This window comes from Hippoglossus hippoglossus, chromosome 18 (genome assembly GCF_009819705.1).
Source record: "Hippoglossus hippoglossus isolate fHipHip1 chromosome 18, fHipHip1.pri, whole genome shotgun sequence".
Classification (NCBI taxonomy): domain Eukaryota; kingdom Metazoa; phylum Chordata; class Actinopteri; order Pleuronectiformes; family Pleuronectidae; genus Hippoglossus; species Hippoglossus hippoglossus.
In genome coordinates this window covers 2,551,252-2,669,490 of record NC_047168.1, presented here as the reverse complement: position 1 = coordinate 2,669,490, position 118,239 = coordinate 2,551,252, and the positions used below count along the sequence as shown (strand labels likewise).

Below are 118,239 nucleotides of genomic sequence, written 5' to 3'. Positions count from 1 at the left end.
CTTAAGCAGAGAATTAACACCACAAAAAGCACACTACTCTGACCCACATTAAGGTTCCTACTTTGAAGCTCGTCTGAAAAACACGGCACGCAGCGTGATTTGGAAGCATTAGTCTGGCTAATTGGTTCATTTACTGGGAAGCTGTTGAAAGAAAGGAAGGGAGGAGAGATGGGAGGTAAAACAGAAAAACGGAAAGGCAGGGCAAGGAAACGAGAGGCAAAGCAAAACAAGGCAAGGAAAGGAAAAGAGATGGGAGATAGGAAAGAATAAAAGGCAACGTAAGAAATGAAAAGGAAGGAAAGGAAAGGAAATCAAAGCTAAGAAAGGGATGGGAATGAAATCAAGACAAGGTAAGGAAAGGTAAGGTAAGTAAAGGAAAAGAAAAAAAGGAGAGGAAAGGAAAGGAAAAGGAAACTATACCAACTATGGGCACAGGTATATTAAATCCACATCCAGTCTCCACAAATGATCAATCACAGCATAAGAACACACACATCCGCACAAAAAACACACACACACACTCAGGAGAAAGTGAACCGATGAATAATTCACTGACGCTCATTGATCTTTGTGTCTCTCTCCCTCTCACCACGTAGCAGTAATTTGACCCAGGTTTAAAGTGCAGCGTTAGCTCTCAGGGTAGCTGCACACGTTCCCATGATGCATTTCAACAACACAAAGGACAACATGTCCTTCTTCCAGCAGACAGACCCGTCACATAACTTGAATTTATCACCTTAAAATAGTATTTGCGTTATTGTAAGGACTTAAACAACAGACACTGCCCCACCCCCCCCAAAAAGAAAACCCTGCAGCTTCTTATGACTCATAGTCACGATAATTATATGTTGACCTCTAGTGGCCATAGTAATTATGACGGGATAACAGGAGGAAGCCAGGTGACGAGACAGCTGTTTCCTGTGTGAACTGACCAGTCTACAACTTTGTTTATTATTGTAACCATGACAAAAAAGGTCCTCTAACCTCAAGGAAGTGTACTTACTTTAAACCATATTCTGATCTTTACCGAAACCTAAGCAAAAGGCAGATTCTTCCATCAGCAATACTGTGTGTTTTGAAGGATGACGGTGAAAATGAAGGTCAAGTGCGCCTGCCGCTGTAGGAGTGCTATTTCACGTGACGCTAGGACAAACAAACTACAAAGTCTTTCAGGTTGAGCAACTGGATTGACAATAGTGAGTATTGCTAACCTGGACAGTCAAAGCAGACGTACTCATTCATTATGGCTTTCCAAGCTGGCTGACTGGTTCAACCACTAACCAGATAATAGAGAGATCCATTCCAGTCAAGTCATTATTTTCAAAATCTTGCCTCTCCATACCACGCAGTGCATTCATGTGGGAAACATACGCTTCCCCCAGTCTGTGTCTCCACATGTGTTATCCACTCCTGCTAAGTTAAACTCAAATAATCACTATGTTGACATTTCCAGACAAGCCACAAGGTTTTTCCAGTTTGAAAACTGGAAGCGGTTCAATAAGCTGGAGGTCAAGTATTTCAGAATCTTCTTCCTGGTTGAGGGTAAGATGGAGCACAAGCTTAATGTGGATTAGTTTGACATCTGGAGTCATGCAGGTGTTTTACCGGACAAGGCTGGACGGATGAAGAGGGTGTTGAGTCCAGATGCAAATTCCTCAATTGACCAGTTGCTCTAGATTTTAACCCTTAACTGTGGTCATGATGATTGGGAAGACGACAGACTTTAAGATTTCAGCAAACCATCCATTAGCTACTGCTTATCCTTTGAGGGTTGCCGGGGCCTGGAGTCAATCCAAGCTGATAATGGGTGAGAGGTGAGGTATAACATCAAAGCTCACATTCATATCTAAGGGCAATTTAGATTCTCAAATTACACTGACCACAATCTGCACGTCTTTGTACACAGAGTGCAAACAACTGTACCAGTGTAAACTTAAATAAGTATAGGATCAGTTAGAATTCAATAATAAACGACAAATAAATGAATATAGGATCAGTTAGAATTCAATAGGAATAGATTGTGGAAATATCTGTGAAACAATAATTTGTGAAGTAATTTAAGAACAATTTTAACTTTTATTTCAAAAGACTGTGTCATTCACACAGTGCTAGTCATTTTATCGCACTGTTGTCAAACCCACATGAGCAAACATTCACAAAAAGTAGGGGGCAGTTTGTTCCAGCTGAAGGTCAAACGACTTCACCAGAACATAAAACATCCACCTAGTGGCCGTAATGCAGCAGTTTCAACACACCCAGCATTTGGTCATAGAGATTCTTTGGAGAGTTTCCCCTTGAGGACATGGATGCAGAGACAAAACCGTGACAAATCACATCACAAACACACACACCCATCTACAGTAACAACAATAAAATAACTCAAGCTGTATAACTGAGCTCCAACACTCACGCACCACTATGACACTGCATTTGTGTGTCTGTGTGTGTGTATCAGTTGTAACCCCCTTGTCCTATGCTAAAGAATCACATGAACAGTTTCCTGGAGTTTTGGAGCCGGTGGATGTGAAATGTTCGGAGGATTTGCGACGGCAGGTTTCTCATTTCCTTTTGAATAAAGTTTACATTTCTGTTGCAGTTTGATGCCGTCATTCACTTTTAATCAATTCTTTAAACTAAACACACTTATATCTTTGTACTATAAGAATCTGACTCTGGGGTAAACAGCCGATAAGCTGTGTAACTCTCAGAAAAACCTTTGGTGCGTCCATTGATGGAGTCGCTTCAGTTTGTGCTGACATTTCTAATCTCAAAAGAATAAAAATACACAATACTGGCAGTAGAATATACTGCGATGAACTATTCAGTCCATGGAGTCACGCAGGATAAACAACGTGCCATCCCTGCCTTCATCAAAGGCCCATGTCAAAACCGCAGGCTGCAGGGAAATGTCACAAGCCCACTCCACATTTCAGGCTTGATTACTGCTGTGTGTGTGCATGTGTGTGTAGCCTATACGTGTGTGTTTGCACGCAGGGGGGGGGGGGGGGGGGGGGCTTAGCACCAGAGAGGTCAGCCAGTATTTATCCCAGGAAGAAGTAGCGTGGTGTCGGCCTGACTCCAGTCTGGATCTACCCACCAGTTGTGTCCACTGTTGGTCCATTCAGCAGCACTTTATCCGTCTTTGTCCGTCTTTATAAACAGACACTTTCATTTACTGAACGATTTCGTGTGCCTCATTGATCCTCAGCATGGGCGCAAATTTTTCACTCAACTGAAACTCATGCTAACATGACACTTTCAGCGCTGCAGCATTCACACACCATTAAAATGTATTTTGAAATTGAGCTTAAAGATTTGTCTAAATACAAAAAAAAGTCTGTAGTTTTCAACCACCTCTCTTGTTTATTACTAAGACTGCAATATAAACTGTAGAAAAGCCTCTGAAAATACATTTAAGGGATCATGGTACCAACAACTACTAATTATCATTAAGATTGAAGTGATTTGATTATTTATTTAAACCGTGTCCATGTGCGAAAATATCAAACACTGGTCGGTTTCGGTTTCACATCAATTTCACAGGTTTTGTGCTTCTCTTCCATTTAATAAAAAGTTGCATAATTTTGCTGATTGCCCTGCCACACAAACACACACACGCACACGCACACACGCACACACACACACACGAACACACACACACCACACACCCACACACACACACACACACACACGTATTATCATTCATGTGGATGTACCAGTCTTTTCTGTCTCTTCTCAGACAATCGTCTCCTGTACAAACAATGTTGAGTGCAAACAGCACGTGTGGACATCATCATTCTTTACATACAAGGAGACACACACACACACACACTGAGTGCACGTGGCTTTCGGCACATACCTCCTGCTGCGCCTCAGGACTTGTGACAGTATTTAACGACACAGAGCCAGAGGGAACCAGCATTAGTGCAACCCTGTCCTAAATGCTGAAAGATAATCATATAGTGTGTACGTGTGTGTGTTTGTGTGGCTGTAATTTCTCACTAGCTAGTACTTAACCAGGATTTACTGCATCATAGTTAGCTCTTATGCAAGGTATTATCTGCGTTGAAGATGCTGGAATGTTAAACAGTGACTTAACAGAGAGTTAAAGGACCAGTGTGTAGGATTTGGTAGCGTCTTGTGGTGAGGTTGCAGATTGCAACCACTTTAATACCCCGGCCTTTCCAAGTGTGCAGGAGAACCTACAGGTAACATACAAATGTAAAGGCCCTCTCTAGAGCCAGTGTTTGGTTTGGTCAAAGGACAGGACTTGTAGAAAGGACTGTAGAAACATGGTGGTGCAACATGGTGAACTCCATGAAGGACTCCTGATGTAAGTATGAAGGGATCTTTGTAAGGAAACGAAAACACATTGATTCTTCTTATGATTATACACTTTTTAATTTTAAATTTTATATTCCATTTCTGCCAATATCCCATAAATCCTCCACACTGGACCTTTAAGTAGACAGATAGATAGATAGATAGATAGATAGATAGACAGATAGACAGATAGATAGATAGATAGATAGATAGACAGATAGACAGATAGAACTATAGATAGATGGACTTTCAGGCTTGAAACGTGAGGGTACAGGCTGGGTTTTAGACCAGTGCAGATCTCCAGCTCACCATTTTCTAACTGGGCAGGTGCCTGGAATCTCCTTAGACCACTGCTGTTGCTGCTGACCCTGACACCAGGGTGAGGAGTATTGAGGTGACAGTCCTCATCACTCTTTGCACCACACTGTGTTTTACAGAGACATAAGGCTTCACTGATAGACTGAATGAAAGTTATATTGATCCCAGGGTCAGTAGGTTTCGTACTATTTCATTAGATGTACACAACAGGAAAAAAACTGCTTGAGAAGCAGTATTGATCAGGCATCTCCTTGTGTGACCTGTGGATGTAATCTGAGCTGGAATTAACAGGCTATCCTCTGGTCATCCATCCTTATTAGTCACTGATAAGTATTCCTTGTGGGGAAGGGGCTCATCGCTGCCAGTCTCAGTGAAGGACAGCGAGGAACTAAACATAAGGCCTGTTAGTAATCCATCCTGATGTAACTTTTAACATACTGCTGCTGCGCAGATGTGATCAACTAAAGATAAAGTGCATTATATATTTTCCTGGATTTGAAAGAATGCAGACTGGCCTGCAGATTGATTATACTGCTCAGCTTTCCCTCGGGGCGTGTGTACATCGTGCCAAGCCTGTTCTGAGAGATTTACTCAAACTCGAGTGCACCACTCCTGTGGGTTGACCAGGTATACACTGTCAAACAAAGGTGGCACCAAGCGAGTAGACTTAGAAATCTGTAAATACCGATCCCCTTTCTCTCGAAGAAAGGGGATCCAAGAATCATTTGGCGTCACACAGGAACCTGGTAGGATGCCATCCAAATCATTTCCTTGTCAGGATCGAATGATTCAGGAAGATCGCAGCCCCAAGAATTATATGATGAGATTTGAAGAAACATTGCAAACTAGGGGGGCACGATGATCTGTCCAGAGTTCACCCCGCCTCTCGCAAAATGTCAGCTGTGATTGGCTGCAGCTCCGAGACCTTTAAAGGTATACGTAATGGATGTATGGATAATCTAAAGTACCGATAGGCCTTCCATTTGATCAGGAATCCCATGGAATGCCACATGATTCTGGAAGTAGTTGAGAAACCAGAAGACTGGCATACTAGTCACTAGAGGGTTTGCCAAATAGACTTAAAATGCAGTCACACTGGCATTAGTCGGCAAGTCCTCAATCCATCAGCCCTTTACTTCAAATTACTCAACTGACTCTTGATCTGAAACTCAACTTTATTCAACTGAGACCTGCTCATTTGAATTGTTGGCCTTTAGAAATACTGTAATAGAGACACATTGTGTTTGACAATGGAGAAACCAATATAACCCTGCCAGAAGTACAAACACTCTCATATACTGTTTGCAGTTTGTGACTGATTGATGTTTTTACCCATATTGACACAGTAGTAACCTTTTCAGGTTGAGATGGGGCAATTTCATTGGATGGAAGGCTACTGTCATTGTATCTTTTATTATATAAAAGATGGGGCGGCTGTGGCTGAGGGGTAGAGCGGTCGTTGTCCCACCAGAAGGTCCGCTGGTCGATCCCAGTCTTCCCCATCTGCATGCAGAAGTGTCTTTCGGCAAGATGCTTAACCCCCTATGTAAGTAAAAGGAAACAATTCCAAAACACAATTTCGCAAATCTAACGTGTTGATCAATCCAACCAAAGCCATTGCTAAACCGCCACTGTGCTTTGCAGCAAAGAAAAGCACGTACAGTGAAACAACAAAGTTACTCCACTTTTTATCAGCCACTCCCTCTATAGAGGCTGATGCCCGCATGAAAATTTAATTTTAGCGAGACAGATATATTCAAATGGATCTCACTCACTCTCACGCAGACACACCCAACACGCGGATATTGCTTATCAGGAGCCACCTCACCGAACATGTGGTGACCAGCTGTCATCACAAACAGGTAGAGATCTGACGTTCATTTTTCTGCTCGCGTGGAGTCAAACGTCAAACTTCTACAATGGCATCACAAAGACGGGAGACAAAGTTACAGACAAGCGGTGTCTCTCGTTTGCCATTTGTCTCACAGCGGTCTGCTAATGAATATTTACCCTCTCGAGACGAACTCATTAGCAGCACCAGTAGCTCTGCAGAGCATCAGCGGGCCTTCTTATTAAAACGGAGAGTCATGCATGATTTCTGAAAGATACGAATGTCCGGGAGAATATCTTTCATATAAAGCCAATGTTAATGCTGCATTGACAGAGTGTTGTTAGAGGTAGAGATGTCATTGTTTCAACTTGGTGGACTTTACTCCAACACCCCTTGTTAGCCTTGCACTCACAGAATATGCTACAAATGCTAAGATAAAAAAATAAATAACTTATCATTACTTCTATGATTCAAGTGAAACTGGAAAAATATACATTGCCCCTTTTATTCACCTGACAACTGAATTAGCATTATCCTACTATCTTATTTTACTTTGTAATTATGAACAGCGGTCACAAGAAAGTGCAGCTATTTGCCACCAATTTGTTGAGACCCTCTGTTGACAGTCTTTTCGGCAGACATATTGCAGCCGTCCCTAAAGTGGAGGCTGGTGTGAACAGCTTTTCACTTATATGCCTACAAAAAAATGTGGCCTGTTCTGAATAGCAACCATAAGAGCGAGCTAATGGTCAGACTGTTAGCTTTCTACTTAGCAGAAAACCTAATTCGAGATTTAGATGCAAAATAGGACCCAATAAACAATATACCTTACTTTTAAATAGCTAAAAAAAACTGAATTAGAGTTAATGTAACTTCATATTGACAAAGGTTGACGTGAAGAGGTATTTTTTTCACTTTTGTGGTTTCGCTGTTATGAATACCAAATGAGTTCAGTGAGCATGAGAAGCACAAGAGGAAATGCATGTTAGATAACTTTGCCGTCCTGTTGATTTCAGCTCAGGGACGGAAATATCTGAGCTTAGTTTTGAAAGGACAACCTTTTCAATATCATCATGTGCAAAATGAGAATTTGGGACTTGGGGACATTTCCTGAAAGCATCCTGTCTTCACCTATTTTCCAATGTGGAATTCCTTAAAGGGATAGTTCACCCGTAAATGAAAATTCACTCATTGTCTATTATCTACGACATTCAAATTCGACTCGTAACGACCTCTGCAGCTATTGCAAGTTCTTGCTGATCTTGTCTTGCGTCTCTTGCGGAGCTTGTGTGGTTTGTGTTTTTATATATTTGAAGAGACCAGTTACTTCAACTGTATTGGATTCAGCTGCAACGCTGTTTACCCCTGAAACTCCAGAAGGGTTTTGTGGACTCACACCCATCCATCGGCATAGTGGTGAGTAGATAATGAGTGAATTTCATTTTTTTTAAGGGGGCTCCTTAGCTAAATGTCAGCTGATGTCACGTAAGCATTAAGTATCTTCATTCATAGATAAGAAAGAGAAGAAGATTATAGTTATTCCCAAGCAGTAAGGCAAATATTCAAACCATGACTTTCACTTTGATGTAGAATTTAGATGTTCTCCTTTGGCAATTTATTCACAGCCACACCCTACTCGCAGATAGTCTCTGATATGAAGCAGCTGCAGAAGTTATGATGTGCTGCTTCTGGCACAAAGTGTGTGCATTCATTTCCATTTGCAAAACAAACAGTGCAGTGTTGCTGCGGGACTCCACAGCACACACAGGATTCAAATGAGGACCAGCCCTCTTGTTGCATTGGTTGAGTCTTCCCTCGGAGACGGAGCCGGCCGTGACAGCAGACCACCAGGAGTCAGGCCTGCTGTGGACAGCGGCCATGCCCCTTCAAACCAGGAGGAACTGCAAAGGGCCACCGAACCCACTGTGGGCGTTACACCCCATGCACATGACATTCATTTTTTTTTAAAGGGACACATTTGAAATTTCAGGGGGGCAAACTGATGCTGATGATCTCTGGGCGATAAAGGGTAATTAGACTCTACATCCTAAATGCATAGTGTATAGTTTACCACACATAGTGATGCTACTGCAGGTTGTGTAATAATAGGACAAAGCAATGAGTGAGCATCACAGCTAGAAGCCCTGAATAGATTTTACTATATTATAGGAATTGCTCTTTATGCTGGAATCAAAAACAACTGCAGGGGAGAGGAAGTGTGTAAGAGACATGTTCTTACCAGTGCTGCTCATGGTGCCAGTCACACGTCCGCTCGGCTCAGATGATGCTCAGTAAATAAGCCTCTATCCTCATTGACAGGACATGGATGGTGATGCCAGCAGCCGCAGAGCGCACACGCCTCAGTGCCAGGCAGCGGGATGAATGGAGCGTTGACGCGGGGGGAGTGGTGCAGGGAGGACGGCTGTGCTCGGAACCGCTGAGGCCGCAGAGGTGTTCTGGGAAACAGCCGCACCGTGGAGACAATGTCCCGCAGACACTGCAGAGGCTGCACCGCCTCGAACAGCAGCCAGTGCAGGGTGGGTGTGGGCGCACCGTGGAGAAACGAGACGTGCGTCAAGCCAGATGGAGGAGTTAAAGGGATCCTGGTGTGGTATTTCAAAATAAAAGACTTCATTAAAGCGCACCCAGGAGGGGTTTGATAGTGAGACAGCAAAATGTGGAACAGTTTAACTGATACATTATACATTTACGATCTGAAATGTGTTTTGTACAGACCATATTTACAAATCACAATTTGTCTCATAGAGCTTAGCAAGGTGTGACATCCACAGCAACCTTAACCCTCAACAAGAGTAAGGGTGAATGTTGTATTTAATGTTTTTACTTTTACTCCATGTCTGGTATGATGCAGCAGCACCCATAATCCAAAACTAATTTCACCCAATAAAGGAACCGTAGCCTTATTTCATATTAAAAGATGACTAGTATTAATTTACTATATATATATATATATATATATACTGTATATATATATATATATATATATATATATGTATTCTATATAATTGACAGCCCAAATTAAGTATCAGGATAAGTCTAGTGCTTGGCTGGACATTATGAAATATAACCCAACGCAAATATCCTAGGTAGTATAAATAAACATCATGTATAAGATATTTTGAGCTGAATAACAAATCTAAATTAAACTAATTCTAACTTACAAAATAAACAGTATTTGAGTTTGTTTGTACTAATTTGATCTAATTCATGTGAAAATGTAAATTCCTAGTTAAAAGTAAAGCGATTTTGTTCTTTGGGGATCATGGTTCAGTCAGTGTCGATCACTAATTAAACAGAAAGAGCTCTGGGTTTTTTTTTCATGACATCACTGCACAGAAAGGCCTCAGCTGGCTGACTGGTCGGAGCTTCTTCGCTGTGAGGGGACGTTGCTAATCACTGCAAAATCCTGCTTGAATTCAACATCAGTTAATAACATTCTCGCACAAATTTTCAGCAAATCAAATTGCCAAAACACAACCAGACACATTGATTTCCCGAAAAATAAAACTCTATTTATGTATAGCACCTGTAATGTGAATCAAAATTGTATCATCATTGCAATTGTGTTTTAAAGCCCCATGAAGTTAAATTAATAGAGTTATATATATATATATATATATATATATATATATATATATATATATATATATATATATATATATATATATGTACAGGGGCCAGAGCAGTGTACCGAATGAGATCAATGTGTTTTGGAGGCGACATACTTTTATTTTGAAGGGTCAAACCCCACAGCTTCCTGCCTCATGTTAGATAACAGCGTGCATGTTGCAGACTGCTGCTGCACAGCATGAACGCAGTGCTCGGACTGACAGGGATATATGGGAGTTGTAGTCTTACAGAAAGAAAACAACCATCCTAACGAGCAGCGTGCTGCTGATCTGGGACTACAGCTGAACTCAGTGTAAACAAAGGGCACTGTGACTGTGACACTAACAGAAGTGTATTTATTAATACTTTAGATTTCATGTTTAATTAATTTGTGTGCGTAGTTCTTGTTTGTGTGTTGCAATACATTTAAATATGAGTCATCTTGGTATTTTTGTACTATATGCAAATATACTTAGTGTACTATGGTGAATTCATAACCGTAAACACACACACACACACACACACACACACACACACACACACACACACACACACACACACATTTACATACCATTCTATATTCAGATTCTTTTTGAATACCATACCTGCCTATATAAGTATAAACAGTCTATACATGCATAAATAGTGACACGTCTATTTCAATATCTCATTATACTAGTGTACAAATACAGTTTACATCCTCATGCTATCATCCTGTGCCACTGCACTTTGCTCAAGTGCAGTGTTATATACATATTCTATATTTTAATATTGATTTTTTAATTAGATTTTTTATCTTTTGCCTTTCTCTAATTCTCTTGTCTACGTCATATTGACTGTCTGCTGCTGTAACAAGTGAATTTTCAAAGTGTGGGATCAATAAAGTTGTGTCTTATCTTATCTTAGGAACAACTGATTAGGAGGCAGTGGGTGATGAGGATCAGTTCAAACACCTTCTCTGAACAGTTTTCAGTCAAATGCAGAGCATGAATAAAATACAGAGCTGCGTCACTGTTATTTCACTTGGTCTGAAGTGGTTGATCCTGTTCCATTAGTTCAAGGAATGACATTTGGTTTGAGATCCTGCATTTGCACCAACTGATCACAACTTCCCAACAATATCTTTTTTTGTAGTAAAATGTATGCAGGCCAACATCATTTAAAAAATAAATGCGGAATAAAGAAACAATAATATTCAATCCTAATTGTAAGTTCACAAAAGGACTAATTCTAAAATGAATGTTTTTAATGGGAAAATAATAGTTTTTGACCTCAAATAAAATAAAAATGAAAACTCAAGAAAATAGAACTTTTGAACCCCAAACTCAGGACAATGTCAAGTGTTATTGACAATAAATAATATTGAGAATAAATTATCGAATGATCACAGAACAAATGCTGCGGTTTTGGTTTCCAGCCAATCAGCTTTTATTGCGACGGAAACTTGAATACGTCATTAGTGCGCGACTCGGAGCAGCATGGCTGATCTCTCGTGTTAGAGACTGTAAACGAAATCTCACCAGCTCTGGAACATGAAAGATATTAAAGACATGGCGGAGAACAACGACGACAGCCTCGGGATAGAGGTGATTCTTCCAGAAGGGGGTACAACTGCGCCATGTTGCCCGCATGGTAAGTACAGGAGTTAAAAACACACCGAAGCGCTTCAGAAAATCCGACGTTTTAAAGTTCCCATGCATCTTAATATATCTTTTCACGCTCTGAATAGTTTTATTCGTGACATGCTACGGACAAACAACGTGTTTTAGTCATTTCGGCTCGTTAACACTGCGCTAAACAGCTTTTATAGTAATGGAGGCTTAACTTTAAAACTACCTCACACAAGCTAACACGGTGGCAGAAAAAAAGATAAACACGTGTCTAATATTTGTTTCAGTTTAGTTAATGTCGTTCTTCTCAGAGTTGTCTAAAAACAAAACAACACACATGCATATTCCATGAAGGGAAATATAGTAATAATACTGTTATATAAATAATATAACAAACAGATGGCCATCCCCTTTTTGATTTCCTTAATGTTCATAAATCAATTACATATTAACTAATATCCATCATCATAAGACACATGTTTCATTATGTCCATACTGTTTCATTTTTTTTCTTTAAAACCTTTCTTGAATAATATCTGTGCAACATTTGAAACACTTGTCCAGAGAATTCCACAGTTTCACTCCATACACAGAAACACACATCTGGTTTAATGTTGTGCGTTTATAGGAAGTAAGTGTTTGTCTTTACACATAACGAATAATATTTTCCATATTAGTCAACTTAATATTTAAGTTTCATGTGTGATTAGTTAAACAGTCTGTTTGTAAGTCTTAAGGGTCTAATATTAGTTTTATATATAGTGTGTTGCCCCACACCTCAGTGCAATAACCAATTTATGTAGGAATAAGTGAAGAACACAAATTATGAAGTGTCCTTTGCTTTGTACAGTACTGGAATACTCATGTTCACTTTCCTCTATATATATTTTTTCTTCATATTCAAGTCATATTCTATTATCTAAGTACATGCTGCTTCTTAACTGTAAAATCAGTTCAGTCCACCTCTCTACATCCACAGCATACTGGTATACTAGGGTTGTCCCAGACAGAGTAACGTCCAAATAAATGCCACGTGTGTTTTGTCAGGTCCTACCTTGCTGTTCGAGAAGGTCAGCAAAGGAGAAGAGACCGGCCGGAGATTCTACGCCTGCTCAGCCTGTAGAGACAGAAAAGAATGCAGTTTTTTCCAATGGGAGGAGGACAAGGTACAAGTCGCTGATATCAACACATCTGAAACCCTGACTGAACCAGTGGACATTTATTCACGAGTCTTATTTGTTCTGAAGGTGTCGGAGGCCCGGCTGTTGGCCAGAGAAGCAGAGAACAAGTCAAAGAGACCGCCGGTCAGCCACCAGGAGTACTGTACCAGGTGAGAGCTACAGCATGGCATGGTCTCCAAGGAAGTAGAGGCCTGTTTGTAGTAGCCCTTTACTACGCTTGCTTAGACGCACATGTGCTGGGAAAAACTACACCTTATAGAGAAAATTGTCTTTCACCAGATCTGGTGTTAACACTTGTCCTTAGTGATCGGATCACAAGTGTTCAGCTCCAAGTTAAGGTCTGAACACGCCCAAATGCGTTCTGAGACACACAAACATTGTCATTAGAAACATCTGGGTGAAAAAAATCATTTTGTCTTTACAAACACAAATAATTGTGATAATATTCATATAGAGAGAGGAAGTGAGATCTGGTCACATGAGACACTCAACATTTTAATGTCAGGTTTGAACACTTTCATTGCAGTCAATAGAAACCTAAAGCAGAGGACTCAGTGATGCCATCTGTGACTGGAAACTATAATACACATATTTACTTGTTGACTTTTAAATGTTACACAAATCATTTACTTTATGGACACAAGACATCATCAGCTTGATATAGGCTGACGTGGTAAAAAAATGCAGATGGTTGTAAAGTCAAATTAATTTGACAAAAATTCAGAATTGAACATTTTAACTAAGTTTTTTGCCCCGACTCTTAACTCGTCCCTCAGGTTCAGGAAGTTTTCCTCCCTCCGACCGGATGAGAAGAAGTTCTGCCAGGACTGTCAGACTCTGCTCCCGGCAGGAGAGCGCGAGGCCCACTCCTCTCACCGATTCACAGGTGTCACCGAAGCCCAGCTGAAGAGGCCCAGCGTGCTGCTGCGTCCTCTGAACAACAAGAAGAGCAACGCCCAGTACCTGTTCACCGACCGCAGCGCACACTTTCTGCTGGACACCTTAGCTGGTCTGGGCTACACGAAGGTCGTGTGTATGGGCACACCCAGGTGAGGGGGACATTCACTTAGAACATACTGATGTCTGTTTCAGTTATGGTGGCTCAGCCTGTTTTTAATGTTCAGCCAAATCACAAAAACACATCTCCTCTGTAGTAAAATATGACAATAGAGAAACCAATACAACCAATAAAAACTAAGTAGAGTCAAAAATTCTGAAGTCAATTAATCAAATTTTATTACTACAGCCCATATTCACAAATCACTATTTGTCTTTTAGATCTTAACAAGGTGCGACATCCTCTGTTCTAAACCTTCAACTAGAGTGAGGAACAACTACAAAAATAAACTCTTAACAGGGGAAAAATGCAGAACTCTTAGAGAGTCACATGTGAGGGATCCCTCTCCCAGGATGGACAGAAGTGTAACCGAGCACAAAATAACAATATTTACAACATTGATGAGAAAAGACATGGTATGGAATAATGAAATGATGTAGATATATCGGCTGATATTCTTTATATTATATATACTGTGGGTTGGTAGGTTGTTGGTTCACTTGTAGTGAAGGTGATAAATTATGCTTTGATACAGAACTACTACTGATATATGTGATAGACCAGTATGTCTGACCAAATCATCAGTTGGGCTCTATTACATAGTCATGAGTTGTTGTTACTCTTAGATGTTGACCATTATAATTTCATGCACAATGCTCGAATCACACTCACTAATATACTGAACTGATAGTAGAGACAGTACTATGTTAGACAATAATGTGAGTTTCAGAGCTATTAAATGAACCCAGTCTCACCTCCTTATTGGAGACAAGGAAACACTGAAATACTTATTATTGTCACTAATTTCAGCTTCTGTAAGTAATCATACAATACAGTTGCAGGACTGGTTTTAAAATGTGGTAAAAAGTTTTTAACCACTGAAATCCGTTTTACCCATGATTGTTGTTTGTGTCAGACTCCAGGAGCTGATCAAGCTGCGCAACCTGGAGCAGAAACATGAGCCAATGAAGAGTCTGCTGCTGGATATTGATTTCAGGTCAGTTTGTCATATCTCTTATTTTCTCTTGTTGCTACAAACAGCTGCTCTGTCTCAGTGGTTTCATGACAGTATTCGGAGCTAATTTCTCCTTAATCCAGGGCCTGTCCTGTCTTGACTTTATGCTGCCAGTCTTTCCTGTGCTGGAAACCTCCCAACCTCACCTCTCTCCCCTCCCTACTGACTTAACAGGGGTTAGAGTTAACACAATGTGCCATAACAGGAAAAACATCTACAAATAATCACTGTGGCAGACAATATCAAACTCTAGTGATGATGCAGAATCCTGTATTTTCCTTTCCCAACATACTGTCTGTGATAAGAAAAAAATATGAATGATTTACACAAAAATTACAGACTTAAAAAGGCTTGATTATTATGTTCCATGGTTAATATTGAAGTTAAATGCTAAATGACTCATTAAAAGCTGCTCAACAACACAATCCGACTCTTCCACCTTGGTCTCCATGTCACGGTGACCAAGGTGATTAGTCAGACAACTTACACTAGTCTAATCTAATTTGAACAAGTGTTGTCTGACCTTGCACGCTGTCAGACAAGGTTGAACACTGGTCGTCAGGTCTGAGCAAGGCCTAAATTACGCATAGGTCTGATTGTAACAACTCTGAAAGGATGGTGTGGCAGTGATTTAGCTAAAGGATGATTGGTTAAACATGGCATGCCTTTGATCGAAAAGACAGCGCACATTATCATTGGCAAGTTAAGTCCACATCACTGTCCATTTTGCCCCTTCCCTGAAGTATCCTCAGAACATCACGGGTTGTTGAGGGGACAGATGTCCAGGTGGTTTGGCCACATCTGGTTCTGTGGTGTTCTCAGGAAGCGTATAGCGGGGTACAGGGGCTCGGTGAACTGGTGATGAGCCCTGTCGAACACCGGCGTCATGGCTGCGGAGAACTTCTGCAGGACAACCATGGTGTCTGCGTCATAAAACATCAGCTGACCCTTGTCATAATTGACCCACACGCCCACCTTTCCGATCTGTGTTTGCCCGACCCCCTGACACGCCACATGCCGGTCGTTGTGCCAAGCAGACAGACTGCGGTTCCGGAGCTCTACGCACCACGAGTTCCTGTTCCGGCCCAGTTTGGTTCCCTTGTCTCGGCCCTTCCTCTGCAGGCTCGTGTAGGCTACGCCCACAGCCCATGCGGAGCTGCAGCGTACGTCGACCTCCCAGTAATTCTGACCTACTGTGACGGGAGACGAACCCAGTGCACAGCACACTTTGTCAAACTGGAGAGGATGCTCCGGAGCTGAGTGGCCAGAGTCTGACAAGAACAACGCTCGCCCGTCTGAGTTCACTGTGATCAGGCTATGGCACGTCTGTCTGTCAATCACCACAGGGCATGAATCTGTAACTCAAACAGAAAAACAATATTATTGTCCAATGAGGATAAAGGAGGAAAGACATTTTTGTGGCTCCGAGCCAAATCTAAAACAACTCCTTGCACGTGTTTATGCCACTCCTTGACTGACTAGCCCAAAATGAGTAGATGAAGAATATAATCAGCTCAGTACCTAACAGCAGAGTCTTCCTCTGCAGCTGGGCTTTCAGGTTTTTGGAAATGGAGTATAAAGTTTTACGAAGCCTTAAGAATCTCTCGTCATTCAGTCGGATTTCCTTTTCAGAGGCGTCTGGCTTCTTAGGACTGGAAGAGTGATCAAAGAAAAGTGAAGACTAGGTGAGAAACTGAGTCCGAGACATCTACGACAGAGCTCTGAAGTAGATGGAGCTGAAAACGATTCATCTGATGGTGCAGTGTTTTACCTCACATTCTCAGACTGACCCTTGAGAGGAAAAATAAAGAGAAACACTAATTAAAAAGGCAGGGAAATACCTTAAGTTACAATGTTTTTAAACTGTGGTATTGAGAGACATGAGTCAGACCTCATCTTCCTCTGCTGCAGCACTCTTGCTCAGTGCTCTCTGGGTGCTGCCCATGATCTTGGTCACCTGGTCCTGGTGCTGCTTCCACGTCTTCAGAACCTGGTCCAGTCTACTTCTAGTCTGTCTCAGGTCCAGCTCCAGAGAGTCCAATACGGCCTGCTCATCCTGCTTCAGGACAGCCAGAATTTTCTCAAAGCGCTCACGGACCTGCTGCTTCATCGTCTCTGTGCTCCTCTACAGAGATATAAGTTATTATCTGCACTCTGATGTGTTTTAGTAAATTATTTTAACTATTGTCGGTGTCTGGATCTATACTTACAGAGAGATCTGTGTTTCGTTTTTTCAGAGATTGGATGTGGGCTTCAGTCTTGGATTTCTCTGCCTGTAGCTCCTCCAAATGTCTGGACAGTTGCTCCTGTAGAGAGCAGAGTTCCTGTACACTGAGCATGAACGTGCATCACCTTCATTAACAACATTAACAAATTTAACCAAACTAGGTTAATGCCCTATCTTGTAGTGAAAACATTCCTGGATGCCCCCCCCCCTAAATAGATTTGCTTTGAAGGTAAATTAGTTCTTGTTTTTTTTTTGTAATCGTATAAACAGACAAATGGCAATGAAAACATAACCTTCTTGGTGGAGGTAACGACAGAAAACATCTTTGGAAAAAACAAATAGCTACTTTGACTTTTTAGTTTTGTCCATGTGCTAACATGGAAGGGGCGGAGTTTATGATCTATACTGCAGCCAGCCACCAGGGGGCTTCACTTTTGGGAGCTGTCATGTCGTCCATCTCTGGAGTCACTGGTTCTGACTTAGTCTTTTGTATGAGTCAAGGTCCTACAACAAGGTGTCCCACATACATAATGTAGCTCAGTCACGTCTTTCATTAGAACATCCCTGCTTCCTAAATGCTGAGTTTAGTATTCCTTACCAAATTCCGTAGTATTCCTTTGCATATTCCTGCTAACATACAGACAGATGTACACAAAAACATAACCTCATTGGCGGAGGTAACAATGTACTGCAACCTAAGAATACACAAGCAAATACACTGCAAGTTGTATAGAACACAGTTTCCAGGGAGACGCCTACTGAACCCAAAGCTGTGCATGTTGGGACACAGACCTTCTCATTTGTCTCAGTCCATTTCATTTCTCTCAACGTGCTATACACTGACTATGCTGCAGAAAAGGGCTCAGCCTGGTTTTGTGCTCTTGCTCAGATAATGTGAACCTCATCACACAGATGTTTTTTTTCACATCCTTACATGAAATTCTTGGAATCATTTCTGATGTTGGGTCCATGCAGAAACTTTCTAAATTAAGCTGTAAAAATCTTCCAGCCCCACCACTCTCTTGTTTACCTGGGTGGGCTTTCCAGCTTTGCCTTTGTTCCTTTGTAGTTTTGGTGAGCGTGGGAACGGCTGAACTAGCCTGTCACTGTTGGAGTCCAGTGGAGTGAGGCTCAGTCCGTCCTCCAGTGCACTGCGGGCGCCTGCAGGGGGCGCTGTGACACCACTCTGCTCTGACTGAGCCGTTGTTGCCTGTCCATTACCGACTGATAGCGACTCTTTTTCTGACATTTCTGAGAGCAGAGCAAAACAACAATTGTACATTAAACCTCAAGCTGAAGTTTTTCTTTATTTCAGTAGTTTTCCTTTGACTGTTTGCAGAGAAACCCAGTCCTTCAGGTTTTGGAAAAGTCTGTGAAAAACAGTTGTTCGGTCACATAGTGTGTTGTTTACTGCAGAATAAACTTTAGAGTTCCTTTATGCTGTAAAAGTACTATATCCATCCCGCAGACTAAATTCTACACATTTGTACGTGCTTTTTTCAGCTTTTCTTACCTGAGATCTTCTTGTCCGTCTCTCGTCTGTTTCTGTAAAGAATGTGCACAGTAGAAGCGCAAAGAGGGTGTGTCCCTGGGTCGCAAGCTTCAGCCTGCAGGTTGCACTCCCACACCTTTTTGTTACCAGGATACACACTTCAGGATCCTGGAGTGTGCATGTTTTTGGACACGGCAACATTAGGAAATATATGTAATTCTGACAAAATATTTCATCCACATCTGTTTCAGATATGCCCAGTTCTACAGCCAGGATGAGTTCTGTCACTACAACATGTTCAACCATCACTTCTTTGGCGGAGAGGTAAAGGTTCAAAACACTTTTTTCCCCCCCATGCCATTTCCATTCCCAGTCCTGTGAATTAAAGCTTTGTCTCTTATCAGGCCTCCAGTGCAGTTCTGCAGGCCTTCCTCAACGAGTGTGACAAGGAGAAAGTGGTGATGGTGGCTGACCCTCCATTCGGTGGTCTGGTGAAGCCTCTGGCCAATAGCTTCTCTCTGATCTCACAGACATGGAAGAAGCTGCAGAGCTCTGGTCAGTGTTTCTTCAGTCTCTATAAACATAGTCTGCATGTGAATATGCAGAATCTGGCGAGGGACAAGACTTTGGGGAGGGAAGCCTCTGGTTTCCGTTTCTATAGCAGGCTTTGGTCGCCTGCAGATACACAATCTGTGTGGAGAGCAAAAGAGGCTGAACACATGACCGACATGCATCGTCTATCTGCTTTGTTAAATTTATCTGTATCCTCATGCAGGAAGCTGTTAATAGAGATTAGCCCAAATGTCGTCTGGACCAAAAACCACTACAAAAAGTGTCACTGTTTGTGTTTTGTGAGGAGAAATATTTTACCTGTTTGATAAAAGAAACTAGTCAAACCGTCTACGACATATGGAGGATGGAGTCTTGGCCCAGATATCTGCTGCCTATACCGGAAGCCCCAAAATAGTGGCTGTTGCCCCCAGAGGCTAATCCATTGTTAGGCACTCAGTAGAGCACTTGCTGATATTGTTGGTTAGCTGGCATGCTACAGCTGATAAAATCTACTTGTAACAGTTTAAGTGGAAACTTCAGAGCTGAAAAGCTGCTCTTGTCTACAATTGAAATTAAGCCCCAATGAAGACATTTTAAAGAAATCTGCCACCATTAAGCCACTGGGACAGATCCATATTTGCATAGCAACTGTAACTGTAACTAAATGGGACGGGCTTGGTGAAGGGTCAGATTCCATCTAACTCACAACAGGGTTAAATCTGTTTCTTTCAGATTTCTTTCAACTTCCTATTGACATGAAAAAAATATTTACCCTCTGCAGTAAAGTCTTTAGATCCCTTTCTAACATATTCAGTGTCTGTCACATCTCAGTGAAGTATACTAAATAGTTTCACCTATTGATTCTATTTTACATGCAATTTAACTCAAATCCAGTGTTTCTACTAACATGTGTGTTTGTCTGTGCAGAGAGCAGTAATGCTGACATGCCGATGACGTGGATCTTCCCATATTTCTTTGAGCCTCGCATCCGAGAGTGCATCCCCTCTCTCACCATGCTGGACTACCAGGTACACTGACGGGAAATCAGGTTTTAATGACTGGTACAGGGGATCAGCAGACTGATTAAAACAGCTTCAGATTGACCCAGAAAGCATGGGTCAATTTGGGTTTTATTTTGATATCACATCTGCAGTGTTGGATACTGTGTAGTCTTATAATAAGTGAAATAACCAAATACTCAGTCGCTGGATCTCTCTTGCGTTACTGTAGATTGTTTATGGAAAGATCTTTAACTATTTTCTAAGAAATGTTCTGATATAAGTAATATTGTTATTATATAAGGTGCAAACCTTCTTCAACAGGTTGTTCAGGTTTTGTCTCTGTGAACTATGAACAATGTTTTTTGTTTCTAAACAGGTGGACTACGACAATCATCCTCTGTACAAACATGGGAAGACAGGCCGGAAGCAGTCTCCTGTTAGATTGTTCACCAACATCTGTCCCAAAGATGTTGTCCTGCCCAAAGAGGAGGGCTACAGGTATCAAAACACTTTGTTAGATGTTGGATAGTTAAGAGTTTTGGACCAATTGTACGAGGCTGAGAAAGCATTAACCAATAGAAGAAGAAAAAGAAGCAGAAGTGGCTGGCAGGGTTGCTCAGTAATGTTTGAACGACAGGGATTTTGCTGGTATTAATACCATAATGATTTTTCAGTGGGAATGAAATTAACAAAGTTAACAGGTTTTAATAGAGTTTTCAGACTAAAACGTGGCCAGCAGCATTTCCAAAAGTCTTGTAGACTAAGCAAAAGTGATGTTGAAAATGAAAACATATCAGTGTGGTTGTAACCTGATGCATCAGCTGATCAGTGTATATGCCAAATAAAAAAACAAGGAAATGTCGGTACACAAATAGAAGAAATATGTTTACGGTAACAGAGAAATGGTGGCACTGCTGCATAGTTTGTCCACCACAGAGGATATCACTGGAATAAATGCAACACTCAAGTCTCGAGGTTCAGTACGCAGCCCTGAGATTGTGCAGCTCATATATTTTCTATGTTTAAAACATGCATCCCTCCTTCCTCCTATTAGATTTTGCGCTGTGTGTGAGAGATACGTCTGGTCCCTCAACAAACACTGTGCCAAATGCAACGTCTGTCCATCCAAGGTACAAAACCAGCACTTTGCTATACATTATATGTTGCTAACTCAAATAAAAGCAGTCCATCAAACTTTCCTCTCTGTGTCTGCAGGATGGTCGTGAATGGAAGCACTGCTCAGCCTGTGAGAAATGTGTAAAACCATGTATGTAAATCTCTACATAATCACATCAGATAATGTAAAATGCACTTTTATACAGAGGCACTGCGGATCAAAACAAGCAGGAGTCTTCATGTCACTACCTTCTGTCTCATATTAACGTGTGTATGTCATTGTTTGTTTTCTCAAAGCATGGAAACACTGTCAGTCGTGTGGTCACTGTGCCCTCCCAGACCACCCGTGTGGCCAGAGCGAAGGAAAGGAGGGCTGCTTCATCTGCGGCAGCCTGCAGCACAGGCGCAAAGCCTGCCCTCGCAGAGACATGTCAAGGATCAGGAGGTGAGGGTTCCTGTGCATCACTCTCCCAAAAGCATGAAATATTTGCAAGTCCTAACCTGTGTCTGTGTTTCCTCCTGCTAGTCATCGTTCTAACACAAAGAAAGGAGGCAAGAAAGGAGGCAAGAAGCAACCACAACCACCCCTCAGCAAGTCTAAAGGGAAGAGGAAGTCTGGAGCTTCTCGCAGAGCTAAGAAGATGGCTGCTCAGTCTGTGTGACCTCAGCATTCATGCAGTCTTGTCAGCTGTGAGATCAGAAGCTGTGCAATTTTTTTTTTTTTTTACCTTAAACATTTGTAGTAGAATAATAAAAAGTTATATAAAAGTTCAATAAAAGTAATTGAAAACAGAGCTTGACTGTATCCGGTGGCTTTTTATTAATCAGAAGAGGAACTGATGATCTGTAACATGATACTTGTCGCATACATGTTTGGATTTAAGTTAAAAAGAACCACTTAAAGCTGCATATATAAATATTTGGCCGTATGTCATATATAACCAATACACTTAGGTATATGAGAATAAAACAGGAACTTATTAATGCAGGAAGCAACATTACCATTAATGGGTCAAATTGTGTCTACCTATGTTAATGTCTTGAATCCACTGTCACTGGTTCAGTTTCATGTCTCATCAAACTCATGAAAAATCTTTGATAAACCTGCTGATCAATACCTGGCAAAGAGTGCTACATATATTTCTATAGCACCTCAAAAAAAGGGGAGTTGAGGCAAAGGCAATAAAAAGTGAGTAGTGCAATGATGGAATCAAGACAAAGCAAAAGACAAGATAAGAAAAGTAAATGGGATAAAATAACAGATTAACAGAATCATGAGGCAGACTTACAAGGAAGTGACTTTAAATTAGATTTAAAATGACTGATAGTGGGACAAGATCTGGGAGTTTTAGAGACAAACGGAACAATGTTGGAATGACTTCTGTATTTAACTGGTAACCAGTGCAGGAATGCCACAATGACAAATGGTCACAAACTAACTTTGTGAAGATGATGTAGTAATTTTGCCTTTATGAAAGCTCACAAACCAAAATAAGTAGTACTTTTAAATTCTTCTAAGTCCACAGGTCTCTGTTTAATCCTCATTAATATCAGTATACTGTGTACACGAGTCTTAAGAACTTCTCTAATTAGGTAGGTGATTGTCTATAATTTTCTAAATAGTTTCAAAGACATTAATATTTGATCTGGCTCTTCTCAGATTGAAGGCGGCTGTGACAGATTTGTCTGTTACTTAGTTTTCTAAGGGATCAGTTGAATTCCAGATGCCTTTCAAACTTTTTTAAAGATTCTTTCATTTTTAAAAAGTAGAAAACAAAAGCGGCGAATGTTGCTCATGGTGTTGCTTCATGACAAATGTAAATGTTTTCATTTATGGCCACTAGATGGCAGTATTGTGAAGGTTTACTCTGCTGCCTCATTATCTCCCATAATTCTTAGTTTGCCAAAGAACCTGTTTAGTGGTTATGTGTCAAGTGAACATGGCAGAACAGGTTGTGTTGATATTACAACATTTAAGTGTACTAGACATTCATTTCCTGCAAGTGTGAGAGCCTGCACACACACACACACAATGTATTATACTGGTACATTGTTTTATAATGTGTATAGAGTTAATCCAGCCAGAACCATGTGATGCATACATTCACAGTGATGATGGTTAAAAGACAAATTCATAATGAGTAACACACACACACATACACACATGAACGCACACACACACCCACACCCACACACACATGCACCTGCTTGCAGTGATGTTTATCCAGTCTGAAACCTGAGGACAACCAGACACAGGAACACTTCCTTCTCTCTGTGAATATATAAAGTGACTGATTTACACTTATATTTTGAAGAGCACTGATTTAGGTGGAGACCCGTGAACTTGGTCATGTCGTTTTTTTCCCGGCCATATCCCTGCTCTCCTCTCCCTGTAATGCCTCTTTATTCAAACTACTCTGACAACTGCCATCAGTACAGGTGTCTTTTTATTGCTATGGTACACGTTCGTGGAGCAGCTTCACTGAAGACCTGAGCATAGCAGAGAATATGGATATTTCTTATTGCAAACTCTAGAGCTTTATCTATTTTATTTTTTTAAACAATTATTGAATTACTTATTTACTTACACTAGTAATTTACTTTCACTTACACATAATTGTTTTCCCTTTAATACCTTAATTTTAATCTGTATATAATTGTCTTTTTCTTAGCATTCTATTCTTTTTTCTCAATTTATATTTATTATAGAACACCCATCACCACAACCAAAGCCTAACCTCCCCTTCAAAAGCACAGAGGCAGCCAATCCAAATTTACTTTCTTAAGTACAAACACTTTATGCCAGATGTTGTGTTTACAGCGTGATCTGCTGTCCCCTAGTGGCCAAAATTCTACTAATGCAGCGTTAACATCAGTAATGTAACACTACCATAGCGATTCCACACAATGCTAATTAAGCAGCAGGTCAATTTGTATTTTGCAGAGATTTAAATTTGGTGTTTGTGATGACATTGCTGTGCTGCCATTTGGTAGCAAATGCACTTTATGTAAACTGGCAAGTTTGCTAGAGCTGAGTGACTGAGATGGATTAGGCTACAGCAACTAGGGGCATGGCAGAGCCTATGGTGGAACAACATAGGAAGTTTCAGAGCAAAGTTCCAAATATTCTGTGAACAGAGAAAGGATTACTGCCTCATGACAATGGTGGGGGCAAACACAGATTCCCATCTGTGATTTTCCTCATCAGAAACAGCAGAAAGAATAGAAAGGAATGAGAGAAGAGACATATGTCGCTTGATCACTCAATGTCTGTGTAAATACTCTCTCTGCCAGAAGGGGGAGACAAAAGTTACTCAACACAGCTACTTTGAGTGAAACAAAAGCAGGAGATTCAGACAGAGAGGGTCGATGAGAGGCCAAAGGAGCATTTAAAGAAGCTGTACATTGATGTTTGATTCAAATGCTAAGCAGGCAGAGAAAGATCTGTATCTGTCAGCCTTCCTCCCTATGAAATGGAAATGAGCACAGAAAGAGGGAAAACCGGGGGGTTAGATGTGGATAAATGTGGAAGAATGGAGCTCATTTTTCTCTGCACCAACATATTTTACATTTACACATCAAAACAGAAGGGCAAAGTGGAAGGATATAATGCAGGTAGAGTATATGAGAGAAAGGGCAGGACAGGAGTGATGTTTATACAGATGAAAGAAGTCAGAGGTGTGGACCCATATACACTCAACACCGCACACACTACAAATTCTTCTGCAGCTGCATTATTGAAATAAACAGTCAGTGTGTTATTTTTGTCATTTGTGCTTTGTTGATGCTGATAATGAGGAAACTGTCAAATTAAGAGATTTCAAAGAGACGTCAGGAATCACCCCGAAGAAACCATATGCTTGTGTGGTACCCAGAAAAAATATCTCAAGATAATTTTGAGAAGATCTTAGATATTATTTAATAAAGCAAGGAAACACTACAGATTCCAGCCACATTATGTTACAACTACAGAATTAAGTTCTTAAATGTGTTTATACCACGAAAGACAATAGCAGATATCCTAAACAAGAGTTGTTAATTCATGTATGATATAAACAAACATGTGATGTGTGTCAATCACTATTAGTTATACTATTGCTGTGCCTATTGTAAATCTGCGTGTTTGGAATGTTGACTTTTCTTGAACTGTATTAATGCTCTGGAGCTACTTTATTATTATAACTTAATTATTCCGTCATTAGTGAGTCCTCCTCAAACAGTTATATAACATTGTGTTACTTATTATTGTTTGTGTGCTGGATGTTGTGTGCAGAACTTTGTATAAACAGTGGTTTCAGTGAAGTTAAAAAACTTTGTGTTAATCCTACCTGGTTTATTGTCATGTTTTTCATAAAAATAACCAGATTTCCTTTATTATACATGTTTGGTTAATACATAAGTTTAAAGGATTGACTTGACTGGTATTTTGTAATACACTGCATGTATTATTTCACACTATTTCAGACCCAAGTTTACAACTTTTCAAAATAAAAGGGTCAATATAAAGCATTACAGCAACAAAGCAAATGTACTTTTACTTTCCAGACAAATTGCTAAAAAAGAGGCGATTATATAAATATTGTCCCCAGGTTAGCACCCCCTACACCCATGACTGACTGTGTCAATCCAATATGGTGAAATAAAAATAATCTGATTATCAGAATGATCTGGCAGGACAGATATTATTGGCTGCCTGCTGCTGTAGTTTATCAGAGGATGTAGAAGAAGACGTGTTCAAACACGGTCCGCAGACTGAAGGCAAACTGCCACGACCCCACTGTCTGCTACAGAGCACTGGTCACCTGTTTATTCAAATTGTATTAAGATTGAAAGTATCGCATGTCCAAATCACAACAAGTTTGACACTGCACTCCCCCAGGCCAATAACAATACACATGCCCAGTGTGAGGCAGAGAAGATAAATGGTTCGAGAAATATGCTTTCCAGATACAGACAGAAAGACAGACAGACGTTTATGTTAGATGACATTTTTACAAGATGGGAAGTAAAAGACTTGGACACCCCTCTCTTTTATTTGAGAAGGAATCTGTTATCTTGCTATCTGTAGTGAGCCAAACTGGCATTAGGAAGGATTCAGATTCTAAATTAAAACTGCAAGCATGTTCCATTTTTTTATTGTAAGAAAAATGCATCTGATTTCCTGCTTTTCAGGGACTGTTTTTTTCATTTTTTGCCAGTATATCTCATTTCCTGTCACATTCCAAATGTAGATTCAAGCAAATCCAATCTCTTGTGGTCAGGATGAACCACAGTTCAGCTTCCATGGAACTGCATCCTGCATTCTGGTCCCACTGATAGCACAGTCTCCCACTGTGCTTCGTAAGTCAGAGTAAACTCTGGTGTTTGGACTGGCGGAGCTTCTCTGAGAATTCCAAATCCCTTAACGGGAAATTATGTTCTCATGCGGCATGGTCATCAGCATGTTGGGTAAACAATGCCGTCAGGGGATGCTCTGCGTGCTGCAGGGATAAAGTGTTTGTTATGCATGGATGTAGTTTTTGACGACGGTAAAAAGAGTACAGACTAAACATATATAAATACATACCATATACAGAAATGAACAGGATACAAAGGTTCAAAATATGTATAGAAGACAACCAAGAAAAGAGACAAACAGAAACAGGACTACGCCAAAACCTGGTATATGGCTGGCTTGGTATTGGTATGGCCAAGAAATTGAGCACACTATTGATCGCAATATGCTAATTTAGATATTCATGACATCCTTGCATCATATCACATCTGCTCAGTTGGACATTACAGGCCTTGTGTTATGGAGCCGTTTTATTTCCAGTTCACTCCATTCAGACATTTGTCTTCATTTCTGCAGCTCCTCCAGACTTGAAAAGTTTTTTTTTTTTTTAAACAAACCATGATCATTCCCAAACCTAACTGGCACAGACAAATGATTTCCACTGGGAGATAGGGGCAGTTCAGTAAACACATGGGTCGCTGCGGAGTGCATGTACATATTTCCGTTGTGCAATTTGTAGGGCTTTCTCTTACATGAAGGACAGAACACCAAATTTTGTAAGTAGATAATGCATTTTCCGTAGTCTATATATAATCTTAGTATTTTTTATAATTTGTACATCTAATAAAATGTTATGTTATAATAAAGGGAAGATGTTAAGATAATCAGAAATGATGATGAGAGGATAGAGAAATGAGAGGGACACTTCAAATAGCACATCTCTGCTTTTGCATTAAAATGGGTCAAGGCGACCAGGTGTTCTATCCCCACTGATACACAGCAGTGTTTGTAGCTGAAAGGAGGCGAGCTGAAAGAGGTGGTTGATGGTTCGATTGCCATCTCGTCTGAAAGCGTTTCCTGTTCGAGCCTTCAATGACCTTTAAAGCAAAGGGCTTCCTCTCCCCCCCAATAGCCTTTATCTGCTGAGAACAAACATAGTGTACCCACCCATCAGAGAGCAGGTGGCCACACACACGCACACGCACGCACGCACGCACGCTGGAGTACTCGACCAATGAGGCATCTGATCGCACTTTAAGCTCCACCACAAAGGTTACTTTACTTTTGTATTAAAACTACCCCCTTCTGGGAGAAGAACTTCCGTCTGCAGGACTGTGTCTTTATTTGTCTCTCGCTCTTCACACAAACTGACAATCAATTTAGAGCCTGGTCCCTGCAAAGGTAACACCTGCAAATAAAAGAGCAGACTGGATTCCATCCAAAAGACAGAATTTCTTGAAAATAAGTAAAATAAAGTCAGGGGCACGCACAGCAGAAGATAAACAGATGAAACTCGAACTGTTCACGAAAACAAGGCAGGATCAGGACTCGACAAAGACAGAACTGAGGAGTTGACCTATATAAAAAAACGTAACTAATGACAAAATGGAAACAGGAGGCACAGACCGAGCAGATGAACCAAATCAATGCGGGACAAACAATCAACTCTGGAGGTAAACACAAAGGCAGGAAGTAAATTGAACTGAGACACACGAGGGAGATCAGAACTACCAAATAAAACAGGAAACACTGAAAGAAAACAGATAACCCTGACACAAGGAATATTACTGCAGTCTGAAGGGCAACTTAAATTTAAACTTGATTGAAGCTACCAAATGTCCTAGTTAAGTAGAAATACTGTTGCTTTGATCAAATTCAAACCTGCATTTTCAGCAGAACAAGCTGTAATCACAACATTTAAATATTTCTATGTATAAAGTTGTAATGGCAAACATGGTAAGTTGCAGACACGTCCAGCAGACACTAAGCTACACTAACTTTCATTTGAAGTCGTGTTTTTGTCCACCAAATGAGTACAAGTTCATTGTTACTCTCCTTTTAGCTCCATTTTGGTCTCAGCAGTTAAAAGCTGTGGCTATACAGCGAGGGTTTCAGAGCCTTTTCGCTGATCACTTCCTGGTTGGAAATGAAGTTGACCTGCTGACACTGACACCAAATAGTGAAGCTCTGCACCACAAAACCAGAACAATAAACAATAAAGGATGCTTAAAGTCTCAGCAGAGCAAAAGGGAACTGCAGAGTTGAGTGGCATGTGGGTTCATCTCAAGTAACCACTTTTCTCTTTATACACATTAAGGCCTGAGATTTACTTTACTTTTAATGCAGTATGTTACGCACCATGGCTGCCTCGCGGATCAAATGGTTGGGCAGTGTAGGGGCAGATAGTCCCCATTGTCACAACATTGTTGACTTGAGGGTCTCACAATCTACAATGGTGCTGCGATGACTTTTTCTGCTATGACCTCAGAAGCAACCACAGGTTCCTCCAGTGTTGTCATGTTTTTTTATTTACAGAATGCCAATCCAGAAGTTCGGAGCTCTGTGTTGTTCCTTGTGGTGCCCTCTTGTGGAATACTCCAGTAACATGCAACACCTTCAGTAAGTTTTTAACCATCCAAGATTTAACACTCTCAATACAGTTCAGGAGGGACGTGCAGCAGCGTGGGTCAACATGTTTCATGAGATGGTATGGTTGAGCATCATCAGCATAAAGGCCTGGTCTCACCAGTATACAACATACTGAAATTTAAAAGTGAAACTAGTTAATTTCAATAGAATTACCACCATTGGTGGACTCTCTCGCAAGGGCAATGAAAATATGCACTAAGTGCTGAGCTTTGAGAGAACAGATTATAGCTTTAATTTACCTTCTTTATTTTAATATAAAATGCATCACATAAGAGAAAAAGTGTGCAGGCAGGATTTGAAGGCACTGTACAAATATATCTGGTCAGCTCATCATCCCTTTAGCAACTGAGCTAATGTGCTTGCTAACTTTGCTAGCCGTTCCACAGAGGAAACAGAACTGGACCTAAGAGGGGACCTCCACGAGATACAGTATAGTAAATTCTAACAAAGGCTTTTGTCTTTTGAATGTGAAAGAGAAACCACTGGAGGAAATCTTCATGATAAACAACTGAATAATCAAATTTAGAGAGAAAACTTAAGACCTTTAGATACCTAACCCCACACAGATCTCATTTTTGGCCCACTGGGTTACCCCCCAGAGTTTCACTCGTTTTCAGACTAGTCAGCTATGATTTGTAGATGTCAGACGGTTAGGGATCCAAGCTGAGTGAAGTTTAAGTGTTGGCAGGATTGAAATATCGTCTTGTGGTTTAGCCAATCCAAACTTACTGTGAGGAAGATATAAAAAAAAGCAGGTTTCAAGTCATTCAACAACAGGGACAACTTCAATGTAACAGTAGATGTAAGGTGGAAAAAGCTAATGATTGAGACATAACAGTTATAGGAGATGTCACATTTTCTACAAATTGAGCCCAGAGGAAATATCTACAGTAACATATAAGAAGAATAATGTACGAAGAGGCAGCAGATGGGTAATCACTTCTAATAAAAGCTTTTCTTTCTTGGATGCACGAGACAAACCACTGAAAGGCATGGCCATCATAACCTGAAAGCCAATACTTATCGAGGGGGAATACATTTATTTTCAAAACGTAGTCGGGTCTATGGTTTGAGAGATCTTATTCACTTGGAAAGCTTAGGGAAACTTTTAGATAACTGTTCCAATAACCAATTGAACCATTTTGTTTTCCTGGCCCTGAGAGGTGGGTCCTGCTTGTTTGCAGTCTAATCATCTGATCTGAGACTGTTATACACCTGGGATGTGAGCTGAGTGCAGTGACTAGTGATCCTGGAGGTTTGACAAATCTACACCGTCATATCATTCTTAACCTTGAGAAAAAATAGCCAAGAGAGAAAATGTACTTGTAAGTACACAAAATCTTGTCACTGACAGGGAGGAGAAGGAGGGAGTGGAAGAGATGGATGATTGGAGGTGAGAGTGGTGTATCACTGGAGGCTGGTAAGGTCCCTGGCGTGGGGCATGGGGAGCAATTATTATGATCACGTCTCTTCTTCCCTTTCTAACACTCTTTTTAAAATTGTCTCTTTCCACTCTAGCTCCATAAAAGGATACCGCTGAAGCCAGGGAAAGAAGGGTGGGGGGTAAAAACTGGACAAACCAGGAGAGAGGAAACCCCCTTGGTAGAATCCATCAGTGCATGTGCATGGGAGTGTGTGCTTAGGCTGCAGAGGTCGCTCAGCATTGCCAGAAGGACTTCTTTCCATCGCCATGGGGTGAGTACTGTACTCGAGCAAGGACGGGGGCTGCTGGTTTAAACAACCACAACCACATTTATCAGTGAGAGAATTTGCCAATGTGTGTGTGTGTGTGTGTGTGTGTGTGTGTTGAAGTTTCCTGTCTGACAGAGTGTGATGTAGTGAGGAGAGTTTTGTGCTTTTTTAAGAGGAAGGGAGAGTTTGTGTGTGGTACCAATGGACTGTAAAGTGTTTGTGTGTGTGTGTGTGTGTGTGTGTGTGTGTGTGTGTGTGTGTGTGTGTGTGTGTGTGTGTGTGTGTGTGTGTGTGTGTGTGTGCATGTGTGTGTTACTCAAGCAAGCCTGTTACTATAATTGACTATAATGTAACAATCTGAGTGTAATTTCTTCTGAGTGAGTCTTTCACACTGCGTTGAAAGAAAAGTGGTGCTGGCATTTTATAAAACACAACTGTTTCACTGCCGCAAGGGGGAATGTTAAGCCTTGGCACAAAGATCCAAGCCTTGTTTTCCCTCCATCTGTCCGAACTATTTATCTTCCAGTAGCACAGCTTTATTAAAACGAGTGCCAGGGTGAGTGTGTCAACTCTCACACTTTAACAACCCCTCCTCTCAGATGATTTTTCACATGTCGTCGTTGCCGCCCACAAAAGGCTAACATAAATAAACACATGCCATCATTAAGAACAAAAAAAGTCGGCGCGGATCCCACAGTCCGGCATTGTGCTGCACCAACAGTCCCAACAGGGTTGAAGGAGTCGTGGACTGAAGCTGAACCAGGTCCAGGAACTGGTGGATGGAGCCTGACAGCTAAAGCTTTGACCCCCCTTTTTGAGAGTGGACTATCGTGATTGGCCGGGGTTCAGCCATGAGGAGAGTTGATTCTGGCTTGTGGTCTGGTCAGTTTGTCTTTTTGGATTATGTTTATTTTTGTTTTCACTAATCTCTGTCTCCTGTGCTTGTGATTTCTTTTTCACTCTTCAAAGATCATTATCTTTCTCTCTAACACAACTTTGTACACATAAACATCAGGGTTGTTCAGTTTATTCCCAGGGATTATTGACATTTTTCCTCTTATCTTCAGAAACCGCTCATCAGCTCTGGATGCTTAAAATCCCTGAGTTGTTGGCTACCTGAGCCTGAGGATGAGTTTGTTCTGACTATATAAGGCCCCTGTGTCCTCTCCTCTGGATCTGCTCCTCATTTTTCAATCTGGTCTGCTTAACAGTGGAAATACCTACAGGGGACCCTTTGCTTTGTTTTCACCACATAGGATCAGAAATGTTTATCTGCAGAGTTCTTTTGAAATGTGGGATGTGGACGGGATGTAGCACTTAGGGCTGCTTTAGCGCTGAGCCTTGTGTGCATGTTGGAGGAATTATATGTTTGGTGGGAAATGAGGCAAAGTGGAAAGTGTCTTTGCAGCTAAACCTCAGTGAGGTATTATTAGCATCCACATTGGAACATCAAAAGATTGAGAGCTTACTTGGAATTGTGCTTCGTTTTTTTGGTTGAATAAAAGCTTTTGCTTAGAGTGACAAAACCACACTGCAGCTTTCTGCCTCTGCTTTAAAGCTGCACTAATCAATATTTTGTATCGATAGTGAATCAAATGACTATGTCACTCAACTCTGCAGGTTTTCACACTCTCACTGAACTTTGCAGCTTCTTTTAGCTCGTTCTTTTGCAATCCACAAACTTCTGTACTCAGCTTCATTTCCAGACGCAGCAGACAACTGAACCCATGTTACACTACCAGGTTAGCGGCAATCCTCATCACAGTAAAGTCTGTGTAGAAAGTGGAATGGATAAACAGACAGATATTGAAGGCCAGAAACAAGACTGCAGCAAGTTCATGTGCGCTGAACATACCATTCCAGACACCAGAAAGAAAGTTTATTTATATAGTTTTTGGGCCACAACACAACACGGACATATTACCACCTTATAGTTTATAAGAAACACAATGATTAACAATATCATTTGTCTTTCCGCCACCTATAGTGAACAATAAACGTCCAATATTCACTCTCCTTTTTCACTTCTTTTTTGTGCTCCACCAACTATACTGTGAGAAATATCTGGCTCTGCAGCTGCAAAATATTCCACCATATTTACCAGGTAGTCACTCACCCTCTGCTGTTCTAACATAAGTCACACTGATAAAAGCCATGAGACTGAACTGAATCAGTTACGTTTTGGGCCATAAAACCAACACACAATGCTGAAAAGCTCCTTTCACCCGTTTTATCCATTTTTGAAACAACAATATTAATAAGAAGAGCTATACCTGCTCTGGGAAACAATATTTTCTGCATTTTCTTCAAAAAATTTCCTCCACACAGCCATGATTAAAGTGCAGTGGAGAACTACTACATCCGTTGATTGATTTAATATTTTTTGTCGGCCTTATAGTAGCCGACCTTAAATAAATTAAGTCCGAAATAACTGTAACCTGTCTATAAAAAGTGTTTACTTACAGAATTTAAAGAATTTTACGAAAGCCAGCATTCCAGAAAAATATCCTGAACATGCAGTGTTCTCAGTGTCCATAACAATTTAAAACAGTGATTTAACATTGCCTTTTTTTCTCCAACATCTTTCCTTGTCCCCTAGTGGCCAAAATTAACGTAGCTTCAAACTGGCAGCTGTTTTTTTCTGTTACTGTTAAAAAAAAGTTACCTTTCAAACACTAATCCATTGCAAATACACTGACCTCTTTCTCCTTTGACTGAGGCCATGCTACATTTCTAAGCCCTGACTGGATATAAACACTGTGGACAGTGGTGTGTTTATAATAGGGTATATTTTCTCTTTCTGCAGCTATATAAAAACCCTTTTGGGTGTAACGTTTGATTAATAGCCCTGCTCTTTGACTAAATTTGGATTAGGCCTGCAATCCACGCTTGGAAGTTATTACTTTATAATGGGAACATGTAAGCAAAGGCCATGTGCTTTTCGTCACTCTAGGAACGACAATTGCATAATGAAAAAAGAAAGAAGAAAGCAGGATCAAAGATGTACAAAGAGTGTGAGCTGTTTTGGATGGGGACAAGTGTCAGTATAAATCTGTGTTTTTGTTGGTTGGTTCACATTTTCTTCCGGCTTTTTTTCTTGCTTTCTTTCTTCCTCTCTTCTGTTGGTGTGGCAGCAGTCATTTCTATTGAAGTTACATGAGTCACTTATTCCCTCTGAGGGTGACAGTTAAGCAGCCAAGTTCCCATTGTGTTCATCCCAAATTTCCATTTCAGGATGCAAGCTATTCCAAGCCATAGTTGGTTAAAAATAAACCTCAAAAATGAGATGAGATGTAGAAGAAAACGGTAACCCGGGGAGAGAGGGGAAGAAGTGGAATGAAGCGAACAGATGTGGAAAAGCTGCTGTATGCTTCATTTAGCTAATCTAGATACCTGCTAAAGGTGGCAGCCTTTATTAGAAACTTCTCAGAAAGTATACGTTTTCATTCACGTCTTCAGGTCAATACTCAGGAGGACAGTTCTAGAGTTTTCTTGCCTCTGCTTCACACTTAAACACCTCTGGCAAGTTTTGACATCAACTCCGGGAAAGCCTTGACAGATCACTGTGTCTAAAATATGACTTACACTGAGCAGACCACATTCTCCATGGTATCTATCAGGAGCTATTATAGCGGGACAGAGCCAGCTGGCTAATGTGTAGAATCCAGGACATGTTTCCGCTGCAGAGGTGAGGTATTAGCCAGACGACGCCTTTACGTGAACCGGGAATCTAATTTAATAAATCTGGGAATGGGCGAGAACGGACACATTGTCGGGGCTGCGGGAGGAAGGTGAATAATTTGATAGCTTATTATGGCCATGACATGAGGTTGGAGACAAAGATTTACAGCTTCACCTTATCACTAATAATAACTAAGCTCCAGACGTGCGCTAAGAAGTTCAAAAGGTAACACATATTATATAAGCTACTCCATTTTGGTATGTTCTTACAGTGTCATCGTTGATGTCCATTGTTAGTCTGATGTTAGTTTTTTGCACAGTTTCATTTCTAGGATAACATTTATTTACATGCCTTTATGGCTGAAATACACATTGCTGAATTAATGGTACATCAGATTACTCTCTAATTCAATCTGTTGCCTGAGAGTATGTCAGTACAACGAGTTCATTTCAACAAAATTTGCATTAATTCATCATCTTTCGGCTCCACAGCAAACTAAAGATAAAATACTTTTATAAATTAATTGTTGCCAGTTTACACATATCCAAAAGATACAGAACAACATTATGCATTTGTCTGTGTCATCCTGACAATGTTTTTTCTGCAGTCTGACTTCAAAACACATGAACACACCGACTTCACGACGAAGGAAATTATTCAAAAAGACTTCTCCACATCGGAGGCAGCAATCTTGGCTCTTACACAAATTGCTACAACAGTGCTCCCATCAGGGGCTCGTCTAGCAAACCTGCGATTGTTCCGACCAGTGTTAGGGCAAATTAAAATCATTCTGAATAGGAGGGGAGGCCAGACCCATCCGCAAGACTAAATGAGCATGAGTCAGCTCTTTTTTCCGTGGCTGAGCATGCAGTGTACAGGGGATTTATCAGAACTCCAAAGTGAAAAAATACCTCCCTGCTTTTGCTCTAAACCAGATTGATATGAACAACAAGACTGACCCAAACCAATAAGTTGCATTAATTTGTAAGTCATCATTTGCATCCAATGGTGTAGAAAGTAGTGCGTCCTTTTTGTATCAACAAAAGTAAAATATTATTGGATACATGCTCATACTCATTTTATTTTGACGTACTTGTCTGGTGAATGAGGGTGAAGAGGATGGTGATTGACGGATCAGTCAATGCTCATTTAGACCCCAATTTGTGACCCCAAACTAACAACTCTCATCACGACAAAATACCATAAGGTAATTTTAATACCCTCTAAAAGTTTGTAAAATAGCTAGTCCTCCACTTTGGGATCATAGATTAAACCTTAAATAGACTCGCTGTCTTTTAAAAAAAATATTTCTTCAAGTTTGTGGGTGCCAGTTTGTCACAGAAGGTATTTCTTGTATCCATGATTTACTGCTCTCCCCTGGAAAAATACTGTATGCATGAAGGTCGATGGATTTGTCAGTCAACGCCAGTGATTGCGTTTCGGAACAAAAACTCAATTCCATTTGAGGTTTTCCCCCCCAAAACTTATGAGTAGAACAGGTGGTTGACTTTGCCTCTCCACAAGCTTTGTTTCTGCCAGCCCTCCGCTCCACAGCTGAATGCCACCCAACTCAGCATCAGCATCCAGAACAGACCTCCCCGGGCGGCGATGATTATGATGGATGCCCAGAACTCGCTCTCCCCCAACATGTTACCTAACACCTACCGCTGGCTATTCATCAGCTCGCAGCCACACTGGGAGTAATCCAGTTAACTGAGCAGACGTGGAGCGAAAAGAGTGTATGGCTGTACTGTACTGTGCTTTTCACCGATTAAAATGCCATTGACATATGCCTGCTGTGATATTATATAAAATATAAAAAACATCTTATAAATCACTTATTTCCAAGCTAGGGTTTCAATCTAAATCTAGTATGGACATTTTTGTCCAGTTGGGGGCAGCAGAACAAGCAGTAATCACGACAGAGTTTTACTAGCTGGAGGCAAAACTCCACAACTTAACAGTGGCACACACTTCATGTCATATGGCCCTCTGGCTTGCAAACAATTGCCCATGTCCATGTCATCCGGCAGATATGGAGCAACATTAGTAATTATTAAGTGCAATATTTCTTATAAATGTAAAAGATTTATTATTGATACTGTCTTTTTATGCTTCTTAGTGTCAGGACCTCTGAATCAGGTATTGTTGCACCTTCAGCTGCGTGTTAACGCTACTGCGAAGTGCCGCATGCTTGTGCTATGGTCCATAACGTTTTGACCGTGCACGCAGACAGTCAGACCTCATAGTTTGTGGCATAGTTAGTGGAATGCATTGCAGTTCCTTCTCTCATACGAGAACTTATCTTTCACTCTTCAGTCTGTGTACCTGTCCCTCTGAATCTGTTGCAAGTGAGAGTGACCTTTGTGCGCGTGCATGTGCACACTAGTTATCACTATAGGTTGAATACATTCTGCAGGAAACTGGGTTATGACCAATGATGAGATAAATGGGTGAGGAGGTGGACATACGGTTTCTTCACAGTGAATGTTATGTCTAGTTGCAGAAGAAGTTTGCTATATTCTTAATGATAAAGAAAAGAGTATGAGTTGACTGAAACAGCACATTATTAATTTGTGGCCCATCTCAGAGGTGTGTTCTTGCTCTCTGCTTTACTGACTGAAGTCCACTTCCTCACAGACTGACCTGACAAATGATCTGCTTGTTTCAGCACTTATTAGCAGATAAAATTGATAATTGCCACAGACAGGATGGACTTGACATTCAGACTATCATTAGGAACTGGATGTACAAGCTATGATTGTAAAAACTATGATAGTACCACAGTTACAGTACACACGCTGAAGAGAGTGATCAATATTAGTTAATGTTTACTGTACTCTATGATGTGTAGATATTCCAGGTGGGAATCTGTAGCCAACAGTTGCTTTATCATTCTACCAACTGATTCTTAACTGATGTTTTACCGACTTTGATCTACTAACATCTTAGTTAATTATACTTCCTTAGTTAGTAATGTGAGCACAGAGGGAACTTCTGGGTTCTGTTGCAGCTGAAGAAAACGCTAAGTAAAAAAAACACAGTGACATTTATAATTATGCAAATAACTAAAAATCCTTATTCTTAATTATGTTTCTTTTTAGAAATAGGTTTCAAAGTCTGACACTATGACAATTGCACAGCTCCAATAATTTAAGTGGAGTGTAATGTTGCCATGGAGTCAGTTAACAGGGAGCGACTTTTGCCTATATTTGTTTACATGCTGAATAAAAGGTGAAACCTTTTTCTATGATTTCGAAGCAGTTTTATGGGCATATATTTTCAAGGCACATCAGTGGTCATGACATTAAAGGAATGTATAAGATGCACTGGTTTCTAGTCTTAAATATCACATTTTACTGTGTTATGACTCTAAGGAGGAGAACTGTTAAGCAGGCCAAACCAGCAGCCAAACTATGATAAATGAATTCCTTCAGTTTATTTAGAACTCTGACATTGGCCTGTCCCTTTTCACGTTGCACGTCTCTCTCCCTCTATTACATTGAAAGTTAGTGTTCTTTAGTTCCTTGCATGACTGACACTTGTTCACACAGTTGACATGGAGCATGCTGAACCACAGAACCTATACCTTTCCTCTATAAACAGTCAGTGTGTCAGAACACAGATGAGGCAAGTTTACATCTCCCTGTATAAGACTCCAGGTGCGATGAACACCTCTACGCTCCGGATTTAAATGTCAAATAACTTGTGGGCAAGACTTTATGAGTAATATGAAAATTTGCTTGACGTCAGTGTTTTGTATATGTCCTCCTCAAAAGTTGTTTTTGCTGCTCAACCTGTTTAGACTAACAGGAAGTAGCTTATGATATTGGATTTCAGTGGCGTTACCTCTCTGCGAGTAATTCAACCTTAAAGTTAGAGAAAACGTTACTAAAGCCATTTACAAACCTGCTAAAGATTAGACAAGCAGCATCAATACAGCCAGGACAAAGCAGAAAACAATGCAGGCCAGTACACCAACAAATACAAAAAGGTAAGCTTTTCATCTAGGGCTATGGACGTAGCTAACATGGCTACCAAATTGTTATCAGTTGGAATTAGGGGGAATAATGTCGAATGTAAAATATCTTCTTTCAGATGTTACTGAATATTGTTGTATCCATTTTCAGAATGAGACCCTTAACTATACTGCACATTCATGCACATGCATGTGTATGTGCATATGAAGCCACCACAGGTGTTTTTACCATCAAAATGGGTTAGGGCTTAGTACATCTACTGTGTGCACCTTTCAACACCATGGACCTTGAACATGCTGGTATCTTATAAAAAGCCTGACTTTGCCTCCTGGAGCTTTTTAGGAAAGACCAATTTTCGCTTCAGGATAAAAAACGAAAGTTAGCATAATGACAGGTTTTATAAGACAGAGCCACCAGCGTCATAGTCTTGGTACACCCAGCTTAAAACCAGGAGTCTGGTCACCTTAACAATTTTACAACTTGAAGTCACTTAGCCTCAATTTAAAGGGGCACTTCACCGTGTGTATAGTAGTCTTTAGCCCGGGTGATTTCATTGGGATTATTTGTAGCAAGTCTTAAATAATAAGGGTTATTTTAGCTGATGATCTTGAAATGGACTATGAAAGACCACTAAACATCTGACCATATATGAGGCACGGCAAGACTTACAAAAGACACTTGGGATTTGGGGGATTGAGTGTTGTTAGAGCTTAGCCTATACTAGGGAGTAAAAGCCTGTACTGTTTTTTTATGACCATTCCTATCTCAATGAAAGAACAGTGCTACATCACTGAAGTATGTTTGCCTTTTAATGTGTGGGTGTAAACATGTGTGACTGCCAGAAGAATATGTGTTCCATATAGTAGGATGATCATTTATACATAGTGTCAGCAGAGGCATTCATCTGATTACGGCTACATGCAAATGAAGAACATTTGCCCACTAGCACCTGTAAGTACTTTGTAGTGTTTAACAACAACACCATTCTAAATAAAAAGGCAACAGCCTTGAAACAGGGAAATGTGTTCTACTCTTCAGGGGGTTAACATCCTCTAAAAGCAGCTTTTACTCCATGATGAGACACAAACACTAATAGAATTCTTAAAGGAAGGTCAGAAGCTTCTTAAGACCGGATGCGACATGTCCCATTACAGCTTGGACTACCCCTGAGGGGGCTTTATAAGTAAATATGTTCTCCATTTAATGGCAAACAACAACCTGACAACACTGAAATAACAGATTTTAAAGCCTAAGGCAGGATTAGCTGACTTGATATATTTTGCAGCCTAGACACGACTGTATTGTAGTTAGTGGAACAGCGAGTGGTCATATTGTGTTATGTATTTCCCACTTCAACACCCTTCAGTCTGCAAAAATCTTCTTAGAAGGGCGGCAGGTCCTCAGAAACCCGAGGAGCTCCGTTTAAAAGTCCCCCCAGGTCACTTTATTTCCACTAAAACATACAATAATAGAAGAGTAACTCGATTCCAGAAATGTTCTGACACACTTGACCAAAAGGATTAGCCTGAATGTACATGATCAGGATAGCTGTATATCCCTGTGGTCTGTGTATAGGTAGGGTTTTATTTCACATGTGGAATGCATTGCAAAGTTAAATTCTATATACTCTATACACTTAATTTTCAACAGAAGGACTACCAATTGATTCTCTTACAAAAGTCAATTGGACCCTTGCTCTTGTCAGTGCACTCAGGGTTTTGCTGCTACATCCTTATTTGGTCTGGTAAGACTAGTTCAGTATGGTGTCAAAAGTTAAACTTTAGATAGGCATTGGCTGTGAAACTGACATTACATCATCCCACTGACTTTATGACTCTTCTCTTACATTACATTTACCAGTATCCTGTACTTGCCACAATGTGGTATGTACATTGTTCAGCAGAAGCTACATAGTTTAGCTTCAAAGAAATTTTACTTTGGTTTTAAAAACATATATTTATCATTTACTGATGTACAAATAGTGGCTTTAATCATTTCAGTTTAAGAAATGTTATGATCATAGCATAACTCATGTGCTGTAATTATTGACCAGGGAGCATGTGGATGAGCAGTTTGTACTGATCAGGCCTGTGTGGACACAAGTGCATCATGGGACACAGTGTGCGTGCAGTATACATGTGTGTGTGTAGGCTAGTAACCAAACAACATCTGAGCACAACCCTGGGGCATCACACAACACACACTCCTGCACAAACAGCGTTAATGAGTGTGTTTCCACTCAACACTGATTTTTTCCCCCCTACAGTGTTTCCATGGGGTGATTTTCCACACACACACACACACACACACACACACACACACACACACACACACACACACACACACACACACACACACACACACACACACACACACACACACACACACACACACACACACACACACACACACACACCTGGAATAGACAGGTAGATGTAAAAGACAAGTATAGAACATATCTTAAATATGTCGTATATCTATATTTTATAGTAACTGGAACACAATATACAATTTTTAAACTATAAAACACACACACCCAAAGGTTAGCCTTTTTCCAATTGAGCAGACAGCTTTTACCCCCAATTTACTGTTTTTTAGTCAGAAATTTGTCACACACAGGTGCTTTGTCTGGAGATATATGGCTCTCTCGTGCAGGTGGTTCATTCTGAAGTAGGCCAGCTTCTCTGAAGTCGTTGGCCAAGTAGCTTTCGCTCTGCATTAGCTTTATTTTTTTATTTTTGGTGACTCAGGTTCGGGCTCAGACTGTGGTGAGGACTATGCTGAATAAGGATTTCTGTTAGGTCAGTTTACTGTGACAAATCTTTCCACCACTTGATCTCCTGGTTTCTACTTTTACTTGCTGTGCACCTGGACGCTCCCACACCCAGACAACTGGCAAACTGCCGCGCTGTCTGACCAGTTAGTGCAAAAGTCTGGGATTTTCAGACTCACACACAATCTGAATATCTGTTCGGTGACTGTGTGTTTTTCAAATCCTTCTGAGGAAATGTGGACAACAAGTCATAAAAGTACTTAGAATTACAGTTCCATGACAACTGAGCAAACAGTGTCTGCTGGTGAAGAGGGTCAAAAAAGCTCCAGAACTTTGAGTTGAGGTTTGTTTTTCTTTTTGTAGCTGCATGGCATGATGCTCCGACTTTTTATCCTGGCACCATAAGGTTGACATTTTTGGCTTTTAGTGAACTACCTTGGTAACTACTATAAAAACTGTGACGCAATGTGGTTCACACACATATGCACTTTGGTGATCTTCCGAGTTTCCATCGCGCTGTCATCAGTTCAAAGTTTTTATTTTGTTCAAAACTTAGCTTTTGTGTAAATTAGCAAATGATAACATGTTAAATATGCTAAACAGTTATGCCAAATTAAGATGGTGAACTTGGCAAGCATCAGAGTGCCAACACATTGGTATGTTAGCATGCTAATTTGAGCATTTACACTCAGGCACAGCAATGCCTCACTACAGCCTCACAGAGCTCCTAATTGTCTAGAAGAAATGTTTTGAATTGAAAGACCAACAACTTAAACACGATGTATAACTGACTGTATTCTGTGTACCTTTGTACCCATTTGAGGAATCTGCCTTTCTTGGGAAAAGTTCTCTACTTCACAGGAAATAGACCACTTATTTTATAACCTTTTTTTTGGGGACACTTTGCGGTGAACTTGAAAATGTCTTACTCTAGTTTGACACTGGCAGACGAGGAAACTGGGCAGAATAAGTGGCACATTTAACTAGTTTCCATGGAATATGATAAATTTTCCCAACCATAATTGAAAAAAAAAAACTTGCTGTATGTTATTAGGATAATTGAAAGGATAACAAGGCACAGTTCTGGACCGCAGAGGAAACCGAAAAATGAGGCCACCATCTGCATGAAATGCCAGTTATGCCATAAACAGTGTTCAAAAGCATTTAGTCAAAAAATGTAATCTAATATTGGAGTTCAAACCATCAATTACTAAATTAAATGTGATTTAGCAACGAGTAAAGTAAGAAAAGATAGATAGATAGATAGATAGATAGATAGATAGATAGATTCCACACACACAGAAGAGTTCACTACTTGCAAAAATTGTATCAAGTATATTGCAACAACAATTATTTTCTATTTACTAATTCTAGAATGTCTGCTCCACTGTCTGTGGCTCACATATCTCGAGAACCGTCCATCGTATCAGCTGCACACTTGGCGTGTGTGCTTTTCAGGACCCAGGGAATCGCAGCAATCAATCATTTGGTGCGATTTGGACACATGATGCGTTTAACATTGATGAACTTTGAATAAACGAACTCATCATCTGTTTACGACAGCAGCAACGACGACTGATTCTCCAGTTCAGGGTTCTGCGTAGTGAGTTGAGCTTCACTGAACTGTGAATAAATAGGTGAACAGCTGTCTGTGCAGCAGCGGTGGCGCGGCTTCAGGCTGGGTCCTGTAGCCAAAGTAGTGCTAAAGTAGTTGCCCCCAGAAGGACAGACAACGTGCGCCCACTGGCGGGGGTGCACCTGCATACAAACGAATGGCAATGAACTGTATTGTAAAGTGCTCTGAGTGGTCATCAAGACTAGAAAAGCTCCATATAAATACAGACCATTTACCATTTTTACAGGCTGAACATTTTGTAGCAGGAAAAAGAAATATATCTGCAGTGCAGTGAATGATACGAAGTTACAGAGAAGTAGAAACATTGACTTTTGATTACCGATTCATTTGACCCAGCACAGAACCTCACTGATAAAAACTCAATTAAACAACCCAATTGTTGCTATTATGGGTGTAACTACTTTACGTGCCACAGCTCAATTACTGCACTGGTTTGACTGAAATGTGAAACACAACAAAATGACAGCACACCACTTGACACTTAATGAAAAGCAAAAGCCTCCCTCTTACCTTTGCGCAGACAAAATGATTCTTTAACCAAGAATTGGACGAACTTGTCGATAAAAGGTCCATTTAGGTCCATGCGCTCCGATGCAGTGAGGCTCCTGGTTGGCTGGCAGGTGAACGTGTGGTCACGTGTGTTGTGACGTGATCCCCCAGCCAGTAGCATCAGCTCCGGGAGCAGAGCTAGCATCCTCCGGAGGAGCAAAGCTAATGCTAGCTGTCATGCTAGCAGGTGAATTATTGTCCAAAGTTGTTGTTTTTTTTGCTTCTTTGTGTAAGGAAACGGAATATACCCGGCTCGTAGACCCCGTGGACAACAGCAGCTTATTTACGATCAATTTAGATAAGATAATGTTGTTAGCGGGCAACAAGTCTTCTTCTTCCTAATGTGTTCATGTTCGCTGCTTGCGCGCTCTCGACAGGTACTGTAGCCACAACGCCCCGTAGTGGCTTGGTGAAGAAGTGCAGCCATTGTCACTCATTTACAAATTTGATAATAATGACAATAACTTTATTTAATGATTTAACAACAAGTGGTTACAAATACAGACGAAAGTACATAAACAATGATGGCTATAATGATAATAATAGAGATGAAAGAACAATAATTACTGGTGACACCCCAAATATATTCAGGTACATGCCCTAGAGATTTCAAAGACTGTATTTCCACTGGAAATTCATTCCAGAGCCTTGGGGCCCCGACTCCAAAAACCACCTCCCCCCCCCCCCCCCCCCAGTTTTCGGCCTATAGATTCAGGAAGTGACAGCAGACCAAAGATCGTAGGCTGTGCAGAGGTAAGTAAAAGATCAGAGACACGAAGAGCCTTAAAGGTAATCTATACAATTTTAATATCAATCTTAAATCAAACATGGAGCCAATGTATCATCGCCGCATTTTAATAGATAATGTGTACAGCTACATAAAAAAAAACTGATCAAACATTTTTCCGAATTGAGCAAAATAAACATATTGAACACACTGAAATAACAATAGATTACTTACTATGAGTTTGATGTGTTTAAATCATTGATACATTTGGGTTTTCTCAGTTTCTTAACCTCCATGAACATTCTTTGGCCGAGTACAAACTCCAGCTATTTATTTTATTCTGCTGCTGGCGATTCTCGTCATTTTAAGTGGTGATAGTGATGCTCAGTGTAGGATGAAGAATGAGTGTGTGACCTAAATGTTTCCTACTTTGCTCTTTGCGACTAAAAAGTACAAAAAAGAAATAATAATACAAAAAATTGATAGCATCAGGTTTGAAAACACTGGTTTGAGATAATAACTCTAATTTTGACTGACAATTCACTTTTACAGTTCTGCATGTCATTATTACTTTATTTTGGTGAGTGTGAGTGTGAGTGTGCGTGTCTGTGTGTGTGTGCATGCTCATGTAAGTACATTTCAAAGGACTACAGCTGTACCGAAATCTCTTAGTGGTACACCTCCAGTAAATCCTCGCTCTAATAACCACATTTGCCATTGTAAATCTTGAGTCTTGGTTCCTTCCCTCTTCTCTCACTGCACGGCTATGTTCTTCTCAGAAAACAAATCGTCACTCAACCCTCTTCCAGGCGAACTAGGGCAGGAATCAGTGTGACAGCTCCTCTGGGCCATTACCTAACCAAACTCAGAGTTCGGAATAAGGTCGCTGGCAAACAATGCAGTAAAATCCAAGGATAAATCTATATGCAAACTGATAGATGCCTTCCAGATGGCAACGTCTACTGTACGGCTATTTTCTGCTGAGTTATGGGAGCTGTTATGACTGCAGAGACGGCCATAAATCTGGACAGTAATTGAGATCAGGACAAACATCTTTCATGCGAGATAGATGAACGGGGAAGTGAAAGGATTCCCAGGCATGAAGCAAAAAGCCAAAGTCCTCTGGGGTAACAGTGATAGGAAAGAGGGCATTAAACTCAGATATGTATTATTTGTGGTTCGAACCCAAGCGGAATCTGCAGATTTTGGGGGAAATTGTGTTGTAGTGAACATAAATTTCATAAGGTTTGGCGTTAAAACTCAAAGGTTTCATAAAAATGGAAATTGCAAGTTCACAAGACAAACTACCTCTACAAAGCTGAACTCTCCAAGGTTCCACTCGAGATGATCAAAATGTCCTCTTATACAAACCCTCCCACCCTTTTGCCTGAATTCATAATAAAAGTTCTCTCTATGTTCCCTGAGCTGAAACCTCACATCTACCATTTAACGTTTTCAAGGTGAAGCAAACTTTCTTTCCAGCTGGAGCTCTGAATTTGTTCTTGTTCTTGTTCTTTTATTTTCCATTGCCTTGTGGGGCGGCTGGGATTGTTAGGGCGGGTCGTCCACTTACCTGAATGCTGGCGGGTTCGATCCCCGTCTCCCCTGTTCCATGTGCCGAAGCGTACTTGGGCGAGACTGAACCCCTGAACCCCACTGCGGTGCTGGCAGTGGTTATGAGTGATGTATGATGGAGAAAGTGCTGCACATTGGTGCACTGAATGTGTGTGTGTGAATGGGTGAATGACAAAACTGTACTGTAGAGCACTTTAAGAGACTAGAAAAGCTCTTTATAAATACAAACCTTTTACTTGTGTGATTTTCCAGACTGAGGGTTTTCCTCATCTGGCTCTTGCTTTTCTCTTCGGTATCTTGAGTTTGTCGGCATGCCGACGCTCACAACAGGAGGTGTCTATCATTTTCTAGATAAGTAATAATTATAATAATAATTACTTAGCGGTGTCAGCTCCCTTAGCAATAAGTGCTCACGTCCCAGTTGACCTCTGACATCTCCACCCCCCTCGGGGAGATGTACTAGTGTAGATGACACATGTCAATCTAAGTATATGAACGTGGGGGCGTTACGGCTGGGATGGCAAATCTTCTCCTCATCAAAACAACTTTGACTCCAGGCTCATCTGCATAACGCTCATCAAGAAGCTAAGAGGCCATGCAAATGGGTGATAATGTTTCAGCTGGGTGCCTGTTATCATGCACCATTCATCCTCTGTGGGGGTGGAGAGGCAATCAATTACTGCATCACTCCAAAACTCTGACTGTGAAGAGGAAAGTTCAGTTCAGATGTGAACGTGTACGTGAACATATACTGACTATATTTAAACTGGGTATTGAGGTTTTAATGGTTGAACACAGAATCCCACGTAGTGTCACACTCGCATTGCAGATTGCGGCAATGTGTCTCCCCGGCGTATCCCAGCATGCACTGGGATACGCGAGATTGGAAATCAGCTAAATTAGTCGTACTCATCACATGAGAGGCATCCGAGCCAGCGCCAGTCCAACTTTCCATACACCAATGTATTTTTCTCTCGAGATAGTTACACAGATTAACATCAACACCACTATAAAGCAATTTCTAGATTTATTTGCACACCTAAAGCCGCTGGAACATCCAAGTAAGAACTATTATCCAAATTGCAACAGCTTTTTAAAAAAGTCTACCGGTTTCGGTGCCGTTAGGATTTCCATCTGTTTTTTGCTCTTTGCCATGAAAAGCCCTAAAATGGGATTTTATATTTCTGTATGAACACATTGCCGGCACAGAAAGTTATGTGTTCCAGTCAGTAGATCGGTGCAAACAGTTGAAGGCTTTAAGGACAGATTATGTCACTTTTCTCGCAAACCACTGTCACTTTGCTTGTGGCCATTTCATAGCAACGCTGCCTTTGTAGCTGAAAGCGAGCAGCTCCGTCGCTCTCGCTCTCCTCTTGTGAGATTTATTCCTGTTGTCCCCGCTCTGTACTGACGCTGTGCAGACACATGTCTGTGTTTCCTCAAACATTTGCTGGATGAAGGGAAGCCATTAAACGCAGCTCTGCTCGCAAGCAGCCCTGTTTTCAGGATCCGAGGTGATGCTGAAAAGAAGGCTTTTATCTCCTCGACTGAATTTTTTTCTCAGCATAATGCCTCTGGCAGGGCCGACTTAACGCTGGATTGTGTTGCTGAGTTGTCAAAACTTAAAGCCGTTCAGCTCCGGCTCCAAGTGCCAATGTGTAGACTGAATGTGATGATTTTGGTTTCATCGGGAAAAAGGTGGTGGTTTCTTTTATCAGCCCAAAAAAGGAGCGAAGTTTTACATTTGTAACTGTTTCCTTTGACCACATATATCCCATCCAAGTGAGCTGACGTGAGCCGTGTGTGGTTCAAGTACAGCCGATGTCCTGCTCTGGTTTTTATTTCCTTCCCTCATGTTTCAGACTTGTTTACTGAGCGGCTCCAGACGGACAGGCTCGAGGGCAAAGTCCACTGACACACAGTGAAGAATGAGCAGAAATGTGCCCACTCTATATCTCTCTCCGTGTTTGTGTGTGTGTGTGTGTGACAGAAAGCGAGTGTATGTGTGCTCCAGATTCAGATGTGTGTGCATGCCTGTTTGTAGTTGATACACTACCCCAGGCACATTAATGTGTTACATAATGCATGAGTGTGTGCGATGTGTGTGTATATGCGTTTGATACAGTATTTTGTGATTTGAATATCACGTGAGCACCAACATGTACTGTATGAATATGCACAGTGTGTGTGGATGCATTTATATGTATACAGTATATGTGCGTTTATTTGATATACTTTATATACACCTTAGTCATGTTGCACATAAGCACATCTACGGTTGCTCCTCCTATGTAGTTTTTTGTTGGTACTATTTTCTGTTTCATTGGAGTATTTCTTGGGATTGAAATGACTATGTGAGTGGATGCCTATTCATAAAACTCTTTATGAGGCGTGAATCTTAAAGTGAGTGCATCTGTAGAAATGTAATAAACTGAGCCGTTATTCTACAGCTTTGCTATCAACCCTGTACAAACAATATTCTTCAGTCCAGCAGCTGTTACCAGTAGGACGTCTAAAATATACCTAGCGTGTCATAAAGGTTTTCTCTATCGATATCGATATCCACTGCCAATAGGTGTCGCATTTTCACCAGCTTCTGGGACCAAAACATTTCTCATCTAAATGGCCACCCCTCCCCTTTCCTTTCGTCTTCTCAATTATGTGTCGATTAAACACGCTATGGGTTGTGTGACGGCAGTCATGAAACATACGAGCAGAAACACAACTGAACAAAATTAGCCACTGGTAAAATGGATCAGTCACATCTAATACTCAGGTTGGTGCTCCCGTCAGTGTCTGACCCGCTGTTTGAAACCCTTTGGGGAATATACATTAAAACCAAAGATTGCATGTAAAGATGCATGATGGCTCACAAAAGTGAAGCCAAAGCCTCAAATCGCCCCCTGGTGGTTTTATAGGTCATAAACGCTGCCTCCTTTATGTTAGCAGATGAGGCGTGGACCGATCAAGACAAAGTACATGTTTAAGTTTTTTTTTCACAAAGGTGGTTCGGTACGGTGCTCCAAGTTACTGCTTCTTTTATTGACAACATCAGTTGTCACTGCAGTTGTGTTGTCATTTTTCCATTCATGTTGGGGCTCTTCTATTCGCGTTTTTCGTTTATTTCTCACACACACCCACACACACACATACACACCAACACATTTCACAAACACACCATACAAATCGTATCTGGCCAGTCCATCAGACAAAAGCTTTTCAATTATGTCAGCTCTGATCTGACCACAGGGGATGAATAGAGAGACGAGGAGGTGTGTGTGTGTGTGTGTGTGTGTGTGTGTGTGTGTGTGTGTGTGTGTGTGTGTGTGTGTGTGTGTGTGTGTGTGTGTGTGTGTGTGTGTGTGTGTGTGGTGGGGAGTACAAATACCTGAAGATTTTATTTGTGGAAGAGAACTTGTGCTTCACATTCTAAAGCAGACACAAAGCATCTGGTGAATTCGGAGATTGCGCAACATCATTCAAACTTATTTAAAACTGATAATCTATAGATTATTGGAAATAGATGTTTACAAAAGCCAATCACACTATTCCTGTGTAACGTTTTTATACTGTACACCTATGATATACATGAATTAAGCAATTTCAATCTTGTGAACACAACCTAAAATTACTGTAAGTCACTCACTTTGGTCAAGAATAGATTAAACTAGTATGCTGATTGCTATGGTATTTGGCACATTCACACTCCCCAGAGGATGATTCCTACTGACTTTGGTAAACCTGACTTTTCCTTTAGCGCCACCGACGGGTCAAATTTCTCACTTATGCACTGAGTTATCTGAACATCTGCTAGATCAGGGCTCGCCAACCCGTCGATCAGCCTCTCAATCTAAGCAGAATTCCAAAGTGTCTGGAGCTGCACTGGGTTAGTGATCAGCATGTTCACGTCCTCCTGCATGGACAAATCAAATGGAGACTTTTATCATGAACAAGTAAATAGATAGATAGACAGATGGATAGATGGATAGATGGATAGATAGAAAGATGGATGGAAAGATGTGTTTCCCTTTTCAGTCTCACCGTTGGACTGAGGCTCTCTTGTCTCTGATTGGCTCTTTGTGCTGTTGGGAGTGATGGAAGGCTCGGAGGGGGTTGGGGGTGCTGCTGGTGGGCTACCCCCGGGGACGACCAGCCACCATCTGCCGGTAAGGTAACACCACCGGCGGCACAGCGTGTCCAGCTGGGAGGACACTGGAGACCAGCAGCAGACACAGAGGCTGAAAGCCATTAGACTTCATCAATAAAAAGCTCCTGAGCCACTCCTGCGATATGTGATTCACAGAAAATTGAAGAGTTAATTACCGCTAGGGGTTTGTTGTGGATTTTTATTTGGAATTAGCTGTTTAATTACAGTATGCAGGCTAAGGTCAAAAGAGATGAATGAATGGATGATTTGCGTGGGAGAATCTGCCCTCTCAAAAGAATCCCTTCAATTTCCTCCAATTATATATAATGAAATTTCAACCAGTGTCAGCTGTTGGAAGCTGAGAGAGATGATCATTTGTGCTTATATTTTAAATTCATGAAATGTTTCGGCGTCGGAAAACTGTTCTGTGTTTCTCTAAATACATGGCCGTGTGTTAAAAAAAAAAAGACCAATTTCTCACGGTTAATATTTGCCTTGTTTGTGTCTACTACTTATTAGAGTGTGAGAAGCCATCTGCATCTTTCTGGGGAAGTTATTGCTGCAGATGCCAAGGCTAAAAGGTCTACTTTGCAGCTGCTATGAATCAGTTTAGTATAAACCAAATATCTAAATAGAAATGAATGAAAAAACCTCTCTGGAGATGATAAATGTGCATCATACAGCAAAGGGAAGTCATTGTACACAAACTCAACGAGTGTTTAATTTAGGATCTGTATAGTTATCTACTCTATTCCCCTGCTGTTTGCTACGTAGGGTATTTGCATGAGATCCTTCAATTTTTACTTAGTCGAAGATCTCAGTTGGGGCTTCAGTGTAATACTATAACCTTGATACTGCCGGCATCAATTGGGTTCATGCTGTGGTCTTTCTCTGCAGGTACCCTAAACTTGAGTTCTGCTACCTGCCCTGAACCCTGGGGATCCTCAAAGGACAGACGTTGAGATCTCTGGTCGGATTCCAGTCTCAAATTTGGCAGGACCAGTCATGTTCAGCAGGGTGGGGGGTTTTCAAAATCTTGGGTACAAGCTCTTCTGGTTTGGGTCTCAGTTTTAAGCTGATGGAAAAATCCCCCAAATTTTTCTTACAACCTTCAAAGATTGTTCCAGAAATTGAGTTCCTGTAGAATTCCCAGAAAGCCCCAACATACCCATCATTCGAGGTCACGTAAACATTGTCAGGCAACTAATTGAAACTGAAACACCTCTGCCGATGTTTTTAGTTTGTGGAGTTACTCATCTGCTTTGGGTAACTCTACAAACTATTGTATATCTTAAACCACAACACGTGCCCTTGGGGAATATAACTTTTTAAACAGATGGGAACATCTTCTGAACCTTCCCAGGACATTTCCCTGTGAGGTTCTTCATATTTGTTTTGTGGAGGCTTTATATTTTTGGCTTTTCAATGGAGACAAGGGTGGAGAGAAAGACAGTTCAGACAGAAGCTGTCAACCTCCGACCAGTCTCGAAAGTCACATCTATTTGGACTAATGTATCAAACTGAGATTCTGACACAAATGTATATGTACCATTGTGAAGGTGCACAATGCATCACAAGATATTCACTTTGAATGTGCACTCCATCAATTTCACACATGAGCTTGGATATGAGCAGAACTGGTCACCCTGATGTGAAAAAGCTCTGTCAAGTGTAAAACCTACCCTGACAATGTAATGTATCTATGTCACCACATGGGTCACTTTAGGGTCACGTCCAGATTAAGGCCAACTCATGGGTCTGCGTTGAAACTACGCCGTAGGAACACACCTAGCCTACACATGGGGCCCGGGTTGTTGTGAGCATTCATAGTTGTGCTCAGGTGTGTGTGTGTGTGTGTCACTCTGCAATTAAACCGCCGAAACGCTAGTGGCCGTAGAGTTTCTATGCTAACGTGTTGAGTTTCTTCCCGGTGTATGTTTTGGGACATTTGCTATTTTATAAGTGGGCAACTTTGGGCTCACATCCGTTTTGCTGGGCCCCAAGACGGCCAGATATGCCACATCATTCCCGACGGTGGCCCACATCCGTATGTCATCTACCCTTATCCAATGTAGCCTCACTCCTCAACACCTGGAAACACACTTAAATAGACTATGCAAAATCCCATTTCCACTTTTCCACATTTCCTTTTTAATCACCAGGAATCCACTGGTCCATGCACTGTGTTCCTTTTACTAATCGAGCTACAAAAATCTATTTCTATGTCCGGCCAACAAAAGCCCCCAAAAAAAGATTCCAAAATACTTCCCGCTGCTCCTTCAGTCTTTAAATATCACCAGGCCCATATTCCCACTTGGGCCGTACCAATTTTTGTTTGTTTTAAGTTTCCAGGAACGTCCAGTGTTCTATAATAAGAATAATACTTTATGGATGCCCCGTGTTGTAAACGAATGGATGTTGTGTACGTTTGTGGCGTCCTTTATCAAAACAGTGTGACAGAGGGGGGGGTGATCCTCTCTCTCTCTCTCTCTCTCTCTCTCTCTCTCTCTCTCTCTCTCTCCCTCTACTCCTCACAACAGTCGCTTCACCAAAGAGGAAGCGCACAGTCACCGCTTTATGATCCGCGTGCACCGACCGAGCAGCCCGCCAGCACCAGCAGCTCTCTCTCTCTCTCTCTCTCTCTCTCTCCCCCTCTCTCTCCTCCTCTCTCTCTCTTTCTCCGCACACACCACTCTCCTGGCACCGGGGTTTTACGCGCGCGCGCACCGGGGGGTGTGTGTGGGGGGGGGCTACATGTAGTCGGGCACCGGAGCGCACGGTGGGAGACTTGTCATCGGCTTCCTTTGCGCCATGGAGGACTGCTGCTCCCCAGAAAGCGAGAGGATGGAAGCGTGGCTGGACGACCACTTGGAGTTCACCCACTCCTACTTCATCAGGAAGGCGTCAAGGTAAAAGCGGAGGTGGAGGTGGGAGAGTGGCTGCACAGTCAAACCTGAAATGGCTGTGTTTATCTGCAGCCCGGTGAATGCGAGTGTGTACTTTCCTGAGCAGGGGGGGGGGGGCTTCCTCTGCAAATACAAACAAAAACTCAGTTTGCTTTTGTGTGCAGCCCAGCCGCCAATCAGGAGCAGGTTCATTTCCCTCTGTTAGTGTTGGATTGTTTGTGTTATAGGTATCACTTTGCCTCAGGAAGTGTGTGCAACCCCTGCACTGATCACATCTAACAGCCTGTGCAGTGGAGATTGGGGGGGAGGGGGTGTCTGTCAGGTCCATGATGACCTGGAGAAAGCTCCTGTCCCAGCTCAGGTGGGCTGCTGGCCCACTCCCACCATTAACACCCCTTCTCCTGTCCCGTCCGACCCGCCGCCACTTCCTCACCGCTCGGCTCTCGTTCAATTTCACCATCCACTTCACAATCAGTAACAGCCCTGCGAGTTGCACCGGGCCCCTTTAAACATTAACTTTTATTGCCGTTTAATTTGCAGCTTTCCGTCGGATAGGTCCTTGGTGATAATTATACAAGCCCACCCCTCCACGCATAGGTGCCTGTGCCATAAATGGAATGGCTTTTTCTGCTGTCGCGGCCTCCTTCGTTTCAAGACCTCGGAAAATGTGCAATTTCATTTCCACATCAGACTTTTCCTCGGGCAGGGGCAGCTATATAAGGTGATTTTTGTCGCAGGAGGCATATCTGGGCTTTTCATCAGCCCGGCAGCACTTCATCAGGACACTCCAGGTCTGTTTGTTTTAGTGACAAACCCCTTCAGACCCCATTATCCACTTAAGCCTCCATGGCAACTTTAATCAGTTTTCTTTGTATCAAGCAACGGCAGAAACAGTCTATTTCAATCGCATCTCCGTCCTGAGAAGTTTTCCATAAAAAGCATTGTCGGAGGACACGTGTCTTCTTCTCCTGCTGGGTTCCCGAAAGCGGAAAAAAGTAGATTGGCGCATCAGGAGAGGGTCGCTCACATCAGCCAGGCTGCCATTCTGGTTGAGAGGCATTTTTCTTAGAGAGGTATTGATTCAGCCACACCTCCCCCTGATACATTAGGGTCGGCTCTGTAGGGAGGCAGTGCAGCTCAGTGGGAGATGGGGTAAGGAGGACTCAACCTGACTGGTTCTGACACACTGCAGTCAGATAACAGCCCATTTTCTGCGGCTCTCATAAGTGTATTTGCCTGATACCCTGGTTTACTTCATGGCCAGCGCCTTGTACCGTCCTCTCCAGGTTTTTAGCACCTCGGCTCAGGTGAACAGAGCCTTCGACTGGCATGAAAACCACCCGTAACAAGCCATGTGACCTTCACGAAGCAGAGACGAGTGTGCTTGAAATGTGTGACTGGGTCGTTGGGGTTGAGGAGACAATGCGTTGGCTGATTAGGGAGCCTCACCGTGATCACGTCCAATTTAGCGTTAACACACAAACACACACTCCTTAGATCTGTTCCAGTAAATATCCACGTTAGACACACACACACTGGCTGCCTGAAAACAGATGAGGAGACTTTGTTACCCATGCTCACATATATTACATTTTACCTGTCTGTGCACACTCGCACCCTCACCTGTGGTCAGGAGCTTCGGTTAGTGTGCGCGAAAGAATGAGATCACAAATCCCACTTGCCGAAATGAGTTTCCTCTGTAGGGTGTCTCAGCCCAGCCTTAAGCCGTTTTCAGACATGAACTCTGCAAATTGTTTACCTTTCCCATATGAAGAACCCTGCAGGAAAATCTCCAGAGGGTTCAGGGCAGGGTTGGAGCCTGGGTAGAGGATGCAGGAGGGCAAAATATATAAATTCCAATGCGAAGATCACATGTTTTTGTTTACAGCACATCAACATATCACCGAAAACTCTCAAATCTCATTGTTTTTCAAAGTTCACACCCAACGGACGCAAAACTGAAAAAAAATAAAATAATACAAACATCTCATTCGGCACTCTCTGGAACTTTTACTAGGGGTTAGGGTCAGGCAGGAAAAACTTGGAGATTGTCAGGGAGCCTCTGCCTCAGGCATTTGCATTCTCACATACAGCCCCTCCGGAATAATTTCAGGAGATGGGTGGATGAATAAATAGATGTGTATATAGATTTTTTTTCCCCTTCTAATTACCAGTCGGGAAATTCTCAGTTGCATTATGTTAATGCCTGCATTTGCTTGTTTTCTTGTGATAATGCCAAAAGCTGTGGTTATTTGCATTTGCAATTTCACAAACACAACAGTACATTTTAGCTTGGAGCAGACAGCACTCTTGTAGCTAAGTAGAATTTTTTTCAAATAACGCCAATAATGTGCAGAGGCAATTAGGCAAAAGAGAGTTCTGCCTCTCCAACAGGAGAGGATTCATTGAAGAATATTTGACTAGCAAGTGGCAGACGGATGGATATATTTACCTGTATCTCCAGGAACCAGGGTCCGTTTTCTAAACCATCACAGCTTCCCTCTTGTGCTGTAACCTTTACTCCTCGAATACGAATACGCTTATGTTGGCATAAGGAGTGTTCATGCATTATTCCAAGGTGGTCAACTGTTGATTTATGCTCATTTCTGGCTCTACGGTTTCAATTCTTTTCATGAATTATAGTTTCTAAAAAGTCCTTGTTTTTTATCTCAAACTGCAGCCCCTCAGTTGAACTTCTGACTGAGGGCAGGGTCATACACACATGAATAAGAAGCGGATATTAGGGGTCAAATTTCACCAACATTGAACTCCACACAAAGCCATGCTGCAGATTTGCTTCGCGACAGGAAGCAAATGTTCTATTCGCTCCCTCTCTCGCAAAAATTGGAAGTGATCGAGAAGCGAAGGTTCGCCACTGATACTTTCCCCTTTGTGTTCCCTGAAACAGGATATTTTAAGAGGACTCCTTAAAAACCCATTTTCTTCTGATTCAGGTGTAGAGGTTCTGAAAGAAAACTGAAACTGTAAAACTAAGTTTAAAAAAAACCAATTGATTGGAAACAGGAACTTCTCGAACTCATAATTCCATGTTGGAGTCTGAATCTGACACAGATTGTGAGTGTGGACAGTACAAACATCCGCAGCAACAGAGATTACAGCAGGACATCTGTTCAGTAAATATTACGCCTGTTATCTGCTTATTGTGTGGTTTGACAATGAGTTGACTCTTATAATCCTATAAGAAAAAAATCTGTATATGATGATAAAATCAAACCCGTTGGCTCCCTGTCATTATCATTACAGTTCTTTTTCAACCACAATTTGTGCCATTGACGTCAGATGTGTGAGCCAGAAAAATTACGTGCGCATTATTTTGATGATCCATTTGAGAGTCAACGCTCTGCCCTCATTGCCCATGTTTCGATCAACCATTTCATCCAAATTTCATTCCCTTTTCAGTGCAAAGTGCAGAAAAAAGCTTTCAGGTGGATGTCTGTTTTGGTTTTGGTACAGGTACAGATGATAATTTGCGTTTATGTTGGATTTTGGGGGGCAATTTGTGAGACAACTCTAGTTGGAGTCTTGTGTATCTACTCATTTGTTCAGTTTGTAGAATCTGTGGTAGAAATACAGTATCTCCTGATGCTGGTCGTCAAAGCTTCTCACACTGTTTCTTCTCCACTTGGACAGGGAGATGGTGAATGCCTGGTTCGCTGAGCGCGTCCACACCATCCAGCCATCAGCCTCCAAAGAAAATCCTGCTCAGCAGCGGCCCAACCAGTCGTCCACAGACCCTGGTCCCCCCTCTGCCTCCACCATCCTCCCACCCACGCTCAGCCTCTTGGACAATCGCTGCCCTTCCCCAGCCACGGCCCCCGGCACCCCGACCCGCAAAATCTCAGCATCAGAGTTCGACCGCCCGCTCAGACCCATCGTGGTTAAGGACTCCGAGGGCTCTCTGACGTTTCTGAGCGACGCTGACCGTGAGACTGTCCCTCTCCGAGGTCCGGTGATGGGTGAGGGTGGTGTTGTTGTGGGTAACGGAAGCGGATGCAGGGGGGCAGGCAGCGGGGGTGACCGCTGCGCCAGGCTGCTGGAGCTGGTGAAGGACGTGTCGAGTCATCTGGACGTGACAGCACTCTGCCACAAGATCTTCCTCCACATCAACGAGCTGATCGCTGCAGACCGCTACTCGCTGTTCCTGGTAGGAATGAAGGGCAAGGGGCTGGGAGGGGGTCAAACTGTAATTCTGGAGCACTTTGATCAGCCAGACCAGTGAGATGTAGGTCACTAGAGGAAATCTGTATGCTGCTGATGTGACAAGCTCCAGACAGTTTTTGCCGACTTATCAGTCTGTCCTGGATAGATTTCTGCCTTTGTATAGCAATTTTTTCTACGTGCAACATGTCTTTGTAATATTAAACCGGATTGGGGATAAGCTCCGCTGAAAATGTTATATATTTTTCTCCTCAAAGCAACATTAAGTTTTTGTTTTTTTTGCCAGTTGGGAACAGCCACCTTATAAACATACTGTGAGCAAACAGCTGCTAACTCACACATCCAGCAGACATGTGATGAATGGAAGCCCAATAGGCCTTTATCACAGCACATGTTTGGTTCTAGGGCAAGTAGGAAAAGTAGAGCTATTGCTAGCAACATTAATGATGGCTCCAGTCCGTTCAAGTGCTCCAGTAAGACATGACAGTGAGTTTGTATACCACCAACACCAGGACTCTGAAACCTAAGCAGCTAAATTCAAATGTCTCCCATTCAAAAATAAAGTTCGTAACTCCACCAACATGCTCTAAAGCTGCTAAATGCTCCGCTATGTTCCGCAGATAGTCACTAACTGTGTGAAGCCCTGTGGCTTTAACCCGATATTTACCTGCTGCTGCTGCTGAAAACAATATGTTAGACTGCTGCCTGTCATTGTCATTACAAAACAATCCTCTAAAAGAGGTAGGAAGTTGTGGAGAACTGCAGAGTTTGGTTATGATTTGATGTTGGTTCATCATTTGCAGTGAAAACCTCCACATAACAGATGTCCTTTGGTCTATTTTTTTATAAAAATATATATTGACTGTCGCAGCTTTAAAGTATTTTTCTGGAAACATTACAGTATGTTCACATTTAATTCACAAAAAATGCACATTTGACTAAGTTTTTTTTATGCCTTTCAAACTAAACAGCTGCCCACAACTGCAAACACTTACTGCAGCAGTGAGTGGGCTGGAAAATCCAAACAATTGAGCTATAAGAGGCTCAAAAGCTTTGCAAAGCTGAGGTAACCGGAGAGTTTATTCATATCACATGTGAAATATGGCTTCACATGACAGAATCAGTTGGTTGTTTATTAAAAATATTGATCAGTGCAGCTTTAATTTTCTTCGTATTATTGTTCTCTGTTTCGTGAGACTGCAGTAAAAAGTCTTATTCCTTTACAAAGGAAAACTAAACACCTCCCCTTTTAGTTTAATTAGATCTATTGGGGCAAATATTGCTCTTCCTGGATCAACAACTCGTCTATTTCCCTGAGATGAAATTCTTCTTGTCCACTTAGTGATTGTAGTGTAGGCGAACAGTAAGGAGTTTTAAAGCAGCTGTGTGACCCCGTGTGTTATCCCAGGTGGGTGAGGACAGCTCCAACAGAAAGTTCCTGGTCAGCCGGCTGTTCGACGTGGCCGAGGGAACCACACTGGAGGAATCCTCCAGTAGTTGCATCAAGCTGGAGTGGAACAAGGGCATCGTGGGACACGTCGCCGCAACGGGTCAGCCACTCAACATCAAGAACGCGTACGAGGTGAGCATTTGACACCGTTTTGTCTCCTTGCCTTCACGTTTCCAGACACGTGCTTCTCACGAGGTGGTTTTTTCTGTGTGTGCATCTGTGCACATTTGTGTGTGTGTGTGTGTGTGTGTGTTGAAACAGGCTTGTGTTTGCTTTGGGGTGTTTTTGATGCATGTTGCTGACAGAGCAGGTGGGAGCATGAGGGGGATGAAAGAAGGACAAGTAGGTCAAAGTGCTTCTCTGGAGGGTTCATCTTCACATCTTCACCCCCCCTCTGCCAACACACACACACGCACTCCTTATTCTTCGCTTTCATTTTGACCCCAGACAGTTTGAGTGTGTTGACCTTGGGGGTGATCAGGTTTCGACACCACGCCTCTCTCACAATTCAATCAATGATCAAACCAGCCTGACTTTAAAATCTGTCGCCAGTAATATGGTTTATGTTCTGCAATGGCACAGAAGGAAGCAAGATTGCAATTTAAAAGGAATAATTCTGAAATACATTTAAACTGAAACAGCTACTGTAGCTTTGCTCTGTTCAAAGTTAAACATTTGTATTTTTGTTCACTTTGAATGAACAGAAATATAAACGACCACCCAGGACAATTTGTTATTTTAGGAAAAACAGGGACAGGCAGCTTCCCCGAGTCCATTGTAAATAGAAACAAAAGCCAAAATGGAATTAGCTGGAGATTCAGCACAGAAGTGTGGAAAATGTTCCACCATGGGACTCCCACAAGATCACAAACTGGTCTTTTAAGTTTTTTGTTTGTCAAGGGACTTAAGAACCTTCAGTGGCATTGGTAGGTGTGTTCTTTTACTTTGGACAAAGCCAGGTTGTCTGATTCCCCTCTGCTTCCTGTCCTTATGTTAAGCTGCTAATAGTTACCCAGATCACAGGCATAGCCAGGAATAGTTTATTGTTTTTATTCCTGTGTGTGTGTGTGTGTGTGTGTGTGTGTGTGTGTGTGTGTGTGTGTGTAAGTACAAAATAACCCAACAATGCATGGGCACATTTCCACCTGATATCGGGGGGATATCGCCAGGGTGTTGATCTGAGTTCTGCCTGCTGAGAGCTGTATGAGCTGTGAAAGTGATATCTATAGAGTTTATTCTGAATTCTCCCTACCTGCAGAGGATGTTACAAATTTCCTCCCGGTGCTGCAGATGGTCAGTCTGACAGCGACAGACTGTGTGCGTGTGTGCGTGCGTGTGTGCGTGCGTGTGTGTGTGTGTGTGTGTGTGTGTGTGTGTGAGAGAGTGACAGTGAGAGAGTGACAGTGAGAGAGTGACAGTGAGAGAGTGACAGTGAGAGAGTGACAGTGAGAGAGTGACAGTGAGGCACAGAGTGCTGCAAACAGTTCTTCAATGAAGCAACGGTGCAAAACACTAAGTTGGAGATCTTCTATAATAATAATAATAAACTTTATTTGTATAGCACCTTTCATATACAAGAAATGTAGCTCTATATACAATATATATTTTAAAAAGTGTTTAAAACATGTGTATATCATAAAGACATGTTACAATGGAATTCATAAAAGAGAACAGATTTTAAGTGACATTAGAACATGTTAAAATGACATTTAAAATAAAATGAAATGAAATAAATGCATAAAAGCAGAAAAGAAAGAAAGTGATAAGAATTATAAAAGCACAGGAGTGTTGGCAAGTGCAAGATCTGCTTAAATGCTGAGGTAAAGAGAAATGTTTTAAGTTTTGTTTGTAAAGACATTTACTGAACTAGTTTCTCTGATAAGTAACTTCTAATAGACTTGCTGCAGATGAGCTCAGTGTTCTATGTCGTGTTAAAATTTTTGTGTCATTAAACTATGGTGGGACCAATTCTGTATATAGTGAATATACATACTACAAATATAGTATATATAACACACTCACAGGGTATATATATCCCTTGATAATAATAATAATAATACACTTTACAAACGTTAAAATTAACATAAAAAGCTACTCATTAAAAAACATAGAGCACACAACATACATCACACATTAAAAGCAGCTCTGAAAAGGTGATTTTTGATTTGTGATTTGAACATTGTAAGATTGATGCTTTTCATGTAATATTGCATTGTGCAAAGTGCCTTTTAGATCATTTATGGATTTGGATCTATTATGAATAAATTTGAATTGAATCAACAGAGATTGAAATTGATCTGAAAAAACGAAAAGGAAAAAAATCAAATAAGAAAACAAATAAACACATCTTCCTTTAAATATGGGAAAGTAAGACATACAAATAAACCTTGTGAATTTCTTCATCTTAAATAAACAAATATCGAATATTCTCTCTGCATCAGGGTTTGTATGAAATGCTGTTAAAGTAAAATAAACACATATTAGCACTTTGAATAAAAGCTACATGAATATAGTTCAATATGATAAAAGCTAATTCATAAAATAATGGCAATACTTTTACTATTTTAAAGAAGACTGTTCTCACACAGCTTCATTATAAAAAGCTAATAAATAATGATAAAGGTTTGTTCATGTTGTATATGTAGTAGGATTAAATTGACATCAATAAGCTGGAGAAACAACCTTGTTTTGAATATTTAGCTCCAGATTGGATTTCAGGAGATCGAGGCTTTGACCTTTAACCCCCCCAGCTGCCTCCGAAAAATTAGCATCGGTGATCCCTGGTTACTACTAGTAACTGATTAAAGACCGCTAACAGAATGGATGTAGCTTTTCCACTACTCTAAGATTGTGTGTGTGTGTGTGTGTGTGTGTGTGTGTGTGTGTGTGTGTGTGTGTGTGTGTGTGTGTGTGTGTGTGTGTGTGTGTGTGTGTGTGTGTGTGTGTGTGTGTTGTGAGTGCAACCTCCCTCTGGAAGAATTATGTCCTAAAAAAAGAAGCAGATGTGAGAGAGATGTTTGTCTTTGAGTGAAAGAGAGGGAGAGAGAGAGACAAAGGATGTTAGGATTAGGGAGAGGGAGCGAGTGCTGTATGTGGCCATAATTGAATGCATGTGTTTTGTTTGTGGTCATGTCAGTCTAACTAAAGTGTGTGTTTTTGTGTGTGTGTGTGTTCGTGCTGGGCTGACCTCATCTGAACTGCCAAAAATATCTTTGTCTACAGTGAATTTCAGTTTGAAAGTCGTGTTTTTGTCCAGCAGAGAATATTGACGACAATACAGACTCGCAGATCTAAAGCTTTATTTATATAAAGGGTTAAAATCTTTACGACCTTCAAACCGTCCAAGACTTTGGACAGTGGAATTTCCCAGTTTTCTCTTTCATTTTTTGAGCGTTTTATTATTGATGTTCTGTTCTGTTTCAAGTTGTTGGCAGCTGCTCTGTGAAGTTATATTGGAAACAATATAGCACTCTTTCCTACATTTGGCAGCAGTTATTTTGCGCGAGGCTGAGCTTTATTGTGAAGGACAAAGTAAATATGACGCCTTATGTCCTCAAGAGATCCATGCATTAAAATGATGTAGTTTTATTGCAAGATGTCTACCTCTTGCAGAATCCAATATTGAAATGACCGTTTACCGGATCACGTTTCAGAGCCTTCAAATATACTTCAGTTTGACTCTTTGTGCCTACTGGTCGTGAGGTTTCAGCAGACGTATGAGTGGATGGACCGAATAATTTTAGGTATAAATTGAAGTTTGATGTATGCAGAAGTCAATAGAAAAGAATATGTATTAGCGACGCACAGTGCTGTCACGTGAGTGGAAGAATCGATACTTATGCTGTTCTTATTTATTAAGTCATGAATGTAGCGGAAATCACACTGTAGGCATTGTTCAGCATTACATTTAATAGGCTTTAATAGGTCTCTTCAAAGTTTCCAAACCATTAAAATGACCATCGCTGGATGTGTCTCACTGTAGGAAGTGACCACCATGTGAACTGACACCACATTTCTCCCATGATCATCAGCCCTTGTTGAAATCCCAGTGCGTACAGGGGCCTTCAATCTGAATTTGTTTAACCAGACAGCACGACTCCAGCCTTACAATCACCCGACATTTCTCCCACCTCAGCTACGTGCACTCTTGACTGTGCTTCTATGTGCGACATTTCACTGAAATCAGACCTATTGTTTGAAACAAGGTTGTAGTTCCTGCTTCACTGCTTCCATGGAAATATCTTCCATTCAAGATTCAAGGCTGGTTATGAAACTGTGCTTTTATACTTCAGGGACCACAAACCAGCAGAATTGTGTGTGTGTGTGTGTGTGTGTGTGTGTGTGTGTGTGTGTGTGTGTGTGTGTGTGTGTGTGTGTGTGTGTGTGTGTGTGTGTGTGTGTGTGTGTGTGTGTGTGTGTGTGTGTGTGTGTGTGTGTGTGTGTGTGTGTGTGTGTGTTAGCTCTCTCATCAGGTTTCCTGCTGGACACAAGACAATGGTGATGATGTGACTGAGAAAGAGGGAGAGAGAGATAGACAAAGAAAAACAAAGAGAACAAGAGTGGCTGATGGGATGATGTGTGTGTGTGTGCACTCATCTTCTAAAGCCATGACATTTCTGATACCTTGCGTTTAACATATGATGCGTTTGCAACAGGAACATCTCTTGCGTTCAGGTGAGGGGCGGCACGTTGGTTGAGCACGCAGGAGGCAGGACATGACTTATACATTCTGCTGTGGAAATCACATGTTTTTGTCTTTTACAGCACATCCACACCAGCATCAGCATTTATGACGAGAAACTCTTGAAACTCCGTAGCAACTGAGTGCACTCATGTGTTTTTGAGTGCGTGTGGTTGCTGGTGTGTATATATCTGTGGATGTGTGGACACATTTTGGCTCAAAACTGTCATTGTGAGGTCCTCACAACTTCAGTTTGATGGTTATGACCTGGTTTTAGGGTTCAGGTTAGAATTAGGTGGGGTTAGTTTAGTTTAGGATTAGGGTTAGGGTTAGATTAGGGTTAGGCATTCAGTTGTCATTGTGAGGAGCTAAGGAATGCATAATGACGAGAAGCGTCCTCACAAGCAAAGTAAGACAATTTTCTGTGCCAACTTGTTTGTAATTATTGCTTGTATAAGTTTATGAATATACAAAATGAAATGGTAAGTGTGTGTCTCCGTGCGTTTATGATGTTCGATTTTTCAGATGAGACACAGGTTTATAGTGTGTTGTTTGTGTGTGTTTGTGTGTGTGTGTGTGTGTGTGTGCATACATTTGTGTGCATATACAATCAGTGTTGTACACAGTCATAAAATGCACATAAAACAATGCGAGTGTAAATCAATATTAGGGCGTGTGCATCATGCTGTGCACTAACTGACTCAAATAATGCACAATAATCTTAGTGTATATGCTGCAGAGTGCATTTGTGCAAGTGTGTGTGTGTGTGTGTGTGTGTGTGTGTGTGTGTGTGTGTGTGCGCGCGTACTACGGCGGAACCTGATACTGCTTACAGGAAGTCCATCTGCGTCATCTGAGGGACTCCCAGGCTCTCTGATTGTATCTTTAGCTTTCCATTAGTCTGCTCAGGATTACATTGATTTCAGCAGCGTAGTGAAAAACACCCCCCCCCTCGGCCTGTTTACATTGCTACAGCCCTCTGCTGGCCGGGGTGTTCTTATCAATGCCTTCACTGTGCTGCTTCCAAAATGCAATCTTGAGGGGGGGTGAAAAATAATCTTGCAGGATTTATCGTATCATTCGCTGAGTTTGGTTTTGATTTCACTTGATCCCATGACAATAGGTCAAAACACACACACACACACACACACACACACACACACACACACACACACACACACACACACACACAGGGCAATTTGAGAGAAGACTCTCTGCAAACAAAATCTCTCAGACACTTCATCCTCAGCCATAAAAGCAATACAGGGATACATAGTTGGTGTCCAATATCCAAACACTAAAAAGCTGAAACAAAAGTCAATACACAATGTAAACTGACCTCCTTTTGTACTGTGGAGGTTGAGGTCTGGAATAAAACCAGACTTTCTTCATTTGCTCTCACACATCTCTGTTGGTAACAGGTTAAGTATTGATGGAGGACATCATGTGGGTTGTTGATAATCTTAAGTAATAAAGTTTGTTTCTGAAGCTATTTTTATCCTTCTTGTTGATTTGTTGAAATTGGGTCAACAACTTCAATCAGCAACTGCCGATAATGACCAATCCCAAACCCAGCATGGAGCTGCAGGTGGTTCTACACCTGTCCATGTCCTGGTGCAGGAGCTGTGCCCTCGGGGAACAGTGGTTGTGTCATGATTTTTCAAGTCTGGAGGGATCAACCCACAATGGGCCGGCCCCTCCTACAAGGGTCAGGGGGTGACCCAGAAGCTGGACCGACATCAGCCAAAGAAACAAAAAGGACCCAGCTCACACTGGTGATGCACAATCCCGTACTCCTGGGCCAGGGCGAACATGCCACCAGCCCCGAAAACTGTGTGTGTGTGTGTGTGTGTGTGTGTGTGTGTGTGTGTGTGTGTGTGTGTGTGTGTGTGTGTGTGTGTGTGTGTGTGTGTGTGTGTGTGTGTGTGTGTGTGTGTGTGTGTGTGTGTGTGTGTGTGTGTGTGTGTGTGTGTGTGTGCTCAAGCTTTTCAAGTTGTTACTCTTCCAGTGTTATCTTTGGAGACTGAATATGTGCCGTAGAAGAAAGGAATCCTTTACAGGTGTAGCAACAGCAAACAGTTAGTTCCACCTTTGGTCACACTGAGAACCCTGTGAGACGCACAAAAACACTGCTGTGCTACAAACCTGAGGAGCCGAGTTATCTCACCACATCCAACCAGTTTTGTTTGGAGTGTGGTTTGTCTTGTTCCTCTTCTCGTCGTGGTTTTCTACACACAAACAGCTCCCCTTGAGTCCAGCAGATAATGGGAATGGACAGAGAGGAAACCAGTGTTTTAAAGGTCAGCCGGTGGGTGGGAGCAGCAGGAGAAACAACCCGCCTGACCAAAACATCTCTCCATCGGCGGGTCCTTATCATGTCGTCAGAAGCCCCCTCTCCCCTTTTAAACTCAACATTCACACACCAGAGAAGACGCTCGCCTCCTTGTGACTCATTACGAGTGCCATCAAAACTACAGTACGTAGGTGTGAGGCTGTGGTTTTTTGGAGAAGAGCAGAATTGGTTGCATAATGCTAACAGCTGCATGTGTGCCGCTACTACAGAGCAACAGTTTTTATTATGTAAATCGGACCTGCGGTTGTCCTGAGTGTAGGTGGTGGTGGAGGAGGTTGTTTGCATGCATGAGCGTCTGAATACGGATGAGGGCTGAAGCTGCCAGTGGCTCGTACTTTGTTCAAATGTTTGGTCCCTTTCAGTGGTGAATGGCAATGAGCACCAGGCATGATGAGAACAGTCCAAACCTGAAATGTGTGTGTCTGTGTTTTATTTCCCCAGGACCCGAGGTTCAATGCTGAGGTCGACCTGATCACAGGTTACAAAACCCACAGTATCCTGTGTCTGCCCATCAAGAACCACAGAGCCGAGGTGAGACAACACAGCTTCATCCTGTCAGGCAGTTACAGGTGTTACCCTCAACTGCGAGCACGAGGGTTTCACTTGTTGAATCCTGAATAAAAAGAACGCAAGAATATTTGTGCTTTAAATGTCGTGTAGGAAAGTGAAGGCTCATGTCAGTAATTAAATTGTCATTTTCTCAAATATACTTCATCGTAATGTATTGTTTTGAGTATTAGGGCCACTAAAAAGGAAAAAAATCGGGGATTTTGACAATAAAGTCATTATATTACTAGAATAAAGTCTCATTATCCTGAGGATTCAAGTCATAATACAACGTATTATGAGAAAATGTATATATGTACGAGAAGTAATACATTTATGGGCATAACGTTGTAAATTTACAAGTATAAAGTTGTAAATTTACAAGAATAAAGTCAGAGGTTTATGAGAATGTCATTATATTACAAGAATAAAAGAATAAAGCCTGTCACCTGCATGAAAATGAGTGATATGGAGCATCTTGTTAAGTTATACTTCAACATAGGTCTCACAAATAATGATGTGAAAGACTATGGCTTTCTTGACGAAGGGGGGGAGGGGGATTATACTGTTATCGTGATACTGTTAAATGATCTGACAAGCACATTATTAAAAGCATACTGGAGCACATACACTACACATTATCACTACAATGTCCAGTGATGTCATAATGTGTTGAGACTTACAACATCAGTAAGATGCACTGAGACCCAGAATCTTGTAAGGCCCCTTGTTTTCTGCAGTACTCAGGGTGTTTGCCCACTTTTCCCAGGCTGATGTCAAGCCGTGCTTTTGGCACACAGACTTGTGAAGCAGCGTGGACTGTGCTCCAGCTCCTTTTTTCCATATCAGATCTGTGTAGAGAAACAAATTGTCCCTTTGATCGCAGGTCGTCGGCGTGGCTCAGGCTATCAATAAGAAGAGTGGGGAGGATGGTGCCTTCACTGAACAGGATGAAAAGGTTGGTAAAACTCAGCGTTTCACTCACAAGGACGACGTTTGGTTCATGTATAAAAGTCTCCAGGGGAGGTACAGTATGTGTTGGGACAGTACTGTATTAATACTGTATCAGTACTCTATTCGTACATACAGAGAAAACTGTCTATCTTCCTTGTTCCTTATATTATCTGCCATTTCTCCGTCCTCACTTCTTTCCTCTTTCCTCTCTCCTCTTCATGTTCTCCCTGTAGTGCACTCTTCTCCCCGTCTTTCTACATGGTGCTCACACGTTGTTCTCTTCCTCCCTCACAGGACTTCTCAGCCTATTTGGCCTTTTCAGGCATCGTCCTGCACAACGCTCAGCTCTACGAGACGTCGCAGCTGGAAAACCGACGCAATCAGGTGGGTGTGATGGTTTATCTCCAGGTAATGAAAGATACTGTATGTAGCACAGTTTTCTGCACATTCAATAAAGGTTTACAGAACATGAAGAAAAAGCTTGTCTTTAATTACAATTTGAATTATATACTCAACAAATACAAAAAGGTACTTGAGATGTTTCCCTTTACTTAAAAACTGTAGTCAAACTTTCAATTGAGGCCGTGTTGTGCTGCAGGCTCAGGGCACGGTCACATGTACACAAATGCAGACGAATGTTGCGGGTCAAAGTTCAAAGTTGAACTCCACATGACACCGGCTGATGATTTGCCACAGGAAGCAAATATGTCATTGCACAGACTGGAAGTGAACAGGAGGCGAAAGCTGTGTCACAATTCAGGGGATGCATCCTTTGGAGACCTATTGTGTCACAGCAGTGCGACTAGACTCCTTCAATCCCCGAAAAACAACACTTCAATGGAAGTGAGGAACGGTTTTTCAAAGAGGACAAAACGTTCGATGCTTGAGGATCAGGCTTCACCTCAACCAAACAGCTAACAGCAATAAGGGGCGGGACGAGCTGGTGACTCAGATGACGGAAAGCCGTCTTATTTCCGGTCTGCCTTGGTGGTCTACCCAAGGCGGTCTTTGTGGGCCGGGAAGACCACATCCTCCGAAGGACGCAGCCCCTGAATTGAGACACAACTGCGGGTTCACCTCTTCTACATTCAAGTATGTGTGACCGTGCCCTAAAGCCTCATGACATGTCCGACTGTGACGTTTGTTTTGAACACTCGACTTTATCAGGGACAGTCCTGTGGCATAAGTAAGGCTTTCTGGTCCACAGTAGACTTTTCATTCCCAAACCATGTACATGTGACAGTAGTAGCCGTTCTTAGATACTAGCTCCTTGTTTTGTCTTTGCTGGCTTAGTGTCCCTCTCTTCCCACATTCTCTCTTTGTTGCCCTTATTTAAATCTCCTTCCTGTTCCTGAGCCATGTGGCTATTTTTTCCATTTTAAAGTTTCCCAACTCATATCGCACAGCCCTATTTCTGAAGACATGTGTATGCACGGACACAAATATCGACATGATGTATTCATACAGGTGCTGTTGGAGTTGGCCAGTCTGATCTTTGAGGAGCAGCAGTGTCTTGAGGTCTTACTGAAGAAGATCGCAGGAACCATCCTGTCCTTCATGCAGGCACATGCCTGTACCGTCTTCACTGCGGACGAAGACTCAATGGTCAGTACACACACCCACACACTCACTCACATGCACCCACATGCACGCACATGCAAACACACGCACACACAAATATAATACCAATATCCAAATGATAAATTCTGTGCTTTTATTATGTTGATTTGTTTTTAACTCATAAATGCAAACACAAGTGGTTCCATGATACCTGAGTTCATGAGTTTGAATTCAACATTTGATGGATGACTTGCAAACAGTGCTCCAGGTCAATGCTGAGTTTATAATCATATAATATCCAGTTCTTATACATAGCTTGTGTTAATGATTGTCACAGGAGCAAACAGTGGTGTTTATTTCTGGTATCTATTAGCTGTTATGTGATGGCTTATGTGACAACAACCTGTGACCGTGGACATGCTCAACAGCGTTTGAGCTCCTGTCGTCTGAATGATCCGGTTCAAATGATTCAAGTGATTGTAGAGCTGTCAATAATCACCCATGTTCAACATCTTCATTAAATCATCCTCAGAACAGGGGCGGATCCAGAGCCAGGGGGGGCACTGGCCCCAGCTGAAATGTGATTGCCCCCTGAAGTGCCCCTGTCCTTTCAGTAGTCTTTAAAAACAAAAAACTCACTTAATAACAATACTAACAGCACACAGACTGTTGCCTGTGGGCAACCAAAACCTGCTCTAACGTGATTGGTCAAACTAGGAAGTGAAACCAGAATCTTTCAGCCCCCAAATCTTGTCCCTCGCCTACAGATACTGCAGATTATTTACTGGCCTCATCGATTTAGTCCAGCCACAGAATGAAAACTCAATTTCTTTAAACAGACCCTTAATTATATATGTAGGCCAAGTTCATTTGTGACATTTGTGGTTGCTGCTGGTAACTGCAAGTATGTCACAAATACAGAGGATATATGTTTTGACCAGCGGGGGCAGTAAACACATCTTGACTGTGTGGGAGTTTTTTTTACAGGCCTGTAGTAGTAGTAAACTACTGTGCAATGAGGCAGTTTGAGAATGCAATCAAGATGAATGGCTGTTGTTAAAATAAAAAAAGGTAATGAGTGCGCTATTGACGTTTTTATTGTCTGAGGGCAAAAGACAAACTGATCTTTCTGTATCTGGACCCTGGTGGAGGCCAAATGTATGGTGGTGAACTATATAATAAACAGGACAGGATTTTAGAGAAAATATGAACTGATTATAAGCCTGTATGTTTATATAAAATGTTGAATAATTGATGATTCAGTAGCAGGAACTAAGACAAAGTGATGAACACTCCTCGTGTGCGTACACTCTGCCCAGAGCCACGAGAGAATCAGTTGTCAAGACCAAAATGGAAAAATGACAAATGCACTGACTGGTGTGACTTGAAATGAGAGCGTGTGAAGGAAGTGAATGATGATGATGTGAAGGAACGTAAACAAAACAGTCCCATCGGGTTTTTACTACACAGGGTGTGTCTTTGTTTGCTTGTGTAGGAATTTGCATACATTGTGGGTACACTATCATACAATTTGTCACTGTAGATCAATAAACTGTATATCAGTCATTTACAGATGGTCTTTAAAGGCTCAGGGTCCACTGGCTGCTTGACTGGAAAATACACATTTCACTTTCTTGTGCGTGCGTCCTCCCGTGTCAAGTCACGTAGAAATGACGCCACCATTGGTGTCGACAACGTTTTCTCATCTGTCACCAAAATAGCTTATGTATAAATAGCTTACAGTTCTGTCCCATTCTCACACACACACACACACACACACACACACACACACACACACACACACACACATTAATACAGTGCATCTATGTGCAGCAGTTTCTCTATCATACATCACTCATACAATGCCGTCACAGCCATCAGGGGGTTCAGTATCTTGCCCAAGGTCACTTCACAATGCAGGAGTTGGTATCAAACCACCTCTGGTTAGTGGACGACAATATTTGACACATTGTGTAAAAAAAATATTCTCCCATACTTTGGAAATGAAGATGAAAACATTTCAACAAGCCTATTTAAAGGCAAAGTCTGTACTTTTCTGCTGCTAGGGGTGTCTCAATCAAAACAATACCAAAAGACAGAGATTAGGGAGGTTTTGAGGTAGCGTGGGATCATTGGGGTTGTTGTCCCCGCAGCATTCATCATTCAGGAAGTTTGTATCTTCTCCTCTCCAAACCAAGCAGACATGCTGATTAAACCCAGTGAAAACACTCATTAAAGGTGCATCACGTTACAAACACGCTGACTCTGACGCTGTGTGACTGACACAGGGCGTCTCTGAGGGGCTGGGAGCTGGCTGCCGCGAATGTTTGCTCAGCTTGTTTCTGTGATCACTTCGGATCCAGATGTCTGATGACTCAAATCCTTCATCTGTTTCAAATGAAAATATAATAGAAAAATGTGGCTTAAAGCTGAATTAAAAACAGCCACTGACAGGTGAAGACCCTGGAGGCTGAAGGGGGAGTGAGCTTTTACTGCAGCAGTCTCTCTTTCTCTCTCTCTCTCTCTCTCTCTCTCTCTCTCTCTTTCTCCCTCTCTCATACTGTAGTTATATAAGACTAAGCTCGAGTTTGACACATATGGGTTTTTAAAGGGCCAATAACGACGGCAACCTCTGTAATTCTTTTCCACATTAAAAAGATGTGTATGTGTATATATGAGTGCAGGTCAATACATCCCTACCATAGTCTGTATATAAAGATGGACGACATGACGGCTCCTGAAAGTGAAGCCAAAATGTCTGGAGTACCCCCTTGTGGCTGACTGATGTAAAGGGCTGATGTATGTCCTAGTGCTTTCACTGTAACGTTTCCTGTAAGTTTAGATTTAATTAGCTATTTGATGCTATAGATTTGGGTAAAGTGTTGTGATTGACAGCTGAGATTGACTCGTGATTGGTCGAGTGTGTGCCTGGTGGGACCTAGATACTGCGGCTCCACACCACAATCACTTCTGCGCGGACTCTCGCTCCAAATGAAAATCTAAATCAAAAAACGCAAGATTGCAGCACCTGTATTAGGGATTTATTTTTGCTTCATTTTTGTACACTGTGAGGAAGAGGAGACTTGTCGTCCATCTGTATTATATTTATATATTTTTTTATATATAGTCATTGATCATCTTCAGCATATGCCGGTGACCAAATGAAATGATTTAGTTACCGAGATTAAAATGAAGTTTTACTCTAAGTTTGAAAATGATTGGAAACAGTTGGGAAGCACGCAGCTTTTTAGACATTTGAATGTAGAAAAGTGACACATTTTATCTTAAAGTCAGTTTGCAAGAAAACTAATGCAACAAAGATTTTCACAATATAATGACAAATTGTCAAAATGAGTTGAGAACAGCCCAAATATTTTGTACCAGACTCCGCTGTATTTTGCAGCTGATCATTTGATGAGTCATTAAGGGGGCTAAAGAACAGCTGAGTCAAAATAACAGCTGTTCAAATATCTTCGCTGCAGACGAGTATGACAACGTGCAGCTGTTTTGTTTCACTGGGTGAAAAGTTCAACGGCAGGAAATGAAAAGCAGCTTCTGCCAACACGATGAGTTATCTCAGAGGGACGTCTGACACTTGTGAGGACGAGTGGAAATGCAGAGTTTCTCTTCTGGAAATCAAGAAGTTTTATAAACAAAGCAGAGGGAGCCGTCGCTGACTGTAAATGCAGTTTATACTTCTGACACACACACACACACACACACACACACACACACACACACACACACAGCATTCGTCCTCTTTGGGCATTGACATTTGTTTTGGCTTGTCCTCCTCCGGGGCATCCATTGGCTGAAAAACGCACACTGACACATCACACTCGCATGCACAGAAAACAAGCACACTGGAAGAATGGAGCAAATTAACTGTCACACACTGAGGGAGATTGATATACGAGCATGGTTATCGTACTCCCACGTTCTCTGGAGGTGTGAGGCATCTAAATATCAACTCCCCAGCTGCACAGAAACCCATTGTGGAGCTCACTCTACCATTATTTTTATCTACACGTTGTAAACATCAGGGAATGAATGAAAGGGCTTCTTCTGCGTTACAGTGCTCTGTGCTTTTCCACATGAGTGAGTATAGGTGGTGCATTTACATTTTGTCCTAAATTATGTTTGTACAGTAATTTAAGGGAAGCTTGCAAGTTTTAGCATCCAGGAACTCCTCCCTCCCTTTCCTGGAAGTCTGTGCTGGGTCATTTGACCATTTGTGCCTCCAGCTGTTCGGTTCTGTCTCGGTGGATGCCCTCTATGTTCCGGTCTGTATACCAGTGTCTTGTATGATTAATGGATAATGCAACAACAGTGTTTACATGGACAGCAACATTCCGTCTATTGACCTTATTCTGAACTAGACATTATTTTAATTGGTGTGTACCATAGCTGCTAATAGAATATTCCATTCACATTCCCCTTCGATTAGGATCTATGCCTGTGTACATAATGCAGCTAAGATCGGAATATTACACCTGTATATTACATTTTTCTTTCTAATTTTGTAAAAGCTTCTACTCCATTTTTCCATCTTGTTCACCCAGGGCATGTGTCATCAAGCAGTTGGTAACTGCTGTATGTTGACGTTGCAGAATGCTGTGAAATCTCCCTCTAGGCCATTATATTGGGATTAAGATGTATATATGTCGACATAATGGCACTAGGCACAGAATATTCCAGAGGTCTTTTTTTGATTATTGCTTATTCAGAGTATGACAGTAATTAAGATAATCAGACAACACTGTTTACGTGGCAGCGTGTTATTCAAACTATTGGCTTCATTGGGTTAATATCAGAATATTGATGTCAATGTTAACAAAGTAAGTGAGTAATGGAAAGAAATGGAAAAAGGTATATTGGACTTGATGTTAGTCTGTGGAAGAGTTTGGACGACAACTCGACAGCCTATGCTCGGCCTTATTTAAGTCAAATTTCAAAAAAGGAAATAAAAACCATCACCAAGCTCTTTGAGAACATGCTTTTATTAGAGCTTGGCAACAGTAGTCCGACAATACTACTGATCTACGCTCTCTCTTTTCTCAAGAGCTTTCAAACACCTCTCTCAGATTTCATCAACAAATGATGGCGACCTGACTGACCTTGAATCGGCTCAGTTGTCCAAGTGGTCCATGTTAATAACCAGTAAATGGACTATATTTATTTAATCTACATCCAACAGACTTTATCAGTGGATGATGTCAACTCACCAATGAAATTATGGTCGGCTTAATTGCTTGGGAAAGTGGTAAATGCAAGTGAATTAGGATTCTTTTGTTATTAGTAATGTTTTTTATTGTCCCAGACTTGTAAAATGTAATACTGACATAAAAATGTGTTTTAAATTGATACATATTAACATTATTTTAGTGATTAAAATCAAACAAGAGTCCCACTTTATCAAAGCGTGGGTCGGAAGGGAGGAAAGCCTCTCCCTGCCCATCCTTTGCCGGTGCTTGCTGTATTTGTGGAGCGAGTGGAGTGGGAGTGCATGGCGGTCAGGATGACGGCAGCAAGTTAAGAGCTGTGCCGTAATTTTGGACCACAAACAGCAGCTCTTTAGAAGGAAGGTGGTGATTCAGGGGCAATTTTGGGGGTGGAGAAAATGACAGCGCTAATGCAGCACATGCAACGAGACTGTCCTCCCAGAGAACAGAGGGTTCCACTAGGTGTTCGTGGTTAGAGCGGGTAATCAAAGAACTCCCTGACTTTGTTGTAGACAACAATAGCTGACACTTTTTTTTGTTACATTCTCTTTGACTTTTCTTGGCCGTGCAGCCCCTGGTCTTTGCACAGTCGCTTCAGGGGAAACTGTCTCGGTTGTTTACTTCTTCTCAGTTGGTCTCAGTTATGATGAGGTCAGAGATGTGTGCGTCAGAAATGTTTTACCTCCCGAAGAGAAAAAACGCCCGAACAAAGAAGAAGCAGCTGCTCAATGAACCCGACATCTGGTTAATTAAGAAAAAACAAACCCATTAAGGTTTAACAACGTCACTGAGCGCCTTAGGAGCGTATTAACACAAACATTTTACAGATGGTATAATAAGGTTCTGATTTAATGAATTATAATCAAAACAAACTATACTTGCGTGGCAAAGGAGAAGTCTAATTGAGTATTTCACTCAAACCGCTGTATTATCCTAAGAGGTTTTATATGGTTTAGATTTGCATGGGAGTAATTGAAACATGAAAGTCATTGATGAAATGTAATGACTCTAAATCTATAAAAATTTGCTGGCAATTATGCCTCCGTGCTTATGACAGCTTTCAGGTTGTCTGTCCTATTCTTGTGAATCGATATCTCGAGAACACCTTAAGGGAATTTATTCAAATACTCTGTGGATTTAAGGATGAACTGATTAGATATTAATGGTCAAAGTTTAAGGTTGTTGTGACCTTACAAACACATTTTGGAACTTGTGAAGATAATATTTCAGGAATACCTCAAATTTGGTACAAATGTTCACTTGGACTCAAAGATGAAGTGATTCAATTTGTGGCCAAAGGTCAAGGCCACATTGACCTCATGTACTTATGAATATATCAGAAACATCCATAGGGAATCTCATTACATCTGGCAAAAACGTTCTCTCGAACTCAAGGATGACCCGATTAGCATTTGGAGGTCAAAGTTCAAGGTCACAGTGGCCTCACAAAACCTGTTATTGGCCTCTTGAACATGATATCTCAACACAACCTTTAGGGAATTTCCAATTGTGACTTGGACTCAAAGATGAAGTGATTAGATTCGGTTAACCCTAACCCTAACCCCCCACAGGTACACCTCTCATTTAACTGAGTAGCTTTGAAGTGACTGGTGAAATGTACAGGGTAATGCCCAGCATCGCCTTGTGTAGGCCCAGGTTTCATGTATTAATGTAGGAAAACAGAAATATTGTCGGGGCGGCTGTGGCTCAGGAGTAGAGCGGAGTGTCCACTAATCACGAGGTCTGCAGTTAGATCGCAGTTTACCACATTCCCCATGCCGAAGCACCCTCGAGCAAGATACTGAACCCCAAATTTCCCTGACATACAAAAAGTGCTGCCCATAGATGCACTGTGTGAATGTGTGTGTACATGGCATAAAAGCTTATACTGAACTGTAAAGCGCTTTGAGAGGCCATAAAGAATAGAAAGGTGCTATTTCAGTATAGACCATTTAGCATTTGTCTGTGAAATAGTTTTTTATTCATGCAGACAGTTGTCAGTTGTTGGTAAAAGTCAGAGAAAACTCGCATGGAATACTGAAGCACTAGTGTGATCAATATTCTATATGCTCTTTTGTCAAATAACAATGTTAAGCTATGAGAATGAATGGGAAAACATGGTGAATGTACAAAGAACCAGTGATCCAACCAAAGAACCTCTGAAGAGCCTTTGTTTCTCTGAGTGTACCAGGTTCTGCACGCACGCACGCACGCGCACACACACACCATGTTTGAACATAACAGCAAGCCATTCTTTGCAAAAGTTTCACTAACACTTCAGCACATTTATTACCCGCAACCATTAACCTTTCAACAAAAACATGATGCATCTGACAGCTCTGGTGTTCTTGCTGTCAAGTCATTATAAACACTGGTAGTCAATGGTATGTTATTATCAGCACTGATGCCATAAAATGACAACCACATTGCACATTATTGCCCATTTAGCAGCTGATGTGTGGGTGCTGGGCAGCCACTGCTTTGTGGTCAGACTGGTTTAATGTTCAGGGACAAACTCTTTTTTGATAGAGGCCTTTCTTCAGCAGAGAACCAAACATGCAGCATTTCTTTTCCTCTCTGGCACAAGTTATATTTTCCGATAAACAGGATCAAATTTATCTGCACTTACCTACATTGAACTTGGCTTTGGCGTTTCCAGCCTCGCCACCAATCCCAACAAGAGCTCGGTTTTAGAATTCATTCCACTGCGCTGATTACACGTTATTGTAAATATTGGTTTCGCAAAGTATCAACTGCTTGGCAAATATACCTTTCAGTATTTGTATTATGGTCTGGGGTAACTGGATGGTGGAGTGCAATGCCATTGAAGTGGTTTGTTTTAGGTTACAAAACAGTGGGGTTTGACTTCCCCTGTTTTGTATTATTAGTGGGTTAGCCCAATTGAGATGTAGGCTCTTGCTGTAAACATTGTCCAGGCTATGAAAACAGCCTTCATAAAAGTTACACAACAAGGTTTTAACAACTGAGACGATACTCAAATGCCTACACAGATAGCTTTGGTTTCAGACGTCCATGTTTTGAGTTGCACATTTTAGCCTCATTCCCAAACACAATGGAGACGAATGTTGAATCAGCAATGTTCCTTTCCAGAAACTCTTTTCAGTATAGTCTTAATATCCATAGACTTCACTGAGAGGAGTTTATATTGAAAAACTGTCTACAGAAAACTGGATTACCAAGTAGGCAAAGGAGACAGATGCCCTCGAGGAGTTAGGGTTAGGGTTACTAACTAGCCCCATGTCTTATAGAGGCTCCTTGTGTCAAAATCAAGCTTTTAGTACCTATCATTTTTGCCATGGCAGCGGCTCTTGGGATTGTAATGTTAGCCTTTTTATCAATTGATCGGTCCACTGACTTGGTCCAGACTGAAATACGGTATCTCAACAGCTATTGGATGATTGCCTTGAAAGGACTGAAATGAAATTGGTTCAGACAAACGTTCCCAGCGGATGAATCCCACTGACTGTGGTGATTCCCTCACTTAAGCACCACAGTGATTTTGATATTTGGGGTTCTATTGTGGAATATACTTTGTGTGAGTGATGATTAGTATTAGCATGTTAATAACTAAAGAAAACAAACATTACTTTTTGGTGTATAGCTATGGCAGATCCAGGATTGTTTTCAACCTCAAACTGTAATTTCTCAACACTGTGACTCCTGAAATTAATTTCAATTCAACTTAATTCACCCCATCACAATATGACAGAGGCAGAATTGTGACAGATTTGGATTCATCAAAACAAGTAGAATTTATAAACTGCGTTGCTGCGCTGCAGTGAGAAAATACTTTGACTCTGTTATGAATGAAAATGCTGTATTCTATGCATGTTATAAGCTGCAACCCACTTTATACATAAGTCATACGTAACAAGTGTGTGTATTTGTGTCCCACTTAGGAGACAAGCTGTCTCCCGTTCTTTTATGCCACACTCTCTTTCTCTCTCTCTGTCCTTACTAAACATTTACTCTGAGATTTAGGACTTTTACTGGTCTTATCTACAAGACGGTCCTTTGTATACAAGTGTCAGTATTAAATGTCTGTAGCTTCTCAAGTCAGACCCACAGGTCTGTGGATTTGAAAGTAACCTTTCCTCTGGGAAAGCAGCTTTCCTGTAGGAAATGTAGTAAATGGCCGTGCTTGTCTTTAACATCGACTGTACCAACAATAACACAGGAGTTTTTAAGATGTTGGCCTGCGCTGGCTCACTTCATTTTACTGCAGTGTGTGGCATCTGTTTAGACATAGTGTGGTGCATGTGTGTGTTTTGCTTGTGCAATCATGTGTATGGTGTGTGTGTAGCACACTTGCATTTCTGTGTGACGTACATGTGATGTTATTAGCATATTCTTTATGAATGCTTGTGTGAACACATTGTGTTTGCATATGTGCACAATACACTATGTTTGACTGTGGTAGCATTTGCATTTGTACGGTGTGCGTGCATGGCAATGTGTGTTTATGTGTGTGAATGATATGTGATGGGGTCTGACATCTGGCCCCGCTAGGAGTGTTTTGTTCTTCTGTGTTGTTTAACTCACCCCAGCAGAAATAAATCTGGACTTGGCTACAGGTCTCCTGAAACATATTAGGCTGTGTGTGTATGAGAGTGTGTTTGAGTGTGTGTGCATGTTGTACCAATCTCTACAGATTTTAAACTACCTGCAGTTTTCAATTCTCCCTTTATTTCTTCCTGTCTTTCCCACAAGTCATCCTGCCTAAACTACAACACAGGCACTTTTTCACTGCCTTCCAAAACCACCCATATGACTGATCTGATGCTTCTGGTTTCCTTGCCTAATCTGCCACATCTGTTTGGTTACATTCAGAAAACTGAAAGGTTGGGTAGGTTTAGGGGGAAGATACAAAAAAACAGGTCATGGTTAAAATCATGCTAGCAACTCTATGAGGTTATAGTTTGCTTTGAGTTTGCTTTGAGATAGTAATATACTAAAATTAACTTTGATAAAGTTAATTTTAGTATATTACATGCTTACCACAAAATATGAATGTTCAGATGCTTCACAGAGTCAAAACTCCAGCGACATGTATGAACGAGAACAACTTTATTGTGAGACCAACTTATTTCCACTTGGCCACTTCCTCAAGTATTTGGTCGTAAACCAAATTCCTGGACAAATATAAATTTTGACCTAATGATTATTGAGTACAACTCATCCTTCTGGAAACATGACTCTGTACCAAATTTTGTGTGAACCCATATGTCGAGACATTTCGCTCAAAACCCCAAATGTCTCCCTTTTTAGTAGCACTAGTCAGGGCACCATCAAAGTTAGCATGATTTAGTTTCTGGATGTCTCTACCAATTTTATGCCAGTTCCCCATCCTTTGATGAACTTCATGGTCACCAGAGGATGTCCCAAGCAAGTCAATCAAATATTTGCTGAGGTATTTTTGTCTGGAGCAAAGTAGTGAACCTACTGAGCAACTTGCCAACATTGTAATCCTTACAACCTCATATCTTCCCTTGAAACTACTTGGTCAACATTAAGAAAAGATTGCTGTCATGGTTAAAATCTATCTGTAATGGTGTAACAATGTCATGCTACTTACTGCACTTACCAATATGACTGTAAGAAGTCACTTTGAGGTAAAAGCATTTGAACAAAAAATACAGTTTTCTGAGATTTCTTGCGTTTTTGTTTTCTTTGTCCAATGCTCAGAGGTAGTGCGGGTTGTCTTCTGTCTCACCAGAAGGTTTGGCAGTGTCTTTGGGCAAGATACTGAACCCCAAATTGCCCCTGAGAGCTGTGCCGGCACTGTATGAATGAGGTGTATTAGAGAAAGTGCTGCACATAGATGCACTGTATGAATGTATTTGAATGGAGGCCTACTGCAAAGTGCTTTGAGTGGTCGTCAAGGCTCTAAAAGCGCTATACAAATACGGAGCATTTACCATTTCACCATTCAACACATAAATCACACCATAACACGAGCAGACAGTAGAAGGGGTGGTCTCTGATAACTGGACATCAAAACCCAGTGAAAGGAAGTAAAGCTTTGACTGATCCGTCCAAAGAATTTAAGAAGTCAGGTTTGGTTTATTTCAATATTCCTTCAGACAGGAAAAAAAAAATCCATTATCCCGTGTCATCCTGTTATAAACCTTCCACGTCGCCAGAGACCCCAATAAATGTCATAACATTGCCGGGTCCTTTTTCTGTTTAAAACAGCTTTATTACCCCCACCTAGATAGATCAGGGTGAACTGATGCCACAGAATGACAGTGTGTATGTGAACGCAAAGGGTAGGGGGGGCAAATTTTTCCAAAACGAAAAAGCCTTGTCTATCTTTAACATCCTGTCCCCACCTCTTAAAAATGGAAAAAGGATCCTTTGTGAGGGCTTGGAAGTGCAGGTTGAGAGAAAACAAATCCCTATAAGGGGGGAAAAGGCGAAAGGAGCATTGGAATGTCGAAATAAACTCTCCTTCTGGGAAGGCTTGATCAGTAATAGATCAGCATCCCTTTTTTCATGCAGGGAGATGTATTTTAGGCATTGTGCACAGTATCACTGCTTAACCTAGGATACATGAATGTTGTATTAAGTTGTAACAGCTTAATTGAAGGGAATGGGGGACGTTGATATAACCAGGAGAGACACAGGGTGGGCCTAAAGTAAAGCATGGAAGAACTTTCCCGGAGACAAAACTAGACAGAAGTCTGGACACTATGTCTTGATGTATTCATGTTCCAAATGACAATTAGTAAGCACCCCCATCAAGTTCTACCCACATCTGTGTCTGTAATATCGTAGACAAACATAAAAAAAACGTACTTTTATTCTTTTTGCAGAACTCCTTCTCTAGGGTCTTTCACATGGAGTACGAGGAGCTGGGCGAAGTCCTAGATGCTCCCAAAAGGTAAGGTGATCCCCCTCAACTGAACCCCGTTATTGAATTAAAAGTCCTGTAGGTTTAACTTGAGGCGTACTCCCAACTATTTCCACCGGCTATTAGTGCTAATGTTTCCTTGAATATGCAGACTACCCTTTTCCTCTCCCCCAGAGCCCCTCAGATGACGTTTGTGAAATGGGCACTCGCACAAGGATTCATTATCATCACATAGAAGGAGAAACAGGAAAAAAAAGAGATGTAAGGCAATGTTGTGGCAGCAATGGAAGTCTTATTGGACCCATTCAGTCACTTTGAATTGAAAGAAAAAAGACAAGACTGAGCAGCTCAGTCCAATGCTCATATGTTTGCTGAGCTGATTTGCAGCCCTTCAGGATCTTTTTGAGGTAATCCGCCTCATTCACCTGCCAAATTCCCAGACATTTGATCCTGGCTTTCAGATCCGAGCTCTTGTTTTCATTAGCTGGACACTTTAGGCTTGATACAAGCCACATTTTGGGTCAATTTGACAGCTCCTTTATCACAATCTATTTATCACGATGAAGTGGGGCCTTTTATTATCTTTGAGGCGGTCCAGGACCTTTCCAAGATGGTCTAATAATTGTCCCTCAGGCATACAAAGTAGGTTAGAGGTCAACATGCACACTTATTGCATTGTGACAGCTGTATAAGTTGCCTGTGATGAAACATTTTTACTACACCGAATTGAGATGTCCAGTCTGTTAAAACTAGAAAGTCTGTTTCATATTACCTGTCTTTGTATGTGTTGTCTTTTCAGTTTTTTTATTTGCCAGGCCCTCTAATGGGCTTCACTATGTGGCTCCACCTCAGCCTTACAAAGATCTTTGCACTCAACGTTCAGTCAGGAGGTACTATTCATCCTCTATAATACCCCATTGCACTTTTCCTTTGGCTGTCGGCTACCTTGAAGACAGATTACAGCACTCAGCTAAACATCTGTCACCCTCTAGACTGAGATGTCCTCCAAAAGCTTTTTCCGCTTGCTCCCTCCGACTTGCAGGCAACAGTCAAACCGTGGTTCCAGTTCAAAAACAGAAGATGACTGGCATGTTAGTGAGGAAGTTCCAAACTGTCTGCTAATGCTGCTGAGGCTAGCGGATGCGAGTGCTCGGTTCATCAAACTGAATTTACTGGGGAAATGGAGCACAAGAAGCTGTGGGTCATTTTAATTTCTCCCGACATGATATAGATATGATATAGTTGTTTGGAGAGGAGAGAGCTGATATTAAGAAACCGAGGAGAGGTGAAGATCAAGTGGCAGAGGAAACTGAGTGACTTGAGGATTTACAGGCTGGATGAGTAGAATGTCTGGATGAGAGAAAAGGATCGGGGGGGAGGCTACAGCTTCCTGACATCAACCCATGCTCCAGCCAGGAGTAGTGAATAAGCAGTAATCTGATTTAAGACGCAATGAGATAGAAATCCCCACCCTCCCCACCCTAGAGACGGGTGGGCTTGCCTCCCCAGTTGCTATGCGGCCACTAAAATTCAATCTCAACCCAAGCAACAGAATTGGATCATTGGTGTGTGTGTGTGTGTACACGTGTTTGTGTGTGACAGTGTGTGACAGTGTGCATTTCTATTTGTGTGTTTGCCACATACTGTATTTGTGCTTGTATGAACCTATCCTTACATGGAAACTACATATTTTTACTGTGGTCCACCTGAACAGATTTGAACAGATAACACAGTTATTGAAGAGTTATCGATTATCAATAAATCAATCAAATTTTATTTGTATAGCCCATATTCACAATCACAATTTGTCTCATAGGGCTCAACAAGGTGCAACATCCTCTGTCCTTAACCCTGCGAGATAAAAAAATCAACTACCAAAAAAATACCTATTAACAGGGGGAAAAAATGTAGAAAATATATATATTATACTGTAATGCTCACTTTTCTTATACTGTAATAATAAAATTTTATAATGACGTATTTGTGACACTTAGCAGCACAGACACTGACCATGAACAGTCACTAGTGCACCAAACATGTATTAATGAAAATGCATGTAGTTCCAAGGATTGCACCATCTACTCCTGGTTGTTGTGTATGTGAAAGTTCAGTGTTCAGGCTCCACGTCAAAACACTCTCAGTTTGTATCTGCACTCTGAAATCAAGGTTCAGGAATTTAAAGGTAATAGCTACGACCACTGGGCAGAGGGTGTGCTTGCCACATGCACTCACACACACACACACGACTTCATGCTATGAGATGTGAAAAGAGCTCATGGGACCAAAGCTCGGTTCTAATAAAGCAGACCCCCCCCCCCTCTTTCCTGCATGGTCCTCCTCACACACTGGCTGCTTTCACACCAAGAGGACAACCTCTGCGACTCATCTGCTTATTTTTTATTATTTTTTAACAGTTGTGACAGAAAATGGTTACAGAAAACATTTCATGCAGACTTTTTTTTTGGTTTGGATGTGGTAAACTGGAGCTCCCAGAGTGAATCCACACCCCTTCAGTAGAAGACACGTATATGCACGTCCTCATTTAAAGCAATAGCATTTCTACCACTTAAAGAATCTGCTCAAAGAGGAGAAGAATCTGGACATTCTGCCGGGTTTTTTGGACATGTGGCTTTCCATAGAGGCGGCGATTCTTTTCTCAACCTCTGGTTCTTTTCGATAAATGGAAAGCAGCAGCGTTTCTGGACAGTCCCACATCTTACACAGGTCCTTGAACACGGCCTTGTGGAGGACATTGATTATATCTGGGGACATGTCTAAGTCAATGTCTTGGACTTCGGCCCATGTTTTTTCAAACAGGTATTGAGTGAGGTGTATTGATTCGTCACACAAGTTCACTTTGGACTTTGCATACACTCGAGTGACGAACTGGTCAATGACGAGATTGACATACATCTTTTTGCGGGGCTCTGCCCGTTCCGTTGCACTGTTGATCTCTGAGACCGGAGATCCTACGATGGGCTCAATCTCCATTAAAGCGGAGGTCACCCTCTTGGTGTAGTCACCGGCCTCTTTTGAGAACCACCAGTTCATCAGTTGCAGGAAATTGGTCACTCTCTCCTTTATGTCCGCGTACATCTTTCTGTGGGACTTAGGAACAGACACTTTGGTCACTTCAGCTGGACTCGCCACTAAAATGTCAGTTGCGATGTACGTATAGAGGACATCGGTAAGGACGGGGGCGTTTGCAGGTGAAACTCTGTCCTTGGTCTCTGTCAGAAGCAGAGACTCCACACTATCCATCAGAGACTTGACTGACTCACTGCTCGGGACTTGGGTCTCCTTACGGAACTTCTTCCTGACTTGTGTCCCCATCTTGAGCATCGATGCTGTCACCAAAAACTTTGCAAAAAGCTTCTTGATCCTCTTCCCCACTCTGTTCCAAAGCTTCTTGTGGCTCTTTGAGGATTTGGAGCCTCTACTCGAATCAGATGATCTGACGCTCTCCTCTTCACTAATTATCTGATAGATTTCATCTGCAGCAGCTTTAAACTCCAGAGAAGATTCAGATATCAGCCCACTCAGGTCAGATTCTGACATTTCGTCCAAAAGGGGCTCGATGATGTCGCTCACCTCCTTCCCGATGATTTCCTGGACGGCCTCACTTGTCCTATAGTCACTGCTGCGGACTGATGATTCTGAGGATGTTCGTCTGTCAGAGCGAGAACTGGGTGATGAAGAGTCAGTGCGTGCAGAGGTTGGTTTCCCCCTAGGGAACTCGTTTATCAGCTCAAATGTCTTTTGACTGCGTAGTTTCGGCTTGAACGAGCCCTCGATGTCGCCGGCAGATTTCTTCAACACTCTACAAACACAATTGACCATTTTCTCAAGTTTGTTGGCTGTGGTCTGGTGACACTGTGGCAGTCTGGTGGAGCATCCGCTGGTGGAGCATCCGCTGGTGGAGCATCCGCTGGTGGAGCATCCGCTGGTGGAGCGCTCAGACCGGCGGGAATTGACCCTCTCTGTCATCTCCTCTGCAACCAACTCAGTGAGTTGATCCAAACTCACAGACTTTTTTAAGCTGCCCGGTGCTAAACTCTGACGGAGAGCGTCTCCCAGACTGGACTGGATACTCTCCGCAGTAAAGGGAAAGTCGTTGTGTCCATGTGCTGTGATCAGGTCTGAGGACACAGACAAAGTCATGTTCAGAAGAAGTTCTGCCAACAGAAACCTTGTGACGTGGTCTGGTGTTTCTGATTTTAACAGTTCCCACTGCTCCGTAGTCAACTTGGTATAAAGATCCTCAATCTGCATGCGAATAGTTTCAACTGTCATGCTGGGAAGCTCCAATGCATTAGATGTATCCATGGTGAATGTCTGTATTGCAGTCTCCTCCATATCTAGGTTTAGGTCTATTTGATCCGTTTCTTTCCACTTAGCGCTGCTGACCAAGGTAGTACAAAACAAAGCCCTTGATATGGAACATGAAGGGTATCTTCTTCCATAAGTCATATAGACACATCAAAGACATGATAAAGAACCAAAGACAATTTTAAAGATCTCAAATAATGTTGAAGATCAAAGCCACAAAAAGATTGTGACTCTTAATAGAAAGCCCGGCCTCTTGTTCAAAGACATTGTTATTTTAAGGGCGTTTTCAGTCATGAATTGTGGAGGATGTCCGAGCCTCTTCTTCTTCTCTGTTTGGTTTATTGGCGGGTAGCAACCAACGTCAAGGTGCATTACCGCCTTCCACTGTGTGTTGAACCCCCCCGCACAAAATATTTTATAGAAGAGTCAGTGGAGCATGTAATGCTTCACTTTAATAAGTGTGTTCGAGAACGAGAAAAGCTCAAGAGGAAAAGTGCAAAGCAGAGAGGAAGAACTAAGCTTTGAAATAGTAGTTACCTTTGGAATAGGGAGTATGTTCCATTATCTGAGGGAGACAGGATTGGACAAACTGATTTAATATGAGCTAGATAACTCTGATATACACTCCAACACAGGAGGTTGTCACCCGCCACTCAACTGAACGAAGGAGAAGCTATCAAATATCAAGGGTAATAAGAGATACGCTACCGAATGGGGAAGAAGAGGAAGTAGGATATTGAAACACACAGTAGAGGGCGGTAATGCACCTTGACGTTGGTTGTCACCTGCCAATAAACCGAATAAAGAAGGAGAAGAAGACTTGGGACTGGACTTTCTCTGGCGATCGTCTTTCACACGTGAAGAACGCAGCAGGAGGTCCTGGGCTCAAACTCTTAAATTCAAGGAAGCACAACAACGAGAAACAGAAAGTAAATCTCGACGAGTTGTGTTTCATGCTGTACTTTTCTTAAAATAAAAATAAAAAAACAGATCAGAGATCAGGAAGTGTGTGTGTTGTTGTGATGGACACATGTTTGAGTACAGTAGAGAAACTGCTGTTAAAACAAACCCACATTTCTTCATGAGTACTGGCAGAGAGGTCTGTGGATGGAAAGCTACTGTTGGTCCAGTGTGTTAAAGCGAACACATGTTAAAAGCTACTGTGCGTAGCTGTTGTAGATGAGACAATAAACGTGTGAACCATTAGAGATTGACATCTTTACTCGGAACAACTCAGCCTGATTGAGAGCCACAGACAAGGTGGGCAAACCCAAAAGTCTTGAGAGGCACATTTACACATTCATGGAAGTTGTTGATAGTAAGGAACTAATCCTTTAAAGTCAAAAAGGGAAAAGTCTGTCAGGCCTTTAAAGCCAGAAAAACTCACAGGGAATACTGATCTTTTCTCTGTCTTACACACTGTACAGAGGAGAGGGTCACAAACCATGCTTTCTATCAGCTTTTATTGGCTCTTTTTTTCACTAATACCTTCTCCGGGCAGAGATACAGCTAAGAGACATAAAGTCAATAGCGGCTGATAGAAAGCCCAGTTTGTGACCCTCTTTTTACTGGAGAAACAGATGGAGCTGTCAGATCTCGTGAGGTTTCTGCTTTGAAAAGGAGACTCGACACAGTTTTCCAAGGACTAAACAGTATTGAAACACAGTGAGTGGATTTTCTCCACATTAAAGCTGTTAGGTGTGTGTGTGTGTGTGTCTGTGTGTCTGTGTGTGTGTGAGGGACCAAGAAAAAGGGAAAATAGGCAGTTGTGAAAATCCCAGCACTGTCAGGAGTGACACAACCCAGATGTCCTATCTTGTCTCGTCCTCTATAGTGTGTAATTTTTTACAGCCTTCTCTCATGGCTGCGTCTCCCCTGTTTAGATCTAATAACTCTTTAAATACCACTGTGTGTGTGTGTGTGTGTGTGTATGTGCTGGATCTGCTCTGGGAGGCCTGTGATACTGTAAAACCAGGCAGCTCCAACTGGGCCAACACAAGAGGGGAGGGGCCCTGCAGGATGTTAGCTTTGACCCGGCTGGAACCGCAGGAGGCTTTTTATAGTGACATTAACCCGAGGCTGCGGATTCCCAACGACACAGCGTCTGTTTCACCGAAGCAGGAAATTCAGTCGAGCTGAACCGATGTGGATCCGGCTCGCAGGAGCAGACAGGTTTTGTTTTTTTTAACCCTAACAAAGTGGGGCAATTACGTTTTTTATGGATTCCGAGTTTGATTGTAGTGAATTGAAAGCTAGCGTAGAGCTGTCGTGATGATGTCGTGGCGATGCCGGCAGCTGCTCTGTGGCCTAATTTAGGTCAATCACAGAGAGCGGGAGAGGAAATGTGGAGTTTAGTGTGTTTGGGTGATTAAGCTCGAGCACAAGTGCACAAACTGTGCAGCGTTTCCATCTGAAACACGTGTGTGTGCGTGTGCGTGTGCGTAAGTGGAGGCAAGTCTGGACAGAACACATTGTTATAATTAGCCTGAAGCCCTAAAGTCATCCAAAATGAAACTCCTGCTCACAGGCTGGAAGTTGAAAAAGTAAATAGGAGCAAAGAAAGTAAAAGCAGACGTAAGTAAAAGTCCTGCACTGAAAATGTAAAAGTACAGCAGTATCATCTGCCATCTTAATGTGGTATTTGGTCATTGTGCCGTTACTTAATATAATGACACACTGCATCAGATTGTAAGTTCCTCATATGGAACTACAGCTGGCAGGTCAATGCAGAGATTACATGTATTTAGTAACAATACTCAAGTATTAGGTTACTGATACTCCCCCCCTTTAACACATGTTTCCTATCTATCATTCTTTCTGTTATCTATTAACACACCCGTATTCCCTCCTTCTCTCTCCCTCTCTCACACACACACCCACACACACTCACACGCCCCTTCCCACCGCAGCGCTCCAGCCAAAATCCACTGGCGTTTGCCATAACCTCATATGATGTTTACATATCCATTTTCTATCGTTTATCATGCAGTATTACAGCCGACTCTGTGGCTGCACTTGGAGCAGCTAAAGATAATAAACAGGCTTATTAAGCGCTGACAGACCTGACTGACGGCTGCAGCTTTCAGACCTGAGGGGGGGGGGACTCGCCTTGCAGGCTGCAATTCTCTCATTTACCAGCAGATTTTTGTTTGTCCGGAGCTGAAGGAAAAAGCTGTTTTAGGGTTGTAATGGTTGAGACATTGAAGCCAAAGAGCAGCTGGGTAAAGTTTTATTAAGGAATAGTCAGCATCAATCTTCCAAGTGTCTCTAAGTAAATCGTTTAGAATCACTGGCACTTATACCAATTTTACACTTAAGAATTTAATCAGATCATGTATAATTTCATCATTTAGAATGAGACTAGATATAACAGGAATTTAGGGGGTAGAGTGGGTCGTCCTGAGTTTTATTCTTGATCAGCAGCTTTGGTTCTGAGTGGGATGTCGAAACATGAGGAGCCAACATGTGTCCTGCAGGGTTGAAGAGATGAATCCAGGTGACCATGGTGTTTTCTCTTCATTATTCATGGTTAGTGAGAGAAGCTGTTTGTGTTCTATGTGTTTCTCCTCAGGGACTGTGATGTCAGTCAGATCAACTACATGTACGCCCAGTACGTCAAAAACACAATGCAGCCTCTCAACATCGTAGACGTCACCAAGGACCAACGCTTCCCCTGGACAGTCAGTACTCTCTCCTTTTTTACATTTCATTTCTTTGTTTCTTCTTTTCCCACGGTGCGTAATTATCCCTCTTGTCCTCTGACAGAGTGAAAATCCAGATCACAACAGCAACCAGATAAAGAGTTTGCTCTGCACTCCCATCAGGAATGCCAAGAAGGACAAAGTCATAGGTACGAGATCTTTCTCTCTCTCGCTCTCGCTCTCGCTCTCTCTCTCTCTCTCTCGCTCTCTAGTGGAGCACCTTTCAAAATGCTAAACCTGGGCTTCAATCACATATTTTTGTATCCGTCCACGACAGTAGCTTAGCTTGGTTCTCAAGATAAATTAACGAAGACTGAAAGCAATCCAAAACCACTCATTAAAAAACTGAGGGTTTTCTGAAAAAAACATTGACTATAACCTTGATTTCTCAACCACTAAGAATGAGGTGGTTTACAATAAAAGCCAAAGGTTTCATCTGTCAGACGGTTTATATTCCACGTTTCTATCTGCTTCAGAGGCTGAGAAATGACGGTTTTAGTGACCCTGTAGAGGCCCTTCATCGCAGAAATCTTCTTCTTCATCCTTGAAACGCAGACATGGATTTAGCATGTGGGCTACGCTGGCATGATCATTTTATCCGATTAGCTGCTCCAACTTTGCCCCAGTGTCGTTCCCCTCACTCAGGTCGTCAGCTGTTGTCTGAACTCATTTGTTTCACCTTCCCCACATGAATTTGAGCAAATCACGATGCATTTTATTGGTCATGTGCCTTGACAACATCATATAACATCGTCACATGCAGCTCTAACGGAAGAAGCACACGTATGTTGTTGCACGCAGACTTAAAGGGACATACATGCATATGTTGCACCTGGTCCTAAAGGAACACTTGTACTTTTTAGCTTACGGTTAGCCACAAGGTCAACACCCAGGACAATGAAATGAGATCACATTATTCTTTACATTGTAAAAATACATACAGCCTCACTTAAAAACACGCGCTGTATCCAACAGAGAGAGCCGAGCCCTGTCAATCACTGATCCCAGATCTGTGTCCTCAGACTGTCTTTGTGGTTCCGCATTTACTTTTTAATGCATTGATTATTAACCGTCTTAAATCCTAGGCCTGCGAACACTTTAAGCCAACACGGCATTACCACTTTCATTATCTGTTCATGAATGGTCCTGCCACTCCATCCATCACAGTAATTATCGTCTGCATAATTAACTCCATTAGTTGGCTACGAAGATGACTAATGACCGCGGATGTCCCTCGGTGATCAGACAAAGCAGGTCCTCGTAGCCTCTCCTCCAGCCCTGAAGAGTCCCAGTTGACGAGCAAGATCAAAACATCTTTATTACAATGAAATGTCCCTGGTCTTTCACCCCCCCAACACATTAATTCAGATTCGCTAATGTTTTGCTTTGTGAATACATTACTTGCATTAGAGAGGCAATATTCTCTTCCATGTCCTTATTTGGCGCAGGTTTGAGTCCAGGTCAAAGAAAGAGTGGTAATTGTATCTAATTGAAGGATTATGTAACCAGGCATTTACACAAAACTGCAAACCTTCAGCTCACATCAGTTCAGGCAGCTCATTATTCAACTGTTTGTTGAATGTTAAAAGTTTTCACTTTTAATAGAATGCAAAGTTCTAATTAAATGTTCTGCTTTCGTGCTAACATGAGAAAATGTCATTACGTCTGGCACAATTCACTTGGACTCATCGATGACCTGATCACAATTTGGTGTTTAAAGGCCAAGTTCACTGTGAGCTCTAAAAACATGTTTTGCCTTTTGAATGTAATATCTCAGGAACACCTGAAAGGACCTCTTTTAAATTTGGCACAAACATTCACTTGGACTCAAAGATGAACTGATTAGATTTCAGTGGTGAAAGGTGAAGGTCATGGAAAACACATTCACTGGTAACTACAACCACAATGCGGTATCACTAGTTTCTTTTCTTTTTTTTTTAACTCTGCCCCTAGAACATCCGGCAATGTACCAACTTTACCGTAGCTGCAAGCTAGCCAGCCGTCTACTGTGTGTTTGTGTCTAGCTCAGCCCCAGACAGAGCCCGGAACTCACCATAAACTTAGATTATTGCTTTTATTTCCCCTCAGCCTCTGCCTCTCTGAAACAGATTCCTAGTGCTCTGGATGTTTGCCCAAATCTGGCACATTTTTAAACATTTACATCCATTCATGTCATGGAAAGACTCTTTCCACCTTCTTGGCAATGTGTACAGCTTACAGCTAAAAATACTACATGGCTCCAGATTTACATACCATTGGTTTTATTGGGATCTCCGGTCCCACGGAACCTATGAATAGTGGATCAAGACAGGTCAACTAGAGGGACTGACGCATGTTCTTCTGTGTCCGTGTAGGCGTATGTCAGTTGGCGAACAAGATGGATGAGGCGTCGGGCAGCGTGAAGGCCTTCAACAGGAACGACGAGCAGTTCCTGGAGGCATTCGCCATCTTCTGTGGTCTCGGCATCCAGAACACACAGATGTACGAGACCGTGGAGAGAGCCATGGCAAAGCAGGAGGTCACACTGGAGGTCAGCATCACTCTCGCGCGCGCACACACACACACACACACACACACACACACACACACACACACACTATACATTACTTCCAAAAATCATCATACAGTGAACTGCACATATGGCTTTGCTGAGGTTGTTTCACTAAAATCCTCCATTCTCAAATAGAGACTAGAGAGTCTTTATTTACCTCAACTGAGGCCAGGCCGGACACAGGCCATTATTACAGAGGTTCAAATCACCCTTGTTTTATAAATGGATTAGAGCGTATCCTATTTCATGATATCATGTCATGTCCTATTAAGGGAAGCATTTGCCGATTTCTTGTGTAATCACAGTTTTACAGTCTGAGGAGGTGAGAGGTGCATTTGGATGAAAGGAGCCTCTTCTCCAACCAAACTGTCCTTGTTCAGACAAGTTGAAATCAGCTGTAAGCAGAATGGAAAGTTAATCAACTTACTTAACAAAATGTTATGAAAGACTTGGACAAATCCACAAAGAGCTAACCTCAAATTTTGTTTCCTATGATTGAACAAAAAGTCTGCAATGTATTGTATTTTTCAGTATGAGCACATTTTCATCTTATTAAGTTTTAATGTTCAGTTCTCAGCAACATTTTGTCCATAAATAAAACACATAGTATTTTGTATCTTGTATTTTGCAGTTTACATCAAATAGATTTTCATTTGATTGTTCCTACATAAGCACAGTGTCTCCTCAGAGTCAGTTTATGAGTGAAGTCTAATGTAGACAGAAAGGTAGTAAGTCAAAGATAACAAGTAATAAAATACTGTATCGAGGTAGTTGTAGTCTTGCAATTGAATATGAACTTAGAGAGACTGAATCCAAAAATATTTCATGTTTATGCTGTTGTTGAATTTCTATCTTTGTGTGGAACCAGTTTGAATTTGAGACCACGACAGTGAGAACCTTTTTCAGACTGGGCTTCATGGTCAGGGTTATTATACATGTTGTATTATAATTAAGGCAAAGTGGGGGATTAGACGTGTAGATGTCCCCAAGTGATGTAATGAGGGTCCTGACAAGAATAGAAAAATATAGCGTGTGTGTGTGTTAGTATCTCTGATGGAGCTATTTGTGGGCGTGTGAGTGACAGTGATGAGGCGAGGCAGACAGATTTTTTTTTAGCTGCTCCTTGACACTTCCTTGTCTCACTGTGTGTGACGGCAACAAATTCATTATGACCGAGCCCACACACACACACACACACACACACACACACACACACACACACACACACACACACACACACACACACACACACACACACAAGATCACCATCCACTATTAGCACCCCCTGTGCCCATTTTGCATGCGCCCTCCCTCTCAGTCATGTAAATGCATACACACCATACACTGTCCCTGTTCCCAGTATGTGGTCTCCATGTCGGGAGCTGTCAGCTTCAGGGTGTCGGTGGGGACGTCTCCTCTCGGCTGCAGCTGACACCTGCCTCCTCCGCCGCTTTTCCCAGTTCAATTCGCTCGCACTGGTCAGAGGCGTTGTACTGTAACTCTTCATCCTGACTTTAATGAGAGAAAGTCGCCTACACAGCTGGACAGATGAACAGTTGGACAGTGCATCTGAATCGGCAGCTCCGTGCTTACCAGTTAAAATACAGAGGATCGCTTCAGTGCTTCAAAAACAGCTTTTAATGATCACTTTGCTCACGCTTCCAAAGAGAAGCTAATAAATGATCAGAGAAACACCCACCATAGAATATACGTTCTCGTCACAAGACATCGAAAATAGCAACAAAGGTAGCTTTGAAGAAACTGGGCCAAAATGTGCTTTTTAGACCAAAGCTGAGAAACCGAGATCACTGCCACTGTGGGGAGTCTTTGATCACACAGCAGCCTCCGCGTGGATAGTTATGAAAGTCTATTTAAATGACAGGCAGTGAGAAATCATGCTATATGGGTATTTATGCATCATTACTACTAGTGTGCGAAATGGAGAACATTCCCCATCACAACAAGTTGTTTTAGAAACTGTATCCATCCATGCACCCATTATCTATACCGCATATCCTTTGAGGATACATTATTTTACAATTCTAACTGTATATGTTGTAGACGTAGTGAATAGATGTAGTTGTGTCACACATGTCACAACACAATCCTCTATCATACACACCCTACCAATTTGGCGGACTATTTAAGCTGCAAAGATTTCCCATCTCTCCCTTTGCTTGTTATTGCCTCTGCTGCCCTGTGTCAGTAACGCTGCCCCTCCACCACCCCAGCATCCACCTGTCATGTTTGGAAGGGGAGGGCGAGGTGAGGGGTATTCAGCTGCAACATGCAACTTCACCACTAGGTGTCACTAAATTCTACACACTGATCCTTTAAAGAAAGTGAAAACAAATTAAATCCAGATCTGCACTAAAATGTTATGGGTTCTTCTCTGGCCCATACAACATCCTTCCATGAAATGTCATGGAAATGAATATAGTAGTTATTGTGCAATGCTGCTAACTTACAGATAATTGACTTTATTCTCATACTATTGTGACTTAACTCTGGTAATATTGCAACTTTTTTCCATTTAAGTGGCCGTGGTACTCTGTCGTACAACCTGAAGGTCACCACAAAGACGAAAGTTGATCTGTAGAGAAGTCTGCAGTAAGTTGCTGACCTCATCTGTTTTTATATGTTTATGTTGCAGGTTCTGTCGTATCACGCCTCCGCCACAGAGGAAGAGTCGCGGGAACTGCAGGTAACAGCGGTAAATAAAAATTAATTAATTAAACAATAGAAACCAACGTGCATGAATAAAGACACACACACACACACACACACACACACACACACACACACACAGGCAGATGTTGTCCTTCAGGGTCAGAGGAAGCAGTCATGAAACAGAACACCACACTGCTGAATCAGCATCATTATAGCAACACTATATGTCTGTGGCCTTGACAAGCACATTTTTAGTGGAAATCGTCAGCTTGTATAGAACATAATGCACTGTCAAAATCTATAATGACCTTCTACAATGGACTGTGGTCGACTTGAATTATCCATGTTTGTTGTTGAGTCACTTATTATTCCACAAAGTGTGAGATGTTGGATTTTTTTAAATATGTCCTTGTCATAATAACTTTTAGAACATTCTATTAGAGGTGAAAAACTTGTGGTGCAACACTTCAGAAACAAAATAACAAAACAGATTTGCAGATGCAGATTTTAACAAATATTCAGAATATAAAGCAGCAAAACAAAAGAAATGTCAGACAGCACAATAACAATTCAGAAAGAAAAGTGTTTCTGAAAACCCGACATAGGTCACGTTGATTTTTTCAAAGATAGTGCGCGACCAGATTTTAAATTGCTGCCGTTGCCGTAGTTTAAAAATCAAGCGACACTGTGTCGGTTTGTGTGGAAGATAAAAATGACACTCATGACATATTTCACCGATGATGTGTGCAGGGTTTCAAAGAGACACCAGACAATGCTGAATTTGTGCTCCGGGTTTAGAGGCCACCTGTCGTAGGCGTTGTTTTGTTTCACTTTCAAAGCCTCTTCAGGCAAAAACACTTTGCTGTGTAGTTATAGAAGGAGGTGCAGCTGGCAGAGGCTCGGCAGCAGAATGACCGTGGAGAGATCGTGATAATAACACAGTGGCAGTAGCCCCGTGATGCTGCGGCTGCTGAGCAGAGAAAAAGTTAATAATGAAGGTTTATTTTAGCTCTTCGAATGATTCATCATATAATTGCTGTTCAGACATCTCTACAGGTTTGACTCCTCCGCGCTTAAAGTTAGAGTGGGTCGTCCTCTATAGGTCCTTAGTTCTAAACCCCAGATGGCCCCTGGAGACTGTGCCGCTCTCTTAGAGAAAGTGCTGCACATAGATGCACTGTATGAATGTGTGTGAATGACAAAAACTCAGTCATCAAGACTAGAGAAGTGCGACGTCTGACGCTAAAGTATCAGGATTCAGTGTGTTTGATCCTTTTCGGAGCCGATGTCTGGCCCAAGGACACTTCAACATGCAGAGTAGAGGAGCCAGGAAATCGAACCACTGAGTTAGATGACTCTCTGTTTCTGTTGTTGGACAATGGAACAAGTATGAGACAGTGACAGAAATGTGGTCCATTAAGAGGACATGCTCTGGAGCAGTCACTTTAAAGCCGTTTCCACGCTGATGCTGTGCTCTGATAACACTTTCTTTTTACCGCCATGACTTCGTCTGACAAAATCACCAGACACATAAGTTAAAGACATTGGCGCCGCTGTGATTTCAGCTGTATTTACTTGTACAAGGATTGTTCAGAGATGAAGGTAGAGGCTCCAGAATGTTTGTCTTTTAATCAGTTTTCACACATGAACCCTGGACAGTGCCCAGAGAATAGGGTTGGGACATTTTCCATTTCACACATGCAGCTCACGACAGGAGAGTGAACATGTGAGACATGTTCACACCTCTCTTTGGTGTCGGAGAAGGATGACACCTGGGTATAATGTGCAGGAGGTTTGATGGAATCATTATCAACACACACGCTCACTTGTGTGTGTGTGTGAGATGCAGCTTTTGTGTATATATATTTGTGTGTATATATATATAGAGCTTTATTTGACATTAGTTTAGATATTTATGGGAAAGCCCAGATCCTTTTGTACGAAACTCCCATGTAGAATATGGCTCCAGTGGCTTTCTACACAAAAACATGCGAAACACTAAAGTACCTCCCCGCTGCCGGTCTGGGTGATGATTTAGTTAATTCGCTCATTTGCATGTATGTCACCGATTTGCTGACTGCTCACTGAGGCAGCTGTCCAAATACGAGCCAATCGGAGCAGCCCAGCTTCCTCAAGAAGACACCATGTGACCCTCTCCACAGGTCGTGCTCTGTTCTCCTCCTGTGGAGAAGTGGCTGAACTAACAGCCTAACCTGATTAAGTGGCCTCCCTCGGGTGCAACTGGGAAGACGCGTCACTTGGTATCTAGGACACAGGCTTGATCTTTTTGGGGGGGGGTATATTCTGCCCAAGAGACCGCGACGTACAGTATGAGTGATACACTGTGGACCAAAAACCCTGTTTATTTGTCAGTTAAAGGATTAGATGTCACTTTTGTAATATAGAAAATTCAGAATTTAGAAAATGATAACCGTGTGATTACTAGTATTTAATCTGAATGAGTGATGGTGATTTTTCATGCTTAGACCAATATATCTTGATTGCCCCCTGGTGGCTGGCTGTAATATAGGTCATGAACCCTGCCTCATCCATGTTCTCAGATAGGACACGGACCAAAAATAGTCTGTTATTTTAGTTCGTATCACACGTTTGTTCAAGTCTTCATGTCTCTGATAAGTTTGGTTTTAGTTAGGGTGAAATGTCATGATTGACAGCTGAGACTGATTTGTGATTGACAGCCTTGGACCTTGACAATGAGGCTCCACACCACGATCACGACCACTGTGCAGACTGGCTCCAAATTACATCACCAGGGCAAGATGGCCACGCCCATAAACAAGATATTTTGGATTGATTTTTGTACAGTGAGAGAAAGTGGAGACCCAACGTCTCTCATTATTGACAGTGCATTATCTTATCTTGTCAATACATTGCACCTTACCTGTTGCTTTATTCATTCGTTGGTTTTGTTATTTTCTAAAAAGATTACATCGTACAACAGGGTAAAAAAAACAAATTCTAACACTTGATGTGATAAAGGACCCTTACTGGCTTTTCATCCGCTAAATCATGGTGTGTCTTTTGCCATGTGTTCTTTGCGCATCCATGAAGATGAAAACTGATGCAGATGATACACTTTGATATTCATGTGTGTGTATGTCACTGTATCTGCAGCCTCTCTGCATTTCCCAAACTTCATAAATGTGTGTTGTGTGTGTTTTTAAAGGTAGCCACAATACCGTCTGCCCAGTCGCTGCGTCTCATGGACTTCAGCTTCAGCGACTTCGACTTGTCGGACACTGAAACCACGTTGGGCACCATCCGCATGTTCGTTGACCTCAACCTGGTCCAGAACTTCCAGATGAAGTACACGGTAAGAACAGGCCTCGGGTGATAGTAAAGTAGATTATAGTTGACCCTACTGAAGCATTTGACAGTAATACTCATCTTCACATTGTTCTGTTCATCCGTCCACACTAAGGCACACAGAATGATATATTAAATCACAAAATACCAGGACATATTTTCATGGAATTTCTCTGCAGAGGATTTGTGGGACGTTTTGATGATATGACATGACACTTCCCCTGGGCCAAGATTTCCACTTGTGCACGAGATAAACTAGAAATTGATATGTCATAGTTTAATAAACAGGTTACAGTAACAGTGACCGAGTGTATCCATTCTCCGTAGTGAATAAACACTTCATATAATGACTTTTCTCTAACAGCAGCCTGCACTACAAACAAGTGTTTGTCAGCGGGTAAGAGGAGCATTATTATCAATTTGTTGATTATCCACCCAGTGAAATGGCCCTGTTGGGTGTAATCAACTTTGTAGCCACTGGGGGCCACACTATTGAAGTTTTAGGCATATTTGTAATGGTGATAATAGTATGATAACAATAAATGGTCTACAATAGTATTTGTGTACACTGGAATGGCCATAGTCAGCCTTTTTAAATTGCTCACATAGGGGCTTTGAGGGGATCTTCCACACCGCAGAGACTTAAATTTAATATTTCTTAATATTTAATTACTGTTATTGGTGGTGGTGGTAAAAGCATTTCTTTGAAACATATATTGATTCATGACTTCATATGTTAACAAAAACAAGTATATCTGCCAAATCACCATACACAGAAGCATCAGGGTCATTAAATATGAAAATCTGAAATCCAAAGATGAGCACAGGTTGTTTCTCGTTACCAAACCTGCATGACATTATACCACAGTCCTCAAGGCTTTGTTATTATGGTTTATAACGGCAACATCACAACAGACAAGAACAGCTCAACATACTGACACGAACTTGTTGTGGTTCTTAGTACGTCATGGAAAAAGGCAAGAGCAGATTCTCATCGTATTGATGCCAGAAAACAATCTGCTCCGCATTGTCGGCAGCATTAGACCATTACCACGCAACTGTGAGTGAGTGTGTGTAATATGAATGTGACTGCATTTACTACTGTGTTAACATCTGTGTATTTGCCTGCGTCCTTAAGAGAGACCACACACACACACACACACACACTCACACTCACACTCACACACACACTCTTCCCTCCATTACCACTGTCTGTCAGACCCACCGCTCTGCTCATCAGAGTCCCGCTCGGCGCCAGCACCGCCCAATTTGCTGGTGGGTTTTGGCTCACGTCCGCAGCGCACTCTCCATGTGAAGAGGTCCTTGTATGTTGGTGGCTGACCTCCGGAGTGCCTGCGGAGAGGGGCCTCATAAAGAGAGGCTTTGATTGGAGGTGATTAGGTTCCCTCCAGCAGCGCAGCCTGTCAGTTTGACGCTCACACTGGGAACTGACACACCGACCACCCTGGAGCATCACATCCCAATTATTTCATCACCTATTCATTGTTGTATCGTCATATTATGATCTTAGGTCAGTGTGTAATCATCCCTGTGGAGAAGATTAACTGAAAATGAATTGCTTATTTGATTAGCTGATTGACGGTTTGTTTTAGGAGCTTTACTCACTGCGTGTTCACAGTGAACATGTAGTGTGTAGCAGCACAGACCAACCAAGCACAGAGCATTGATTTGCTGAGAGTGTGCTGAGTCTTCACTTTCAGAGGGGACAAACTTCCGGACTCTTTGCTCATCACGTTTCCTTTTTCCTTTCCTCTGTATGGTACATGTCACTCCGCTAAACAGAAATCAATAAACACATCTTATTTATGACTTTCATTTGTCTTTATGCAGCATGTATCAATAGATACAGAGATGTAAGGGAATGGTGTAACTGTGCCGGAGCTCCAGACCTTCCAGGTTCACTGTATGTTTAGCTTGTTTGTGGTAAATTAATTAACTGCGTGTGTAATGTGCAAGTTCAATATATACTGACTTATCAAAAAATCATAACTCAAATCTGTAAAAACCTTTTAGCCTCTTTCAGCTCATTGTTCTGGATTTACACCTGTGATCCAATTGAGCCCAAACAGTTCTCTGGAATATCTTTGACAGACGCAAAACAAATCGAGAAACCTGTTCTAATGATGGAAGACAGTTTCGGAGTCGGTGTATAAACAGGATTGTCACAATCTGAGGTTGTATTTATTTCCAACAGTAAACACACACACAGTTAGAGACCAGCTGGTGAACATGGTGGAGTATTTAGCAGCTAAGTTCTTTAGCAGTTGTTGGAGAAGAAAACAGAGCTCAATGAGAAAGAATACGGGCCTTATCGTTGTGCACAAAAACAACCGCAAATGAATGACAATGTTTCTCTATCTGGGAGATGAAGATGAAAATGGCTTGCAATGGTTAAATAGATCTTTGTGCATGTTGTCTCCTCTGCAGAGTATATGCCAGTGGGTCCTGAGTGTGAAGAAGAACTACAGGAAGAATGTGGCCTATCACAACTGGAGGCACGCCTTCAACACGGCCCAGTGCATGTTCGCCCTCCTCAAGTCAGGACGCCTACAGGTCAGTGCAGCCACTCGAGGTTTAGGCTGAGCTGATTCACTAACTTCTCTTTTTATCGAGAAGGTAATCGAATGGATCGAATTCTGACAGACAGGCAATTTGTTCCATTATTATCTTTGCGCTGCTTCCATCTGCACGACCCATTGACAGAATATAAAGATGGACAACATGATGGTTCCCCAAAAGTGAGGCTGGCTGGAGTAAGCCATTTAAGGTAGTCCTTATCATACCGATGTACATTCAAGTGCAAAATCTTCCAATAACTTTGGTTAGTTATTTGATTCTATAAAAATGGGCTGAAACCTAATGATTGACAGCTTAAACTGAGTCACAATTTGTGGACCACATGTACGAGTGGGACCTTGATACCGCGGCTGCATCCCCCGAATGCTACTGCACAGACTCTGGCTCCAAATACTCAATATGGCATATTTTGGCTTTATCTCTGCATAGGGGGAGCAGGTCCATCTTTATATACAGTCTATGGTACTATCGTGAAACAACGAGAAAAAAAAATTATGCCAGTTGATGGTGTGTTTTGGAATATGTTGTATATAAATGATTAATAGCTTATTAGGTAAATTATACAATACCTGTATTGGTTGGCTAAATGTTTTTTTTTTTTTACCTCTGTTCTATACGTCCTGTTTTCCTCCCCTCTCTTCATCCACCTCCTGACAGAATAACCTGAGTGATCTGGAGGTCTTGGCTCTGATGATTGCGACTCTCAGCCACGACCTGGACCACAGAGGAGTCAACAACTCCTACATACAGAGGTGCAGCTTGAGTCAAATATAAGTCATAAGTACATGGATATGCGTGTGTGGGAGGCAAGCGTAACCACTCTGTGGGTTTCTTACTTCCTGTGTGTGTGTGTTTGGCGTCCAGGAGCGACCACCCACTGGCCCAGCTCTACTGCCACTCCACCATGGAGCACCACCACTTCGACCAGTGCCTCATGATCCTCAACAGCCCTGTAGGTGCACCCACTCCCACACTCCCACTGGTGTAGGAAGCCTTTCAGTCCACTCATCATTCTTCTCAATGCTCCAATTAGACGAAATCAGACCTAGATGGTTTCTCACTTTTTCTAACAAGCAGTACATTTCATGAGGTGCTTCATGATGCCTGTGATATGAACAGAAATGGATTTCATTGTTGTTCCTCTACACCTTATATATATATATATATATATATTTTTTTTTTTTTTTTTTTTTTGAGTATCGCAATATATGTGTTATGGTGTAAAAATCACGATATTGATATAGCTTTCATTTAAAGATTTGTGGTTCACTTTGTGATGTGTTTAAACCTTCAACTGCTGGAGATAGCAGTGTTGTAATCATTATAAGCCATTGACTCTCCCGCTTAAAGTATTTTAATACACATGGTGCTGTGTCCTGAATGCGATGACAGTTTTCCTAAAATTAGATGAAAAAATTAAATTATATTGTTTACAGTATCACAATATATCGCAATGTATTGAATTGTACTCCCTGTATCATTATATTTATCATATCGCTACAGTCTTGCAAATACACAGCCTTAAAGGTTCAGTGTGTAAGATTTAGGTGAAAGGGATCTATTGGCAGAAATAGAATGGGCCTTTTATATTTAAATACTTTATATTTACATCGGGAGCAGGTCCTCTCTACGGAGGCCGCCATGTTTTTTACAGTAGCCCAGACTGGACAAACTAAACTCCTTTTGAGGTTTTTATGACAACTGAAGGTTTCCAAAGGTTCTCTGTCACGTTTGGAACGGGAGGGTGAGGTGAGGGGTGTTCAGCTGCAACATGCAACTTAACCACTAGATGTCACTAAATTCTACACACTGAACCTTTAACCTCAAGGCAGTGAAACAACGCAATATCAACTCTCCTTTTAGCTCCTTTTTGGTCTCCACCAACTCCTTAGAAATATATATCTGGCCCTTCAGCTGCTGAATGCTCCGACGTCATCTGTCCGAGTTCAGTGGGTTTATCAGTGCATTGCTCCCTGCAGAGGCTGAGAACGAGGTCAATGAGAGCAGTAACAAAAGCAAACCAGCACAATTGTGATTCAGCAAATCAAAGCATTGAGCTAAGAGATGCTACAGGGCTCTGCTTGGCTGAGAGGGGGACTACAGTTTGACATTGGATTCATTTTTAACATAGGAACATTGATTTAGACAGTTTTTTGGATGTCCACACTGAACCACGTGACTCTGTAATGCGAAAGGTGCAGTGTCATCATCACTGTATCATAGACAATTATTACCCGACTCTGCAGCCCTGCTAAGCGTTCCTCTTGTGCATTGTTTTGGCTTTATAGCCCATTTACGGTATCGGCCTGAGATGCACTCGTCAACCCCACCGGCAGCTGTTTCCCGCAAAACGATCTGATAAACACAAATATGATCAGAGGTGCTGCACGTGCTCATGTAGTGCTTCTGCCCTGACTGACCAGCTGCCCCCCTAAGAAAGTTACACATCAAAGGAGGAGTTGGCACCATCATTGTGGATGTGAGCATAGTGGCAGGAAGACAGAAGCTACAAACCCCCAAAAAACATCCGGCAGATTGTCTCCTCACACTCAAGAGTTGCTCCTCATCACAGTTATGCAACGCAGGACATGAGTTGTGCTTTCACAGCTGCAGCGGATTCAGTGAGTAGCAGCTGAGCTCCTGGCAGACGCATTCAAGAGGCTCCCTCTCCTCATGGTGTCCTAACTGACTCCCAGCCAGCCTCAGGAACGACACACAACACTGTAGGTCTCAGATCTGCAACCGTCCTACACCAGCAATTGTCCATGTTCTAGCCTAATGGTAAAGATTTGAGTTTAAGGCCCGTCATGGTTTCTCTGATGCGGAAGTCAATCCATTGCCAATTCCAAAATACCACTGTAGAAACTGATAATTTAATAACTGCCCATAATGTAATGTGGAAAGTAATCAAAACTGGTAATATAATAGCCTTCCTCTAATGCAATAAAAATGTTGAGCATTTAAAGCAATAACTTTTTCGTGTAATTTAATAAGTATTATGTTTATCCTCACTGAAGCCTTTTATGCATCGGGAACCTGTCAGTGCCAAGTCATCAAGTCTCCAAATTACATCCCTCACTGGCTTCCCACCTGCCAACAGTGAGGCTCGCAAAGCCTGGCCAAGCTGCAAGGCCCTTCTGCCAGGGAACTGAACCCAGCTGTCAGTGGAACCAAACGTTTTGCTTTGTGTTAACTTCAGTCTCTACTAAGTGGAGATCTACGCACAACTAGATTTAGCACCTCACAAACTTCTTTTGACTTAGAGATTTAAAATAACATTTTACAAAAGTAACACAGTAACTTAAACTGCACGTCATTGTGTTAATATCATTTGAGTTAATAACAAAACAGCTTGAAAGCTTTTGAACATGTATGTGGGGCCTAAAAAGGTCAGTTCATACCGTAGACTCTGTATAAAGATGGATGACATGTTGGCTCCCAAAAGTGAAGACAAAACATCTGGAACGCCCCCCTGGTGGCTGGGTGCAGGATAGGTCATAAACCCCCGCCCCCTCCATGCTAGCTGATGGGACATGTCAAGTGTCAAACTAAAAAGTTAAATTGCACAAAAGATACATTTGTCAAAAAAATGGTTCTGGTCATTTTAGGTAGTTCTTATCACACTGATGTATGTTCAAGTGTGAAGATTGACAGCTGACAGTGACTAGCGATTGGTTGAATCTACGGGACCTCGATACTGTGGTTCCACTCCAGGAGCACAAGACTACTGCATAGACTCTGGGTTCAAATGACGTTGCTAGTGCAAAATGAGATTTTTTATTTTATAGGAAGAAGCAAAGACGTGTTGTTTATCTTTACTTTATGATATAGCATAGAATTTCTTGAATAAACTAGAAAAAACGTATAGTCCAGTTATTTACCGCTTATTTACCGGTTTACAGACCTAAGGCTTTAATCTTGAAAGTGCTGTACAACAGTGGATTTACAGTGTAGGCCGTTACGTAAACAACGTTATCTGTGATGTGTGTGTCACATAAAACTAATCTGGCAGAAACAACATCTTCAAAGTGGGTCACAGTTCAAATCAGTTCAACCTCAGGTAGTCGGCGCTCTCTCCACAGGAAAGCAATAGCTTGATATTGGCTGTTGACGGGGCCCTAATGCTGTTGCCTGCTTGCTGCAGATTTATTATGCCCCTTCTGCTCATTTTCCAGCTGCTAGCCCGAGCCTACCACGGAACACTCTGGTCGCCCAATAAAACACAGTTACTTACAGCCTGCTCTGATCTTTATGGCCTCAAAACAAACTACACACACTCCCGACTCCACAGCACCACTTAACCTCACTGGTGCTGGACACTTTTAACACACAGACACACACACACACACCTTGTCGCAGACCTTGTCGCAGGCAGGGTGATAATCACACACTCTGAAAAGCACTTGAAATGGACGGGACGTGAAATGATGTGTCAACACGCATGCATATGACCACTCAAGACATGTGGACTGGATTCGGTTGTTAGATTGATTTTGGCGTGCGAGAAACTTCTGTCTGGCGTTGTCATAGCAACCCATGGTCGTCTATCACAGTGCATACTGCGGTCAAGCGCATAGCATTTACTCCTCAGAGGGTAGCCATCTCACTCTCCATACTTTATTACACAAACACTGGGGAACTTTCACGTGTGTACTCTGTATGAGTGTAAATCATTGAATAACACGCAGGGCCGTTTCTGAGCTCACAGATTTTTCTCTGCTTCTTTCTCTCTGTCTCTCCAGGGAAACCAGATCCTAAGCGGTCTCTCCCTGGACGAGTACAAGGCCACTCTGAAGATGATCGAGAGGGCTATTCTGGCCACCGACTTGGCCCTGTACATGAAGTAGGTACCAAATGTCAAGCCCAGATGGAAATCTGACTGGAGAGGGATGGAGAGGGGGGGATGGAGAGGGGGGGGGGGGGGGGTTGAAGAGGAAAAGTCAATTTAGGCAGCGCAGGGGAAGATTAGGGAGGTTATCGACTAGTATTTCCAACAGGGGGTAGTTCAGAAAAGTAAAGCAAAGCAGACTCATCTTGTCATTGTAGGGCGTTGAAAGTCATTAATGTCTCTTAGACTGATTTCAAGTGTTTTTGTTATTCTGGAAAAACTAAATAATGGGTTATATTCAGGTGTCATTTTGTGGATATTTTGTTGGCTGTATTTTTGGAGTAAGAAAGGGAGAAATTAAACAAAAACATACACTGCAATGTTGTCAGTAACTTCAAAATCTTCAAAACTTTAAGCTAACTCTTAGTAAAATGCCTAGACTAGACTTTTAATGTGGGCTTTAATAAAAATTACATTTGCTAAATTACACTTAATTTAATTTATTAATTCTGACAGCAATTTGATTCAATTTCAGAGTTTACGTCATCCTTTCAAGAATGCGTTGTGTCTCATATGTGTGTATATGTGTGTTGTCAGGAGGCGAGGGGAGTTCTTTGAGCTCACCAAGAACAGCCAGTTTGTTTGGGAGGACGAACATCACAGAGATTTACTGAGGTGGGTATGAGGACCTGGTCACACATACGCAAATGCAAATAAAACAATAACTTCCTGGTACGCTGCTAATCCGCAGCATGGCTTCGCGTGGAGTTCATAAACTAAGCTCCATATAAGCTGTGGGAGCTGTATGTCGAGAAGCAGCACTTGGCTGTTGTTCTTCCATAAAAAGTTCCAACACGAAACTAGTGTTGCCAAATATTTACAGAAAGCAGCTAAACCCTGCTCCAAAAGTTGCTAGGTTGCGTCGGAAGCAAATTTTGGCATATTATTGACATGACAATCAGCATGTAAATATTGTTTTAAACTATAAATCAAGCTAAACTTAACTGACTGTAACTACTTTATTAGCCACTTGCTATTGTCAAGATGCATCTTAATCTGCCGCAGCTTTCTAAATATTTTTTATGAGGGTTGTTGAATAGTCTTTAGGTGCTGGACTAAATTCACACATGTAGACTCCTTGAATTGTTTGAAAAGTTCTCGGTTGGTGACTTTTAAAAGCTGCCAAACATGTTAACTGATCCCCTTGTTGTGGGTCTGTGAAGATCAGAATGTGTCAATGTGTCTCCCCCTTCAGGTCAATGCTGATGACTGCATGTGACATCTCGGCCATCACCAAGCCCTGGCCGGTGCAGAAGAGGGTAAAGAAAACCAGATCTCTTTACAGACTGTGTGTGTGTGTGTGTGTGTGCGTGCATGTGCGTGCATGTGGGCGTTTGTGCCTTTTCCCTGCAGCTTTTTGGCCAATTTACAATTTTTCTCTCTTTGTGTTTTCCTTTTTTAAATATTCTGAAATATGTCGTTTTTCAACAGTTTCCTTGATTTCTCAGAGAATAACTTTTGGATCTTTATGAAAAATAGTTGGGTGTGTGCGATTTGGTGCAAATCTAAATAAGAATCTGTATCTAGTGATTGTGGTTTCCTCAGGGGACTGATGAGCCTTGGCAGAGGTGTGGACTCTACTGAGTACTATTCAAGTTTACTTCTTAACTCCCTGCTATTACAGCTCTCTGCTTGCTCACACACACACACACACTCATTGTTCTCCTCACCCGTCGTGGAGCTGTGTCCCCATCGCCTCATCTCCCGGGTGACCTTCGTTAGTCTGCACCTCGTTATGAGCCCCGTGCACGGTGGAGAGTGCTTCAGCTGTACATGTGTGTGTATGTGCGGTTGTGCTCATTGGCAAGTGAGCGCTCATTAATGAGAGCCGTCCTCAGATGACACCTCTAAAAGCATTCACAGCTGTAAACGTGCGCACACATGCAAATAGGTCCTCACTTAAACACACTTACACAAGCATCTCATCTGGATCTCATTAAACGTACTATAAGGATTTTTTTTACTGGTTTTGAGACGGTCTCATTTTGTTATTGCTGCGTCTTTGCGACCTACAACAGCAGAAGGAGACAATCGGGTAGAAAACTGACTTTTTCTAAAAACTATTTTTGATTTTCTGTGGTCGGGTCGGACGAAGCGATTTACGACAGGGTTAGGGTTAGTGTAGGAACCTTACCAAACAAAGATATAACTTTCTCATATTACACATACAAATCATACAGCAACAAAAAGATACATTACCTCATCGCGCACATCCTGCAAACAGCTTTTGACTGTCCTGTAGCCCCGCCCTGATTGAACCAATCCGCTGTCAATGTGGTTCACCTGGCCTGGGGGGGGGTTGAGGTCCTTTAAAAGCTCGGGATCAGGAGAAAGTTTTTCTGTGACTCAACCTGGCATTTTTTTTAATTGTGCCTTGAGTTTGTGTCTTGTGTTAATAAATCCCATGGTTGTGCTTGTTTCGAAGGTTTTTCTATACTTCGTTTGACTTGCAGTTTGAATAGGATTTGACTCGGTCTTGAGATAAGACGGCTCGGTGTAAGGATCCGTGTGCTCTCACAAGTCCTTCACTTTCTGGAGCTTTGTCTGCTTCTCAGGAATTAGAATGAGGAGGCATCAGCTGCTGCATAAACACTCCATTGTTTCTGTGGCAACTGCCATGGATTTGTTATTTAATGTGGATAGCTGATGAATGACTAAATTACATAAGCAATGTGTTATGCATAGAAATACTAACTTTTAAAGTTAACCATTTTTTTCAATTTCGATCTTTTTAATTGCTTTGTCCCAGTTTTCTTATTAGTTTCTTTAGCAGATAGTCATCATATTCTGAAATTGTAACTTGTACAATGTCATCAAATTATAATCCCTTTCATATGACATGTTAGTAATTGGCTTTATATCTTTTATATTTTACTTGTACATTTTATATAATTCTGTCCTTTTCTTTAAAAATGGATGAAATTGTGGAAATGTTGACTCCACGTGTTGATATCACACCAAAACCTATAGTCTCAGTTCAAAGTTAATTAGTTAGAGTATAACTTTTTACCCACCAAGTAGTTGCAGTAGATCTGGCAACAAGCATCATTCCTCCTGCAAATATATCCTAATTTATAGCTCTTAAGAGAAATGGAATACTGGACTATTCTCTCAAGATTCTTGTCTTGATCTAGATTCCTTTCGATGACCAATGAGCCAAACAGTGCTTGACCAGACTGATCATGAACAGGCACCATCCAAAATCAACAGATAAACGTTCAGGAATCCAGTTTGTCTGTCTGGCTGTTGCTGGAAGTCTTATCAAACAATATCTGGCCAAGTTATTTTCACACGGAGCTGACCTACTCCGCTATGTGCACATAAAAACGTTGGTATTTTGAATGACATGAGGTTAAGTAAATAAAGACAAAGTTACTTAGCCTCGCCTGTTAACATTTGCCTCGTGATGGGTTTAGTCAGCTATAATAAGCTCGCTCTCTGCCTGAGTCCCCCCCCCCCCTGCACGTCCTTAGTGCTGAGCCTTGATTGCAGTCTCAATCAATGAGCTGCACATTGCTTCAACACACACGTACACACAAAGTGATACTGATTGGAGCCTGAGGCTGCAGTCAGACCTCATTTACCTCTCTGCACACACACGGAGAGCATTAACTTAGTGGGGCTGCCACTGCCAGACCTCTCCCGCTTTCTCTTTGGTTTGTTCTTCACGCTCAATATACTGACTTGTACCTTCAATTACAATCCTCCTTTCTTGCTGTTTCCTACATCCTGTTGTTTTTGCTTGTTTACTCAATCTGTTGCCTTTCAATCTTACCTGCCTTTGAAAATACAGTATATGTTTAGTCTTTTCCAGACATTTCAGAATATTAAAGGTTGACACTGTTGATTCTGGCAGCAGCAGATGTATTTTGTTGTCTCCATGGCATGATGTCCCAACTGTATTCCCAAGCTCAGCCTTGTGAGGAGTTCATTAAAATACATCCACTGAAATTTAAACTGCCACAAATATGCCAGAGTTTCTGAGGTTAAGTACAAAGACAAAGCAGAGCTTTGATTTGCAAAGCTAAAATGTCTTGGACTTACATCCAAATCAAACTGGGGATTTGATACAGACGATGACAGAGAAAACTGAAAGCTTGGTTTGAAAAGTAAAGCCTCGATAGACTTTGTGTTTAACCTCAATAGTTTAACATCAATAGTTGGGCTCACATAAAGATGTAAAAAGAAATCCTTGCCAATGTCTTGTACTAAAATGTGATTGGAAACAAAAGGGATTTTTTTATACAAGTATATTCATGTATTTTGCTTTTTGTCATGATCTTTTTCCCCCACCTGAAAGAACACATCTGTTTTAGGTTAAAGATTCTTTATATAACTTGTCTTTCTCTTCCCCGTAATGCAGATTGCAGAGCTGGTGGCCACTGAGTTCTTTGAACAGGGGGATAAGGAGAGACAAGAGCTAAACATTGAACCGATTGTAAGTATTGTCACTTCAGAAGATACTGTATTTTGTGTGATATGGGATGAAATCTCTTCTAAACAGTACAACATATGCTGTGGTGTGCCTCAGGGATCTGTTTTGAGTCCTCTTGTCTTTAACTCTTTACGTGTTTTGTTTCCACCCCTTCACTTTAGGACCTGATGAATCGTGAGAAGAGAGATAAGATACCCAGCATGCAAGTGTCCTTCATTGATGCCATTTGCACTCAACTATATGAGGTAATTGGAAAAGCAAAAAGAAATGGTGGACGTTCACCTTTTTATCATTCTCGAGTTAGAAAGACACTGTCAGTAGGTCTTTCATTGTGAAGAAATGTGAATCAAGAAGTTAAATTAATTTTGAATTTGTATTCAAAAACAACCCTCATTTATCTTCCTGTTTCAAATGAATTGTATTTGTCACTGTCACAGACTTTGGCTGGCATGTCCGAGTGTTGCTCCCCCTTGTTGGAAGGATGCCAGAAGAACCGGCAGCACTGGAAGCATTTGGCTGAGGATTGCGAGAAGGAACTGGTCAACGGCTTGGTGTGATCCCGAAGCCAGTTTGGCTTTTCAACCTACACTAATTTCCAGGGCTTTCCCTGTTCAACCTGGTCTCACAAAGTTTCATGAAATTAGCATGATATACATATATACACATGAAAGATCAAATATCCTTTGTGAATGGAAAGTGACCATTACATTTTTTAGATTATGTTGTGGGGAAAGAAAACTCTAGATTTTGATAATGAAAGGGCAGATTCACCTGCATTCAACTTTCGAAATCTTGGAGCAGCTTCAGGTCCCAAGTTGTGTCGAAGGGTTCGATAAGACTTTTTTCTGTCTACTTAGTTATTTTCATAGGTAGGTCCATCCTTCCATTTTGCAATAATGAGGTTTCACTCACCAAGTTCCTCATTCGGATCTGGGAATACAACATACTAACTGGGCAAGGCAGCTAGCACTGGTGCTAACTTGCTTCATTAGGAAATATAGAACCAATATACATTCAGAACTTACCTGGTAGTGATACCGTTTCTCACTTCTCCGAGACCTCTCTGTTTTATGTTCTGTCTGTATAGAAGTTGAATCGCACAACTCCAGGTGTACGCACGGCGACAACGTGTTTGTCCTCCATTTCCGATCTTTGACGTCACAACACAGCATCACGCAAATTTTTTCAAATCAGAAGTGTGGGAACATTTTGGTCATATTCCCCAAATTTCTGCGAGCATTTAGACATCAATTACTGTATCGCTACACGAGGAGACAGACATTGTTGTCCATAGAGCCTGACTGCAGATGGCCCATGTTTTCTTCCCAGATCTCAACTTTACTGAGTGCATATAAGAAATGGTCCGACCTATGAAAATAAGAGCCAGGCTGTAATACCCCTTGTTTAATACCTCTAACAAATTCCTGCAGCTGTTAAACTCTCACGACAATGAGTGCGTGAGAGTGACATGCTTCATTTCCTCAAGCTTTGTGAGACCCCTCTTCTTGTCGTCACTATTCACTCACCAGAGACAATAACAGAGTCAGCACTAAGCTATATTTATTACAATAGCCATTTTTATTTTTGCACAGAGTGGCTTTCATCTTGAAGTCTCACACACACTATCTCTCACGGGTAGTGAACCTTAGCGGCGCACTGAATGGTGAGACATAGATCCTCAGGGATCAGCACCATTCCAGTGGGCTACAGATATTTACTATATACTTTACAGAGTGTCACAATATTCTGATAAGCTTGTTCCATTATGTCTTTAATCACAGCAGACACACTACAAGGGTTTGAGTCTTTTGTATCGTTTTTTTTTTTCACTCATTGTCTTAACTATTGCATATTTATTTTTGTTTTATATATTTATTAGAGTTTCTATATTGTAAGGTCATCCATTTGTCAAGAGCACACGATTCTTTATATAAGAAATGTAGTTTTCATACTTAAAAATCCCATCTCTGCTTTTTTGAAGGATCTTTCTTAGGAACAACTCTTTGCAGATGACATTTTGAAATGTACTGTATTGTGTTATTTGATTTCTACTTTTTTTTTTAATGTAAAATAGCCAAAGACTAGGCCCGCAATTTCAAATGGAAATTGGTCTAGATTCTTCCACTGCCTTGTTGTGATAAAATAGGACCAATTCACAATTTCAAAAAAAAAGTATATATATTTTATTTGTCCACATCTCTCTGATTCCATTAATGCCTTTCCCTGAAAAAAAAAGGATGTTTTTTACGTCCTGTTTTTATAACTGAATGATGGAGCATCGTTCGGATGGAGGACAGTTGTAATTCAGTACTTTGATGACACTTGCATTTGAGCCAGCGGGGGGGAACATTGAGTGAACTTTTTAAAAAACCAACAAACAGCACAGAGGTGTCATAATTCCTATTTGCAGAAAATCCGACTCGCTGTTCGGCAAACACACAGTGACATCAATTTACAAAGACATTATTACATTATTAATCTTTAAATTCATTTGATTCAATTAGGGTACAAGAGTTTCACTGAAGGTTAAACAGACTGGCTCATAAGGTTTCTCTTGAATTTGATAGGACGTTCACGCACATCGAATATTTCTGAATGTATCGGGGCTACAGTTTATGCTGACACACTAGAAATCCCACTCGGTCATGTGCAGCAGAAACCACTGCTGTCTGATGGTTCTGCTATATTACCGATCTGCGGAGACGTGGCCAAAGGTTTCAGCTCACGGTGCAGTGGTTCCCAACCTAATGATCAGGACCCTCCCACCACCACCCCACCCCCAGGGGTCCCAAGATTAATACGAGGGCAAAGATGGATGGAATAGAAAAACAGTTGTTGTCTAAAGCAGAACATTTTTCTCTGATTTTTTGCCTTTGTCATGTGAAATACGTGTTTCAACAAATCCTTCAAATTCACCCATATTTGTAGAAGAAAAAAAATCACTCCTTGGTGGAACAGCTGTCTTGAATGTCCACACGTGGACTGAGAGCTTTTTGGTACAAACAAAAACAAACCTGTTTTTCAGCAAACCCATTTTCATCATAACAAAAGAAGCCAAAGTTCTCATATGTGGCATTTAAGAGCTTTGAAGAAATATTTAAATTGGGAATAATTTAGGGGTGCATGATATTATCGGGGCTGATAGAGGGAGAAAGATTTAAGCAAATAATTCCAATGATGTTTCTATGTCAGGGAAAAAAGATTGCAAGTTTTAACACAACAAATCTTATGTCACCTGAAAGGTCGTCATGTCAGCTCAGCTGTATGGAAGAAACACAAAGCAGCTGTAAAAGAAGAAACGGACCACGGATTTGTCCATTCAACAGGCATTTGAAAACTGCAAGAGGTTTACTAGAGACAGTGGAAAGGCTAAAGCAGTCCACGACAAAATCGGTTATATCATCTATCTATCCATCAATCCAAAGTTCCTATCGGTTATCAGTGTCACCCGTGAGAAGCAGGGAATTACCGGTGTTCTGTATCACCTGAAAAAATCCCAATCGTGCATCCCTACATAATTAGTTATTAATCATAATTATAATTGAGCAAGACTGTAATCAGCTACTCAATTTCAACTTGTGTACTGAAGAGTTTTCCACCGAGACATAAACCATTTGATACGTTGCGTTTCTAGGATCTGCTGAAGTCCACACTCACCAACCTGTGGTGAGCTTGTTTCATTTGAAGGGGCCGCAGATGAAAAAGGTTGGGAGCCACTGCCACACAGAGAAGGAGAATAGTGCAAGCAGCAGAGTTCTGCCCATCTGGAAGGGACTTCACTGAACAACCTGCGTCAAAAATGCCCCCCCCCCCTGTGTTTCTGTTCGGTGATAAGCAGCAAAGGGTTTCTGCTGGATATGTACCAGTGGATAACAGTGTGTCAGCAGAGCTCTAACCACTCAAACACAGGATTTCACCTTCTGCTTTGAAACGTAGATCCTGAGTTGAATTTTTTTTTCATTACCATTTTTTGTTCTGCATAGAAAGGGAATGAGGTTTCATAATGGAGGAGACGTCTGTCATCAGTCCATCACTTTACTGCTCTGTACGCACAACAGGTGCCACCCATGTGCATTTTTACTAACAGCAACAAACAGGCCCTACAGCCTGGTCTTCACTAAAGCACTTTTGTAGACGCACATGCTCAGAAAGCTTGTTTGTATCTGTGGTTGTTTTGTACTTAGTCTGCAGGAGTGGGGTACATGTGCCTGTCACCTGACCTCTGAGCTCGTACGTGAAGATTTCCTCACTGCTTCAGTCTCTGGCTTGTTTCAGAGAAGTTTGCTTCCCTCCTTGTTTTGTTGCATGTACACGAGAGGGCATTACACCAGAGAGGTTTTTTTTAAATAAAAGACAAAGACTTGTGAGTTGTCTACTGCAGGTGAGAGAATCTAATATGCTGATATGGTACTGTGATGAAGGAGGTGTTCCACATCTGCAACTGTCGACACCACTGAACACTGTGAGCCAAGTAAATGGTTTGTCCCATTAAAGAATAATGCTTATTCTGTGTATTGTTGTGTAACTCAGCACACTACGAAGACAACTCCGGACTCAGTTTGTGTTGCACTGCCACCTTGTGGTCAAAAGCTATAATAGCTTGAAGAACCTGGATGATAGACCGAAATCATATGGATTTTTTATTACATTTTATAAAAGTTGTACATAGAAATCACTAGCTTCTAAAATAGAGCTTGACAAGTTGAGAGTAAGAGGAAACAACATTGGAGAAATCAGACAAACCACTTTTTAGGGTAATATTTACATCAGAAAAGACTGAGGAGCTCGTCTACACGTTCCTGTCACGAAGGAGACGAGGTGAAGTTCCGAGAGAGGAAGCAGGAGACGACAGTGAGATAGGACAGGGCAATGTAAAAAAAATCTACTGTTTTCTATAAAGGACACTGGTTGGTGCTTCATGGCGGACGTTTAAACGGCCTCGCTCCTCTTGTAAGCCACCATGCTATTCACTTTGTGGATGGAGGTGGTGAAGGAACGTAAGCGCACTTCCTCCGATTGGTCGATTATGTGAGGCCCCGACTCCTCCCACATGTCCGGCACCACCAGGTCTTTGTCCGTGTAGACCAGGAGGTCAAACGCACCTGGGAGAGGAGGTCGAGGGCCAGAGGGTGAAAAGGATTAGTCCATTGATATTTACATGCCCACAATCTAAAACTAGAGGAATCAATAAGGTGAAAACATCTGCAGGTAGATAACCACAGGGTTACTCACATGGTGTCTCCAGCAGCGGCAAGAAAGAAACGGTGGCTGTGATCTGTCTGATGATGGAGCGGATCTCGTCATGAATGGTCTTAATGGACTTCTCTCTGGGAGCACTGGGAAACACAGGGGAGCTCGGTTTAAAAACATTATCTGAAGAACTGTGGCCACCATGTACACATGGGCCTGTAGGACTGTGTTCATTAAGAAATTCGGAGTAATTATGCTTTTAAATGTTACAAATCCATATTAATTTATGATTATTTGTCATATAAATTCAAGAGAAGACTAAAATTCTGTTCCATCCGTTTAGAGGAGGCTGTTAGTTAAACCACAGCCCCTGAAACCGTAGAGGAGCTGACCTGCTCTCCTTGGCTGACTTGTCGCACTCGATGTCAAACTGCCATCTCTCCAGCACCTCGTTGGTTTCCAGGCACGTGATCACCAACACCAGCTTCTGCACCGTGCACTCAAACAGCCAGTCTGCGACACAGAGAGACACACAATCACTGAACAGCCTCAATGGCATCTAATGGAGAACTGTCCAAGATAAAAACAGTCAAAGATACACATTCGTTTACTTTTTTTCCCTACTATGACATCTTATAGAGGGGATTAATTACAAAAATAATAAACATTACTCAAACATTGTTAAATGAAGCCATAGTTTCAACCTTTATTGGGTAACTACACATTTGATTTCACTATAGGAATTATGTATAACTCCTTATTCTCTTTCATAAGATCCCCCATAGCATAATTAACTTCAACTCAAAGTGACTGAACTCAGTTTCTCTCATGTTTTTGTTCTTGGCCCTTACAATGAAATGCCTCTGGGGAAAAATTGATAAATAATAATAAGAATAATGGGGCTTTTGAAAATGAAGCCAAAAGAAAAGCCCTGACTCTGACGTTACCTTTGAGCTGAGACACCACGTTGGTCAGGTAGTCCTTCAGTTTGTGGTCAGTGGTGAGCTGAAGGCTCATGTCGTAATGGGTGACTCTGGTGAATGTCTCGGCCGGATAGATGCCTCGCTGGTACAGGATGCTGTTGATGCCGAAAGCTGTGGTGGAAAGAACGAATCAAAAGGGGGATTAACATGACAAAATATGGAATACATAAACAGAGACAGTTACGAATAGGGCAAGGGTCATTGTGGTCGATAAGAGGCGTCCCTTCGCCTCCTTATTTAAAGTGTCAAGCTCCTTATCCTCTTTTAAAGACACATTTTTGAGGTGAGTTTTCTCCTAGTTCTTATCTTACAGACTAATTAATCATTTTACGAGGATTTATTTTATCTCGTTTCTACTCTTTTCTCATGTGTAGCCTTTTCTTATATTTCTGCATCTGCTTTTTTGCTGTGTGATCTTCAAACTGCATTTAAAAATTGTTTCCTTTTAATGTTTCCTCATGTTTGCATTGTTGTCTTGCAGAGCACCGTATAGCTGTGTTCTCAGAGGTGCTATACAAATGAAGTTTATCCTTATTTATTATTTTTTGTTTAACTATATGTCAGACGAAGCATTCTAGCTTTTCTGAACGAGACAGTGAATCGTTAATGTTGGTTAATGATACTCAGCACAGCTCTTTCTCCTGGGTGTTTCATTCTTCACGAGTGAGCTCCACGGTGGGCGGTGCACACCACGGTGACAGTTTAAATGTGAACAAACGCAAACCGACTGTGGTTGGTTGTGAGCTGCAATAAAGAGAGTATGAAAATAAAGAGTATGAAAATAAAGAGTGTGGAAATACAGAGTATGACTATAAAGAGAGTTTTCAGTGGAGCTCCGCCTGAAGCTACATGTAGCATTAGCTCCGACTGGCTGCGTGTCCGCGGCTTCACCACGAACCGTCGCTTAAATCCCAGAAACCAAACCCGTGCATACTCACAGAAGAACTCGGCCACCAGCTCGGCGCTTCCCTTCAGAGTGATGCCTTTCAACGTGCTCGTCATGTTTCCTCACGCTTCTGCTGGAACTCTGCACAATGAAGCTCTTGCTGTGTTTTTTTCAGTCTCTCCTTCAACTACCCGCCGCCCAGTTTGAATTCTGTCAGCTGACCGACGCTGCGCATGCGTACAGGGTTCCGGCGCATGGTTGATGACGTAATTAGCTGCGCTTACAAGTATTTGGCACTAGAGGGCAGTATAAGTCAAAGTCATACCACCCTCTTCTTCAAGATTCAAGATTCAAGATTCAAGATACAAGATTCAAGATACAAGACTTTATTGCCATGTGCACATCAATTACATTTAGCAGTCGCTGGCAATGGAAGTGCTTTTAATGTACTGTTTTAGTCGTTCTAGTTCTACCTACCATCTCTCTATATGGTATGTTGATTTTTAAGTACTTTAAAATTAACCTTTTATTTTTTACTTGCTAGACACCAAATCCAAAAATAAAACACTTTTATTTTTCTTATGTTTAAGAATCACCTCAGTGAATATGGATATGGTAAAATACTCAGAGAACTCTATGAAAGCTATGAAGACTGTGCTGCGATGCATGACCTTCCTGACCTCACGATACTGACATTAGAGCATCTTTAAATGAAGGTAGTGCTTTGAAACACCTTAAATACTCAAAATTGTTGTCCTTGTTTTTCTATCTATCTATCTATCTATCTATCTATCTATCTATCTATCTATCTATCTATCTATCTATCTATTTCAAACAACGAAGACACACACCACTCCTTCATATCTGTTTTGGATAGAGAAATACATTTTGCTCAATAACAGTAAAAAAACAAGGTTTCAATTTCCCATTAATGACACACACCAAAAATGTGAAAAATTGTCTTTTAAAAACACTTAGAATAATATTTTAGTTCCGCCTCACACATAAATCCCCATTTGTCCGTGTATCCGTCACCTGCGTGTGCTATAAAGCTGGAAACCCCGCTGCCTCCCCACCAGCTGAGGGAAGCGGTGACTGTAAAACCCCAGTGCAGTGAAGTCATCGTACAGAACATCTTTCACAGCCTTCCTCTCGCTCTTTGACAGTTTCTTTTTCCTTTACCACAGGCACGCTGCCATTCATCACTGGCCCCCTCAAAAAGCCCCATGAACACCAACATAAAGGGAAACGGCCAAGCCCCCCCACGTGGGACTCCAGGAGGCACAGAGCTGAGTTGCGCCGAGGACGTTCAAACAACCTCAGTTATAAAGCATCCAACACCCTTCTATATTAACAGGGGAGGTGCTGTCTACTTCCAAAACACACAAATACAGTTTACATGACAAGGTTTTAGTAACTGGTTTCAATCTGCCGCATTTGGGTGGAGACCTTTGGTTGTTCAAAGAGATAAACGTTGTAATATGAGTAATAAATCTAAATCCCATCATCCCGCGTGCTTTGGGGAAAACTTCGCAGTTCATATTCTTTCGATGCGTGAGATTTAAGTTAGTGTGTTTTGAATTATACAAGCCGGGTAACACACAGCGGCGAACACAACTTACTCAACAGAGGGTCGTGCAAAGTCAAACCCCTGGAAGAGTCGTCGGTTGGTTTGTGGTCACTCTCAACCGCAGGCCTGGCTGTGGGATGGAGAGCCGAGCGTTTACGACACTGACTCTGATCCCAGTGTCACTCTGACAAGTCTCTGCTGGTCTGAACTAGCAGCTCCACTCCGCTTTATATCGACAGACCTCAGCACCGCCACAGTCGTGTTTCATAACAGAGACTGTGGGCGCTGGCAATCGGGCCCCGCTCACAGAAAAGCCTCTCTATCTGTCTGGCATCATGAAAGTGATAT

At 41.7% G+C, this 118,239-nt stretch overlaps 5 protein-coding genes across 12 annotated transcripts in view; 2 read left to right on the top strand and 3 right to left on the bottom strand.

The window, feature by feature from the left end:
- ablim2 (actin binding LIM protein family, member 2) overlaps positions 1–9,044 on the bottom strand; it is an 80,281-nt gene extending 71,237 nt beyond the window's left edge. Inside the window, exon 1 of the mRNA XM_034615104.1 lies at positions 8,712–9,044. Coding sequence (XP_034470995.1) covers positions 8,712–8,724 — 13 coding nt within the window. The 5' untranslated portion in view covers positions 8,725–9,044. The remainder of the gene's footprint in view (positions 1–8,711) is intronic.
- On the bottom strand, positions 4,737–18,874 carry si:dkey-219e21.4 (nuclear factor 7, brain). Of its 2 annotated transcripts, XR_004616943.1 has the most exons (8): positions 18,706–18,874; positions 18,223–18,443; positions 17,176–17,271; positions 16,857–17,090; positions 16,737–16,756; positions 16,487–16,617; positions 15,156–16,320; positions 4,737–4,747 (listed from the first exon to the last, which is right to left on the bottom strand). XR_004616943.1 is itself a non-coding variant. In XM_034615162.1 (7 exons), the coding sequence occupies exons 2-7, from the start codon at positions 18,439–18,441 to the stop codon at positions 15,722–15,724; spliced, it is 1,299 nt and encodes a 432-aa protein (XP_034471053.1). In that variant the 5' UTR covers positions 18,442–18,443; positions 18,706–18,795; the 3' UTR covers positions 15,142–15,721. The 2 variants fall into 2 exon arrangements, 1 of the variants encoding a protein (XP_034471053.1); XM_034615162.1 differs by lacking the exon at positions 4,737–4,747 and having other exon boundaries at positions 15,142–16,320; positions 18,706–18,795.
- On the top strand, positions 11,572–22,110 carry zcchc4 (zinc finger, CCHC domain containing 4). Its single transcript, XM_034615158.1, has 13 exons — positions 11,572–11,734; positions 12,760–12,878; positions 12,960–13,042; positions 13,670–13,942; positions 14,867–14,947; positions 18,936–19,008; positions 19,089–19,239; positions 20,164–20,264; positions 20,614–20,735; positions 21,292–21,367; positions 21,453–21,504; positions 21,651–21,798; positions 21,880–22,110. The coding sequence occupies exons 1-13, from the start codon at positions 11,635–11,637 to the stop codon at positions 22,013–22,015; spliced, it is 1,515 nt and encodes a 504-aa protein (XP_034471049.1). The 5' UTR covers positions 11,572–11,634; the 3' UTR covers positions 22,016–22,110.
- An 8,726-nt stretch (positions 22,111–30,836) lies between these two features.
- Positions 30,837–111,416, top strand: pde5ab (phosphodiesterase 5A, cGMP-specific, b). Of its 7 annotated transcripts, XR_004616942.1 has the most exons (23): positions 52,614–52,947; positions 56,596–57,109; positions 58,532–58,705; positions 66,049–66,138; positions 67,040–67,111; positions 67,402–67,491; positions 68,575–68,712; positions 80,726–80,793; positions 88,664–88,772; positions 88,858–88,942; positions 91,148–91,323; positions 93,998–94,057; positions 97,202–97,348; positions 99,790–99,915; positions 100,597–100,691; positions 100,804–100,891; positions 104,682–104,782; positions 105,365–105,442; positions 106,023–106,086; positions 109,191–109,265; positions 109,424–109,507; positions 109,700–110,518; positions 110,570–111,416. XR_004616942.1 is itself a non-coding variant. In XM_034615097.1 (22 exons), exons 1-22 carry the CDS (start codon positions 30,968–30,970, stop codon positions 109,817–109,819), a joined length of 2,559 nt encoding a protein of 852 aa, XP_034470988.1. In that variant the 5' UTR covers positions 30,837–30,967; the 3' UTR covers positions 109,820–111,416. The 7 variants fall into 7 exon arrangements, 6 of the variants coding, with proteins under 6 accessions (XP_034470988.1, XP_034470990.1, XP_034470987.1 ...); XM_034615097.1 differs by lacking the exon at positions 52,614–52,947 and adding an exon at positions 30,837–30,972 and having other exon boundaries at positions 109,700–111,416; XM_034615099.1 differs by lacking the exon at positions 52,614–52,947 and adding an exon at positions 31,708–31,851 and having other exon boundaries at positions 109,700–111,416.
- Positions 111,417–113,889: 2,473 nt separating this feature from the next.
- Positions 113,890–116,549, bottom strand: mad2l1 (MAD2 mitotic arrest deficient-like 1 (yeast)). The gene is made up of 5 exons (XM_034615202.1): positions 116,374–116,549; positions 115,400–115,546; positions 114,845–114,965; positions 114,495–114,598; positions 113,890–114,364 (listed from the first exon to the last, which is right to left on the bottom strand). The coding sequence occupies exons 1-5, from the start codon at positions 116,435–116,437 to the stop codon at positions 114,192–114,194; spliced, it is 609 nt and encodes a 202-aa protein (XP_034471093.1). The 5' UTR covers positions 116,438–116,549; the 3' UTR covers positions 113,890–114,191.
- Between the last annotated feature and the right edge of the window lie 1,690 nt (positions 116,550–118,239).

Excerpts from the sequence above, each read along its gene's own strand:
- zcchc4 (XM_034615158.1), top strand. The coding sequence starts at position 11,635 with ATGAAAGATATTAAAGACATGGCGGAGAACAACGACGACAGCCTCGGG. Across the intron at positions 14,948-18,935 it reads CTGCTGGATATTGATTTCAG|ATATGCCCAGTTCTACAGCC; the intron begins GTCAGTTTGTCA and ends CATCTGTTTCAG. Across the intron at positions 19,009-19,088 it reads ATCACTTCTTTGGCGGAGAG|GCCTCCAGTGCAGTTCTGCA; the intron begins GTAAAGGTTCAA and ends GTCTCTTATCAG.
- si:dkey-219e21.4 (XM_034615162.1), bottom strand. The coding sequence starts at position 18,441 with ATGTCAGAAAAAGAGTCGCTATCAGTCGGTAATGGACAGGCAACAACG. Across the intron at positions 17,272-18,222 it reads AAGCTGGAAAGCCCACCCAG|GAGCAACTGTCCAGACATTT; the intron begins GTAAACAAGAGA and ends TGCTCTCTACAG. Across the intron at positions 16,321-16,486 it reads GAGGAAGACTCTGCTGTTAG|ATTCATGCCCTGTGGTGATT; the intron begins GTACTGAGCTGA and ends TTTGAGTTACAG.
- pde5ab (XM_034615093.1), top strand. The coding sequence starts at position 52,850 with ATGGAGGACTGCTGCTCCCCAGAAAGCGAGAGGATGGAAGCGTGGCTG. Across the intron at positions 67,492-68,574 it reads TGGAAAACCGACGCAATCAG|GTGCTGTTGGAGTTGGCCAG; the intron begins GTGGGTGTGATG and ends GTATTCATACAG. Across the intron at positions 91,324-93,997 it reads AGCAGGAGGTCACACTGGAG|GTTCTGTCGTATCACGCCTC; the intron begins GTCAGCATCACT and ends TTTATGTTGCAG.
- mad2l1 (XM_034615202.1), bottom strand. The coding sequence starts at position 116,437 with ATGACGAGCACGTTGAAAGGCATCACTCTGAAGGGAAGCGCCGAGCTG. Across the intron at positions 115,547-116,373 it reads GCTGGTGGCCGAGTTCTTCT|CTTTCGGCATCAACAGCATC; the intron begins GTGAGTATGCAC and ends TTTCCACCACAG. Across the intron at positions 114,599-114,844 it reads AAGTCAGCCAAGGAGAGCAG|TGCTCCCAGAGAGAAGTCCA; the intron begins GTCAGCTCCTCT and ends TGTGTTTCCCAG.